The 116,306-nt window shown below is 53.9% G+C and overlaps 12 protein-coding genes and 1 long non-coding RNA gene across 37 annotated transcripts; 7 read left to right on the top strand and 6 right to left on the bottom strand.

Annotated features, from left to right (window-relative positions):
• Window positions 1-960: 960 nt before the first annotated feature.
• Window positions 961-11,695, top strand: UPK1A (uroplakin 1A). The gene is made up of 7 exons (XM_060652213.3): window positions 961-2,741; window positions 4,239-4,439; window positions 8,033-8,107; window positions 8,243-8,350; window positions 9,539-9,718; window positions 11,053-11,136; window positions 11,219-11,695. Exons 1-7 carry the CDS (start codon window positions 2,661-2,663, stop codon window positions 11,261-11,263), a joined length of 774 nt encoding a protein of 257 aa, XP_060508196.1. The 5' UTR covers window positions 961-2,660; the 3' UTR covers window positions 11,264-11,695.
• Window positions 11,696-13,952: 2,257 nt separating this feature from the next.
• LOC144614556 (uncharacterized) lies at window positions 13,953-21,993 on the bottom strand. Its single transcript, XR_013552376.2, has 3 exons — window positions 20,528-21,993; window positions 18,583-18,718; window positions 13,953-15,510 (listed from the first exon to the last, which is right to left on the bottom strand). It is a non-coding gene; the product is annotated as an uncharacterized LOC144614556 (long non-coding RNA).
• A 56-nt stretch (window positions 21,994-22,049) lies between these two features.
• Window positions 22,050-31,498, top strand: ZBTB32 (zinc finger and BTB domain containing 32). Of its 3 annotated transcripts, none has more exons than XM_060652082.3 (6): window positions 22,050-22,320; window positions 29,040-29,952; window positions 30,206-30,279; window positions 30,390-30,458; window positions 30,575-30,736; window positions 30,915-31,498. In XM_060652082.3, the coding sequence occupies exons 1-6, from the start codon at window positions 22,128-22,130 to the stop codon at window positions 31,190-31,192; spliced, it is 1,689 nt and encodes a 562-aa protein (XP_060508065.2). In that variant the 5' UTR covers window positions 22,050-22,127; the 3' UTR covers window positions 31,193-31,498. The 3 variants fall into 3 exon arrangements, with proteins under 3 accessions (XP_060508065.2, XP_060508066.2, XP_060508070.2); XM_060652083.3 differs by lacking the exon at window positions 22,050-22,320 and adding an exon at window positions 22,940-23,614; XM_060652087.3 differs by lacking the exon at window positions 22,050-22,320 and adding an exon at window positions 24,880-27,858.
• A 568-nt stretch (window positions 31,499-32,066) lies between these two features.
• KMT2B (lysine methyltransferase 2B) lies at window positions 32,067-52,825 on the top strand. The gene is made up of 37 exons (XM_060651945.3): window positions 32,067-32,843; window positions 33,966-34,038; window positions 34,283-36,450; window positions 36,692-36,805; window positions 36,898-37,048; window positions 37,315-37,594; window positions 37,756-37,811; window positions 38,060-38,338; window positions 38,677-38,771; window positions 39,052-39,150; window positions 39,287-39,400; window positions 39,541-39,687; window positions 39,791-39,886; window positions 40,358-40,475; window positions 41,002-41,115; window positions 41,295-41,479; window positions 41,555-41,644; window positions 41,735-41,839; window positions 41,973-42,046; window positions 42,634-42,749; window positions 42,846-42,937; window positions 43,020-43,157; window positions 44,002-44,160; window positions 44,395-44,515; window positions 44,593-44,671; window positions 44,773-44,933; window positions 45,999-46,226; window positions 46,311-47,607; window positions 47,690-47,779; window positions 47,857-47,966; window positions 50,761-50,898; window positions 50,980-51,054; window positions 51,153-51,330; window positions 51,609-51,716; window positions 51,832-51,915; window positions 52,034-52,163; window positions 52,256-52,825. Exons 1-37 carry the CDS (start codon window positions 32,082-32,084, stop codon window positions 52,529-52,531), a joined length of 8,700 nt encoding a protein of 2,899 aa, XP_060507928.2. The 5' UTR covers window positions 32,067-32,081; the 3' UTR covers window positions 52,532-52,825.
• A 380-nt stretch (window positions 52,826-53,205) lies between these two features.
• On the bottom strand, window positions 53,206-55,463 carry IGFLR1 (IGF like family receptor 1). The gene is made up of 5 exons (XM_060652188.2): window positions 55,350-55,463; window positions 55,001-55,223; window positions 54,347-54,531; window positions 53,663-54,041; window positions 53,206-53,579 (listed from the first exon to the last, which is right to left on the bottom strand). The coding sequence occupies exons 2-5, from the start codon at window positions 55,185-55,187 to the stop codon at window positions 53,254-53,256; spliced, it is 1,077 nt and encodes a 358-aa protein (XP_060508171.1). The 5' UTR covers window positions 55,188-55,223; window positions 55,350-55,463; the 3' UTR covers window positions 53,206-53,253.
• Window positions 55,464-55,950: 487 nt separating this feature from the next.
• Window positions 55,951-58,223, bottom strand: U2AF1L4 (U2 small nuclear RNA auxiliary factor 1 like 4). Of its 2 annotated transcripts, XR_013552375.2 has the most exons (9): window positions 58,087-58,223; window positions 57,853-57,940; window positions 57,412-57,478; window positions 57,280-57,329; window positions 57,106-57,204; window positions 56,807-56,940; window positions 56,606-56,701; window positions 56,357-56,505; window positions 55,951-56,239 (listed from the first exon to the last, which is right to left on the bottom strand). XR_013552375.2 is itself a non-coding variant. In XM_060652238.3 (8 exons), the coding sequence occupies exons 1-8, from the start codon at window positions 58,128-58,130 to the stop codon at window positions 56,155-56,157; spliced, it is 663 nt and encodes a 220-aa protein (XP_060508221.1). In that variant the 5' UTR covers window positions 58,131-58,218; the 3' UTR covers window positions 55,951-56,154. The 2 variants fall into 2 exon arrangements, 1 of the variants encoding a protein (XP_060508221.1); XM_060652238.3 differs by lacking the exon at window positions 56,357-56,505 and having other exon boundaries at window positions 58,087-58,218.
• Window positions 58,224-58,305: 82 nt separating this feature from the next.
• Window positions 58,306-59,722, top strand: PSENEN (presenilin enhancer, gamma-secretase subunit). Of its 2 annotated transcripts, none has more exons than XM_060652247.2 (4): window positions 58,306-58,438; window positions 58,573-58,730; window positions 59,168-59,272; window positions 59,432-59,722. In XM_060652247.2, exons 1-4 carry the CDS (start codon window positions 58,398-58,400, stop codon window positions 59,569-59,571), a joined length of 444 nt encoding a protein of 147 aa, XP_060508230.1. In that variant the 5' UTR covers window positions 58,306-58,397; the 3' UTR covers window positions 59,572-59,722. The 2 variants fall into 2 exon arrangements, with proteins under 2 accessions (XP_060508230.1, XP_078294631.1); XM_078438505.1 differs by having other exon boundaries at window positions 58,327-58,438; window positions 58,639-58,730.
• Window positions 59,723-60,948: 1,226 nt separating this feature from the next.
• On the top strand, window positions 60,949-66,380 carry LIN37 (lin-37 DREAM MuvB core complex component). Of its 2 annotated transcripts, none has more exons than XM_060652215.3 (9): window positions 60,949-61,284; window positions 64,258-64,333; window positions 64,494-64,544; window positions 64,861-64,890; window positions 64,972-65,057; window positions 65,143-65,309; window positions 65,858-65,998; window positions 66,086-66,159; window positions 66,244-66,380. In XM_060652215.3, exons 1-9 carry the CDS (start codon window positions 61,251-61,253, stop codon window positions 66,323-66,325), a joined length of 741 nt encoding a protein of 246 aa, XP_060508198.1. In that variant the 5' UTR covers window positions 60,949-61,250; the 3' UTR covers window positions 66,326-66,380. The 2 variants fall into 2 exon arrangements, with proteins under 2 accessions (XP_060508198.1, XP_060508197.1); XM_060652214.3 differs by having other exon boundaries at window positions 64,491-64,544.
• Window positions 66,381-66,436: 56 nt separating this feature from the next.
• HSPB6 (heat shock protein family B (small) member 6) lies at window positions 66,437-69,076 on the bottom strand. The gene is made up of 3 exons (XM_060652244.3): window positions 68,840-69,076; window positions 67,685-67,807; window positions 66,437-67,571 (listed from the first exon to the last, which is right to left on the bottom strand). The coding sequence occupies exons 1-3, from the start codon at window positions 69,020-69,022 to the stop codon at window positions 67,392-67,394; spliced, it is 486 nt and encodes a 161-aa protein (XP_060508227.2). The 5' UTR covers window positions 69,023-69,076; the 3' UTR covers window positions 66,437-67,391.
• Window positions 69,077-70,079: 1,003 nt separating this feature from the next.
• On the top strand, window positions 70,080-78,793 carry PROSER3 (proline and serine rich 3). 12 transcript variants are annotated; one of them, XM_078438498.2, is made up of 11 exons: window positions 70,080-70,235; window positions 71,189-71,333; window positions 71,644-71,846; window positions 72,670-72,791; window positions 72,877-72,950; window positions 73,666-73,748; window positions 73,847-73,986; window positions 77,080-77,255; window positions 77,373-78,324; window positions 78,413-78,494; window positions 78,606-78,793. In XM_078438498.2, the coding sequence occupies exons 1-11, from the start codon at window positions 70,225-70,227 to the stop codon at window positions 78,745-78,747; spliced, it is 2,130 nt and encodes a 709-aa protein (XP_078294624.1). In that variant the 5' UTR covers window positions 70,080-70,224; the 3' UTR covers window positions 78,748-78,793. The 12 variants fall into 12 exon arrangements, with proteins under 12 accessions (XP_078294624.1, XP_078294626.1, XP_078294625.1 ...); XM_078438500.2 differs by having other exon boundaries at window positions 70,081-70,235; window positions 72,898-72,950; XM_078438499.2 differs by having other exon boundaries at window positions 70,081-70,235; window positions 72,895-72,950.
• A 2,751-nt stretch (window positions 78,794-81,544) lies between these two features.
• ARHGAP33 (Rho GTPase activating protein 33) lies at window positions 81,545-94,564 on the top strand. Of its 4 annotated transcripts, XM_060651949.3 has the most exons (23): window positions 81,547-81,698; window positions 83,606-83,703; window positions 83,783-83,867; window positions 84,218-84,298; window positions 84,406-84,543; window positions 84,832-84,888; window positions 84,968-85,060; window positions 85,657-85,779; window positions 85,868-85,945; window positions 86,030-86,096; window positions 86,180-86,239; window positions 86,328-86,480; window positions 86,570-86,672; window positions 87,903-88,047; window positions 88,128-88,210; window positions 88,294-88,401; window positions 89,743-89,888; window positions 90,529-90,682; window positions 90,767-90,912; window positions 90,992-91,066; window positions 92,137-92,811; window positions 92,904-93,295; window positions 93,389-94,564. In XM_060651949.3, exons 1-23 carry the CDS (start codon window positions 81,693-81,695, stop codon window positions 94,172-94,174), a joined length of 3,852 nt encoding a protein of 1,283 aa, XP_060507932.1. In that variant the 5' UTR covers window positions 81,547-81,692; the 3' UTR covers window positions 94,175-94,564. The 4 variants fall into 4 exon arrangements, with proteins under 4 accessions (XP_060507930.1, XP_060507931.1, XP_060507932.1 ...); XM_060651947.3 differs by having other exon boundaries at window positions 81,545-81,698; window positions 92,904-94,564; XM_060651950.1 differs by lacking the exon at window positions 81,547-81,698 and adding an exon at window positions 82,444-82,545 and having other exon boundaries at window positions 92,904-94,564.
• Window positions 94,565-94,619: 55 nt separating this feature from the next.
• On the bottom strand, window positions 94,620-101,972 carry LOC132690956 (inactive serine/threonine-protein kinase TEX14-like). Of its 5 annotated transcripts, XM_078438502.2 has the most exons (16): window positions 101,859-101,941; window positions 100,998-101,248; window positions 98,660-98,774; window positions 98,119-98,284; window positions 97,885-98,039; window positions 97,743-97,803; window positions 97,542-97,666; window positions 97,315-97,407; window positions 96,561-96,896; window positions 96,324-96,481; window positions 96,054-96,247; window positions 95,899-95,971; window positions 95,727-95,815; window positions 95,467-95,637; window positions 94,902-94,951; window positions 94,620-94,816 (listed from the first exon to the last, which is right to left on the bottom strand). In XM_078438502.2, exons 2-16 carry the CDS (start codon window positions 101,128-101,130, stop codon window positions 94,720-94,722), a joined length of 2,016 nt encoding a protein of 671 aa, XP_078294628.2. In that variant the 5' UTR covers window positions 101,131-101,248; window positions 101,859-101,941; the 3' UTR covers window positions 94,620-94,719. The 5 variants fall into 5 exon arrangements, with proteins under 5 accessions (XP_078294628.2, XP_081647528.1, XP_078294629.2 ...); XM_081791402.1 differs by having other exon boundaries at window positions 100,998-101,968; XM_078438503.2 differs by lacking the exon at window positions 94,902-94,951 and having other exon boundaries at window positions 100,998-101,969.
• A 1,341-nt stretch (window positions 101,973-103,313) lies between these two features.
• PRODH2 (proline dehydrogenase 2) lies at window positions 103,314-113,816 on the bottom strand. Of its 2 annotated transcripts, none has more exons than XM_060652158.3 (10): window positions 113,567-113,816; window positions 113,294-113,490; window positions 113,075-113,213; window positions 112,906-112,992; window positions 109,063-109,143; window positions 108,830-108,985; window positions 108,587-108,753; window positions 105,189-105,299; window positions 104,705-104,790; window positions 103,314-103,556 (listed from the first exon to the last, which is right to left on the bottom strand). In XM_060652158.3, the coding sequence occupies exons 1-10, from the start codon at window positions 113,741-113,743 to the stop codon at window positions 103,372-103,374; spliced, it is 1,386 nt and encodes a 461-aa protein (XP_060508141.1). In that variant the 5' UTR covers window positions 113,744-113,816; the 3' UTR covers window positions 103,314-103,371. The 2 variants fall into 2 exon arrangements, with proteins under 2 accessions (XP_060508141.1, XP_078294621.1); XM_078438495.2 differs by having other exon boundaries at window positions 113,665-113,780.
• Between the last annotated feature and the right edge of the window lie 2,490 nt (window positions 113,817-116,306).

The following is a 116,306-nucleotide window of genomic DNA, read 5'->3' as shown; positions in this document are numbered from 1 at the left end:
TGCAATTAAAAATATATACATATACATAGAAGAGTGCACTTATCATGACTATACAGCTTAATGTACTTTCAACAATCTGAACAACTCCATGTAACCAGTATCCAAATCAAGAAAAAAAATCCCCTCCCTGCCCCCCCCAAGTCACAATGCCCCCGAGAGTAACCACTTCCTTGACTTTTATCTCCCTAGATTGGTTTTGCGTGTTTTAGAACCTCATACTAAAATCATACAGTTACCATCTTTTGAGTGTGGCTTTTTTCATTTAGTGTAATGCTTTTGAAATTCATCCCGGTAGTTGCAAGTGTCAATAGCTCATTGCCTCTTATTGCTGAATAGTGTCCCTCGTATGTGTGTGCCATAACGTACGTATCCATTCTACTGTTGAGGAGCATTTGGGTGGTTTCCAGTTCAAGGCTGATACGAATGCATTCAGAGCATTTGGTAGACGGGAATGGGGGCATTCCCAGGGACAAATGGCTGGGTCATAGGATAGCCATATGTCATCTTTAGAGGATGTGGCGTTATGATTTTTTAAAGGAAGTGATTGGCACTTCAAAATGTATTGTTTGAAGAGTGGTTTATATAGTAAGAAGAAAGAATCATGAAAATTCAAGTTTGACATCAAACTACACTGGCTTCATGTTTCAGAACAGAATGGATCCCTTTTATGACTGGTGACATAGTAATGCCCCATTGATAACTTTTTGTTTTTACTAGATATTTTACACTTGATTTTAGCCAAAAGCCTGAGACATTTTATGTAACTCCCAACAACTAACAGTTACCAACCATTTGAAAATAAAAATATTTCATATTATTCACATGGCCCTATTATTACCAAGTTATTTTAGCTAAAGCTCATAAAATGTTCTTGACAGGTCATGTACATTATTATTTAAATTTTCTTATTAGTCCTTAATATAAATGTAAATCAACAGAGAAAAACTATTTCTTAATGTTTATTTATTTTGAAAGACAGAGAGGGAGAGAGAGTGGGGGAGGGGCAGAGAGATGCTCCCAAGCCGACTCCATGCTTAGCATGGGGCCTGACAGGAGTCTCATCCCACGATCCTGAGAGATCATGGCCTGGACTAAATCAAGAGTCGGATGCTTAACTGGCTGAGCCACCCAGGTGCCCCGAGAAAAACTATTTTACATGTAAAGTGGATTGACTAAAAGCCAAATTGTTTTAATTTTAACTGGAACACGTCTCATGTGTCTTATTACCAAGCCATTGCCTTAACAGTGAAGTTTAAGTCCCAGTTGTTTGCCGGTTTCACATACACTTGAGGGAGCTACAGCTCAGAGAAAAAACATGGTAAATGCCTTGGTTCTTGAGAAGTTCTGGGGAGTGACTGGGTGCCCCAAGCCATTTTCATCTAAGGAACCAACCTCTTGCCACTAGGGAGCGCCATCGGAGGAAAAGTGGGCCTCTTGGGAGCATTGCTGGTGCAGCCTGGCCTCTTGCTGTACACGCGCCCAGAGGGCATCCTTTGCAGACATCCCTGCACTCAGTTCCCACTGCTATAAGTATAAGAATGATACCCATTCTGCAGATGGGCAAACGCACGCACCAAGTTGCGCAGCCCAGAGGAGCAGAGCTGGGATTTCAGTGTAGGTCTCTTGATTCTGTAGCCTGAAGACATTTCCACTTATGGCTCCTCGCTGTGACCCTGCTTTGTCCGTGGGGGGTGGGGGGAGGGGTTGCTTTTCTCCCACCAAGCCCATTCAGTGTGCCCTCCCTCTTTTTCTGGCACACTCTCTTCCCCCTCTTGTGCGCTCGTCCGGAACTCCCCTCACACACCTGTCTCCAGCCGTCCTCTTCCCTTAGCCTGCAGCCCATATAATCAGCCTTCTGAGCTGCCCTCTCACCTGCTCCCTCATCTCCTCCCCACCTCCTTGCCTTGGTCCTGCTCTGTCCTAGCCTGCTGGGTCCCTGTCTGGGCCTCCCCCTGGGCTCCCAGCCTCGGAGAGGTGGAGCCACCAGCACAGGAGGCAGTTCTGGAATTCAGGATTCACACGTGGATCCAACCTGGATCTCCCCCCTGCTCCCAAGAAGGCCCATGTCCTAAGGAGAGACATCAGGTGGCCCGGCCCCCTCCCCCACCAAGACAGCCTGGGAACCGGAGGCCATGGGCACATCACGCTGCTCATGTAGCCAGACATTAGCACAATCTTGAATTTCAGGTCTATAAATCACCTGGGTTGGGGGGGTGGGGTGCTCATAAATCTGTTTTCCCGTGCTGGTCGGCTTGCTTGACCTCTTGTCCCCTCCTCCTCCAGACTCCCTTCCTCCTTCCTGGGAGACTGGCCCAAGGAGGGGCCTGGGCATATATATATAGGCAGCCACTGTGGGAGGGGCTGACCACAGAGGCTTTGGAAAGAGAAGGTGAGGAGGGGGCTCTGGAGGGTCTGGATGAGCAAGGGAAAGTAGGAAGCTATGAGGTGCAGGGAGGCCAGCACTGAGCTCTGGCCAATGAGCCTCGGTTTCCTTGTCTGTAAAGTGGCCCGCCATCAGGGTTGTGGGGAGATTCATTCAGCACCAGTCTGGGGCCAGCAGAGAGCCAGGAGCACCCCCGGCAGCTGGGGTGTGGAGTGAGGCTGGTGGGGCTTCCCTCCCCTCCTGGCCTCACTCCCACTCATATGTCCCCAGCAGGACTATGGCTTCTGCAGCAGCAGAGGCGGAGAAGGGGTCTCCGGTTGTGGTGGGACTGCTGGTGGTGGGCAACATCATTATTCTGGTGAGACCTCCCCCAGTGCTGGGAGCCCAGCGGGCGGGCAGGGAGGAGGGGATACCTGAGGGTGGGGGCTCAGGGCCCAGGACTCCCGGGTTGGTGATGGCTGCAGGCCGTCAAGCCAGAGCAGCCTGGATTCCAATCCCGGCTCTGCGGCTCCCCAGCTTTGCAAACTCCAGCAAGCCACTCTCCTTCTCCGTGCTGCTTCCTCATCGATAGATTGGTGTCCCCATTGTGGGGACTGTTGTGTGGGTTAATCCATACTGACCCTCAGCTCCGAAAAAGTGCTTGACAAATGTTGTCCTCGTTAACATGACTATAGACATAAAGTGCCTGCTTGGGGCACAGGAGGCCCATCGTAATGAATACTAACCATAGCAATGTCTTATTAATTACTATTTAATTTTTTAAACTGTGATGCCTGTACATGGCTCTGGAGCCAGACAGCCTGGGCTCAAATCCCAGCTCTGCTGCTTTCTACTGTGGGACCTGGGGCCAGCAACGTAATCTTTCTGGGCCTCAGTTTTCTCATCTGTAGATGGAGATGAAATAGGAATGCCGAGAGTTTAAGGTGAGTTATCAGATTCGTGCGGAGCGTGGGACGACACATGGTTACTGTTTGTATCGGCCATGACAACCGTAGTACCCTGCAGCTGGTGACGATGACTATCACACAGAAAGCAGTTAGTGGGACCGTGCCTGGCGCGCACACACTAAATACCCCACGAGCGTCGGTGTGAGTGTTGTCAAAGGTAGCCACTGAGAAGTCTTCCTCTCTCCTTGCTTCCCATCTCTCATCCCTATAAGTACCTAGATTTTTAGTTTCGCCAACAATTTCTTTAAGCAATAGGAACGTGTATACCTATTTTCTTCCCTTTTTGTCCAAGATACAGCCCATTCCACATCCTGTTCTGTGCCTTCCCGTTTCTCCCGCTGACCTAGTCTGTAGGCCCTTCCACATGAGTCCTCAGCCTCCTCGCCCCTTTGTCATAACTGCAGAGCACTCCCTCGTGTGGCACGCCGGTTCCTTTTACATGGGGACACAGGGAATAACTGTGTGGGTTTATGATTTTCCTGCACAAGCAGGATTGATCACTGCAGGCGGAATTGTGGGTCAAAGGGTTGATGCGTTTGTAGTTGTTCCGGCCCCGGCCAGATTCCTCAGCTCGGGAATAACAACACTATTGAGAGAGGGCATGTGATCAAGCATCTCCCCTGTTCCAGTCGTGCGCTCTGGGCTGTGTATGTGGCATCTCCTCGTGTCCTTGAAGCAACTGGCGGCCGGGATGTGGGCAGGGGGCAGGGATCCGGCCGGGCAGCCCTTCCCTTCTGGCCTCTGCCCAGCCCCATCCCCACTCACGGAAGGCGAGGTCCTTGCCCTTCTTACTACAGCCCGCTTTACTGAGGCCGGTGGGGGCTCGGAAGGGGAACTTGTTCACAGAGAGTCCCGCAGCCCCGGCTGCCACGCCTGAGCCAGCCTTTCTAACCTGTTGCCCTGTCCAGCTGTCAGGCCTGGCCCTGTTTGCTGAGACGGTGTGGGTGACAGCTGACCAGTACCGCGTGTACCCACTGATGGGCGTCTCTGGCAAGGATGACGTCTTCGCTGGCGCCTGGATCGCCATCTTCTGCGGCTTCTCCTTCTTCGTGGTGGCCAGCTTTGGTGTGGGCGCGGCGCTCTGCCGCCACCGGTCCATGATCCTCACGGTGAGGCCCCGGGGGCAGGGCATGGGGACGGGTGGGCACGGAGATCATCCACACGGAACCATCGTAAGGACCACCGCCGAAGCCACGAGTGTGTGTTCGTCATGGTGCCACACTTGGGCCTGTCATCCGATTTAATCTTTCCCTCACCCAGTAACAGGCTCAGCTGCTATCCTCAATTTCCAAAGAAAATTGGGGCACAGAGAGGAAGGCAAGGAAGCTCTGCCCAGGAGGATGATTCTTGAGTGGCAGGGCTGAGATTCGAACCTCAGCTAGTCGGTCCCCAAGAGTCTGTGCTCGTGAACAACAACAGTAATGACAGCACAGCTACCGTTCAAGGAGTGCTCGCTACATTCTAGATTTTACCTAGATTGGCTCATTTATTCCTCACAACCTACCGTGAGATAGCATCCTCATCGTGAACCCGTTTGACAGAGTAGACTGAGGCTCGGAGAAGTGAAGTCACTCATCCAGGGTTGCACAGCGAGCGGGTGACAGAGCCGGGATTTGAACCCGAGTAGTTCAGCTCGAGCCCGTGCTCTGAATTTCTGCCAGGAATGACCACCACAACAAGAACCCACACTTCCCAAGCACCCCTCCTGTGCCCGGCACTAGGCTGAGCAGTTTAGAAAATGAGCTCCGCCGATCTCCCCAGAAGCCTCCGAAGTTATGCTTCTCTGCCCCTTTCCCAGTTGAGGAAACCGGGGTTCAAAGAGGCCAACAGCCCAGGCGTTCGGGAAGGCAGGGCCTCTAATCCCGGCCCCAGTGCTGCAGAGCCAACATGGCGCCTCCTCTACAATCAAGGGCCTTTTCGATTCCCGGGAGCAGCTACTTATTCAATCGACAAACGTTTATTGAGCAAGAACCACGTGCCAAACCCCGCGCTGGGCACTGGGGCTCTGGTGAACCCCTTGTCCCAGGGGAGGATGCTCCAACGGGAGCAGCAGTGCACAGCGAAGAGGGGAGGGAGAGCCGGAGCTGGGGCAGGGGAGGCCTGCGGCCAGAGAAAGCGAAGGCCTTGGGCAGGTGAGGGAGTGAGCCTTGTGTCTACAGGAAGAGCATGCGGAAGAGCATGCGTGGGGGAGGGAACAGCAAGAGCAAAGGCTCTGAAGTCAGAGCCAAGTGGGGGTGGCGGGGAAGGAGAGGAAATGAGGTTGGATGGAGTGGGTACAGTGGGCGGTGGGCAAGGGGCATGAGGGCGAGAAGGGGAAGGTGGGCCTATCGGGTGAGTCTTGCCAGCCTTGGTAAGGACCTGGGCCTTATTATAAGATGGAGCCTTGGAAAAGCTTTCCTTCTCTTTTTCTTTCTTTCCTGCACGGAATTCTCTGGCATAACCATTTAACCTAAGCCCTAAAAGCTCACCCAACTGGTGAAAAAAAAAAAAAAAAAAAAAAAAAGGTGTCTGTCTCCCTTATTAGTTTGTCATTAACTAAGACACAAAATTTTATTTTTTTTTTATTTTTATTTTTTTAACTGGGCATTTTTTTCACATGATATTTTATTGCAAATATTGCAAATTGAACATTGGTTACCGACTAGAGAACATTTTTAAACATTTTATTTTGAAAAATTATCCAACTTACAGAATCGTGGCAACAGTAAACTCCCACAAATCTTTCTAAATTCACCAGTCATTAACATGTTGCTTTGTTTCTCAATCTCTCATTATTTATTTTTTTATTTTTTAATGTAGTTTATTGTCAAGTTGGCTAACATAGTGCATACAGTGTGCTCTTGGTTTTGGGGGTAGATTCCCGTGATCTATCGCTTACATACAACACCCAGTGCTCATCCCCACAAGTGCCCTCCCCAATGCCCATCACCCATTTTCCCCTCCCCGCCGCGCCCCTGCCCCTTCAACCCTCAGTTTGTTCTCTGTATTTAAGAGTCTCTTATGGTTTGCCTCCCTCTCTGTTTGAAACTATTTTTCCCCTTCCCTTCCCTGTTAAGTTTCTGAAATTCCACATATGAGTGAAAACACGATATCTTTCTCTGCCTGACTTATGTCACTTAGCAGAATACCCTCCAGTTCCATCCAGGTTGCTGCAGGATTTCATTCTTTCTTACTGCCAAGTAGTATTCCATTGTATGTATAAACCACATCTTCTTGATCGATTCGTCAGTTGATGGACATTTAGGCTCTTTCCATGATTTGGCTATTGTTGAAAGCGCTGCTATCAACATCGGGGTACAAGTGCCTATGCATCAGTGCTCCTGTATCCTTTGGGTAAATTCCTAGTAGTGCTATTGCTGGGTCATAGGGTAGTTCTATTTTTAGTTTTTCAAGGAACCTCCACACAGTTTTCCAGAGCGGCGGCACCAGCTTGCGTTGCCACCAACAGCGCGAGAGGCTTCCCGTTTCACCACATCCTCCCCAGCATCTGTTGTTTCCTGAGTCGTTCATTTTAGCCACTCTGATGGGTGTGAGGTGATATCTTGGTGTGGTTTTGATTTGTATTTCCCTGATGAGGAGTGACGTTGAGCATCTTTCCACGTAAGGCATAGAATTCTATGGGAAATTTCAAACATAGAGCAGAGCGAGTGGCACCCCCATCACCTGGTTTCAACGACATGGACCATAGACTTGGCCAGCTTTGTCCCCTCTGCTCCACCCCTGCCTGCCCACATTCTTCTTTCTGGGGTATTTTGAAGTGCATTCCAGACACCTAGTCATTTACCCATAAATATTTGAGTGCACATTTCTCTGTGATGAGGACACTGTTTTGAGCAGCCAGACGTGTTATACCGCAGGGTCTCAGCTCATGGCAGAGGGGTTAGCACGACCACTTTCCACCCCCTGTTGCTCTGAGGCAGAGGGTGTGGGGTGAGGGAAGAGCTTTTTTTCTTCTTATGCGCAACCATCATGCCACTGGTGCACCTACAAAACCCACCCAAATTCCTTCATATCTCTCTTCCGATATCTGTTTGAACGCAGACTAGACAAACAGACAACCAAATGTTCCTGGTTGTCTCAAGAATGTCTTTTTTTTTTTTTTTCTCCTATGGTAGACATTTATTTTACTGCACCCAAGCCAATAGTTAGCTTCAGGAAATACTTTACATATTTCTGTTGCTTTCATTTGTTCCTAACATTTTATTATAAAAAAAAATACAGAAATATATCAAAAACACAGAAAAGGTGAAAGACTTGAACGGGGAACCCCTGTACCTACAACCACCACGTAGATGTTACCGTTCACATTGTCTTACACTTCTTTTTAAAGTTGCATTTCTAGGGGCGCCTTGGTGGCTCAGTCGATTGGGCATCTGACTTCGGCTCAGGTCATGATCTCATGGTTTGTGGGTTCGAGCCCCACGTCGGACTTTGGGCCGACAGCTCAGAGCCTGGAGCCTGCTTAGAATTCTGTGAATTGCTTAGAATTCTGTGAATTGCTTAGAGTTCTCTCTCTCTGCCCCTGCCCTGCTCATCCTCTGTCTCTCTCTCTCTCTCAAAAATAAATAAAAGCATTAAAATAAAATAAAATAAAATAAAGTTGCATTTCCATCCATCAGTCCGTCCCTTGAGGGAATGTGACTTGATACAGGCTTTGCCCTGACCGGGCTGTCCCTCTGTCTCTCCCTCCCTCTTTCCCCAGTACCTGGTGCTCATGCTCATCGTCTACATCTTTGAGTGCGCCTCCTGCATCACATCCTACACTCACCGAGACTATGTGAGCTGGGCAGAGGCCAGGGGAGGGGCATGACTTAGGGGAGGGTGGCAAGGGTCTGGGCCTGGGGGTGGGGTGGAGGCTGACCTCCCGCCCCACCCAGCCCCACTGGATCCTCTTCTTCCTGGACCTCCGCAGATGGTGTCCAACCCATCCCTGATTACCAAGCAGATGCTGACCTTCTACAGTGCAGACACGGACCAGGGCCGGGAACTGACTCGTCTCTGGGACCGCATCATGATTGAGGTGGACATGGTGGGGGGGGGTTGAAGCAGGCGAAGGGATGGGGAGGGCTGGAGGACCTGGGACTCTGAGGTAGCTAGGGCTCCCATTATGCCCACTGGTAGATGATACCCTCTCCTGCGGTTCTTATGGGGGGTGGGGAGGGCTGGTCATGGCCATTTTCCAGATGAGGAGACAGGCCCAAAAAGGGAATGTCACTTGTCCAATGTCACGCGGTTGGTAAGCTGGGATCAAGATCTGACAGCCTATAACCAGAGTCCCTGCTCTTAATCATTACACATACCTTCTTAATAATGATGGTAATCATAATAACGAAATGTAATGAGTACTAACTTCTTTAGTACTGTTCAAAGCACCTTTAAAGCTTACTTTTTCCTCATAACTACCCCATAAAGGAGATCAGCTTTTTAACAATGAGGAAACCAAGGTAAGAGGTTGAGTGGCTTACACAAGGTCACACAGCTGGTAGGTCACAGAACCAGAAGGATTGAAACCCAGACCATCAGCTTCCAGAAGCCACATTCTTTTTTTTTTTCCTAATGTTTATTTTTGAGAGAGAGACAGAGACAGCATGAGCGAGGGAGGGGCAGAGAGAAAGAGAGAGACACAGAATCCGCAGCAGACTCCAGGCTCTGAGCTGTCGGCACAGAGCCCAACGTGGGGCTCACACTCGTGAACCACGAGATTATGACCTGAGCCGAAAGTCGCTGTTTTCACTGACTGAGCCACCCAGGCGCCCCCGAAGCCACATTCTTAATTAAACCCAATGCGATGTGGCACAAGAGAAGAATATTGAGGACCCAAGGGAAATTGAGGTCCCAATTCGGTTCAAGTCATACAGCTAGCCAAGATGGGGACTCGTATTTGAAGGAACCTATGTTTTTATCATCCAGGGCCACAAATTAAACACCCACAGGGGCCAGAAGAAGCCAAAATTCTGCCTTTGGGTGTCGTTTACTTCGGGTTTTGTTGACAGCTAATTCAAAAGAATTTTAAAATAAGTAACAAAACGGCGGGTTTGATCCAAATCCTCCACCAGCCTCTTGGTGACGGGACGCGGACACTGGCCCCCCCGCCCCTGCGAAGCCGAGGACATGGGGAAGTCAGGCCCAGCTTCCTCACTCTACAACCTCGGGCGAGTGGCTGTCCTCTCTGAGCCGGAGCCTGCCTGACTCCGGCCTTTCTCTCCAGCAAGAGTGCTGTGGCACAACCGGTCCTATGGATTGGGTGAACTTCACCTCGGCCTTCCGGGCAGCCACCCCGGAGGTGGTGCTCCCCTGGCCCCCATTGTGCTGTCGGCGGACAGGCAACTTCATTCCCCTCAATGAAGAAGGCTGCCGCCTGGGCCACACAGACTACCTGTTCACCAAGGTGCGCGCGCCCCCCCCCCCCCCCCACCGGTCTGCAGGTCTGGCCGCCTCGGTTTCTTCTCTCTCTCCCTCCCTGCCGCTCCCGTCCTCTCCTCCCCTCTCTGGCTTTTTCTTTCTCCCCCCTCTCTCTGGCTCGCCCAGCCCTCTCCCCGTCGGTCCCTCCCTCCCTCTGCTAGTCAGGGGGAGGCCCAGGACCTGGCACCTGCGGCTTTTCTCAGTTGGGAATAAGAACAGCAACAATAACAGCAATCGCACAACAGCAACACCAGCCATCGCTTATCCAGCCTTTGCGTGGTGCCGGGCATTCTTCTAGGTGTTTCAAGTTTTTGTCTGATTTCTCACCGCAGCCCTGGGAGGCAAAGATTAGAATGATCCCATTTTGAGGATGAGGAAACGGAGCTAGCTCACTCGCTAGCGAGGGATGGAGCTGGGGCTGGATTTCAGGAGGGTAGGCCCCAACTAGGCGTTTTAACTAGCGCAAGGTGAGTGCAGAGGCAGAGATTGAAACCAGAGGAGATTAGCTGGGAGGGGAACCAGTCCCAGTGGTTGCTCTGGCTGCTTTGGGCCCCCGGGGGTTGGGGGGTGGGGGGGGTGGGGGGGGCTTCAGCCACGTCTTAGATCAGGTGTCACGGAGAGAGGAGCCTGTGCAAACCATCACCGCTGTCAGAGTCACCCAGCCGTTTCTCAAGCCCGACTCTGTGCGGAGTGCGTGTGTGTGTGTGTGTGTGTGTGTGTGTGTGTGCGCGCGCGCGCGTGTCGTCCCATGGAATCCCCACCAGTGCTCTCGGAGGCCGGTGCGTCAGGGTTGCCACTTGCACAGACGGGGAAGCTGAGGCTTAGAGGCTCAGAATCATTCCTAGGCTCCAACAGATAACAGGTGGCAGAGCTGGTCCCCAATTCAGTCCCACCTGACTCCAGGACAGACACCCTGAATCTCGTTCTCTGCTGCTGCCAAGTCGAGGCAGGGGTCTACGTGGAAATGACTCGCTTGTGAGACTCGGGCCCCACCTGGCCTCATTCCTAAAGGACGTAGCAAAACTGCACTCATCCTAAAGGCAGATTTCAAACCCTGGGAACTTACGGGCAGCATGGAAAGCCAGCTCTAGACAAGACTGCCCTCAGACTCTCATAGCCACCAACAGGGCAGTACCCACTTGTGCGGGGGGTGGGCTCCACATCGCATCCCTGGTTCCCCGGAACCGCTCTGGGAGGTAGACACTGCCACACCTCCCATTGCACAGGTGAGCAAACCAGGGCTTGAGGAAGGAAATCACCTTCCCAAGGGCACACGGTGACATTTTCTCAACCCCCACCCCCTGTCTCTCGCCCTCCCAGGGTTGCTTCGAGCACATCAGCCATGCCATCGACAGCTACACATGGGGCATCTCGTGGTTTGGGTTTGCCATCCTGATGTGGACGGTGAGAGGTGGGGAGCCTCTGGGCTAGGCGGGATGTGCGTGTGGGGCTGGAGCGCCCCTCACTCCACTGCCTCCTCCTCCAGCTGCCTGTGATGCTGATGGCCATGTATTTCTACACCACGTTGTGAGGAACAGGAAGGCCGCATGCACGCCTCGGCCTCTTCCTCCTCCTGTTCCTGTTTCCTCCGGCCGCGGACTGGATGGCTGCCTCAGCTCTCCCCTTCCCACCTCCCTCAAGCTTCCCTCCTTCCTCACCAAAGACCTTTTCCCAGGTTTCTGAGCCCTGCTGGGACTTGGAGGTGCCCCGAAACCCTGGGACATGTGTGCGTGGGCCCTTAGCCCTTGACGTCATTTCACTTTGCTGATTCCTGGCCCATCTTTCAGTGTCAATTTCAAGTCCTGTCCTCTGGGGACCCTTCCGGGATCCCACCCACCCCATCACCAATGCCTCTCTTACAGCTCCCCAAGCTCCTCCTTCATGGTAGATGTTGGCCCTTATTGCTAAATAGTTTGGGGTTGTTTATTCTCTGGTGGACTAGGGTCGCCAGGAAGGGAGGAACAAGCTCATGGTCACTGTATTGTCCCCAGCATCACCCAGCAGAGGGCTGAGCGTGGATATTCAATAAATACTGGTTGAATGAATTAATTTGCTTTCTTCTGGGGCAAAGACAAAGGAACAATAACTCTTCCAATGGAAGTGGCAGAAACCCAACTGGCACTTACTGAAACATAACATAGAATTTCTCGGCTCATGCAACTGAGTCAGTATTGCTGGCTTCAGGCATGTCTGGATCCAGGGGTTCAATCTAAGTTTCAAGGAAACCTGCTTCATTCGCAGACAGACTTTCTCATAGCTAAGCAACACAGCAGCAAGAGAGGCCTCTCTCCCGACAGCTCTACCCAAGGTCAGGGATTCAATCTCACTGTCTTACTTTAGAGTCTAGGCCATCCTTTGGTTGGGGAAGGGAGGGTATCTGAATTAACACTGCTAAGGGTGGTGTTGGGAAGTGGGGGTGGTTTATCAAAGGAAAATTAGAGCTCGGGCTGTTGGGCTGGTATGGGTGACAGATAACCTCCTCCTACGGGCTGTAGCTTCCAGCAAGTTCTCTAATGGGTGGATGACAGCAAAACTCTAGGAATCTCATCCTCGCTCCTTTGTCCTCTCTGAAGCAGGCCATCCTCTGTCCATTTTATAGGAATTAGGCCCTGCCAAGAGGGCCTGGCCTCCTTCTCCATCAAATGAAGTTTCCCACACTCCTCATTTACTCCACAGATGGTCTGCAAATGCTGAATTCAGATATCCAACTTTTTAAAATATACTTTTAAAAATCTGCAATGATCTGGGGCGCCTGGGTGGCTCAGTCGGGTGAGCGTCCGACTTCAGCCAGGTCACGATCTCGCGGTCCGTGAGTTCGAGCCCCGCGTCGGGCTCTGGGCTGATGGCTCGGAGCCTGGAGCCTGTTTCCGATTCTGTGTCTCCCTCTCTCACTGCCCCTCCCCCGTTCATGCTCTGTCTCTCTCTGTCCCAAAAAAATAAATAAAAAACGTTGAAAAAAAAATTAAAAAAAAAAAAAAAAACATTTTTTTTTTTTAATTTGTAATGGTCAAAGAGGCTTTTTTGTTAGGGTGAAAAACGGGAAACAACCATCGGCAGGGGGTGGGTTGTACAACTCATGTTACATCCTTAGGCCGGATTCTCTGTGGCTGTTTAAGAAGAATGTAGAGGGAGGCGCCTGGGTGGCCCAGTCTGTTAAGCGCCCGACTTTGGCTCAGGTCATGATCTCACGGTTTGTGAGTTTGAGCCCCACCTGAGTCAGGATCTGTGCTGGTAGCTCAGAGCCTGCAGCCTGCTTCGGATTCTGTGTCTCTTTCGCTCTCTGCCCCTCCCCCGCTCGTGCTCTGTGTCTCTCAAAAATAAATAAAAACATTAAAAAAAGGAGAACTACATGAGCCAATATAGAAAAATGTCATAATGACATAAATAATTGGCAGGTATACATAAGGATGTTCATCACAGTGACCTAAATGAACCTCTGTCGGGGACTGGTTAAGTTAGCTATGCTATGTCTATACTCTAGAATACCACACAGTAGTAAAAAATAATGTTTTAACGTGGAAAAGTCTCCAAGAAATGCAGAGTAGAAAAACTTGCACATACAGTGCTTTTATTCCTGTGGATAACATATTCAGGGCTGGGTCTTTTTAAAGAAATGGGTCAATGTTTTCAGAATGATGTTTAAAAGAATTTATAACCCTTCTACTTAAAGATTATAAAAATTTAGAGGTGGAAGCGTCCCATATTTCACGCCCCAGGAAATCATCACCCCTCCCCCAAATCTGGTCCATCCCCCCTGGATAATTGCTATTGACACATGATGAATGTCTTTTTTAGCTTTTCAACAGTTTATATAGACACATCTATAGATATTTATATAAGTGCACACACATTTAATGGAATCATGCTATAAAATATTGCTTTGTAACTTGCTTTCTTCACTTAACTATGTATTATGGTCACTTTCCATTCAGTATTGATGAATTCACCTCTTTTTTTTTTCTTTTTATTGTTGCAATGCATTCCAGGGTTTAGATGTGTCATAGATCATCTTGTTATGTAAATAGGCAAGTAGCAGAACAGGAAGCATGATCTCATTTTTATAAAAATTATATATATTATATATATAATATATAGATCACACAGTATATATACACAGAATATATATATATAATAATATGTACATATATAATATATATAATACATACTATATTTTTTATATATATAATACATACTATGTTATATATATATATATATATATATATATATATATATATAATTTCCCCACAAAGGACTCCTTTAAGGAGGGGAGCAGAATGGGGAGCTGACAGGAGAAGGGTCTGCATACCATACATATCTTTATAATGTTTGAAAAACTTTTTAGAAAGATTATTATTTTTCAAAAACAAGAAAAGTGGTTTCTAAAATACTGAACAACATATAGCTTTGCTTTGAAACCCAGAGCTTTAAAACCCCACATAGTTTGGAGCCTGGAGCCTGCTTCGAGTTCTGTGTCTCCCTCTCTCTGCCCCTCCCCCACTTGCACTCTGTCTCTCTCTCAAAAATAAACATTAAAAAATCAATAAATAAAATTGTAAAACAAAGTCTCCCAAAGGTTATCGTCGGTTACTAAGGAAGAGGAGAGACTTGCAGGGACTTTTACTTCATTCCTTGGCTATTTTGGTATTTGCCAATATTCAATGATTATTGCTTGTCCTCCAAAAACAATAAACAAATGTTAAGAAAAACGTCACCATGGGACATGAGATGTGTATCAAGGAAAGAATGGTTCTGCGAAACATTATCTTTTTCTTTTTTTAATTTTTTTTAACGTTTATTTATTTTTGCAACAGAGAGAGACAGAGCATGAACAGGGAGGGGCAGAGAGAGAGAGGGAGACACAGAACCTGAAGCAGGCTCCAGGCTCTGAGCTGTCAGCACAGAGCCTGACACGGGGCTCGAACTCACGGACTGCGAGATCATGACCTGAGCCGAAGTCGGACGCTTAACCCACCGAGCCACCCAGGCGCCCTGGAACATTTTCGAATTTTACCTAAACAGTTAAAACAGGCCAGGCCCTGCCAAATGCTGGGGCTGGGGGTTGCGCTGGCTTCGGAGAGGGCGGGTAGGCAGGCTTCCACCTCTGTCCCACATTTGCCACCACCTTCCTTGGCTCCATCTGGTCACACGCCTGCAGAGTGTAGTTCACTCAGCCGGACTGGCAGCAGCGTGGCCTGTCCTAGGCAGGCCTCGGCTGGCAGAACAGGTTTGTCTGCCCTGGTCCCTCCGCTCACATGCCCACTCCTGTGGGTGAGAGGGAAGGAGAGAGACGTGAGGGCAGAGTGAGGCTCCCGGGGCCACCCAAGGGAGAGGTAGCCATTTGATGTTTCTTCTTACCACATCTCTACCTGACCACGTCTGTCCATGGCTTGATCGAGCCCCTACTCCTACTCGGCTCCCTAGTGTCCTCGGGATAACATCCAGCACCTCTGCCTGGCACTGAAGGTCCCTTATGGCTTGTCTCCTTGCCACCTCCCCAGGCTTACCTCCCTCTCCTGCCCCACTGGGTCAATGTTTCTTTCATCATCTGAGAGTATAGAATGGAAAGAATACACTGTACAAGCCATCGGGCAGGCACACGCCTCTGACTACACCCGCTGTGGTTTACATTCCTTACGCGAGGGCAGGTAAGCTTAGTCCCGAAAATGTAAAACTCTCACCCCTTTGACCACGTGATTCCACCTCTGGGAATCTATTCTGCATATGCACTCACAAGTGGGTGCAAAGATGCTCTGTACGAGAATAACCTAAAAGCAATCCCTGAAAAACAGCATAAATCATGTCAGAAAAGAAATAGTTCTCTAATTCTCTTTTCACACCACGGAATACTATGCGGCTAGGTTTAAAGGGAGCCGCATTTATATTTGCTGATATGAAACCATCTCCAAGATATATTGTTTATTGATAAAAGCGCAAAGCCCAAAACTGAATATATGCTCAGTGCAAACTGTTATCCTAGATTGGAGCCTGGAAGACAAGATATATTAGTGGACAGATTGGCACAATCCAAATAAAGTCTGAAGATTAATGGTAGTGTACCAACATTAATTTCTTCGTTTTGATACATGTCCATGGCTATGTAATATGTTAACATTAGGGGAAACTGGGTAAAGGGCATACAAGAATTCTCTGTACTGTCTCTGCAACTTTTCTGCAAATTCAAAATTCTTCCAAAATAAAAAGTTTATTTGAAACAACTGAATGTACGTTTCTACATTTGTAGAACTCTAAAAAGGAGGAAAAAAAAGGGAAACATTTGTGTATGCACAGGAAATGCCCGTGTATTTTTATGAGTAATTTTCCTTAATTCGGAAATGATTATCCACCGACAACTGATGAATATTTTTTAAATAATGTATATTCACGCTTGCATCATGAGTTTTTCAGAGTACCTACCTGACAAGTGTCATTATTTGAAAATTTTTTTAATGTTTTTTTTTTTTTTTTTTCAACGTTGTTTTTTTTTTTATTTATTTTTGGGACAGAGAGAGACAGAGCATGAACGGGGGAGGGGCAGAGAGAGAGGGAGACACAGAATCGGAAACAGGCTCCAGGCTCCGAGCTGTCAGCACAGAGCCCGACGCGGGGCTCGAACTCACGGACCGCGAGATCGTGACCTGGCTGAAGTCGGACGCTTAACCGACTGCGCCACCCAGGTGCCCCTTTAATGTTTATTTTTGAGAGAGAGAGAGACAGAGACAAAGAATCCGAAACAGGCTCCAGGCTCTGAGCTGTCAACACAGAGCCCGTCGCGGGGCTCGAATCCACAAACCAGGAGATCATGACCTAAGCCGAAGTCGGGCACTCAACTGACCGAGCCACCCAGGCACCCCTATTTGAAATTTTTTATCTGTTGGCATTATTTCAAAATGTTTTCATTTTGGATTGCAGGAAGAAATTACACATGGCTGAGGACTGGAGTGAAAATAAGGAAATAGGGTGATTCACTAGAAACCAACTCACAAGATGTTCATGTTACCAAATGGACAACGCACTGAATTTATCAAAAATTCTTTAACTGGTGTTGAGTCCTGGGTATTCAAGGCACTGTAGAATTAGAAGACTCAAATTTTCCAGATCCAGTGAGAACCAATGTTATGCAGACAATGTCACTGATATCTTAAGACCCAGTTGGGGGCCCAGGAAGCTATGCTGAGGTAAGTTGCATCTGCCCCTGTCCTAGGCGGTATAATTGTTAATGACTCATTCATACATTCAAATATTTATTGCTTGCCTAACATGTGTACCAGGCACTGTTCTAGATCTGGGGACTCGGCAGGGAACAAATCAGACCTCAGTCTCTCCCTTTATAAAAGCTTACCTTTCAGAGGAGGAGATCGAGGAAACCAAGAAGGGAAACATACATGTCAGAGGATAGTAAGTGCTAGGTAGAAAAAGGAATTTTTAAAACTACAAGGAAGCGAGGCAAGGAGTGTCAGCACCACATCCACATCCTGTCTGGATGTCTGAGTTTCTGGAGGTGACATGGCTCCTCCCCTGGATTATTTCCCATTGTCCCATCACCACAATGTGGTGTGGAGGGTTGGAGAGAGCTCTGACTCACCATCCCCGGGGCACATGCCTGCCTTGGAGCAGGGATGGACTCAGCTCCACCCGATGGGCCTGCCCTGCCAGGGGGAAAGTTGGCTACCCAGGGCCAACTCAGGCTCTGAGCCTAGGGAAGGGTGAACAGACCATAGACACAGAAAGGACCACTATCCTCTCTCCCCAGAAGCTGTCTCCTGATTATTCAGAGATAAATAACACAAAAAGCACTGAGAACTCAGTGTTAGCCATTCTCTTGACTATCATTGTTAATAACATTTGGGGAGCCCATTAGTCACGGGGCCAATTTTTGATTGATTGCCTCCTAATTCCAGTATTTATCAGCTGGCATGAGGTCAGGTCTTGTCAGTAGAGGGCGCTGGAGGGACACTGCAAGTTAGGGGCTTCTCTCCAGATTCCAGGGCTTTGTTCCAGTTGGCAATGGGCTGTGCCCAACAGGTGGCTGTTACTCCCCTCCCCCTGGTAGCTGGCCACCTCTAGCACCTCCTTGAGCCCAGCTAGGGATGCATCATTTAACCAAGAGAAGTATCGAAAATATGAAATAGAATCATGATTTCTCCCTTAATTGCCTATTCAGATGCTCTGCAAATGAAAATAGAAAGATACAAAACAGAGCAACTGGGTTTTTTTGGTTTGTTTTTTGAAAAGCCACTTTCAGTCCTACTGGGGGAAAAATGACCCAAAGATCCCAGGCATTAAAGTTCATCACATAGGGGGCACCTCCAAGGCTCAGTCGGTTATTAAGCAGCTGACTCCGGGTCAGGTCATGATCCCATTGTTCTTCCGTTCGAGCCCCGCCTCGGGCTCTGTGCTGACAGCTCGGAGCCTGGAGCCTGCTTTGGATTCTGTGTCTTCCTCTCTCTGCTCCTCCCCCACTCATGCTCTGTCTCTCAAAAATAAATATTAAAAAAAAATTTTTTTAAATAAGTTCATCTCATGAAAATTCGTTCAAAAAATTGAAGAAACCAGTCTGGAAACAGAAGGAATTTTTCAACTTTCAAGACCCAGAATCCAGGTAAGTGATATTTGTTGCCTAGAAACTACTCTGGTCCAGGGTATGTCAGTTAGCTTTTTTTTTTTAACCACCCAAAACACAGTGGCTTAAAATAATTATTATTTTGTAGCTCCTGATTCTTCCGGACCATTTGGGCTGAGCCCAGCCAGGCAGTTCAGTTCTGCAGTTGGTCTCACCTGGGCTGACTCTCGCAGCTGCAGTCAGCTAGTGGGGTGACTGGGGGCTGTTTGGTCTGGGGTGGTTTCACTCACATGTATGGCTGGCTGGCAGTGGGTGTAGGTGGCTGGGGTAATGACTCTGAACTGGGCCATGTGTCTACCGCAGGCCAGCCCAAGTTTGTTCACGTGGCAGGGCTTGCAGCGTTGCCAGGAAGGGTTAAACCATTCCCTGTAAAAAAAAAAAGGGGGGGGAGGGGGAAACCTGGGTGGCTCAGTCGGTTGATTTCAGCTCAGGTCAAACATCTCGCAAAAATAAACATCTTGCAGTTTGTGGGTTTGAGCCCCGCATCGGGCTCTGCCAAGGAGCCTGCTTGGGATTCTGACTCCCTCTCTCTCTCTCTCTGCCCCTCCCTGCTCTCTCAAAGTAAATAAAAACAAAAACTTTGAAAAGTCATAAACACCTCCTCCTGCGACTTTGCGACTTTGCGTGGTTCTTAGGAAATGCCAGCCCTCCTGAACATGGCCTACTGGGCCAGGCCCCGCCCACCACATCCAGCCTCATTCTCCCCTGCTTCCCCTGCTCCCTCTCACTTTGCTCTCTCCATTCCAACAACAATGGTCTTCGGGGCCATGCCTCCTCTCACCCCAGAGCTCTGGGACCTATTTGACCATTGCCCAGAAGACTCACCCTTCTCCTAGTCGTTAGTAATTATTTGGAAAATCTTACTTCAAGCATTCACTTCCTCCAGGAAGCCTTTCTTGAAAACCCTGGCCAGGTTAGCGTCCTGTTTTACTTTCTTAAAGTATCTCTCTTGTGATTTTTCTTCAGAGCACTTAGCATAGTTTTAAGTTTACTTGCAGCCAATAACGATGGCCAACAATAGCCCATCAGCGCTTGCTCCATGCCAGGGGCTATTCTAAGAATATCAGGGGTGTCTATTCGTTTGATTCTTATGAGGCACAGAAAGTGGAAGAAAATTGCTCAAGTTCACACAGTTGATAAGTGGTACAGGCAGGACCCAAACCTGTCAGTCTGGTTCCCAGAGCTAACATCTTAACCATTCTGATGTGCCCCCTCCCTCTGAAGTAAATAATTTGTCTCTCCCCTACCAAACTTCGAGGCCTTTAGTGGTAGATATTCTGTGTTACAGACTGAATTGTGTCCCCTCCAAAATTCCTATGTTGAAGCCCTAACCCACAACATGGCTGTATTTGGAGAGGGGTCCTTTAAGGAGGGAATTAAGGGTAAATGCGGTCATAAGAGTAGGGCCTTAATCCAATAGGACTATGTCTTAGTCTGCTCAGGCTGCCATAATAGAACACCATGGGCTGGGTAGCTTATAAACAACAGAAATCTATTTTTCTGGAGGCTGGGATGTCCCAGATCAAGGCACTGGTGGATCTGGTTCATGGATGACGGTCTACTTACTGAACATCGCATGGTAGAAGGGGCAAGGGGGATCTCTGGGGCCTTTTTTTTATAAAGGCGCTAATCCTATTCATAAGAGCTCCACCCCTTGATGACCTAATCGCCTCTCAAAGCCCCCCCATCTCCAAATACCACATTGGGGATTAGGTTTCAATATGTGAACTGACACAAACAGTTTACTGACACAAAACAGTTTACATGGCACCTCATAAAAAGAGGAGGAGACACAAGGAGTGTGCGTGCATAGGGGAAAGGCCATAGGAAGGCAGACATCTGCAGGCCAAGGAGAGAATCCTCAGGAGAAACCAACTCTATTGGCAGTTTGATCTTGGACTTCCAGCCTCCAGAACTGTGGGGAAAAAATTTCTGTTGTCTAAAGGACTCCCTCGGGTGCCTGGGTGGCTCAGTCAGGTAAGCGGCGACTGTAGCTCAGGTCATGATGTCACAGTTCATGAGTTTGAGTCCCGCGTCCCGCTCTGTGCTGTCAGCACGGGGCCTGTTTCGGATCCTCTGTCTCGCTCTCTCTTTGCCCCTCCCCCGCTTGTGCTCGCTCTCTTTCTCAGAAATAAACATTAAAATTATCCTTTCCCAGAATGCAAATGCATTTACCTAAAAGTTTGAGGACTTGAGCATATGTACTGAGTGAGGCCTTCAGGATCAGATCCTAGTCCAAAACCAAAACCCAAACACCTTCATGTATGGACGAGGTAAGCCAGGGCCAAGGTGATCACATCAGCCCCCACCCCACATCTACAAGATCAACCCTACTTAATCATGGTGTAGCTCGAATGCCGGACTCTCTAGAACAAGGTCGGAGTTCCAGCAATGCCGGCTCTCGCTGTGGGCGACAAATGACCCTCGGAGGTTAACCAGCAGAGTAACAGAGTTATTTAGAAGGAGTCAGTGAGATGAGCACACACAGCGGTCCACCAAAAGGGCTCGGTGAGCGGGAGCTGCTGTTACTACTACTACAGCACCTGACTCTTCCAGCTTTTTGAGGGGTTTGCACCCGCCGGTCCGCCACTCGCCTCAGTCGGTCTCCATCCCGACTTGGAGCTGCAGCTACAGTCCCAGGTCCTCCTGCCCCCGTGTTCCCTCCCCAGTTCCTCAGCTAGCTGCGGGGAAGTAGGCGCCAGACAACACTCCACCGAGCCCTGAAGCTGAACTTTCGAAGCACAGGGACAGAACTCCCAACTGCCGCCTGAAACCGTTGAGCTGGGCTCCCGCCTCCCGCCCCTCTGATCGATCAAAAGAGAAGAGGCAAGCCCCTGGACCAATCAGAAGTGGAACCGGTCGAGCAATGCCCGCCTCCTGAAAGCGCCCTCGCTCCTCATTGGATGTGTCCCTGCGCGAACGCAAGGCTAAGCCACTTAGAAGAGAGTGGAGCCAGCCAATCAGCAGTGCAACCGCAGCGGAGCTCGTGGAAGGAGGCAGTAGTGCTCTCGGACTGGCGCCGTTCGAGCTAGTCGCCTGTCGGCACTACAGCCCTTCCTGGGTAGAACGCCAGCTGGCTGGGCTCTTAGCTCTGACCAATTTAATGGTGGGGCAAAGCAATGGGCCATTCTCTCTGGTGTGTTGGCTGGGGTGGGGTTGTGGGGCGGGCAGGGGAGGCTGGTACGTGAAGTACGCAGTTAACCCTGCCTCAGCTGACAGACAATGAGCATTTGACCAATCGCGGGTCAAGGCACTGCCCCTCTGGTGCCTTCCCTGCCCCCGCATACTTCCAGGTGAGGCAGGGGGCGTTCTGCAGCCAATCAGTAGTGAAGCAAGGCAAGAGGCAGGAAAGGGGAGCTGCCCACAGGCACCTGAATCCCGGCTGGCTCTTGAGGGCCCCCCAACCAAACACAGACATACATTGCATAGACTGTCAGGGGTTGAGAGAGAGAGATGAAAGGGTTTGCAACGAGAGCCACTCGTTGGCAAGACAGGAGCAAAGAACTGGTGGTATCCTGAGCCCTTGCAGAGGAAGATTCCAAGGCTGTTAGCGAAGGAGGTTCGGGGCCTAGTTTTTTCATAGGGGGGCGGAGGGAGAGCAAATTCCGCAGCCAATTAGAAGGGATGGGGGACGGGCTGGAGGATAAGATCTCAGTCTTAGAGACCTGAAACCTGAGTCCGCGGACCGATTAGTCTCAAAGCCCTGCCACTCCGCACAGCAAGCAGGGCGGGAGGCTGGAGGGAGCAAGTGGAGCTGTCCTAGGTGCCGCCTAGGATGTTGAGAATGCTCGGTAGATGCGGTCCACACTGCAGCCAATCAGCGTCCGCCTCAGGGAGACAAGCGAGCTGTGCACGCGCCCAGGCTTCGAGCTCCTGGCCTCACGCTCATCCCTACTTTCTAACGGACACTGGATCTTGCACTGCCCTCAGTGTATGTGAGGCTGTGGGAAGAAGAACAGGGTCTGTCAGTGAGTGCCATGGTTTTTCTTACACTTCTTCAGGCCTGAGCTGACCCAGGCAAAAGCTGGGGTGTGGGAGCTTGAGTGGTGGCCGTGAGGGTCGAGAATTGAGGACTGAGGGCTTTAGTCCCTGGAGACTTCCTTTGCCCTGGTGAGGCTGGGAACGGGGCCTCCTGGGCACCCTTGGACCCAGGCTGGGCAGAGGCTAGGCCAACATGCCCTATGAGTTGGTCCATGGTCCCTGAGGCTAGCTTATGAGGCAGTTGAAAGCCTTTGGAGCTCTGCATGGTGTCATTGGCCATGAGGTATGGCCTCTGAACTGTGAGTTGTCTGAGGTCTCTGGTATGAGTCTGGATCTGGTGACTTGGAAGGAGAGACCTGTGACTCTCCAGAGGTTGTTGGGAGTCACTGGCCAAAAGATGAAACTGATGTACACTTGAGAGGTTTTCTGGAGTCTTTGGATCCAGCCTGGGCTGAGAGTGAGTGTTGCTGGGGTTGAAAGCCTGATGAGAAGTTGTCAAAGGTTATTGCATCCAGGCTGTGCTGAGAATATGTGGTTGCAAGGCTTTGCGTTGGGGGGGGGGGGGGGCGGCAGCGGGGAGAGTTCAGGTCTCTGGACTCCAGCTTGAGGTGCTGTTGGCAGGTTTTCCAGTACCGGGTCCAGGTTAGACAACCTGGCTAGGAGGTTAGGCCCATGGTCTTCTGGAGGTTCTTGAGGAGGGAGTTTCTGAATCTCAAATACGTTGTTTGACCTCCATGAGATACTATTGCCATGTGATGTCTCTGGGAAAAAAACAGGATTGGGTCACGTTTAGAGCCTTTCACTCCCTGTCCCCACTCTTCCCCAAACTCTGGTCATTCCCAGAAGATACCAGGCTATAAAAATGGGGCCAGATGCATAAGGAAGATGGATATTGTACCGGAGCATAGAAAGATGTGTGTGAGACATCCTGCTCCTTAGGAAATCACCCAGGTTGTCTTTACAGAAAATCTTTTATACTTACGGGGCAGGGTGTTTATATCTAACTTCACTCAGCTGTTCAAATTCTACATGGTATTAAAGCTTTCAGAGTGCTTTCATGTACACCCAGAGTTCTTAAACCTTGGGTGGGGGAATGCAAGGAAGTGGTCTATGAGTGGATTTCAGGGGGGTTTGAACTCCTGGAAATCATAAGAAAAACTGTATGCATATTGTATTGGAGGGGGTGCAAGGCAGCCACACGGATGAGCAAGAAACATCTAACCTGTCCAAGGACTGACTGCAGAGCAATCTGTGAATCCCTTGTCATTCACATGCAAAATGGTATGAGTATCTACAATTTTCTAGTGTAAACAGTTGATTCCATAGCTTACAATTTTAAAAGGAATGGTGACCCCCTTAACCTACGAGGTTAAGAATCATTGGAATAAAGTAGGCTGCTGTATTATATACAGGGACCAGACAAGACTAGAAATGATGTCTTCTTTTCTTCCCAAACCTGGTGTTGGCACACACTTCAAGGCATTTCATATACTAGACTGCATGTCTGAGCTCAGTCTACCTACCAGGGCCTGGGGTGTGTACATCAGTCACACAATTCACTCATGAGTATGGACCTGGGGTTGAGGGCCATGTAGGTCCTAGAAGTGGGCCATTTGGGTGAGAAGGTTCAGGGTTCCAAACTCCTAGAGAATGGCCTAGAATTGGGGAAACATATGTTCCAGGTGGGGTCTTCCTAGATGTCCTTGGGATCCTTAGCCCAAGGCGAGGGACACAGCCAGAGGGCGTCAGAGTGGGGCCTTTTGCCTGGGTTTAAGGAAATATTGGCATTCAGTTCTGGTCTTGAAGACAGCCCCTGTGAGGAAGTTGAGGGTCTCAGAAGAGTTAGCTCCATATTAGGGCTGAAAAAACAAAGGCCATCCAACAGGGAGGATGCAGTGGAACCTAAGTGTTTTTGTTTTTGTTTTTTCACTTTAGTCTAGTTCTTTTCCACTTAATCCACAAAAGATATACTATGATAAGGTCTCTATGGCCTAGATTCAGCTCACTGGCTATGATTATATCTGGTTCTTGAGTTATATGAAACATAGATTTGAAGGAAGAAAGAAACTAATTTATTCCGTGGTGTCTCTTCTCTGGTATATATATTGGATGAACTTAACTAGAAAGAGTGGGCATTTGAAATTTTATGTTAGATTTAGATAATTGGTCTTAAATCTGTATGAAATGCTGTGGGGGAGTTTAACCACCTTAATTTGCAGAAAGAGTTGTGTTCCTGGAGAGTAGAAAGTTCATAGAATTTTTCTAATTTGAATCTTGTTTACCTTGGCTTTGGAGGTACTCAATATTTAAAATAAGTGAGATTGGGGCGCCTGGGTGGCGCAGTCGGTTGAGCGTCCGACTTCAGCCAGGTCACGATCTCGCGGTCCGTGAGTTTGAGCCCCGCGTCAGGCTCTGGGCTGATGGCTCGGAGCCTGGAGGCTGTTTCCGATTCTGTGTCTCCCTCTCTCTCTGCCCCTCCCCCGTTCATGCTCTGTCTCTCTCTGTCCCAAAAATAAATAAAAAAAACGTTGAAAAAAAAAATTTTAAATAAGTGAGATAGGGGCAACCTGGGTGGCTCAGTCAGTTAAGCATCTGACTCTTGACCTCAGCTCAGGCCTTGATCTCAGGGTTGTGAGTTCAAGCCCTGTGTTGGGCTCTGCACTGGGCACGAAGCCTACTTAAAACAAACAAACAAATAAATAAATAAATAAATAAATAAATAAATAAATTTTTTAAAAGTGAGATAAAGAGAGAACATTTTTCATAAAACAAGTAATCATACCTCTAACTGGCCTATTCTGATGGTTTAGTTTTAATTATATTTGAGGAGAATCCATACCTGTATTGCTGTGTTGACATTTTTATATAAAGCTGGATTGTACCTGCAGGGGCTTATGAAGGAGCTTATCATCAAGCCTATCAGTGAGAATAAAAAATATCAGATTTTAAACTTTATTTAGTAATGTATTAGGACTGAGAGGCAAAAATCATACCTCATTTTCCCACATACTTCCTTCCAGTTATGCCCTACCTAATCTCTTCTACTCACTGTACCCTCTCCCAGGATGCAGGTTTGTGTCCTCAAAACTCATGGTTTCCTGTGTCCACCCCATAAGACAACTGCAAGCGATTTCTACAGAGTCAACCTGGGAAGTGGAAGCTGGACAAGAGTTTTGAGACTGTGATGGGAGACCTTTCAAAAATAGACAGTTAGCAGTGTCCCTACCCTTCCAAGTCAAAGTGCAATTTGTTCATGCTTCTGCTGTTACTGCTCAGTGCAAGAAGTCTTGGGCTGTGTAGTCAAGAATGTAGGTAGAGAGAAGGGCCTGAAGTGTCACCAGCGTAAGGGCTAAGGTGTAGAGGGCCCTGGAGATACCTCCAAGGAGGCGGTCTCTAAAAGGATATCCTTAGGTCGGGTAGACACCAGATGGGAGGCAAAATGAGGCTTCCCATTCTTGGGGGCTTTTGTTCACCGGATGGGGAATCTCCTTGCGCCTTCTCCTCCATGTTTCCCGGAAGCCTGCTGACACTCCCCGTCAGCTACAATTGGCTTACAGAGAATTCTGCCCTTTGAGCACAGTTTCCAACATTCTTGATCATCAATGGGCAGATCATATCAGTGAGAGAGCTGAGTCATAGACCCAAGAAGTAGAGCTGGGAGGCGAGGGGTGATGATGTAATCGTCCAGACCCCTGTACCTTCCTTCTACACGTGGGGTTTCTCTCTCATGGCTTTCCCCACTTATTCCATACCTCCAGGGATTGTGTTTCTGTGTTGAAGAAAGGATGTTTTTCTCTGTATGCATACATATCAGGGATTGGTGCTTTTATATGTTCAGGCCAAGTGGCTTTAATATGGGTGTCTAATGAGTCCCTGGGTGTGGTGGTACGAGGAGTTAGAAAGCTCAGAAATGGAAAATATTTAACGTTCAGAGTAGCACATGAATACAGCCTGTCCATTTGCATTTTCCCTTTCACTCTGACTCATCTTCCCCTCTCCCCACCCTATTATTGCCCTCCACCAGCCTCACCCACTGGCACACCCTGTCTGTATAGAAAGGATTAACATCTGCCTGCACCCAAGCTAGAACAAGAAGTAGAGGGAAGGCATGTTTGGTCTGGAGGGAGAAAGTAGAAGGCTGGTCTGAATATTTTGGGGTCCTGAACGAAAGGGAGAAACAGGAGTTTAGAGACAGAATGTTTGGGTCTAGGAGGGGACGAGGATCTAAGGGAGAAGCCCGGGGGAACCAGACTCTGCCATGTCACCAGAGCAGCCTACCAGTGCCTGACTTGCACATCTTCCAGTTATTTACTGGGCACATACGATGCAGCAGGCACATATCATAAATGATCTCTCTACGTTTGTTGAAAGAATGAAAAATGTGCCACAGGATGGGAGATAATGGAATAAGAAAAAACAGGAAAAGAAATTTGAGTCTCTCGGACCTCCTTTCCCCAGGTTAACAAGCACTAAAGTGTGAAAACAGGGGAAATCTCCTGAGAGCTTGACCCTTTTGGCAGGAAGTGAAAGAAACCCCAGGGTTCTGATTTCAGAGAAATGTCATTTGTCATCAACCCAAGAAAAGGGAGTTTTCTCTTCGAAGACCACCGCAGGCCCTTCCTGGGGTTGCCCCCTTCAAAGCTTGATGGGAGAATCTGAGTCACTTGCACATTCAGTCCCCAGTGGTGGCCCAGATGACAGGGGTCATTTCCACAGAGCAGTTAAAGCTTCCCTAGTACTAAGTCAAGGCAAGGAAGGACGATGCGTGCTTTTGGCCCTTTCACTCTCTCCTTGGAATCCAGATGTTTCAGCCCTTGTTGCTTCTGAGGTAGTAGAAACAGCTTCCAGCTGCTGGAGCTCTACTGATGCTTCTCAGTAGCAGGATTAATACTATTTGAATGATGTGAGGTACTGACAAACCACTTTCACATTTATCATGTCATTTTATCTTTATCCTCACCTCCAAATGCGGTCAGCAAAGGTTATCCCTATTTCGCGGATGAGGTAACTGAGCCTCAGAGAGGCGACTTGCTCAAGGTGACTCAACTAGTAAATGGCAGAGATGAGACTCAAATGCAGGTCTGATTATTCCAAACTCCTTGTTGCCTCAAATGAACTTTTTTTAAAAAAGATTTTTTATTTTATTTTTTTAAAGTACTCTCTACACCCAACACGGGGCTCGAACCTACAACCCAGAGATCAAGGGTAGCATGCTCTACCGACTGAGCCAGCTAGGCACCCCTCAGATGAACTTCTCTGACTCTAGAAGTTCACAAATGAAATAAGGAGACAGGGAGCCAGAATGTCTTGAATCTGGAAGTGGAGAGGGTGTTCTCTCCTGGGGAGAGGGGAGTGAAGCAGAGCCAGGGTTATAAAACCACACCCCCTTGGGGGACTGTGGCAGACTGGTACTTGGGACACCCAATGGAAGACTGTGAGGTCAGGGGCGGGGCTAGCTCCAGGGGGGCCCCAGGAGCCCCAACAGCAGTTCAGAGCATGCGGTGTCCAGGAGGAAGCTACAACCGGTGAGTGGTTGCTTCTCCCCAGCTGAGACTTTCCTCCCATTACACCCCCTCTTCTGTTCACTTCTTGCCAATTAGTAGCCTTCTCCCCGAGGTGTCGCAGCAGTAATTCTCCCAATAAGGGTCCTTACTCACAGTGAGCCCACGCTTAGGAATATGCCTGCTGAGACACTTAGGTCTGTTGATCTCTTAGTACCTCAGTTCCCAGTTCTCTTCTTAAAAGCCAACGTGGTAGTTTTGATATGTGATAAATTTCCACCTTGTTTGGACTCTATCTATTCTTTGCTTTTGGTTTGTGGGGAACAAAATTAAACCATCTCCTTACCCTAATCTGGAAAGGAAATCCCTCCCCCTCTACCGTTCCCATTTCCCTTTCTTCCACTTCCTCAGGGGTCAAAACCTTCTCCAAAATCTCTCTCCATCCTTGAGTTGGGAACCATCTCTTCTGTGGCTTGTGCACCTGTTCTCTCAACCCACTGGAGGGGATTCTTTGGTCTCTTCTAGGTCCTTCTCTGAGGACATGTTCTAGAAGTTTCAGCCGTAGGGAGATAATTTATTGATGCCTTTGAGCATGCCCTTCTGCAGCTATGACCTCAGTCTTGCTGCCCTTTCTGCCTCTCAGGACTACTCAACTTCATGTGATGGGCTTGGGGTGGGGGTGAGGGGATGGCACGCTAGCTTTCTAAACTCTCCCGTGAAGCAGTGTCGTGCTCCATCCCTAACTGCCAGGGCTGACTGGGTCTTATGGTGATTTCTTTGTCTGGAAAGAAGACAGCCTGGCCTGCTGCAAGGTCTTTCCCCACAGAAAGGCTTGGAGTAGCATAAGTATCAACCTCTGCTATCTTTTAAGTCAGAGACTGCTAATTGACTGGACCCATCTTACACCAGCCTTAAACCCACCATTTGATATGGTTGCTAACTGCTTGGTCCTTACTCTTTTAAGTCCCGAATTTGGTCTAATTTCCATTCTCCTGCCATCCCCACCCTCATCCCTACCCCCTGGTCTGTTGTGATTCTGGGTAAGCTCAGATCCTCTCTTGGGTTAGTTTATGTGCCTCATTCAGGACACAGAGAGCTCTGAACCTGCAACTCACTCTTTCTCCCCTCACCTCCACAGGCTTGAGAATATGCCGTTGCTCTCTTCCCTTTCCACCATGGACCCCACACTGTGGCCTTTCTTTCAGATCCTCTGAGACTGGTACCCAGGCAAGGCACGATGCCCTTGTTCCGGACAAGACTGCCTAGCCCCTACAGCTCTGATCGGCTGGTACGGCTAGCAGCCAGGCTCCGGCCAGCATTATGTGATACCCTGATCACTGTGGGGAGCCAGGAATTCCCTGCCCACAGCCTGGTGCTGGCAGGTGCGAGCCAGCAGCTGGGCCGTAGGGGCCGCTGGGCTCTGGTGAAAGGCATCAGCCCTTCTACCTTTGCCCAGCTTCTGTACTTTGTTTATGGGGAGACTGTAGAGCTGCAGCCGGGGGAACTGGGGCCCCTTGAGGAAGCGGCCAGGGCCTTGGGGGTGCAGTCCCTGGAAGATGCATGCAGGAGGGCTCGATGGGATGGGGTTAGAGAGCTGGGTCCAGGGCTGAGGGAACATCAGGAGGAGCCAGAGAAACCCACAAGGGATTCTGAAAGAGGACTGGGGGGACATGGAGAGCAGAGACCAGAAAAACGTGTTAGTGCTGGTAGAATAGAATGGGAGACACTGCATGAGCAAAGGCCACCAAGAGAGAGCCCTGAGAGAGCAGAACCACTGCAGGAGGGTGAAGGGGAGGAGATGAGATCAAAGGAGAAACTCAAGCAATCCCCTCTTGGCCATGGGGGAATAGATGGAAAGCAAGAAGTGATTATGTGGGTGACAGAGAGCCCAGGGAGTTCTGATGAAAGACTTCGGGAGTTCCCTGGCCCCCTTCCCCCACCAGGCTCCCTCCAAAACAGCGTCATTCCTAGGCCCTGGTGGGCTGAGACCCCTTGGTTCGGGGAGGGCCAGCCTGCCCTATGGAGCATCCTGCTGTTGCCACCCAGATATGGCACTCCCTTCTCTCATAGCACCCCCATCACTGGAGCCTGGCAGGAGGTCTGGCCTCAGGACCAGAGGTGAGTGAAGAGCCTAGTGGAAGACCTCCCTGGCTGGGAGGGAGTGGCTCAGGACAGGCGGACAGTGATGGGTGGAAGGGGTACCACATCTCTTATCTCTACTGTACATTTCCTGAGCTGGTGATAGGACAAGAAGCTTTCACCACAGGGGAAGTCAAAGCCCAGCCCCTGAGGAGGACTCCTGATTCCTCTCTCCCCAGGATGGGTCTGGCCAGGTTTTGCCAAGGCTAACTCTTCCCCACCCCCTCCCCAGGATCCCACTGTCCCTGAATCCTGAGAAAGGTCTCTGGAACCACAGCCAGTTGGCCTCCTCCAGTCCTGCCCCAGGTAAGCCCCTCAGTGACCTGTACAAATATTATAACATGCTCTCTCTCCTGAGGCTGGGGCTCCAGAAGTCCAGCTTGAGTAGGGCACCAACTTCACTCTGCTCTCTCCAGGTTCCCTCCCCCAGGGCTCCGAAAAGCTCAGCCCTGGGGACATGGAAGACTGTAATCAGAAGCACACAGGTGAGTAGGGTGAGGGTACCTTTGCCTTCAGTCCCACTGTCCCTCCTGATGTCTTGCCTGGGAGTACCAGTGATCCAGCTCTGGGATTCCCAGCCATGCCTTTTCTGTCCCCACAGGTGCACTTGCAACCTGTGTGAGTCAGGTGAGCACAGCAGGCCCGCCTCGCCAACAACCTCCCCCACCCCCTCCTGCTCGGTCTCGGCCCTATTCTTGTTCTGTCTGTGGAAAGAGGTTCACACTCAAGCATCAGATGGAGACACACTACCGAGTCCACACAGGTATGGGCCCCCCGCCCTCCGTGAATTATCTGCTCCCTTACAAACTCCAGTCTGTCCCTGAGTCCTCCGCTGGTTGCTTGGCTCCCACACAATTCCTTTGTCCAGTTGCCCAGATCACCCCCTAGGCCAGCCTCCGCCCCTTCTTTCCTTCACCGCCCTCCCCCTCCACTTGCCCTAGGAGAGAAGCCCTTCTCCTGCAGCCTATGTCCCCAGCGCTCCCGGGACTTCTCAGCCATGACCAAACACCTGCGGACGCATGGGGTCGCACCCTACCGCTGCCCTCTGTGCCGGGCGGGCTGCCCCAGCCTAGCCTCCATGCAGGCGCACATGCGCGGCCACTCGCCCAGCCAGCTCCCACCTGGATGGACCATTCGCTCCACATTCCTCTACTCCTCCTCTTCAAGGCCATCCCGGGCCTCGACTTCTCCCTGTAGATCCCCTTCCTCCACCACCTGACGGTGTCGGTACCTTCTCTGGCTTCATCCAACAACAAAATTAAATAATGAAAGACGGGCCGCCGGGCTGGATAGGCTTCTGACCCAGCACCGCAGGTACGGCAGCGTAGCAAATTTGGCTCCAAGAAGCACTGCAGCAAGGGCGCCGAGACCTTCTCCCAGATGACCGCTGGCCCTATGAGCCTGGGCAAGCGAGTCCGTGTGGGGTGTGGGAAGTGAAGTCTGCACGAGTGAAAATTAACTGTGCGGGGACTGGCGATCTCATCACCAAAATAAAGAGTTTTCCTGTGCCCTCCTCTCAGGACAAGCCGAGTCCAGACTTCAGTCTGTGCGCAGGGGAGAGGGAAGGACAGCCTTGCCTCTTGTCCTGTAGCGGCCCCTGGTGGCCGTGCATCCACTGTCAGCGGGGCGGGGCGGGGCGGGGAGCACCTCCATCTCCCGGGTCTATCAGTCCTCCCCCAGAGGTAGGGGCCGAGGGCCGCGAAGTCCAGGCTGACTTAGCAGCAAGCCCTGTGGGGGAAGCCTGTGAGACACCCAAGTTATTCCCCCCTTCCACAGCAAGCAACGGCGCGCAGGGTCTGAGTCTGGGACCCCCAGTCCAGGGCTCGAGGAACGCGTGCTCTACTCTGCTTTCCGCCACCCGCCTCCACTCCTTGAGCACAGGGTCTGCAAAGCCGGGGTCTCTCAAGCACCTTCCCTCCATGCTGCGCAGAACGACCGCCGGGTCGCACCTCTAACTGACACTAATCCTTTGCCGCGGCCCCTTTAGCAGCCCACGCCTCTTGCAGTCGCAAACTTCATTTCCCAGTGTCTTTGGGATTTCCCAGGGTCCGAAGCCACTGCACCCTGGGAGTGGTAGTTCAAGCGTGCCGCTGGCCTCTACAGAAACCATGGGAGGGGTCTGCGGCGAGAACCACATCTCCCGGCAGCCCCGGAGATGGCTTTCTGAACTCTATAGTCCCAGCTCTCGCGGCCCTAGCTCCCGGCGGAAGGAGCGAAGCGCCCGGACTACATTTCCCGGGGGCCCCTGCGCCTTACCCCTCTCGGGCCGCAACGCGGGGTCTATACTCTTCAGGCGCGGTCTAAGGGTGACGGCCGACTGGTTTCGGACTCCCGCTCCCGTGGTGCCCCGCGCGTGGTCGGCCCAGCCCCCGGCTCCCGCTAGCCCCGCGGCGGCGCTGGTTGCTGTCGTGAGCCGCAGCCGCCCCGCCCCACCTCTCCCTCCCCTCCCCCCGGCCCTGCGCACGGGCCGCCCCTCCCCCCGCCTCCCCGGCCCCTCTCACGGTGCCAAGATGGCGGCGGCGGCGGGCGGCGGCAGTTGCCCCGGGCCTGGCTCCGCGCGGGGCCGCTTCCCGGGCCGGCCGCGGGGCTCCGGCGGGGGCGGGGGCCGCGGCGGACGGGGCAGCGGAGCCGAGAGAGTGCGGGTAGCTCTGCGGCGCGGCGGCGGCGCGACGGGGCCGGGCGGAGCCGAGCCTGGGGAGGACACGGCCCTGCTCCGTTTGCTGGGGCTCCGCCGGGGCCTGCGCCGGCTCCGCCGCCTGTGGGCCGGCCCGCGCATTCAGCGGGGCCGAGGCAGGGGCCGGGGCAGGGGCTGGGGCCCCAGCCGGGGCTGCGTGCCTGAGGAGAGCAGTGACGAGGAATCCGACGATGAGGTGAGGCAGTCAGAGGCGTCCCCAACGCCGGGCGGGGCGGAGGCCGGGGGGCTTCCTAGGGTCGGGGTGGCCCCGAGGGGTGGCGTGAGGAAGCGAGGTTCTCAGGGTCCTTGCGGAGGGATGGTGGGGCCCTGCGGATAGGCCTGGGAGGAGATAGGCTGCACGGAGGTGTCGGTGCAAAAGGCCTCCGAAAGTGGGTAGAGAAGCCGGGCTGCAGCTGGGCACTTGGGCCCGAGGCACATCCTGCTGAAGTGTCCTGGGATGATGATCTTGGTAGTTGGCAAAGCCATGCCAGTAGAGGTTTGAGCGAGAAGACTGTGGGTACCGCATGCCCAACCAGTGGTGGTTGACAGCAGCAGCGTGGCTTTAGTGGACCTAGGCTAGGGCTCTCTGGGCTCTTACCTGTAGGCTGCTCCGCCTGGCCTCACAATTTGACACATCACTGGTTTCACCCGTACCCTGATTCTTTCTCTTAAGGTGGAGGGATGGTAGCCTGGTGGAAGGCTTCCTCTCAGGGGCACAGATTGAAGAGAAATGGAATAAAGGCTGAGGCTGGGAGCTCTAGCAGGTCTGAGTTCAGCTCAGGATTTATCCTCAGCCTCCCAGAAAAGTCAGGAAGGTGTGGGTTGTATTACTTAGGACAGTGCGTAGTAACCTGAGGGCTCAGAGTAGAACCTATTACAGTAAACCATTTGAAACACACACCCCACTTGGGTGCCCCGTTCCCATCTTCATTCAGGAAGAAACTACATTCTGAGAGTGAGTAAACAAGTCCCACCGTTTTCTGAGTTAGAGGATGAGGGAATCTGAGGGTAGTGTTTACTTCCTGGCCTGGGAAGACCCCGCTCTCTTCCCTTTTGGGCCAGTGAACCACTGGTGGCTGTGCTGATGTGGTCCGGCACAGGGGATGGGGGATCAGAATACCCTGTGCCTCTGTCCCTAGGGAGAGACCCTGTTTTCTATTCCTCTCACATCTTCCAACTTCTTAAGTTTTTCCGTAAATAGGTAGGGGTATGTTAAGAGGGAAACTGGGGATGTATCTCCATACCTGAGTCTCAGGTGAAATGAGGGCTTTGGCACTGACTGCTGTTTTTCCCCTCCACCTCTGGTCCCCTAAATCAGGAGTTTCAGGGTTTTCATTCAGATGAAGATGTGGCCCCCAGTTCCCTGCGCTCTGCGCTCCGATCCCAGCGAGGTGAGTGATGGGGAAACTCTACCTCTGTAGTTTTACAGGAATGTGATTCTTGCTCTTTGTGTCAGCTCTTCCCTGTTCCGCTAGAGTCTCCATCAGTTACAGAGTGTGTTCTGTGTTCAAGCCCAAGCTAGGCTGGGCTGTGGGGGAAACAGACAAGTGAGACTTAGTCCTTGCCTTCCTGGAGTGCCTTCTTCGGTCTGCAGGGCTAGCTTGACCCATCTCCCCACACCTATTCTCCTTTTAGGTCGAGCCCCCCGAGGTCGGGGCCGCAAGCATAAGACGACCCCCATTGCGCCTCCTCGCCTAGCAGATGTTGCTCCTACCCCCCCAAAGACTCCTGCCCGGAAACGGGGTGAGGAAGGCACAGAACGGATGGTACAGGCACTGACTGAACTTCTCCGGCGGGCCCAGGCACCCCCAGCCCCCCGGGGCCGGACATGTGAGCCTTCCACTCCACGTCGGTCTCGGGGACGGCCCCCAGGACGGCCAGCAGGCCCCTGCAGGAAGAAGCAACAAGCAGTAGTGGTGGCAGAAGCAGCTGTGACAATCCCCAAACCCGAGCCCCCACCTCCTGTGGTTCCAGTAAAACACCGAACTGGCAGCTGGAAGTGCAAGGAGGGGCCCGGCCCAGGACCTGGGACCCCTAAGCGTGGAGGACAGGCTGGGCGAGGAGGCCGTGGAGGTAGAGGCCGAGGCCGAGGCGGGCTCCCTCTCGTCATCAAGTTTGTTTCAAAGGCCAAAAAAGTGAAGATGGGACAGTTGTCCTTGGGAGTTGAATCAGGTCAGGGTCAAGATCAACGTGAGGAGAGCTGGCAGGATGCCCCCCAAGGAAGAGCTGGATCTGGACAGGGAGAGGGCCCCTGCTGGAGGAAAGAGCAAAAGCTGGAGGAGGAGAGAGAGAAGGAGACAGAAGAGGAGAAAGGCAAGGAGAAGGAGGAAGAGAAGGTAGAGGGAGCTGGACCTGAAGAGATGATGCTAGCGGAGGAAAAGGAAGAGGCAGAGCTGCCATCCCCAGCCTCGACTCCTCCAGAGCCTCCAGCCCCTGCAGCCCCTGCAGCCCCTGCAGCCCCTGCAGCCCCTGCAGCCCCTCCACCCGCTCCACCCCCTCCACCCCTTCCATCCCCTCCATCTCTTCCACCTCCTCCACCCCCTCCACCCCCTCCACCCCCACCACCCCCACCACCCCTTCCCCCCCTCCCTCCTCCCTCAACTTCTCCTTCGTCCCCACTTTGTCCTCCACCACCCCCAGTGTCCCCTCTCCCCCCACCATCACCTCCACCACCTCCTGCCCCAGAGGAGCAGGAAGAATCCCCTCCTCCAGTGGTTCCAGCTACATGCTCCAGGAAGAGGGGCCGGCCTCCCCTGACTCCCAGCCAGCGGGCAGAGCGAGAAGCTGCTCGGGCAGTGCCAGAAGGTACTCCTCCCACTCCAACCCCCAGCACCACCACGGGAGGCCCTCTGGAAGACAGCCCCACTGTGGCCCCCAAAAGTACCACCTTCCTGAAGAATATCCGGCAGTTTATTATGCCCGTGGTGAGTGCCCGCTCCTCCCGTGTCATCAAGACACCCCGGCGATTTATGGACGAAGACCCCCCCAAGCCCCTAAAGGTAGAAGTCTCACCTACTCTGCGGCCTCCTGTCGCCATGTCCCCACTCGCCCCCCCAGAACCGGCACCAGCTCCCTCTCCACCGCGTGCCCCAACTCCCCCCTCTACCCCAGTCCCGCTTCCTGAAAAGAGACGGTCCATTCTAAGGGAACCCACATTTCGCTGGACCTCACTGACCCGGGAACTGCCCCCTCCTCCTCCTGCTCCTCCACCGGCCCCACCCCCACTTCCTGCCCCTGTCACTCCATCCCGGAGGCCCCTGCTCCTTCGGGCGCCTCAGTTTACCCCAAGCGAAGCCCACCTGAAGATCTACGAATCGGTGCTTACTACTCCTCTTGGGGCCCCTGAAGCCCCTGAGCCAGAGCCTCCTCCCGCCGATGACTCTCCAGCTGAGCCTGAGCCACGGGCAGTGGGCCGCACCAACCACCTCAGCCTGCCTCGATTTGCCCCTGTGGTCGCCACTCCTGTCAAGGCCGAGGTGCCCCTTCCTGGGGCGCCAACTCTGAGCAATGGGCAGCAGCCTCAGCCTCAGGCTCAGCTACAGCAGCCCCTACAGGCCTTGCAAACCCAGCTGCTGCCCCAGCCATTACCACCACAGCAGCCACAATTACAGCCACAGTTACAACTGCAGCCACAGCCGCCACCACAGCAGCCGCCGCCACTGGAAAAGGCCCGTGTTGCAGGCTTGGGTTCCTTACCACTGTCTGGTGTGGAGGAGAAAATGTTCAGCCTCCTCAAGAGAGCCAAGGTGCAGCTGTTCAAGATCGATCAGCAGCAGCAGCAGAAGGTGGCGTCTTTGTTGCCGGTGAGCATGGTGCTTTGGCCAGGCTCCTGCACCCATCGTCCAGCCTTGCTTCTCTTAACTCTCCTTAACTGCCTGTCTCCTCAGTCAGCCTCCAGTATTTCAGGGAACGCTCAGAGCCAGTCCTTGCCTGTCTCTCAGCTTCCTATATTCCTTCCCTGGCCCCGTCCCTCCCCCATGCTAGTCCGCTGGTCCTATCTTTCCTCACTTTCCAGCCTCTGACCCTGTTTATTCCCCCCACCAGCCGAGCCCTGGAGGGCAGATGGAGGAAGTCGTGGGGACTGTCAAGCAACTCTCAGATAGAGGTTCTGTCAGGTCTGAAGATGAATCGATGGAAACTAAGAGAGAGAGACCGTCGGTATGGAGTGGGAGGAAGGCCCTCTGAAGAAGGCTGGTTGCAGGAGCACAAGGGGCTACTTCCACATGTATTCCTGGTTTCTCCTCCCCTAGGGCCCCGAGTCCCCCGTGCAAGGCCCCCGCATCAAACATGTCTGTCGTCATGCTGCTGTGGCCCTAGGTCAGGCCCGGGCCATGGTGCCCGAAGACGTCCCCCGCCTCAGTGCTCTTCCTCTCCGGGATCGGCAGGACATCGCCACGGAGGGTAGGGGCGGGTGTGTTATGGGAAGATTTGACAGCTGTGTCAAGTTTGGGGGCGAGCAAATGCACCAAGAGCCTAGGAGGGTGGGCGCTGAGTTGGATGCTTGGGGCAGGTGGCAAGTGGGTTGGAGTGCTGGGTCTTAGAGCAGATTTGGGGCACCAGGGACCTGAGCACTGTGGGAAAGTGGAGACCAGAGGGCCAATTGAATGGGATCTAGGTAAAAAGCCCAGTGGCTTTGTGACTCCATTCCTTCCTCTGCGTTACGCTAGATACGTCATCAGCATCTGAGACTGAGAGTGTCCCATCACGGTCTCGGCGGGGAAAGGTGGAGTCAGCAGGGCCTGGGGGAGACTCAGAGCCCGCCGGGTCTGGAGGGACCCTGGCCCAAACGCCCCGGCGCTCGCTGCCCTCCCATCATGGCAAGAAGATGCGGATGGCACGGTGTGGACACTGTCGGGGCTGCCTGCGTGTGCAGGACTGTGGGTCCTGTGTCAACTGCCTGGACAAGCCCAAGTTTGGGGGCCCCAACACCAAGAAGCAGTGCTGTGTGTGAGTAGCCTGGGCGGAGCCTCTGTTCCCACCCATGGTTGTCAGTCACCCAGGCCTCCTGCCCCGCCAGAGCAGTGGGATTGGCATCCTTGTGGAGAGCTTCCTCTCTTCCCCCAGACCACCAGTCCCCTACCCTGGTGACGTGCTGCTCCCCTCCCCAGATACCGGAAGTGTGACAAGATAGAGGCTCGGAAGATGGAACGGTTGGCTAAAAAAGGTAACAGGACTTGAGGAGTATTTCTTTATACAACCGTGTTTAGATCCGTGGTGTGGAGGAAACTATGTTTTCTTTGTTCTCTTCCCCTTATCTTTGCAGTCTCCTACCTTTGTTGTCTTTCCATCGTGTGCTTTCATATCTCTCCTGTACTCGTTCTCTTCTGCCCCACTTCTTTTTGGCTTTTGTCCATCCCAGTGTCCCATGTCCCTGGCTGAGCTCAGATCCTACTAAGTCCCCTGTTCCCACAGGCCGGACGATAGTGAAGACGCTGTTGCCCTGGGATTCCGATGAATCTCCTGAGGCCTCCCCTGGTCCTCCAGGCCCACGCCGGGGGGCGGGAGCTGGGGGGCCCCGGGAGGAGGTGGTGGCCCCCCCAGGGCCCGAGGAGCAGGACTCCCTCCTACTGCAGCGCAAGTCAGCCCGGCGCTGCGTCAAACAGCGACCCTCCTATGATATCTTCGAGGACTCGGATGACTCAGAGCCTGGGGGTCCCCCTGCTCCCCGGCGTCGGACCCCCCGAGAGAATGGTGCGAATTGCTTGTTGCTTCCCCTTTCAGTTAGTCCCGTGTCTTTTGTGTAGAAGGGGCGGGGTTTCCAGACCCGGGGCCCTACCAGTATGTTAGAGAACACAGCTGACTGCAAGGAAAGGAGGTAGTTTGGTGTGGATAGGGAGAACTGGTGCGTGAGGTTTTCAGTAGCTTATTGAGCCGGGTCATCCTAGTGGGTCTTAGTTAAAGATGGCCCTGGGGATCCAGGTAACATTAGGGGGTTGTGGAGAAAGGGGAATAGGGAAGGAAGAACCTCACCTATTTAGGGTGAGGAACCTCTAAATAGGGGAACCTCACCATTTATGTGTCCTGCCTAGAGCTACCATTACCAGAACCTGAGGAGCAGAGCCGGCCCCGCAAACCCACCCTGCAGCCTGTGTTGCAGCTTAAGGCCCGAAGGCGCCTGGACAAGGTCAGCAAGGCCCCACACCAAGAACCCTGAGCCCCGTGGAAGGCATGGCTCCTGCCCTTCGGGAGCTTCCTAGCAAGTCAGGGTAACGGACTCACCTGAGTGCCGTGTTTTCCACACCAGAGGACAGGCCCTGAGGGGTAAGGCAGGCCTGTCCTTCTGGAAAGCAAAGTAGGATCTGGGCAAGAGACAAGGCTGGGCAGACTGGGGGAAATGGCAGTGTGGAGGGAAGTCTGCAGAGGGTGAGCCTTGGCGGCCTTCCGATCACCACCTCCCTTTCTAGGACGCTCTGGCCCCTGGCCCCTTTACTTCTTTTCCCAACGGTTGGACTGGAAAACAGAAGTCCCCTGACGGAGTGCACCGGGTCCGTGTGGATTTTAAGGTATGGCATTGAGGAAGAGGGTCTCAAGGACCGTGTTTGGAAGAAACTTGATCGTATATGAGAAACCAGGGCTTTAAGGAAGAATTTGGCTTGTGTTCCTGGCTGCTCTCTGACCTGTGTCCTCTCTTCCCCTCAGGAGGATTGTGACCTGGAGAACGTGTGGCTGATGGGCGGCCTCAGTGTGCTCACCTCCGTGCCAGGGGGGCCGCCAATGGTGTGCTTGCTGTGTGCCAGTAAAGGCCTGCATGAGGTTGGATCCCCGCCTTTTTCCACAGCCCCTCAGGTCTCCATTGGCCCTCCTTGCCTGAGTTCTTGGGCCCTCTCAGCAGGGTCTCATCCCTGGCCTCTTGGCCTCACACTGTGCCCATTGTTCACTCTCCCCACCCCCAGCTGGTGTTCTGCCAAGTCTGCTGTGACCCTTTCCATCCATTCTGTCTGGAGGAGGCCGAACGGCCCCTGCCCCAACATCATGACACCTGGTGCTGCCGCCGCTGCAAGTTTTGCCACGTCTGTGGGCGCAAAGGCCGGGGATCCAAGGTTTGGGCACGGGAGCCGTGCGAGTGGGTGGAGGCGTGGAGGAGAGGGATGTTCTTGTGTCAGTAGGTTCTGCCATTGTTGTCTTTCTCGAACTTCCCAACAGCACCTCCTGGAGTGTGAGCGCTGCCGCCATGCTTATCATCCAGCCTGCCTGGGGCCCAGCTACCCAACCCGGGCCACACGCAAACGGCGCCACTGGGTGAGAGACGAGGCCCACGCCCCTTGCTTTGGAGCTCTAATTAAGGCTGCTACCACCCCCAGACTTACTCTAGGCCAGGGCTTCCATGAGGAGGGAAAGGTCAGAGGTCCTTGTGAGAGTTTATCTGATAAACAGCATTTTCTCTTCTGAAATTTCGTATAAACGAGACTTACGTGCAGAACTTACACAGGATGATTGCAGGGGCTCATGGATTCCAAGGTCCTGGGCTCAGAATCCCCTGCTCCTGCCTGATCTCCACTCCTCCCTGTCTCCCTGTGCCAGTCTCCCCCACTTCATTCCTCTCCCTCCTTCCTCCTTGCTTCTCTTGCTCACTTTTTTTCCTCTTACCTGTCCTTTCTCATTTGTCTCCTGCCTGCCATCCAGTCTTCTTTGCCCATCTCCTCGCACTGTACCCCCCAACACTGCTCCAGGCTGCTCCCCCTAATGTCACCCTGCCCCCCCTGCCCCCAGATCTGCTCAGCCTGCGTACGCTGTAAGAGCTGTGGGGCGACTCCAGGGAAGAACTGGGACGTCGAATGGTCTGGAGATTACAGCCTCTGCCCCAGGTGCACCCAGCTCTATGAGAAAGGTGGGGACCTGTCAGGGGACCTGGGCCCTGGGGGACACCGGGCAGTGGGCCAGGCTCCTAGACAGGCAGGACAGATGTGTTTTTCTAGTGGCTTTGTATCCTCCTCTAGCCGCGGAACCTTTCCTTCCATTCATGGTACTTTCCCACGGAAGCCTAGCCAGTACCTCAGATAGAAGGACATACTTTCTCTGAGGGCAGTGGGAGTGGAGGGCCTAGATCCCATTGTTGTGGTGGTCCCTGACATGTCCCCTGGATCCTCAGGACTCCACTGAGCACTTTGAAAACCCAGGCTTTCCCCATTTGCTCAGGCAGCATATTTAGCAAGGTTCTTTGTGAGGCATTGGGGTCACAGGGTTAAAAGAGGCTTTATCCTCAGCCAACGATTTGAGAATAGTAGGGACCCAAGATGGAACATAGCAGAGGCAGCCCTCACGGCAGCCAAGAGGTGGTGGCCCCAGAGAGACCTCCAGGGGACAGGTAGTGGCCCCAGCTCCTCTGACTTACCCTTTTCTTCCCTCTTCTGCAGGAAATTTCTGCCCAATCTGCACACGCTGCTACGAAGACAACGACTACGAGAGCAAGATGATGCAGTGTGCACAGTGTGACCACTGGGTGCACGCCAAGTGCGAGGGACTCTCGGGTGAGCAGCAGAGTGTCTGGGCTGCTGCCTCAGCCCTGAGGGGGTCCCTGTCCTACCCACAGCACAGGCCCTTATGGGACAGGTGGGCTTAATATCCTTGGCAACCTCTAGGGGCTGCTGAGAGCCAACTCTCACGTCCTCCCAAACCATTCTCTCCTATCCTACTTTGGCTGTTTTAGATGAAGATTATGAGATCCTTTCTGGGCTGCCAGACTCCGTGCTATATACCTGCGGACCGTGTGCGGGGGCCACGCACCCCCGCTGGCGAGAGGCCCTGAGTGGGGCCCTGCAGGGGGGCCTACGCCAGGTGCTCCAGGGCCTACTGAGCTCCAAGGTGGCGGGCCCATTGCTGCTGTGCACTCAGGTCTGGGGGCTCGGGAGGTAGGGGGGGGGTGGGGCCAGGCCCAGCACCAGCCCTGCTGACTTCCTGTCTCTGCAGTGTGGGCAGGCTGGAAAGCAGCTGCACCCGGGGCCCTGTGATCTGCAAGCCGTGAGTCGGCGGTTCGAGGAAGGCCACTACAAGTCCGTGGTGAGTGGGACACAGAGGAACAGGTGGGTGTCAGGAGGAGGGGGGTTGGGGGCGGGGTGGGGGCTCTGATCCTGACAAGCTCCCTTACAGCACAGCTTTATGGAGGACATGGTGGGCATCCTGATGAAGCACTCAGAAGAAGGAGAAACCCCAGAGCGCCGGGCTGGAGGCCAGATGAAGGGGCTCCTACTGAAGGTGAGAACTTTGGGGAAAGCCTATAGGGTGGCTTGAATGGAAGTGGGGAAGAGAGAGTGGGTACTTCAGACCCTGCCCCCACCAACTTGCCTGGGGAAGCCAGTTCTTCTCATTTTGTTAACCCACTCCCCAGCTGCTAGAGTCTGCGTTCGGCTGGTTCGACGCCCATGACCCCAAGTACTGGCGACGGAGTACCCGGCTGCCGAAGTGAGCAAGGCTGGGTAGCAGGAGGGGATCTAGGGGATGAGGGCAAAAGCAAGGGCACATGGGAATCCAGGGTCAACCTGGGCTGAGAATGGACGAGGAATAGAGTTAGCATCTAGAGGGTGGTGGAGCCAGGAGGAGCGTCCTTGGGGATTCTAGGTCAGCAAAAACTCAGATTGTGCAGTTAGCCCGCTCTGTTTCTACTTTGTGCAAGGTAGTGTTGGGGACAGCAATGAGTTAGCCATGTTTGGGGGGTGGGAGTTGAGGTTGAACAGACATTAATGCCTGATAAGCCAGATTGTCAGGGTGGTGATGGGAAAGTCCAAGGGGATATGAGAGCCCAGAGAAGGTTCCTAGGGCCTAAGACTCTCCAGAAGAGATGACAGCTGAGATGTGGAAAAAGAGTTATTACAGACATGAGGAACAGCATTTCACGTGTCACAGGTGGCATGGGGGGGCCCCGGCTCATTTGGGAGACTGGGAGAAATGCCACATGGAGAGAGGACCAAGTGTGTCATGGCATGTTTAGGCTAAGATTTGGGTGGCCACCCATGTTAGACGTGTCAGATGCTGACCCTGCCTGTCCACAGCGGAGTTCTTCCCAATGCCGTGTTACCTCCATCCTTGGACCATGTCTATGCTCAGTGGAGGCAGCAGGAACCAGAGACCCCAGAATCAGGGCAGCCTCCAGGGGACCCCTCGGCAGGTACTGGCAAATGGGGGCTGGAAGCCAGGGCCCCTGAGTTGGTGGAACAAACTCTAGGTCCTGATTCTGGAACGTCCCTTTCCACACCCCTTCCAGCTTTTCAGGGCAAGGATCCAGCTGCTTTCTCACACCTGGAGGACCCCCGTCAGTGTGCGCTCTGCCTCAAATATGGGGATGCAGACTCTAAGGTGAGGGCTACCATGTGAAGTCCTGGGTTTTGGGGCTTAGTCCCTGGGGCCTCCCCTCACACCATTTCTCCTCTGCCCCCAGGAGGCGGGACGGCTTCTATACATTGGGCAGAATGAGTGGACACATGTCAACTGTGCCATTTGGTCAGCTGAAGTGTTTGAGGAAAATGATGGCTCCCTCAAAAACGTGCATGCTGCTGTAGCTCGAGGGAGGCAGATGGTGAGAGCCCGGGCCTAGAGAGGTGGGCAGCCCTGGGGTCTCAGGTAGGGCCCCCTGCAGGGGAGACAGCTCCTATTTCACAGTCTTTACCCCAACGTGTCCTTTCACCGCTGGTCCTGGGTATCATTTTTTGGTTGTCCCAGGACTCTGGTGCTGCAATGATAGCGGCTACCCCCCCACCCCCATTTGAGCTTGAAGTCTGGGAGATTAAAAGTTGGAAGATCTTTTGTTGATTCAACCTGTTCTGGATGCTTTCTATGCAGTGTGGCACTTAGCTCTTACTGTGTCCCTATGAGATGAGGTATTGACTGGGCTAGAACCTCTCCTCGCCAGTGTGGGACCTGGGTTAGGTGCCGTAGGATGCCTCAGGATTAGGAAGTGAAGCACGGGGGAGATCTACTTGGTGGGAGGTCAGTGAAGATTAAATGAAATGATACAGGTTTCACATTAAAATGGTGTGAGAGGGACATCTGGCTCAGTCAGAAGAGCACGCAACTCTTGATCTCGGGGTCTTGAGTTTGAGCCCCACGTTGGGTGTAGAGATTACTTAAATAAATATTTAAGAAATTATGTGAGAAAGATGATAAATGCTGCTAAGTAAGCGTTAGCTGTCGTTATCTTTCTCTCTACTGCAACACTCTGCTTCAGAAAATTTGAAGTAGGTTTGATACGCACCTGGCATTGGATGCATCTAGGGAAGAGGTTATGTTTGGTGAATGCCTTTGCTATGCGAGGTGCTGGGCTAGACTGGGGCCCAAGCAGAGTCTCACAGACAGTGATGCTGAGCATCAGACCCTGGTCTCGGTCACTGGCTTCTCCCGTCAGCAGCCCCTTCCACCCGCAGCGCTGTGAGCTCTGCCTGAAGCCTGGAGCCACGGTGGGCTGCTGCCTTTCCTCCTGCCTCAGCAACTTCCACTTCATGTGCGCCCGGGCCAGCTACTGCATCTTCCAGGACGACAAGAAAGTTTTCTGCCAGAAACACACAGACCTGCTGGATGGCAAGGTGAGTCAGGACCGTGGGGGAGACAGCTCCACACTGCTCTCTCTTTTTCCACTCATTGGCCCCTTTAGCCCCTCAGCCCTTCCCAACTACCTCTTGGTGTCTCCCATGTTTTCCTCAGTCCTTGAGCCAGGCACCCAACTGTCCAGTCCTTGCGTCCAGAGCCTTCCCTCACAGCCCCCTCGCCCCCCCCCCCCCCCATCAATCCAGCAACCCCATTTGCCACCCACCTCCCAGGAGATTGTGACCCCCGATGGGTTTGATGTTCTCCGCCGAGTCTATGTGGACTTTGAGGGCATCAACTTCAAGCGAAAGTTCTTGACGGGGCTCGAACCTGATGCCATCAATGTGCTCATTGGTAAGCCTCTTGCTCTGTACCCTGGTCTTCCTGACCCTGCCTGGCCCCACCCTTCTGATCACTTCTTTGCACTATAGGTTCCATCCGAATTGACTCCTTGGGTACCCTGTCTGATCTCTCGGACTGCGAGGGACGGCTCTTCCCCATTGGCTACCAGTGAGCAGCCCAGGGGGCCTGGGTGGGGTTGAAGGACTCCAGGACTGGATCCCACTTCCCAAGTTGTCCTGACTCTCTTGACCCACACACCCACCTGACAGGTGCTCCCGTCTGTACTGGAGCACAGTGGATGCTCGGCGGCGCTGCTGGTATCGGTGTCGTATTCTGGAGTATCGTCCGTGGGGTCCAAGGGAAGAGCCAGTTCACTTGGAGGCAGCAGAGGAGAACCAGACCATTGTGCACAGCCCCACCCCTTCCTCAGGTATGGGTGTTGGAACTCCCTCATTTCCTTCCCTGAATGCTGCCCTCAAACGGTTTCCCACTACCCGGTTCCCCTCTCCCCTAAAGATACTCTAGGTTTTTTGTCGTTCTTCCGATTGTCATGATGTCAGTAACTGATAGCATTATGTGCTAGGGACCGTGCTCAGCATTTTGCAGGAAGTGAGGGAAGAGCACCATGCTACCTACTTGTGGGGGGTGGCAGCTTCTGGACAAACAGATAATGTTTATGGCCACCTGACTTGGGGTTATGTGCTCCCGTGGTGCTCCTCACAGCCTTACAAGGAAGGTGCAAGCTCTGCCAAACTGCAGCTTAAAAAGGGCGGTTGCTCTCTACATAACACAGTGGTGGAATCAGGATTCAAACCGAATTGGTCCCCTCATAGCTGTGCCAGTGCTGAGGGATGTAGCCAAGCGCTGGATGGCACACCTCAAAGATTGGGCTTGGAGATCAGTAAAAGGAGAGGTTGTGAGCTGAAAGGGAGAAGGAAGAGATTCGGATTATGTTTGCAGAAAAGGAGTTTGTGCCAGGTTCCAATATGAAGTGGAGAGGGGAGGAGGGTGCAGCCACCCTGGCTGGAAGCAGGGGAGTGTTGGAGGCGGCAGCAGAGATTTGTTCTCACAGATTGGGTGGAGCCAGGTAATGGGGAGCCCCAAGCGCCAGCATGAGGCGGGTGTGTTTGATGTGGCAGGGATGCACAGTGCAGGTGAGAAAGTGGTAGGACTGGCCCTGCTGGAGAGTGCGCAGTGCCCCTTGTGGAATGTGGGGCCTGAGTCAGAGAACAGTAGGCAGCCAGGAATGGGGGAGATGGCAGAGATGGGTGAGGAGGAGTTACAGAGGGACCGTGACCCAGGTGTGTGTGGACATTTTAAAGAAACCACAGAGGGGTGTGGAACCTGGGTGATGACTGGGAACCAGTGCACATTGTGACCAGACCATCGGGTGGGGGTGGAGAAGCCTTGGTGGGCTCAAAAGAAGGGAGGGTGTGTGAGGAGAGGCTTTGACAGGGTCCTTGTCATTCCTGATGCCATTCTCCTGCCTCTTCAGAACCCCCGGATCATGTGGACCCCCCGCCAGATACAGATGCCCTTATCCCTGGAGCTCCTGAGCACCACTCACCTGTTCAGAACCTGGACCCCCCACTTCGGCCAGATCTCAGCATTGCCCCTCCTCCAGCCCCCCGTTCCTTCTCAGGGGCTCGAATCAAAGTGCCCAACTACTCACCATCCCGGAGGCCCTTGGGGGGTGTCTCCTTTGGACCCCTGCCCTCCCCTGGTGAGTACCTGGGACTGTTGGGGAGAGGGGGGTGGGTGGGTGAGGCAGGAGCTTGTGGCTGACACTGACCCTTCCCCCCAACAGGAAGTCCATCTTCTCTGACCCACCACATCCCTACGGTGGGAGACCTGGACTTTCCAGCTCCCCCCAGACGCTCCCGTCGTCCCAGCCCCCTGACCCCAAGGCTGCCACCGTCGCGGCGGGCCTCTCCCCCTCTCAGAACCTCCCCACAGCTCAGGGTGCCCCCTCCTACCTCAGTCGTTAGAGCCCTCACACCTACCTCAGGGGAGCTGGCTCCCCCTGGCCCAGCCCCATCTCCTCCACCACCCCCTGAAGACCTGGGCCCAGACTTTGAGGACATGGAGGTGGTGTCAGGACTGAGTGCTGCTGACCTGGACTTTGCGGCCAGCCTGCTGGGGACTGAGCCCTTCCAGGAAGAGATTGTGGCCGCAGGGGCAGTGGGGAGCAGCCACGGGGGTCCAGGGGACAGCTCAGAGGAGGAGGCTAGCCCTACCCCCCGCTATGTCCACTTCCCTGTGACTGTGGTGTCTGGCCCTGCCCTGGCCCCTGGTGCCCTCCCTGGAACCCCCCGCATCGAACAGCTGGACGGAGTGGATGACGGCACAGACAGCGAAGCAGAGGCAGTCCAGCAGCCTCGGGGCCAGGGGACTCCTCCTTCGGGGCCAGGAGTGGGCCGGGCTGGGGTCATCGGGGCTGCAGGGGACAGAACCCGACCTCCTGAGGACTTGCCGTCAGAAATTGTGGATTTTGTGTTGAAGAACCTAGGAGGGCCTGGAGAGGGAGGTGCTGGACCCAGAGAGGAACCCCTCCCCCCAGCACCTCCCCTGGCCAATGGCAGCCAGCCTTCCCAGGGCCTACCCCCTAGCCCAGCTGACCCCACTCGGACGTTTGCCTGGCTCCCTGGGGCCCCAGGGGTCCGGGTATTGAGCCTGGGCCCTGCCCCTGAGCCCCCCAAACCCGCCACATCCAAAATCATCCTTGTCAACAAGCTGGGGCAAGTCTTTGTGAAGATGGCTGGGGAGGGTGAACCCGTCTCACCCCCAGTGAAGCAGCCACCTCTGCCCCCTCCCATCCCCCCTACAGCCCCTGCTTCCTGGACTCTGCCCCCAGGACCGCTGCTGGGTGTGTTGCCAGTGGTAGGGGTGGTCCGCCCCGCCCCACCCCCACCCCCTCCTCCACTGACCCTGGTGTTGAGCAGTGGACCCCCCAGCCCACCCCATCAGGCCATCCGCGTCAAGAGGGTGTCCACCTTCTCTGGCCGTTCCCCACCAGCGCCTCCCCCAAACAAGACTCCCCGGCTGGAGGAAGATGGAGAGTCCTTGGAGGATGCCCCCCAGGGTCCAGGGCTTAGTGGCAGCGGGTGAGTGAGTGTGCTGAGTCTGGAGGAGGGTGAGAGGTGGGCAGGGGAAAGCAGCTCAGCCTTCTCGGGGTTCCTCCCCCAGGTTTAGCCGAGTAAGGATGAAAACGCCCACAGTGCGTGGAGTTCTTGACTTGGATGAGCCTGGGGAGCCCACGGGGGAGGAAAGCCCAAGGTGAGTAGCCAGTCCCCTTTCCCTGGAGGCTCTAGGACCTCTGTTCCTTCCTTTTTCTGACAGGTCTCTCCTTACAGGCCCCTCCAGGACCGGTCCCCTCTGCTGTCACTCCCAGAAGGTGGTCCTCCTCGGGCCCCTGATGGTCCCCCCGACCTGCTGCTTGAGTCCCAGTGGCACCACTACTCAGGTAGGAACCAGCCTGTCGCTCTGCTTCCCTGCCTCGTGCTTGCCTTAGCTGCGTGATGGTCAGTTCAGAATCAGGCCACTTCCGAAAACACACGTCGCACATCCACCTGGCTATGAGCCCGAGACTAGGTGTGAAAAGTTCTAGAGACACTCTCAGGGAGAGTGTGACCCGTGGCAGAAACAGTCATGGAGAGGAAGTTTCAGCTCCATGTAAGAGGCCCTTCGAAAGTACCCGTGCAGCATGCCCAGGAGCCCGGGGGTCAGCTTCAGAACGTAATCTGCCAAGGTCAGAGGGTTAGGTTCCTAGTAAAGCTGAGCAGCTGGGGGGGCTGTCAGAATGGGATGGGATTCAGAGCCATGCAGCTAGATAAGAGCACCTGGGTGCCAATGAGGATAGAGCTCACCTAGGACCCGGAGGGGCAGGAACAGTAGGAAGGAGATCACAGGAGAGTGGTGTCCCAGAGGCCCTGGGAAGGGAATAGTCGCTAGTCCTAACTGCCTCAGGGAACACCAGGCATGTGGGGTTTAGGATTGGTGTACCGACTGGGAAGGATGCTGTATCAGGGTCCAGAATTGAAGACTGTGGTTGATGAGGAAGCCAAAACAAGACTTAGGCATCTTGCCAGCAAGGTTGCGTAAGGGTCTGAGGGGAAGGCAGCAACCTAGAGGGGTTTGTGTGAGGGCTGAGACAGCAGAGCCACGGAGGAGGGGGAAGGGGGCTTGTGGATGGAAGCGGAGGTGGGAGGAGGCATGGTGGTTGGGTTTGAATAGGAGACCGCTGCGTTGGGGGAAAGGTGAGGTTAGCGCACTGGCAGAGACATCAGGACACAGGATGGGGGCACACAGAGTGGATTGGGCTGCCAACCTCAGTGAAGCTAGGAGGGCGGTGCTGTGTTGGTTACAGAGGACCGCGGCAGAGGGGTAGGCTACAGCCAAGCAAGCTGGCAACTGAGCAGCCTGAGGCTCGGAATTTCTCCTGGCCCGAGTCCTGTCCACATGTGTGGATTCTCTCGTTCCGTAGTGCTGAGTTACTGAGCGTGGAAGCGGAGCGAGGTAGACAGAGACCGCTTAACTGAAAGACCGCCTATGGGGGTCAGAGGTGGTGTGAAGTTATGGCAGTGACCATGACGGACAGGTCCCACCCTCAGGGACCACGCCAGATTTTGGTAGAGGAAACAGACACGTACATTAGCAAGTGTACCGCAGCTGAGAACGAGCACCGTGAGAAAGAAGGCAATGAGAGCGCCTGGCTGAGGCCCCTGTAGTCAGCCTGTCGGGTTCAGGGAACAATGGAGGTGAGGATGGGGCAAGGGCAAAGAGGAGGTAGAAGAAACTGTCAGAGGTGGATGCAGGGGCACTGAGGCCTGGAGAGGATGTGGGTCGCACAGCAAATCAGGTTTAGAGGCATGCCTAGGGCTGGGAGGGCACGCAGTCAGGTTGGCGCAGAGAAGTGGTGTGGGGAGAAAGTGCGGCCACAGTGGGTCCTGCCTCTCTCCTAAAGTGTACTCCACTCAAACGTAGGTTCCCCCCACGCCCGCCCCCCAACCATGACAGTCCTCAGTCCACACCCTGCTTAAGCAAGCAGCAGCATTTGCACTGATTTCCCTCCTTGCAGCACTTCCTTCTCTGGCTTCCAGAACTCCACCCCTCTCCTCACCAATCTAGTTCTACCTCGTCATTGCCCCAGCCTGTCACTTTGGCATGTCCCAGGGCCCTGGCTTTGACTTCTCTATCTGTACTCTCAGATGTTCTCAGCTACTGCATGGCTCTGGATCCCATCTCTAATTCCGACAGCCCCCAGATTGGTTGCTGGGCTCCTAGGTCCTGCCACCTGTTTGCCGTCTCCCCCAGCAGGTTGCAAGGGCAGGTTCTCTAAGGGGAATTTCAGACTCAGCATGTCCCAGACTGAGCTCTTGACCTTCACCCCAAACTTGTTCCTCCCTCTCCCTCATCATCTCAAGTCATTGGCAGTTTTATCCTTCTGGGTGTTCAGGTCCCAAACCTGAGCTGTCCTTGACGTTCCACTGTCTCTCATATCCACATCTCCTATAGCAACAACTTCTGTCTTCTGTGTTTTCCAAATCTTTGGCCCCTGAGAGATCCCTTAAATAGCTCATAAGATACACGTACTTGACTCTGTGGTTAGGGGCCTATATAATAATAAATTTGCAGTATTTATACAGATATGCTGTGTATATAAAAATACATGTGTATAATGCACCTCTCTGGTATTTTAAATTCTCTGTGAGAGAAAGAATGAGGGGTGTAGATGGGCATTTTTGTAAACTGGGTGTGAATGAACCAGAAGTGTGTCCTGCAGAGCCAGGGCACTCCAGGCGTCTGTGTAAATGCTCATCTAGCCAAGAACTCCTGTAGAAAAGGGACCGCAGGCCCTGTAGGAAAAAAAAAATGTCCAGGGGCGCCTGGGCGGATCAGTCAGTTAAGTGCCTGACTTTGGCTTGGGTCATGATCTCACGGTTTGTGAGTTCCAACCCCGCATCAGGCTCTCTGCTGTCAGCATAGACCCACTTCGGATCCTCTGTCTCCCTCTCTCTCTGTCCCTCCCCTGCTTGTGCTCGTTCTCTCTCTTCTCTCTCCAAAATAAGTAAGTAAACATTAAAAAGAATAATAATGTCCATCTTGTAGGGTTCACTGGGTAATTAGAGCAGGAAGAGAGCCACCGACCAAGTATCTGTGCTTGTGCAGGGAGAGGAAGGGAGGGTGGTGGGGAACCGGGGACTCTGGAGTCCAGGAGTGGTGACCCTCACCTACTGTGACCTGCTGCTTGGGATCAGGTGAGGCTTCGAGCTCCGAGGAAGAGCCTCCATCCCCAGAGGACAAAGAGAACCAGGCCCCCAAACGGGCTGGCCCACATCTACGCTTTGAGATCAGCAGTGAGGATGGGTTCAGCGTGGAGGCAGAGAGCTTGGAGGGTGAGTCGGGAGTAGTGGTGACGGAGGGCAGGTGTCTGGTGGAGCACCGTCCTGACTGCTCTGGCCCTGCTCCCTCCTCAGGGGCGTGGAGAACTCTGATTGAGAAGGTGCAAGAGGCCCGAGGGCACGCCCGCCTCCGACATCTCTCCTTCAGTGGTAAGTGGGGAGAGTCCACAGGGATGCTGAGAGGACTCCCAGAGGACAAGGTGGGCCTCTGCCATGACCTGTGTGTCCTCACCTTTGACTCTCCCCAGGAATGAGTGGGGCAAGGCTCCTGGGCATCCACCACGACGCTGTCATCTTCCTGGCAGAGCAGCTTCCCGGGGCCCAGCGCTGCCAGCACTATAAGTTCCGCTACCACCAGCAGGGAGAGGGCCAGGAGGAACCACCCCTGAATCCCCACGGGGCAGCCCGTGCCGAGGTCTATCTCCGGTGAGAGGTCTGGGGAGCCCTATGGGAGTTCTCAAGCATGGGAATGAAGTCTGTAGAGATTGGAAACTGAGGCCTGGGAGAAGATGCCAGGCCACTCCAGGAATTATTCCTAAAGTTCACATCGGAAGAACGAACCCCCTCCATTCCCCTTTTCTCTGTCTCCAGTGGTAGCGGTATTTCTTTTGTCAGCGGCAGGCCCAAGCCAATGGGTAGGTAGGTGGCATCTTTTTGAAGGAATGGCTGTGATCCTCCCTTCTTTCCTCCTCTCTCTGCTGCAGGAAGTGTACCTTTGACATGTTCAACTTCCTGGCCTCCCAGCACCGGGTGCTCCCTGAGGGAGCCACCTGTGACGAGGAAGAGGATGAGGTGCAGCTCAGGTCAACCAGGTATGGAGGGCAGGCCAGGGTGCTGGGGGTGTTCTGGAAGGGTCCTAAAGAGGGTGACCAGGGGCAAGAGAGGTCATTCCTGGGTACCAGCCTGTGACACTGCTGACCCCACCAGACGTGCCACCAGCCTGGAGCTGCCCATGGCCATGCGCTTTCGCCACCTCAAGAAGACATCCAAAGAGGCTGTGGGTGTCTACAGGTTAGTGGGGTTGGGGGGAGGATGCCCCTTGGGTGGATGGACAGGTGCCCTGGTGTGGGGCTGCCTTCGTTCTGTCCCCCTGCCCCCTGAGCTCCCCCTTGCCTATCCTACCCCACAGATCTGCCATCCATGGGCGGGGCCTGTTCTGTAAGCGCAACATCGATGCCGGCGAGATGGTCATTGAGTATTCCGGTATCGTCATTCGCTCTGTGCTGACTGACAAGCGGGAGAAGTTCTACGACGGGAAGGTGGGCCCCCCCCCAGGCCGTGGGGACGAGGGGATAGAGTGGGGCTGATCCGTGGGAACGGAGCACCTGACTGCCCTATCCTATCCCCGTAGGGTATCGGGTGCTACATGTTCCGCATGGATGACTTTGATGTGGTGGATGCCACAATGCACGGCAACGCTGCCCGCTTCATCAACCACTCGTGTGAGCCCAACTGCTTCTCTCGGGTCATCCACGTGGAGGGCCAGAAGCACATCGTCATCTTCGCCCTGCGCCGCATCCTGCGTGGTGAGGAGCTCACCTACGACTACAAGTTCCCCATTGAGGATGCCAGCAACAAGCTGCCCTGCAACTGTGGCGCCAAGCGCTGCCGTCGGTTCCTGAACTGAAGCCGTGGCTGCCCACCACACCCCCTGCTGCCATCTTGCCCCTCGTCTGGGGGCTCCCTCGTCCCTCCCAGAGCATCTCACCCCCACCCTCCTGTTCGGGGTGGATGTGGGCATGCAGGTGGCAAAGGCCCTGCCTCCACCCCACCCAGCAATCGCCCCCTTCCCGCCCTGGGGGCCCAGGATGTAGATACTGTACAAAGGTTTCTAAATCCCTTCTTTTCTATGCACTTTTTTATTTAAGAGGGTGGGATCCCAGGTGGGAACCTCCCGTAATAAAGTCTGTCAATGTTTGGAGAGGTGGTGTTCCCGTTCGTGTGGTGCTGGGGGCACGTAGGAGCTCCCGTTTCGCCATGCCTTAGCCCGGGAAGCCCGTCAGCCTCCATAGAAGGGTGAGGCTATCACTCAGAATTACAAGTAAATTGTGAGGGTCTGTTAAGGCTTCGGAGCAACAAACGTTCAACATATTCCCAGTTAGAATCCGGCTGGGCCCCTGTGAATGAGCTCTCCCCAGGGTAGCGGGGCCATTTCTCGGGACCATGGGTGCCCAGAGGCACGAGGCCGGCTCCCACATCTGGTCTAGTTGCGCATGGTGGAATGAGGGGATTCCCGTTGGGTCTTGGCCCAGTTAAGACCGTATTTCAAAAGGGCACCTTAATGAGGCCCAGAGGCAGCAGGCAATTCACGGGAAACTTTATTGAGGAGGAGGCCGAAAAAGCCCCAGATCAGCCAAGTTTGGACAGCACCTGCAGCGCATCTGCCCGCCCCAGCTGGGCCAGGTGTGTGCCAAACTGCCCCAGAGAAGCAGAGGGCTCCCTTGCCACCACCATCTCGATCAGGGCCCGCAGTGGCGAGCGACTGGGTCGCAGTGAGTAGGCAAAGGTGGACCAGGCAGCGGGCACTCCGTACCTCGCCGCCAGGTGTCTCGTGGTGCCGCGTGCCATCCCCCCACCTGGCCCAGGTTCAGGATCCAGCAGCACTATCAGCTCCTCCAGCACCTCCAGCTCATCCAGGAGGCGAGACAGGGGCTGTGATGCCAGACTCGGCAGTTCTGGGAGACACATGGAGGGGTGAGGAAGAGGAAGGGCAATCTTCTAGTCCACCTTTTCCCTCCCTGGCACGTCCCCGACTAACCTCTGCCCAGGAGTGGAACCAGAGAGACCTTATCCCCCGCGTCTGATGCCTCCAGGGAGCCTGGAGAGGACGAGGGCAAGGAGAAGACCGTATGGATACTGGTGTCGCCACAAACCAAGCCGGGGTAGGGATGGAGGACTTTGGCCCGGCGGTGACACCGCTGGGCAAGCAGAAGGATCACTGCTGAGGTCACCAGCAGAACCAGCACCATGAGAACCAGCACCACTGGCAGGGCAAAATTCGGCAAGGCCTGCTGAGTGACGTTGCGCTCAGGTGTCCAGGAGACACTGGAAATCGCTGATGGGCTGGGCTCCTGGGAGCTATAGACTCTGGGTTTCCCAGACTTGAGAGGACAGGGCTCCTTGGGAGGGACCGGCTTCTGCAAATAGGTTGGAGTAAAGCTGGAGGCGTGCCCCACCCACTTCTGCCCCCCTCAGCCTGAACCTCCCATCCTTATATCCCTCAGTGGGACCAAATCCCTACCTGAGCCAGCGACCCACCCCCTAACCCAGGTAGGTCTCCTGATACAACTATTCCCCCAACCCTATTATTCTCTTCAGTGGGACTACACTCCCTCCCTTAGTCCAGACCCCGCCCACCTAACCCCAAAACCACTCCCCCCAGCCCCTGTCCCGCATCCGACAGGCTGCACCCCTTCCCAGGCCCTCCGGGGCCTACCCGCACCTCTCTGCAGCGACGCTGGGTTCCGCTCCTGCTCCCTGCGGGAGCGGGGGCCGTGGCTCCGGCGCCACAAGGGCTACATAGCTCCGCATTGTCGGGGTTGCACTGCCCAAAGGGACACTCTTTGAAGGGGTATGTCACGTGATCGGCAAAATCATTGAATCCGCAGTTTTCCGAAAACTCGTAGTCTGGTGGGAAACAAAGTCTCACGTGTGGCTGCCCAGCCCCTCCTCTTCTGCACTAACGACTCCCTTTCCCCTTTGTCCTATCCCGACCTTGTACTCGACTCACCCACCCTATCCGTGGACGTGCCACCCTCCCCGCACTGGCCAAGCAGGCTCAAGACCCTCTCTACACAGGCCCCGCCCCGCTTCGGCACCAAGTCCCACCCACTCCCGATTTAGCCACACAGCCCACCCTCTGAACACCGCCGAGATTCGGCCCCTCTCACTGGCAGGACCACTTCGCCTTGGCACTAACGTAACCCATACCATCCCTTCCGTCACAGGCTCAGCGCCCCTGCCGTCTTATCTGCATAGGGCCGGCCGCCCCCACGCAGAAGGAAGCCTCACAGACAATAATCCACAGACCTCGTCCCTTCCCCATCTCCTTATCACCTCCTGGCTCCGCCCTCATACCCCGGCCCCTGCTCCTCACCCGGGCAGGGGGGCGGCCCAAAGCGCTGCAGGCAGCTGCTGCAGCACCGGTTATCAGGGTTCCAGTACTCTAGGCGCCCGCAGTGCTGGGAGGCCTCCCGAGGCGCAGCCTGAGCCAGAAGTAGTGCCGCAGTCAGGAGGCGGCGTAGGGGCCCCATCCGGGCGGGGTCTGTAGCCTGGGGGGCCATGACCACAGAACTTCCGGCCACAGCGCCTCTGTCACACTTTCCAGGAAACCAGGGCAGAAGAAGGAAGCAGTGATGTGGGGGCTTGGGATACCCAAACCGTTTTGGAAGACGGGGAACCTACCGCCCCCCCCCCCCACCCCAGCCCCTAGTCCAGCTCCTGACCCGTTATTAGAAGGACCACCAAGGCCTCTAGATTGCTAGAATGAGGACTCAGGAACCACAGAGTGGATTCATATCCCACCGCTGCCATCTTCCTTACCTCTTTTCTCATCCCTAAAACAGGAGAACAGTACCTGTCTCAAAGGTTTATTTCGAAGACTTAAAACCATTACTAGAAGTAAACTGCTTAGAACAGCACCTAGCATACAGTAAGCTTAACTATTAGGTATCGCGAACTCCCACCTCAGGGGAGCTGGCATGGAGCACCCGGACCTCACCCTCTGGAGACTCCCACTCAACTCCCAGGGGCCTTACCTTAGCTCCTAACCCCAATCTCCTCCGGGCTGGGAATCCTCCAACCTGCCACAATCAGGCACCTCCCCCTTGAGAAGCCTTCGAGAAATGTCCTGAAGTTCCCAGCACAAAAGCGTCCCCACTGCTACGGGTCCCACTGAGGGGTTTCTAGAGCCTTGGGCCCGGAGCCTGCTGCTTTCCCACCTGTTGCTGGAAGTTCTTCAGCTGAAGTTGTGGCCAGAGCCCAGCCCGCTTCCCCTTTTCGTCAGGAGATGCGGGGGTGGAAGGAAACTCCAGCCCACAGCTAGGCTCAAGCTAACAGGTTCTAAACCCTCAATACAGAACTTTATTAGGGGAAGGGTGGTAAAGGAAGGTCCCTGTGTTTAACAGATTAACATCACGGAGCCCCGGAGCCTGGGGAAGACGGCGCTGGGGAGGTGAGGAAGCTTTCAGGAGGTGTTCTGGCCAGGAACATTTATGCCTGTCAGGGGTGGAGGTCAAGGGAGCCAGGGTCTCAGAAGCGGCCATGCCGGTGGTCTGGGGAACGTCTTCGGTTTCTTTCTCGGGGGCGGTGACCAGTATGGGACCTTGGGGGTGACCTGGGAACAGGAGAGGAGAGATGAGGGTTAGAGCTGTGAAAAATGTTGCACACTTCCCCAGGCCTGCCTCTCAGTTCTGGGGTAGGGCAGGGCAGGTGATGAAATAACCAGAGTTACTGAGTGGTATCAGGACAGGTGCTCAGGAACTGATCTCTGGATTGGAGATCCAGACTGGTCTTGGGTTTGGGGGTTTGGAGTTCCAGCTGGTTTTGGGGTTGAGATTTAGGCGCTGGTCCTGGGATGATGCTCAGAACTAGTCTTAGGATCTAAAAGAGACACGCTGTTATGGGGACATAGGATAAGGTCCATCCCAGGGTACAAAGGCCTTAGGGTATGAGACATCCTGACAAGCTGATCCTGAGGTACCTGCGCCTGGGTCCTCGCCCATACAGCTGACGTCGAAGATTCCGGGAGATGGGCCGAAGGTGCATGAAGTTGCAGAAGCCACCCCGGGTACATTCCCTGGGTAGGGGATAGATGGATGGAGGACGCTGCCGTCGATGACAGCTTCCCAACACACAGGAGTCTGGAACTCCTGGTGCCCATCCCACCCCCGTACTACCATACCCCATCTCGTATTGCCGACAGCACGACTCCCGGAAGTCGGTGACAGGAGACAGCTCAGCATGCACTGCCTGCCCATTGAACCAGCGGTTATTGAGTTCAGCCACTGCCCGCTCTGCATCCTCCTCACGCCGAAACTAAGGGAAAAATCGATCAGGGCTGGCAAACTCAGAAGTCTTTAGGGAATCAGTTAGCAGCTCTGGGGCTGGGCTGGATTTGGTGATGGACCTCAAGCTGTGAGGCTTCAGTGGTGACACTGAAATGCCTCCACCTGTAGGCTCTATTGGGGGGAAAGCAGACACCTTGACGTAGACATTGCCCACGAGGTGGTCCCCCAGGTTGTCGCACACATTCATCTCTTCAATCTCCCCGTACTTCTCCTGCAGCTCCGTGAACACCTCCTGCGGAAGATCAGGAGGCATTCAGCTGAGCTCCTGGCCCACAGGAGACTCAACCCATCCCTTGCCAACCCTCACCTCGAAGAAGTTATCATAGTGTTCTTGCACCTCCACGTCGCTCACGTGACCTGGAGGAGGGGGCAGGATGAAATCAGGGGGTGGCCTGCCGGGGTCTGTCTGCCCTGCCCCCAAGACCGGCCCCTCACTCACAGTGTGATCCGTCTGCGGTTTGGGCGGTGTTCTGTGGATTCCGGTACAGGTTGAGCAGCACTATGGTCTGAACAGAATTTAAAGGGGGCGGGGGCCTGAGCTCATGCAAAGGGATGGGGTATGAAGGTTGGGGCTGAGACCAGGCAACAGAGAAGAAGCCTAAGCACCTTGATTGAGCGCATCAGCGATGCTTGCGCTTAAGGAAACCAGAAGAGAAACCTAGCAGTCAGGGACAGCCCAGCAGTGTAGTTCGTAAGTACGGGGGCGTGGCGAGAGGGACCTGAGGGAAGGGGAGGAACCCGCAGAGGCCCGACAGGAAAAAAGCCGGTGGTAAGGTGGGCCTTTGAAATCCGGAAAAGGCGGGACCTCGTGATGATGGACAACAGAAGGGGAACGGCTGGGAGGCGTTAACCCTCAAGGCTCCGCCGTGCCGGGTCTCACCTGGCTGAAAGTCGGTTTGTTGTGAAGCCGGGAGCACCGGTCCCCGTGCCGGCAGGCCCCGATCTTAAAGTAAAAAGAGCAGTTAACCCTGGAAGAGGTGCAAAGACAGAGGTGAACCGAGGGCCGGGGAGGCCGGACACCCCAGAAACACCGCCCAACGCCTCCCAGCCACCAGGGAACCAAATGTCCCGGCCCCGGTCCCCGCAGGGGGCCACTCCCTGCGCCCGTTCTCACTTGTCCTTCTCAGTCCCGAATATCGAAGCTAAATATTCAGCCATTTTTACTCGAACCCTCCAACTCAGTCGGCTCTTTACGTCATTTCCGTTGCTTTAGAGCATTGGGAAGTGTAGTTTGTCGCTGCCTCCCTCCACCGCACGCGCTCCTAGACCGTCTGCTGCGCTTGCGTGTTGGAGACCTGCGCCCTCCCCGCAAAATCACCGCCTCCCGGAGTTCCCCGAAGGCGCATGCGTGCAGCGTTGCCTCACTGAAAAAGACTACAAACTCCAGAGATACTTGCGGTATCTCGCGCAAACGTCCGGAGTTGAATGTGGCAAAGGCTTCCAAGCGGAGGAAATAGGTTCCACTGGTGAGTTGGGGGTCGTTTCGCGTACCCCAATAGACGTGAAGAGCGTTCAACCCTGTCAGCTTGCTGGTGGGGGCCGGAGTACCCTTCTTTCAGCAAACCCACCCTTCAGTTTTATCTCCGTTTTGTCGTAATAGGGGCGTGGTTGTTCGCGATCCCTGCACCTGTCACCTGGGGTCAAGGCTCGGCTCTTGCCCTTACAGACCCTCGGGACGACTCCGCCTCAGCGCAACTATGAACTTGGAGCGGGTGTCCAACGAGGAGAAGCTAAATCTGTGCCGGAAGTACTACCTGGGTAAGGGCCGATTCCTAGAGTCCCAGGAGAAGAGAGGGGACCGGGACAGGACTAGAGCGCCCGACGGAAGAGGACCCGGGGACTTGGATTCTTGGGTCTTAGTTGCGGACTCCTGGGTCTGAGGGAAGTGTCTGAGACCTGAGGAGAGAGGAAGCTGGGTCCTCAACTTCTGGGTCCCAAGAGACAGGGGGGGGGGGGGGGGGGAAGCTGTGGGGCTGGATTCTGGGTCCTGAGAAATAGATGATTGAGGAGTCAGATTTTTGGGTCACAGGGAGGAGCCAGAATTCCTAAATCTCTGATAGAGGTCTCCATTTGAACTTGGACATGGGAGAGGGCTTCTGTCCTCTATGTAGAAGTTTGGGGCGGGGGTGAATGTCATTGCTTTTTGTTACAGTTTTGTTGTTGTTGTTGTTTTGTTTTGTTTTGTTTTCTCTTAGGTGGGTTTGCTTTCCTGCCTTTTCTCTGGTTGGTCAACATCTTCTGGTTCTTCCGAGAGGCGTTCCTAGTCCCGGCGTACACAGAGCAGAGCCAAATCAAAGGCTGTGAGTCTAGGACACAGATGAAGGGAGGCCATTGGGTGTCCAGAGGGAATGATGGAGGTTTCAGAATTCTGGGGCTCCCAAAGAGAAGAGAGGGCCAGTCTGGGGGAGGCCAGAGGGCAGTTGGAGGCCAACCTTACCCATTCCTGTTCCTTCTTACAGATGTCTGGCGCTCAGCTGTGGGCTTCCTCTTCTGGGTGATTGTACTCACAACCTGGATCACCATCTTCCAGATCTACCGGCCCCGTTGGGGCGCCCTTGGTGACTATCTCTCCTTCACCATACCCCTAGGTACCCCCTGATAGCTTCCTACACAGGCCTGGGACTTGCTCATTCTCTCATTCTCCCAGGATGGGCTCCTCTACTCTAAGCCCCTCTCAAGCCCCTAAGACTTGTTCCCATCTCCTGTGTTCTTTGCTGACATCCCCCAATAAAGGACTCTAATTCTCTGTATGGACTTCCTGGATCTTTTGGAGGTTGAAGCATAAAATGGTTATTAATATTCAGAAACGTGTATTGAATGCTCACTTTGTGCCAGGCTTAGTGCTTCACACAGTAGTGCAATCCTTCACTCTATGAACCCTCTGAAATAGGAATTTTTCTGCTCAGGAACCCTATTTTACAGATGCAGAATAAGAAAGAAACAATGCTTCCTTTACTAGGGGCTGCTATCCTGTCCTGGGTGCGGGGGGGGGGGGTGGGGTGTGAATTTGAAAACTCTACTTTCCCACTTGGCCTCGGTACTCTCATCAGAAATGTGGATACTGGGGCACCTGGGTGGCTCAGTAGGTTAGGTGTCCAACTTCGGCTCAGGTCATGATCTCACTGTTCATGAGTTCGAGCCCTCCATCAGGCTCTGTGCTAACAGCTCAGAGCCTGGAACCTACTTTGGATTTTGTGTCTCCCTCTCTCTCTGCCCTCCCCTGTTCATGCTCTGTCTCTATCTTTCTCTCAAAAATAAAACATTAAAAAAAATTTTTTTTTTTAAGAAATGTGGATATCAATACTACCTCTTAGAATTTATCAGACCCAAAGCATCTGTGGTAAATGAAGTTTCCCATTTTCTGAAGGAGATGTTGTCTGCAGCAATAAACATAGCCAAGAGCTTTATCAGAGGCTTCCTTGACCGTCTTACTTAAAATTTCAATCCGTAACGTTGGTACTCCCTAAGTGCCTTGAGGTTGTATTCTTTCTTTTATTACATTTCTTTTAAACTGTTTTACTTCTTTCTTGTAATCTTACATCCTCTGAAATATAAGCTCTATTACGGCAGGAATTTTTGTCGGTTTTGTTCTGTGCAGTGTCCCCAGTGCCTAGAAGAGTGCCTGGCACGCTAATAAATATTTGCTAAGTAAATGGTTGCTCCTGAGGAGAGATTAACAGGTAGCTGGCACCTGGCGAGGGCTCAGTGAGGTTGAACCCGGCCTAACTCCAGACTTGTCTTCTTCTCGGGGACAAGAAGGACTCCTACGGTTAGATAAATCTTGGTAATAGCTAAATTGGTTTTCCTCAAAGCGCCTAACACTACAAGTTCCAAGAAACCTCACGCAGCCCTGTCCTACGTCTCCCACCGTGCCTCGCGCGGCGCAGGCGTTGTTACCCTGGCTGTGTCTCGGACGTAGAACTACACCTCCCAGGAAGCACCCCGGGATGCCGTTGCTTTGTTTCCGGAAACGGGGCCTCAGAAAGGTGGGACTTACAGCTGGGAGCAGATGGCAGCGGTGTCAATTGGTCAGGGACGAGATCGACGGTGGCACTGCCAAATGGGAACAAGCAATTGCCAAAGGGACCCCGCCCACAGAAGGGAAACAGAGGAGGTGGCGGCTGTAGTGGCGGTCGCCGCCGGACACTGCTCAGCGCGGAGGACTGGTCGCACACAAAGCTTATCTTTGACCTCTTCCCGTCAGTCTTCGGCCTCCATTTATGACCCGGGGCTCTTTGGCCTCCTCTGACCCAGCTAGCCACACCTCAGACCCAAGCCATGTTTCCGGTGAAGGTGAAAGTGGAGAAATCAGGTGAGGACCCCGAGGTAGGGGGCCTGTAGGGGAGCACCGGACCCATCAGGGTATGGTAGTCCCGATAGATAAGATTGTCGCGATCAGACGGACCACGCGACTTGTTCCTGCCGCCCACCTGACTATCGCCATGTCAGGCATTGAACGATTCTTGCCATCTTCATACCCTCCCGGTCTGTGTTGAAGGTAGCGTTGAGATTGAATGGTGGTGGCTCAGACCGTGTGGTACAGTAAGACCCGGGGATCCTGAGACGTGTGACAATGAAAAGGACACTTCTTGCCTCTGCCTCGGTTTCCCCATTTCCAGCAGTGGTCATGAGTCAAGCATTGTGTTCAGCACTTGAAGTACAGAGAAGCCTTTAATCCTCCCGGTCCCTGTATCCCAGTAATGCTAGGAAGTAGGAAGTGTGGTAGACTGGGAAACCGAAGCTGAGAGAGAGGAAGTCATTTTGGGTTGCGTCCGAGCTGATGGGAACCCAGGACTGGCATGTTAATGAGGGTGGTGGGAGAGGCATGGAATCCAGACCCCCAAAAAAGCAAAATGATTTGTAGGGTGTTAGGTGGTATAAGTTCTAATAAAACGAAACAGGAGAAGGTAAGATCAGGAGTGAGGCAAGGTGGGGCACCTGAGTGGCTGAGTCCGTTGAGCCCTGTGACTTCAGCTCAGGTCATGATCTCAGGGTTCATGAGTTCCTGCCCCACGTCCAGCTCTGTACTGACAGCCCAGAGCCTGGATCCTGCTTAGGATTCATTCATTCTCTTTCTCTTTCTCTCTGTCTCTTTCTCTTTCTCGAAAATAAATAATTAAAAAAAAAAAAAAAAAAAAAAAAAAAAGAAGGAGTGAGGACAGATGAGGGAACAGCAAATCAGATGTAGGAAATAGCTCTGAAAAGGTCCTGAGGTGGAAGACTCATCTGCCACGTTCAAGGCCCAGCAGAGAGGCCAGTGTGTCTGGAGCAGAGAGAGTCAGGTGGAGAGTGTGAGATGATGGCAAACAGGGAGAGGGAGGAGGACAGTTCTTGTGGATCCAAGTTAGGACTTTGGCTTTTGTTCTGAGGGAAATGGGAAGCCAAAGGAGGGTTTTGAACTGAGGAGTGAGTTAATAAAGATCTCCCCCAAATTCCAAAAAAAAAAAAAAAAAAAAAAATCATGAGTGGAAGAGTATAATATAACGGCCTGACTACAGATGATGGTGGGGGCGGGGGGCAGGCAGGGTCATTGGAGGCCTGTGAACACCCGGCCAAAGAGTTCAGACTCAGTCCTGGGGAACTACGGAGTGGTGGACTATTCTATGCAGGGGAGGATCAGGGTGGGTTTGGTTTTCCAAAGAGTCTCCTGGCCACGTTGTGCAGGGTAGGTCAGAGGAGGAGATTGAGGCTGGGAGCCTGGGGGAAGGGAGAGAACCAGGATAGGGAGAGAGCAGAGAGATACTCAGGAGGCCAAGTGGACAGGCCATGGGGTTGGTGAGCTGGGGTGGAGGAGGATGAGAGGTGTCTATTATGAGGCCCAGTGAAGGACTGGGGGAGTGGGGCTACCCCAGAGATGGGGGCCCAGGAAAAGTGGTAAAGTTTAGAGAGACACTAGGCCAGTGTGGACCCAGTAGATGGGAGGGGCCTAGGGGATGTCCAGGGGGAGGTATCCAGGAGACCATGGGATCCCAAGGTCTGAGGTTCAGGAGAGAAGCAGGGCCTAGGGAAAGAGATGTGGGTATGTATGATTTATACCTGGGCTCTTGTCCAGGGCTCTCTGTTAGAATCTCAGCTGCCTGCAGCCCTTCACCCCCACCCTGCCTCTCCTCCATGCTGTTGGGAATCCCTGCCTCTTTCATCCCAGGGCTGGCAAAGCATGTCCCCAAGCGTCCTTCCAGGCTTTGAGCCCTGGACTAGAGTGATGCTAGGTACTGGTTGGAACGAGAGCAAACACCCCACAAAGGCGAGAGGAGAATATTTATAACATCATCACCTCTTTAAGTTCTATGACGAGGGGAGGCAAACACAGAGGCCAACAGAGCCAGGAATGCAGGAAGGTAGGCCCATATCTCATTTCGAGCGGGGCAGGGGGGGAGCCAAAAATGGATATTTTAGGTGCAGTCTCTCAATTATTACATGTTGTCCATTTAGATTCAGTTCAGATTTAAAATAACACCACTGCCTCAGCCAAACAGACCACATCTGGGAGCTACATTCTGCACCCAGTTTGAGTCTCTGCCTTATAACTTCATCTGTGGAGTGCCTGAGTGCAAATCCTCAGTCCTGCAATTTCCTAGCCTAACTTGTCTGTGCCTCAGTTTCATCATCCATAAGATGGGGACAATCCTATCTACCTGCCAGAGTTATTGTGAGAATTTAAAGGGTTAATACGTGTAATGTGCTTGGGACAATTCTTGGCACATAATAAGTACTCTGTACATCTTATTGTAATTGCATCTTGCTAAGAGGTTCATATATAACATAGGTTTGTTTAAAAAAAAATTTTACATTTTATTTTTGAGAGAGAGACAGAGCACAAGTGGGGGAGGGGCAGAGAAAGAGAGGGAGACACAGGGTCTGAAGCAGTCTCCAGGCTCTGAGCTGTGAGTACTGAGCCCGACACGGGGCTTGAACTCAGGAACAGGGAGATCATGAGCTGAGCCCAAGTTGGACACTTAGCCAACTGAGCCACCCAGGTGCCCCAACATAGGTTTATTTAAACCTCAAATGGTCCTTGCAGATAGGTATCGTTGGGAGACCTATTTTCAAGTTGAGGAAGCAGGCTCAGTGAGGTAAGGTGACTTGCGTTTGGTCACACATGAGCATGTGGGACAACCCTGGAACCCAGAGCTCTTGCTCATCACGTCAGTTGTCTTTGCCCACTGCACCGCCCAATGTGCCTGGGCCCGGCCGTAGGCTTGGATGTGGATGTCCTTCAGCCTAGTTGGCTGCCCACCTGCGATGGGCCTTAGAACCGACTCCTGGTTGGTATCTTCTTCCCCAGAGCTGGAGATGGCCAAGGCCCGGAACCAACTTGATGCTGTCCTGCAGTGTCTGCTGGAGAAGAGTCACATGGACAGGTTGGGACCTAGCCCAGCAGGGGTTATGGGTCGTCCTGGGTGGATCTGGGTAGGACCCCAGAGGCTGGCTTAGGGAGGAAGGGGCCCAATGGAAAAGCTACTTGGTGCCTTCCCACTTGCCCCTGGGAACCCTGAGCCCACAGTTCTCTTCCACTAGCAGGGAGCGCCTGGAGGAGGAAGCTGGGAAAACCCCCTCGGACACCCACAACAAGTAAGTTTTGTTAATGGGATCTGTATCTGAGGGCTCGTGCTGGATAACTTCCTTCTTCATCCAGGCTCTGACCACTCTGCCCCACACTTCCTCCACCGCAGTCCTGACCACCCTGCATGTACAGAGACCCTGTGGCAGCAGAAGCTTAGGTTTCCTTATGGTTGGCACTTCCAGCCCTGGAGGCGTGGGTGGGATGCAGGGCCTAAGAGTTCGGTGGGGTCCCTGTGAACGTCTCAGTCTCCCCAGGGTACCTTTTGGGGTTTTAAGCAGTCATTTGTTTTAGAGTCACCTGCTGACATCTTGTGTCTCCCCACAGGGATTGTTCCATTGCATCTACCGGCAAACGGTAAGGCGGCAGGGGCCCCAGCCAACTGACAAGAAGTCTCCAACCCCTGCCCTGGTCCTGATGTTCTCCTGCCCCACACAGACCATCCGCCCGCTTCCCCCACCAGCGGAGGAAGAAGAGGAGGGAGATGGATGACGGGCTGGCTGAGGGAGGGCCGCAGCGATCCAGTGAGTAGGCGGTGACTCTAGAGGGCTGGCCATGATGGGGAGCTATGGGAGGATGTTCACACACCTTCCCCTCCCGTCACCCTAGACACATATGTGATCAAGCTGTTTGACCGGAGTGTGGACTTGGCTCAGTTCAGTGAGAACACACCATTGTACCCAATCTGCCGTGCCTGGATGCGCAACAGCCCCTCAGTGCGCGAGCGAGAACGCTCACCCAGCTCGCCACTGCCCCCACTGCCCGAGGATGAGGAGGTTGGATGTGTGGTGGGGCCCCTCCCGGCAGCCAGGGGGGCAGTGGGTAGATAGATAACCACAGGGTGTCCTCCCAAAGCTAGTGGGATAGACAGGCACAGGTCTCTGTCCCTCAGTGATTTCTGGTCTGATGAGGCACACAGATATGAACATTTTGGCTGAGAGTATGGATGAACTCCCTAAACCAGACGGACACAGCTACCTGGCCTAGGAGGGAGAGGGAACAGGGCTCCCTTGGGCAGATAGATGTGACCAAAAGCTGGGGGGCTCAACAGGGGTCCTTAGTGCAAAAAGGTGTAGCCACCTGGCCTAGGGGAGAAGATGGGGGTCGTTGGGCTGAGCAGGAGTAACTGGGGGTCCCTGGGCTGGGCAGAGGTGGAGGGGGGTCCCTGGACTGGACAGGAGACACTCCTTTGGCATGGCTCTTAAGACAAGCCCCTGTGAGACCCCCATGTCTATTGTCACTGGATGAGGCAGGAGGGGTGAAGTATATAGTGCTGGCCTTCTTTAACTCTCTTGGGCCCGGGGTGGGGCCCTTGTGTCCCCAGAGTTCAGAGGTCACCAGCAGCAAGAGTCGCGATGTGTACAAGCTGCCTCCACCCACAGCCGCTGGGCCATCTGGTGATGCTTGCAGGTCCCGAATTCCATCCCCGCTGCAGCCTGAGACCCAGGGTACCCCCGATGATGAGGTGGGTATGCAAACTGACCCAGGGCTATGGGGCATATGTTACGAGGCTCGGGCATGGCCACCCAGCCTGGCTTCTCTGTCCACTCAGCCCTCCGAGCCTGAGCCCTCACCATCCACACTCATCTACCGCAACATGCAGCGCTGGAAACGCATCCGCCAGAGGTGAGCATCCCCATCCTGTTCGCACCCCTATGGCCTCTGCCCCAACTGCTGAGTCCTCCCTCTGCTTCTCCACCCCCACCACAGGTGGAAGGAGGCATCTCATCGGAACCAGCTTCGGTACTCAGAAAGCATGAAGATCCTACGGGAGATGTATGAGCGCCAGTGATGTTCCCCTGCTCCCCACATCCCCCCAATAAACATTCCCCTCCTTCACACCTTCACACTGGCCTCTGCTTGCTCCAGCCTATTCTTCCCAGCCCAGACATAAAGCAGTTGGTACCAGCTCTATCACATTTATTCGGGGAGTGGGCCTAGGTAGTATGAGGGGATAGGGGTGGCAGGGAATTCAAGGAGGGAGAAGGATTGTGGGGAACCGAAGAAAAAGTGGCTGCTTGGTTGGGTCTTGGAGAATAAGGGGAGGTGTGTGGAAGGTGGATTGCCTGGGATATGTGGTTGGAGACTTAGGGGTTAAGACAGAATGACTGGGGGGTTCTGGGTAGAGTTGGGGATGGGGCTTAGGATATCTGTGCAGAATCTGGGGAGATGGGGTGGGTGTCTGTACAGTCTGAGGCTGAGGGTCCTGCTTGGCCTGAAATAGGTGTCCAGGAGTGGGGGTCAGAAAAGGGGCTCAAGAGTCTGGGGGTGGCTGGCTGGGGTTTCAAGTCACGAGATGGGTAGGGGGAGTAGTGTCCAGTTGGAACGAGGGGGAAGGATCCAGAGTCTTGAGGACCAGGCCTAGATGGTCTGGGGTGGGAGGTCTGGGCAGTCTGGGATATTTGAGGGGTGGAGAGGGATTATGCTTGACTGATCTAGGGTGGGAGCAGGGCTGGCCACACCATAACATAGTGTCAGAGTGGGGAAAGGATCAAAATGGGATTTGGAGATGTTTTAACAGATGAGTCAGAAGGAAGCAGAGGAGGGAATTTTGAGTGGGTTTATATTGCCAAGAAAGTGGGGTCAGTGGGGCTGGGAGACTGTAGGCTGAAGGGTTGTGCTTGTAGGGCCTGGAAGCTAGGGAGGTGTCAGGGGGTTGAAAGCTGGAGGGGGTATGAGAGTGGGAGCGTCAGTGGAAAGGTCTAGGTTACCAGGGCAGAGCCTAGTTGGGAAGGGTCAGGGTAGGATCCCAGATTGGGTGGGTGGTTTTGGCGCGCTCAGGACATCTGGCTGGGCGGAGTCAGGTCGGCTTTAAAAGAGGGGGCCAGAGGCGGCTCCCAGGGTTCAGGCATGACCGCCTACTTGGCAGCAGCCTGCGGCGGCGGTGGAGCCTGGGCCGTCGCCTGGGCTGTCGCGGGAGCGGCCTGGATGGACAGGACGCCCTCAGGAGACAGCGCAGACGTCACGGCGGCAGGGTCCACACCAGGCGGCAAGCGGTAGCGGCGGTGGAACTCGCGTGCGATGTATCCATGCTCATCCTGGAAAGAGAACGAGATTTGAGTGGCTCCGCCCTTTCCCTATAGACGCCCTGTCGCTCCGGCCGGTGGGTCCCGCCTACGCATTCTGGTCCCACCCCCGCCAGCGGGCTCACCGGGCGCTCTTCGTGGCGCGCATGCACCTCCACGTGGTCGCCAACCACCTTGACGGCGATTTCCTCTGGGGAAAAGTGCTTCACGTCCAGCAGCACCGAGAAATGCCCAGGTTCCGTCGGGACCTAAGCACAGTCGATCGTCATGGCGGGAGGGGGGGGGGCGGGGCGGGGGGGGGAGGCTCCCAGGACCCAGCAAGGCCCCTCCCCCCGCCCGTTCCGGGGCTGCCCTTGCCCCAGGCCTCCGGAACTGGGCAGTCTCCCTTCCCACTCCTAGCCCCAAAGGATGTCTTCACCCGGAATAGCTGGGATCACCCCTCCCCCTGTAATCACAGATTTTCCTCTCACACAGACTGATGAGGCCCTCTTGGGCAAAGCCAGGGACCTCGGCTCTCACAGGGTAACCCTGCCCCCTCCCCCAGTGTCAAGGACCCATAGCCAGCGTATCCTTTGGACACTGAGTCCCCAGCCCCCTTCCTCTCAGAACTCCTGGTGCCCTTATTGTACCCCCTCCCCACCACCACCACCAGAAATTGCCAAGATGCCTCTTCCCCCAGCCTCCAGAGTCTTCTCTTTACCCTCCCACTGGAGTCACGGGGCCGCTTACGCCCTCAACAGTTACCAGTATTCATCCTCCACTTCCCCGAGTGGCCAGGCCCCCCTTTCTCAAGTCACAGGACCCTTCCTCTGTATCGAGACAGAGGGACACCACATACAGTCTCCAAACTTCCCCGAAAATGACAAAACATTCCTTCCCCTCAGGAGTCCCTGGGAACCCACACGCCCCCTTCAGAATGACTGAGCGCCCCCTTTTCCCCGGATCACCGGTCTCCTTCAGTCACCAACGCTCCCCCTCGGAGTGACCGCCGCACCCTATCAGTGACTCAGCCATTCCAGCCCCTCAGAGCTGAGCCCCTCCTCTGAGGGTCAGGGACCTCCCACCCCCTTCAGTAATCCGACTGCTAAGATTCCATACTACGGCAACTCTAGAAGCCCCTCTGAGTGGCCGGACTTTCCACCCCGCTCAAAGTCAGGGGGCATTCCTCACACACACACACACACACACACACACACACACACACACACACACCCCTCAGGATGACCGGGGCCCCAAGCCTTGGAAGTGGCCAGGTTACCGCCCTCCCCCAGGCCTGGCACCTGGGCGGCAGGCAGCGCCACGCTGGGTGCGCGCAGGTAGTAGGGGGCCAGCGTGGCGGGGCAGAGCGCAGCCAGCTCGGCCTCCAGCAGCCCCTCGCCGAAGCGCTGGTCGAAGAGGCGCCCGGGCAAAGGGGCCGAGGCGCGGCGCAGCCAAGACGGCTGCACAGGCACGGGGATCTCCATCCTGCTTCGCCGCCGCCGCCGCCCCTAGGCTCCGCAGTGCCCCTGCGTGCGCGGCAGCCGCTCTTATAGTACGCCTTGTGTCCGCCCCTCGGCGGGCCGCCCGGGGACACTGGGACCGCGGCCAGCGCCGGCCATTAATAGAGCCTTATTTAGAAAGCCCAACAATGACTTGGCCATTTATTAAGCGCCTCCTGGATGCCAGAGGTGATCCCCCAATTTCCCAAAGGGGAAAGAGGAGGCGCAGCCTTGCCGAGTAGGTAGAATAGCACGGTATTTGGGACCCAGGGCCACCGCGCGGTTCGCAGTCCCTTTAATCCATTCCCGCCCCGCAGGCAGCTCCCGGGATGACGTAGATGGCGGTCTTAGGAGCAGATTCTTGGGTACAGGGAATGTGATAGCCAGCCAGGCTGTCAGGAGGACACAAAACAGACCCTACTCCCATCTCAACAGGGCCTTGGGCCCAGCCCCCCGGCAAGCCAGGCCTAATTCTGGGCCTCTGACTCAGCCTCGGGTGCCCAGGGTAGTGGGGTCTGCCAGGTGAGCAGCAGCCAGAGGGCGCAGGCACGAACAGTCCAGGCTGGCCCCCCAGGGGCCGCGCGCCGGGCCCGAAATAGCTCATTTTGATCCCACCATTTCGGCTAGGAGCCCAGGCCTGGCACTTAGTGCAACCAGCTGCTCCTGCAGCAAGACAGAAGTGGTTAATGACCCCGCGGGACCGGTTGGCTGGTCCGACGGATGAAGGGGCGTTGGTTAGAGAGGGGACGGATTCTCTAATTGCTCTGCAACGCGAAAAGCGGTAGTTATATTGGAGTCCATTTCTGCAGCAAAAGGGGGCGTGGCTAGAACACCCTGCTGGACAGCTAGTGTACCTTGGAACTCTTCCTAACCGCGAGCTCACCCTCAGATCCTTTCCATTGGTCCGCAGCCTTGCCAATTACTGCCGCGCGCTACGATTCTCCAATCAAACATGCTCTCTCAAGTCAGGCCGACAATACAGCCAGTTGTGAGACATCTCCCTTTGGCCCGTCTCCAATTACTTTTATTTTCCTCTCCATCATTGGTCGCTTTGGAGGCCGCTCTCTTTAGCGTCGGCACTCCCAGAAAGGGGCGGGCCTGGCAAGGCATTGCTAAGCGACCAAGCTGTGCGCGGGGTCAGCCCAGTGAAGGAGCTTAGCAGGCGGAATCGCCCAGGTAGCTGCGGGATGGACCGCAGGTGAGCGATCCTTCCCGGGGACCACAGGAGGCCTGGGGAGGACCTAGAGTGAGATTAACACAGCCTTGGGTCAGATTTGCTAGGGTCCGGAGTCTCTTTCTCAACCGCATTGGAACTACAACTCCCAAGATGCCCCACATCCTTTGGCTGCTCCAGCCTTGGACTTCATCATCTCGGGGGTCCCGTAGCGTTTTATGTTCCGCTTTCTAAGTGGCCCCAGGACTTTTCATTTTCCTCTAAAGATGCCCAGTGTCCTCTTGGAAATTAAATGTTTTAATTTTAAAATTTCCCCCAGACTCCTATGGGTGTTGTTTTTGACCTTTCTTGCTTAAGGCGGAGCCCAGTTACGGGGACTGTAGTCCATTTACTATTTTCGCCTCAGTGTCCCAAGGACTTATGGGAAATGTACAGTGATAAGTTTTAGGCTTGTTTCTTTTCTTTTCTCTTATTTTCTTTTCTTTTATAATGTTTTATTTATTATTTTTGAGAGAGAAAGACAGCATGAGCAGAGGAGGGCGGGGGCGACAAAGAATGGGAAGCAGGCTCCAGGCTCTGAGCTGTCAGCACAGAGACCGTCTTGGGGCTCGAATTCACAAACTGTGAGATCATGACCTGAGCCGAAGTCACCGATGATGCAAAAGAGATACAGATGCCCAGCCTACTTCCAGATATTATGATTCTTTTGGCCTGGGGTGAGGACCTCACATTTGTATTTTTTAAAGTCTCCTAGATTGGATTAGGGTTAAGAGCCACCAGTTAGCAGTTCCTTGGTTTTCTGAGACTGCTTCAAGGGCTGGTGGGAATCGAGCCTCTAGTATCATTATCTTGAATGTGCAGTGGCACTTCATGGGAATTATAGTTCATCTCTTCCAGGAATCTATGGGAATTGTAATCTGGTTCTGCCCTCCTCTTCCAACCTTGCAACCCGACTCCACCCTGCAACCCCCTAACAGGGCTGCACTGACCATGCTCCGCTTGCCAGCCTTACTCTCCCCTTGCAGTCTGCCAGTTTTCTCAGTCGGAGACAGCCCCTTTGAGGATACTCCCCTGGATCAAAGCCACTACTGGCCATCCCGAAGCCAGACCTGGCACCCCAAGGTGAGGACACCCCATAGAGAGTGCTGTATGTGAGCCCAGTGGTGAGGGAGTGACTAGAGGGAAGGAGGACATGTGATGAGAGATAGGGGTAGGAAATTAAGAGACAGTCCCTCCTGCCCTCCCTACAGCTCTGCCCTTACTCAGTCCTCTGTCACCTGGATCCCCTGTCATAGCCCCAATCACTGAGTTGTTGCCATTATAGGATGTGTTTCCTCCCCTCTGGACTGAGACACGCTTCGTGTGTGTCTTCGTTCCCCTACAGGGATGACCCTTCAGCCCTCACTTTCTTCTCCCCATCTCCGTATCTTAGACCCTGAGCCCGTCCAGGTCCCAGAAGTCCAAGCTCCCCAAAGTTCCTAAGGCTCTGGCCACAGGTCCCAACTCCTCTGAGCTGTTTGAAGAGTCCTGGCCATCCAGCTCAGAGACCCCTTCCCCACCTAGCACCACTGAAGAACAGAAGGGAGCCTCCCCACCACCCACCCTGGTTGACAGCCGGGAGTCCGTGGTGGCCAAGTAAGTACCAGGAGCCCTGGAGGGAAAGAAGGGTTTGGGTCAGGAGGGGGCAGGCATCCCATAATAATCATCATAGCCAGAGTTGTTAATGCAGCACTTTTAGAACCACACTTCATGTGTGTTATTAAGTGCTCTGGAGCTAGGCTGCCTGGGTTCAAATCCTAGCTCTGTCACTTACCCTCCAATCTGGGCCTCAATCTGTTAATTGGGATATTAATAGCATATATCCCCCTAGGGCTGTTTTAAGGTTTCAACGAGTTACTGTCTATAAAGCATCTATAACAAGTACTATAACATAGTACTTGGATTTGTATGCTGCAAGTTCAGCTGCTTTAATAAAGAGTACCAAATTAATTGGGGCTTAATCAAGAGAACATTTACCTCTCCCTCACCTAACAGTCCAGGTAGAAGCAACCAGGGCTGATATGGCAGCCCCTAGTTGAGATGTCAGGGACACAACACAGTTTCCTTCTATCTTGTTGCCTCCCATCACTAGGCTGTTGCTCTTTCCTTTATGGACCAAAATGGCTCCCAGCCACATCCACTTTCCAGAATCACATCTCCTCATACCCTGTTGGTCAAGAATCTAGTTACATGACCATAAAACTGTAAGGATCCCTGATAAATATATCTGTAGAAGACCTGTCCAGTCTTGTATAGTCCTATATAATATTGCATTATTATATAAGAAAGGAGAACAGATGTTGAGGGACAAGTAGTAGGTACTTCCATGGTACTTGATAAACGTCACTATTGTGACTGTTATTGTCATTATTATGTGGCTCCATTCATTCACCCACCTCCCATTCTCTGATGCTCATAGGTACATAAACCGGTTCCGCCAGGCTCAGCCTACAAGCAGAGAGGAACGCCAGCCTGCAGGCCCAGCTGACTTTTGGTGGCTGCGGCCTGAATCTCCAGACACCAGCAGTCGACTTGCAGCAGGTACCTGCTTCAGTCCCATCCACTCCCAGCTGAAAACCTTTCCTGATCAATGTCCCCAGCAGACATTCCTCATACCCCACCAAAGTCAACTGGGGCTTCTCAGCAGGAGCCAGTGAACCAGAAGGAAGACCCGACATAGCAGTCTCAACTCTTGCCAAGGTGATGAGCACATCTCAGGCTAAGGCTGTGGCCCCCCTTCAGGAAATGAAGCAGGTGACATCCTCATCCACTTCCCTCTGTACCTGAACTGACAGCTCTAGCCCTGGGATAGACTTAGAGTCCATCCCAGTTCAAGGAAGCTTAAACAAAAAAGAAGGATTTGTTGGCTAATACAATCAAGAAATCCAAATGTATATGCTCTCAGGCATGGCTGGATCCAGGTGTTTGGACAGTATTAAGAGGAACTCAACTCTCTTGAATCTCTGTTCCTCTTTGTTGGGTTCAATCTCAGGCAGGCTTTCCCCATGAAGTCACGAAGATAGCCTTAGTTCGCTCTAGGTTTCTAACTTACATAGTTAGTTTAGCGGAAAGAGGAGGATTTTCCAATAGTTCCTTCCAGAGCACCAGGGCTTACTCTCATTCGTTCATCTTTGAGCCAATCACTGTGGAACCAGAGGACAGATTGTTGCGATTAGCCAGTCTTGGTCAGGAAGGTGAGGTCAACCCTTCTCCCACAACAATGACTATGGGGGGGGGGGGGTGGATCCACAGAGGAACACTGGGTCCCCCTTCCCTGAGGAGGAGGAGCAGATTCTAAGCCAGCATGTGAGGGTACCAGGTGGAGTGCAGACTGGACTTCGGGCCCTCTGTCCAGAGCCCCTTTCCCAGCACCCTTTGAGGTGGGGGCTGGCCTCTGACCCCTGTCACCTCACAGAGCCTCAGCACGTGGAACTCACCCCTGCTGGACCTGGAGACGCTGAGCCTGCAGAGCAGAGCTGCCAGGCTGCTGAAACGCAGGTGCCTTCCCTGCCCTCATCGTCCCCACTCCTACAGCTCCGGGCCCAGCCCACTGCCTCTGAGACCTCTGTTGCCTCACTTCTGCTTTCTCCCTACAGCAAGGCCTCAGTCTCCTCCTCCTCACTCAGCCCTAGCGATGCCAGCGGCTCATCATGCCCCGTTAGCTCTGATGGCCTCTCTGCCTTCTCCATGACCTTCACCCCTGACTCCAGCAAGGGCTCTGACCCCAAGGCACACGGTAAGTTCTGAGGCCACGATTGAGGGCAGTCTGGATGTGAATCCCAGCTCTGACATTTACCAGCTGTGTCACCTGGGACCTTTCTGGGCCCCTCTGTTTCTGCAGCTTTAGAACAGGGGTAATAAATGAGTCGGTGAATAATGCAGGGTGCGCTTACCGCCGGTCTGTGAACAGTACCTATCATTAGTATGGCAGGCTCTCTCCCTGCATCCCGTTTGCAGTTCTGAACACAGATGTCCAAAATTGGAAATTAGCTCTTTGCTAATTTGGCACCATACCTGATTTGATGCAAAATCTGACCTGAAGAGTATGAAGGCTGTTTATGATCTCTGTGTATTTCATTTAGGGTGACTAGTCGTACAATTTTTGCTATGGTTGTGTTACATTGAACCACATGAAGATCTCTGTCTTTGTAAGTAAAAGGTGGTTGAATATTGGCAATTTCGTGTTGTTCAGCGAAATGCTAATGTGTTTGAGTCTGGTGTACTGACCCAGCCCCCTGGCAGTGCTGTTCACATCGTGTGACTCTGCTAAAGCATGCAAACTGTTGAACTCTCCATTTCTGCCGTCTGAAATTTTCAGACTTCAGAGGTGGGATGAAGGACCTGGGTTACTACTGTCATCATTGTTGTTACTGTTACTCCATGCCCAGGTCCTGGGATGATGCCGTGGTGCACAGGACAGATGCTCTCCGTGTCTCACGGGGCTTAAGTGAGCGGGGACAGGCAGGCACAGTGAACAGACAGGCGTTCGTGCCTGGTGCGTGACCCTGCCTCCTTGTCTGATTCTTTGCTCCTTTTCAGCTTCACTTCACCTTTTATTCACCTTTCCTTCCTAAGCCTCAGTTTTCTCATCTGTAAAATGGGGGTAAAACTAGTATGTACTTCATGAGTTGTTCTGCAGAAATGTATTCATTCTTTCATCTAAAAAACATTGAATACCGGGACGCCTGGGTGGTTCAGTTAAGCATCCGAGTTCAGCTCAGGTCATGATCCCATGGTTTGTGGATTCAAACCCCGCATCAGGCTCTGTGCTGACAGCTTGGAGCCTGGAGCTTGCTTCAGATTCTGTGTGTGTCTCTCTCTGTCTACCCCTCCCTTGTTCATGCTCTGTCTCTCAAAAGTAAGTGTTAAAAAAAAAAACACAAACAAACACACAAAAAACATTGAATACCTGTTGTGGATGAGGCCCTGTGAGTGGGCTTGGCGATTCCACAGTGAACCAACCATACATGGTCCCACCTTCATGGTCCTCGTAATATAGTCAGTGTAGGGCAGAAAATAGCTATATAACCCCACAAACAAAAGTGAAATGTAAGCAGAAATGAAGGCCATGCGATGGTTGTGATGCTGGGAAGTCACAGAAGGCCTCTGGGGAAGAGGGGCTATCTAACTGGAGACTTGAACAATGATGGTGGAGACAGTAGCCCTCTAGCATGTACTCAGGACCTGAGGTGGGAGGGAACATGGTACAGACAATGGACTAGAAAAGGCAAGGGATGCGGGGGGTGAGAGTAGGGTGGGGTAAGGTGGAAGAGACTGGCAGGAGTCAGATTACATTGGGCCAGGTAGGCACAGGAGGCATTTGGTCATGATCTTAGTACTAGGGAGCCATGGAGGATTCTGAGCAGGGAAAGGATGTGGTCTAAGTTGGGTATTAACAGACTCCCTCTGGCTGCTGTTGACCCCCTAGTGAGAGATGCTGGTAGTTTCACTTGGGCCAGAGCCTGAGGAGCAGAGTAGAGGGAAGTGGCCAGGTTTGGAAGTAGAGTCACGGGATATAGAGGGGAGTGAGGGAGAGAGATCCAGGGTGACACCCCCCCCCCCCTTTCTCTGTGCAACATCAAATGACAGGTCTTTTAAGAGACAATGGTAGCCCTACTGATCATTTTTGATGAAGTTATGCTCTGAATGATCGGAATGATATCCATGTCCCTTTGCCCCACTGAACTGAGGACAACCAGTGGCCTTACCCTTAGTCACTGCGGTATCCCTAGCACGGGTCTGGGCACTGCAGTTCAATATAATCAGTTCATTTGGCATTTATGCCACAGATACTGGTGGCACCAGGCCTTGTTCTTGACACTGGGGATATGAGAATGGTCAGACAGAAATAATCACTGCCCTTGTGTAGCTGCCAGAGATACATAAACAAAGAAGCGCCATACTGAGTATGTTAGAATGTGAAAAGTACTAAGGGGAAAAATGGAACAAGAAAGAGGATTGGGAGTGGTAAGGCTGGGGGTTGTTTTGGTTTTAAATAGGGTAGCCAGGGAAGACCTCACTAAGAAGGTGATACTGAGCAAAGATTGGAAGGATTTGAGGGCCTGAACCCTGTACATACAGGAGGGAACAACATGACAGGCAGTGGGAACCACAAATGCACAGGCTTTTGCTTTTTACCAGGACAGGTGCAGCCTGGGGAGGGTTCTAATCCAGGAGGGCCCTGATCTGACTCAGGTGTTCCCAGGCTCTCTCTGGCTGCAGGGTGAATAGATTGGGAGGACAGAAGTAGAGAAACAAGAGAAAAGGTTCCTGTTGGGTTGGCCCCAGGTAAGGGCAGTAAAGAGGGGGAGAAGTGAAGGGCCCCTGGGTGGCTCAGTTGGTCAAACGTCCGACTTTGGCCATCATCATCTCACAGTTCATGAGTTCAAGCCCCATGTCAGGCTCTGTGCTGACAGCTCAGAGTCTGGAGCCTGCTTCAGATTCTGTCTTCCTCTCTCTCTGCCCCTCCCCACCCTCTCAAAAATGAATGTCTGAAAGAATTAAAAAAAAAAAAAAAAAAAAAGAGGGGGAGAAGAGGGCAGATTCTGGAGCATCTGTCTTGTTTACTGCTGTATGCATAATGTCCAGGCACAAAGTAAGAGCTCAATAAATACTTGCTGATGAATAAAGATTTGTATGATGGCAGCTTGAGAAGCCCAGGAGTGCTCTATCCCTGACTCTGCTTCTTTTCTCACTTCCTATTTGGATGAGGAGTTGGGACATTATCTGGAGAGCTTGTCTGAATAACTTTCTGGTACAGTTAAAAGGTATATAAACAGACTGTCCTTGGTTTGCTCATCACCCTAGCCCCTCTCTGCTTACCCCACAGGAACACCAGCACATGCCCCCATCCCTGCTCCAGCCCCGATCTCCTCCCAGGCACCCTTGCGTCCAGAGGATGACATTCTATACCAGTGGCGGCAGCGGCGGAAGCTTGAAAGGGCTCGAGGAGGGCAGGGTGATGGAACCTGGGTGCTACCCCAGACTCCTGCCCTCACCACTCCAGTGAGATGGGGGAGGGAGGAGCTTGAGGGGGCTGGAGGGAGGGATGCTAAGGAGAGCTGGAGGAAAGAGGAGCCTGGAGGCGACTGAGGACCCCTCTACCCTTTCTCTTTATCTCAGGTCCCTGTCCCTGTTTGTCGACAAGCTCCTGCTGCCCCTGCAGAGTCCCTTGCTTCCTTGGGAACCCAGCCTAATTGCGTCCCACTTTGGAGCAGTGTGACCCGGCCTGGTCCCCTGGAGGCCTTCTATATGCAGAGGCCTCCTATTCCGCCAGGGTTCTCTCCACACATCTTTTGGGGCCCCAGCCCACATGGGTTCTTCTGGGCCCCGCAGCCTGGTCCCTGGGTACCTCTCGGGGCCATTCCTCCCACGCCCTTCGCCTCTACCCCTGCGCCTCCGGGTTCCACTCCGGTGCCCCAGGCCTCCAACGCGGCACCTTCAGCCTCCACCTCCCCGCCCCCAGCCGTCCCCCAGGATCCGCCGGCTCTTGCGCCAAGCTGCCCCGCCCAGCCTGAGAAGCAGGGCCCCAAGCCTGGGAGTGGCAGAGCCCGGCGCCGCGAGTCCGCTGGGAGAGTCACGGCAGCTGACGAGGGTCCTGGCCTGCAGCTCAGAGGCGCCCTGGGCCAGGTAGTAGCCGCTCGGCTTTTCCCGGACAGCCTGGAGGACACGCCCCCTCACCTTGAGGGCCCACCTCTGGCAGAGACTGAATCTCAGAAAGTCAAGGCCACACAGCCCCAAACCAAGGTTACACCCCCTCTATCTGGATCCCATTTTCCCAAAGAACAGACCCCGCCTAGTCGGTCTAAAGCAGAGTCTCGGATTGCCAAGGCCAAGCTCCCCCTAGCGACGTCGGAGCCGAAGAAGGACAAAGACACTCCCTTGGCTGAAGCTGGGTATCTGAAACCCAGAGTCCCGCCCCCTCCAGCTAAGGAGGTGTCCGCTTGCATCGAGGCCCCGCCCCCTTCCTTCAGGGCGGGGTCTCTGGAGGCTGTGGCTACGCCCCCGTCCGCTGCTGACCACGCCTCCTCAGATCTGCTCTGCCAGGCCGCCCGACTTCTAGAGGCTGCAGAGGGTGAGCTGATGTGCGTGGCTGCCCGGATCTGGATAGTAGTCCAGCACCCCACGAGTCAACCTCCTGGCGCCCCCTCTTTTTCCCCTAGACTCTGACGGCAGCGAGTTCCAGGACGACCCTGTACTGCAGGTGCTAAGAGTTAAGAGGGCCGAGCTGAGGCTGCAAAAAAGGTGACCATCACCAGGATCTACAACACGCCTTTCCCAGAGCCATCCACAACCCCAGACCCCAATCCTGAGCACATAACCACCTCAGCTTCTACAACCCCGGATTTTTTGCAGGAAAGTGGCCGCGCAGTTATCGCTCTTACTGGACCACACTGAAGACCAAGCGACTTGGTCTCCTCCAACCAGATCACCTTCCAGGTCCCCAGAGAGGCGAATGCAAAAGGAAGGAGCTTCTCTTGAGACCAGACGACGCTGAATTATACAAATTGTATTTTTCCCAATAAAATGTTTTTTTCAAGTTACTTAGTTTCTCTGGGAGTTGTTCTGGAAAGGCTAAGAGTCGTGCTAATTAAGAGAAATGGCTCCCTCCCTCCCCCTATCCGAGGTACCTCTGCCCTGCCCCACCCCACTCTAGTTCCTGACCATTGGCACAAAATCTCTTCTGGTATCCTCTCTGAGGAATCCTCTCTGAGGTCAGGACAGGGAGGGGTTCCAGGACAGATTTCAGGCAAGACTGGACTTACCTTAGCTGACTCTCAACTCAGAGTGGATCCTCCTGTCTCAGCTGAGACCAAAGGGCTGTCCTTTGGGCATGAAACTAATGGGGGTCATCAGAGTGCTGGGCAATGGTCAATCCTCAGTCCACACCCTGCTTGAGCCAGAAACAGTATTTAGTGTGCTGATACCTCCCTCCCTGAAACACCTCCTCCTTACCCTTCCAGTGCCCCACCCCACTCCTCACCTCTCTGGTCACACCTTGTCATTGCTCCAACCTGTCACTTTAGCATGTCCCAGGTCCTTGCCTTTAACTGTCTGTACTCATTCTCAGGCATCTCTAGCCCATCTCTATTCTAATAGTCCCCAAATTTCAATCTTCACCCTAGACCGGGCCACTGAACCTTAGGTTCCTGTATTCCGCTACCTGCTCCATTCCTCACCATTTCCATGCCAATGCCTACTGTCTCAAAGTTCACAGGTCTTAAACTGAGCTCTCAATCTTCCCCTTAACTTGCCACTCTGGTTTTCCTGTGCTCTATTCTAGTTGCCCAGGCCAAAAGCCATGTGGCCATTCCTGACTCCTCTCTTTCCCCCACCCCACAGTCAGTCAATTTGGCTAGCAATTCCTTTAAAATCTATCCGGAATTTAACCCCTTATTCTTCCACTGCCCTCACCCCAGCCTAAGCTATGGCACCTGGACTATTGAAAAACCTATTGTTTTGTCTGCAAATTATTTGACACACTTCCCATCAAAAAGTAGATTCTATGTCCCATCTCCTTGAAACTGGGTAAAACTTTGTGACTGCCTCAACAAATAGAATGCAGAGGAAATGATACTGCTTTAACTTTCTAAACCAAATTAGCCAAGATGATACAGTATCCCCCTGATCTCCCCCCTCCTTTTGTATGCTTTGTATGCTTTGGAGCCCTGGACTTCCATGTAAAAAGTCCAGCTGCCATGCTGGATAGGGATTTTGGTTACACAGGTGTATGCACTTGTCAAAATTCAGTGAAATTTCTGAATGTCATTGTATGTGAAGTTTACCTCAAAAATAAATATTGAACTCTAGTTAAAGATATGCATGCTGAAGTGTTTAGGGGACAGTATACCAATGCCTATAATTTATTTTGAAATACATCCAAAAAATAGTAAGATTAATGAAACAGGATGAATAGAGTAATAAGTGAATTGAGATAAAGCAAATACAGTAAAATGTTAATTTTACTGTAGGATCTAAGTGGTGGATCTATGGGTGTCAACTGTAAAATTGTTCAACTTTGCTGTATGTTAGAAAGTTTTCATAATAAAATGTTTGAGAATGTATGATCAGGATTATGTTGATATCTGTATTTATTAAAGAGGGAGGATAGGATAGGTTTCTATTAAAAGTAGCTTCTGTATGTCATAGACATGGCATATATTTGTCTTCAGCCTTTTTGAACAAACCACACAATTAAATGAAATAAAAAAGAAGGAAATAGCTGTTTAGATATAAAGAGGATTTCTGAGGAAGTTACGTTCAGGCTGAGACAGGTAGGAATTAACTAGTTGACAAAAGACTATCCTAATTACTATCGCTGGATTTTAAATCATCTCCAAGCCTTAGTGACATAATGCAATCATTTTGTTATGTTCATGGATTCTGTGAGTCAGAAATTTGGACACAGCACAGTTGGGGACAGTTTATCTCTGCTCCATGTAGGCAGGATATATTTTCCCTTCCTTTGAATACTGACGTAGCCACAAATTAAGTGATTAGTTTTTGAATGAATGAGAGAATGAATCAAAGCTGTACTTTCTGAGGTGAGGGGCCCTGTTGAGAACATAACCAGTGAAAGTCTTCTTGGAAACAGCATTGTTATAGTGTTTTCTGGACCTGGCTCAAGTTAGAGACGGAAAGATTGGGATTGGCTTTATAGGAGACCTGGTCATGTTCTACATTGCGGGCTAAACCAGGTCCTATGAAAAAGGAGTCAGAGCCGGAGGCCGGCCTGTAAGAAACAGTAGAGGAGGAGGTAAGGACAATGTGGGAAGGGCAAAGATTATGTCCCAGGCAGGGTATCTGAGCCAGTGAAAACCATCCATGGGCAAATGTCCTCAGTATTCTGTGGGCGGTGTCAGGGTCAACTGACAAAGCTGGAGCTAGAGGATTGAGACCTTGAAAAGCTACTTGGGGATGGAGAAAAGCCCTGAGGCCATGGAAGAACCCAATTAAGAGTGTCAGAAGGGGGAAAACAGTGTCAGAGGAGTGGTCACTGAGAATGGACTAAGGGGAGAGCCCACTGCTTAGTGTTAGAAGTGTTGGAAGCAAAGCATAAAGAACCTGGGGGTGTGTCTCAGGAGGGCAATGACAGCCAATGAAAAGCAGTCATGGGCGCGGCGCTGTCAAACTTCGCGGGGCGGGACCGAAGAGGCCGAGCCAGGGATGGGACCAAAACCCAAGCCAATGAAAAGCCGCTAGGTGGGCGGGGAGTCATCCTAAGGCCAAGGGCGGAGCCAATGAAAAGCGGCGCCGCGTCCCCCACTGCCCCGCCTCCGTGGGGCGCGCGCCGGAGCCACGGGCAGCCGTTAGGGGCGGGGCCTGCAGCCGCCCGCGCGCGGCTCGCGCCCTCCCCTTTGTGTCGCCATGGCGGCGGCAGCGGCGACGAGGACGACGAGCGACGGGCCGAGCGCGGCCGGCGCCTGAGGAGGCTACGCTACCATGGTGGTGAGGGGCCCAAGCGGGCGTCAGTCCGTCCGCGTGTCAGTCTGTCCGCGCGCGGCCCCGCCCCGCGCGCCCCGCCCCCGGCCCCGCCCGAGCCCGCGGCCTGCGCCGCCCCTCACCCCTCGTCGAGGTCCCTCTCGTCCCCCGGCCTGGTCTTGGGCCCAAGCCCTTACCCCAGCCCCGCCCCCTCAGTGCTCGTCCCCTTCCTTGTCCTGGATGGAGGTGACAGTGGCCGAGGACCCAGGCTTGGGGGGGAGGGGCTAGTCCCGGGAAGGACCCGCACCACGAAGTGGCCCCCGCAGGGGCCTGCTGAAGCTTCCCGGGTCCTTCGCCAATCCCCATCCCAGAGCCATCCTCAGCTTCCTCTCCCCACCTCCACCCTTTTCTGACTAGCCCACTCCCCCTCCTACCACCAGCCCCCTTCGCGTTCTTGAGCCCCACCCCCACCCGGCTCCATCCTCAGCCTGACCCTTTTCTTCTCTTTCTCTTCCATCTCATTCCGTTCTGTTTCCTCTCAATCTACGCTCCCTTACCCCCCATCAGCCTGAACCTTTACCTCATCCTCTCCAGCGTCTCCCCTCTCCTTACTTCACCCCAACCCCAAACCAGCAGTGTGCCTCTTGCTAGATCCTTGGGTCCTTCTCCATCTTCTTGTCCTCACCCTCCCTCCCCCACCATCTCCCTCTCCCACCATGCTGCTTCTGCTCATTCATCCATTCATTCTCTCATTCGCTCGTTTAACAGACATTCCCTGATACCTCCGGGCAGACCCCATGTTCCACGTGCAAAGAGATTCAGATCTCATCCTGCTTTGAGGAGCTTTCTGAGCTGGAGGGGGACAGACCTGAGGGTGAGACCCAAGGATGAACTTGGGGTCTCAGGGATATGAAGGAAGGAGAGGCTAGAGCCCAGCCTGGAAAATCCCTATCTGGCAGCTGGTTAATTTATTTGTCAGGTTTTACTTGGTTCCTGCTGTGTAACTGGACACTGGGACCCACAGAGGAATCAGGCAACTTTCCCTGTGAGAAGCATCAATTCTGTGCCCAGCTATGTGCTGGAGTCCCTGATCCTGGGGAAGTCACAGTCCAATGGGGGAAATGGGCTTGTCACCAGTGACATCTCAGAGTGCTCAGGGCTGGAATGGGGATAGAGGAGTCCAGAAGAGGAGGCTGACACAGCCTGGGTCAAGAGGACAGAATGAGAGTTGAGACCTGAGGCATGAGGAGGAGTGAACCTACTGAAAGAATTAGGAAGAGTGTCCCATGCAGAGAGAACAATCTTTGCAAAGGCCTAGGAGGAAATGAGAAGGTCGTGCTTTTGTTGGACTCTAAAGTGTGAGCCCTGAGAGTAGAGGCCATTGGGGGGGAAGGCTGGGCTGGAGTGGTAAAGAGAGACCTGAGAATTCAGAGTTTATCTTGAAGATAACAGGGAGCCATTGAAGGTCTATGATCTATGGAGAGACAGGTAGATCTGTGTGGTAAGAAAATTATACCAGCACTTGCTAGGAAGAAGCGAGCAGGAGGGGAGAGGTTAGAAGCAGGAAGATTGATAAGATGGGAGCTATGATTGTCCAGACATCAATGAAAGGTGTGGAGAGGCACACAGGGGAGATGACTATACTCCGCAGGGGCTAAAGTAGGGCTTCAAACAGGGAGAGATGGTACCAGCGTGCGCTCTCCCTCCCTCACCCTCAGTCCCTTTTCTTCCAGCCCCCCACCCCAGACCACCCACAAAGAAACAGGCCTACCCTCAGTTGCCTTCACCTCCCCCTGACCTACCCTTCTGCTCCATGCTCAGGGCAGCCTGTGAAGCAATTCGGGCCTCTGGGCCCAGGCTCACAGATAACAATGCTCCCGTTGTCTCTCTGCTCCCATCTCTGGAGGCCTCTGATTCTTCTTTCTGCTCTACAGGCTCGCAGCACTGACAGCCTGGATGGCCCAGGGGAAGGCTCAGTGCAGCCTCTGCCCCACACTGGGGGGCCTAGTGTGAAGGGGAAGCCTGGGAAAAGGTGAGAGGTGAGGGTGAGGCTCAGCTTAGGAGGGGGGCCAAGCACAGGAGCCACTAGTGATGTGTCACCTGTCCCCCAGGCTCTCGGCTCCTCGAGGTCCCTTCCCTCGGCTGGCTGACTGTGCCCATTTCCACTATGAGAATGTTGACTTTGGCCATATTCAGGTATGGGGGCTTTGCACCCAGGTGGGAGGGTGAGATCCTACCCAACCTTGAAGCAGTATCAGCCACTTTACCCCTGAAGCCTATCTCAGGAATAGCTGAGCAGTCGCTGGCAGGAGGTGCAGGGTGGAAGAGAACTGTTATTCATTTGTTCGTTTCTTTATTCATTCACCTAACTTTTTGTTAGGTGTACGCACTGTGCCAGGGCCTTGTACTCTGAGACATCAGCAGGCCCTGCCGTTAGGGAGCCCCAGGCAGGGGACACAGATCCATTTCCAGATAGTGCTAACCTGGGAATGTCAGGACTGGGACAAAAGTGAGGCCCTTACCTGAGCCTTTATTTCCCACTATAGCTCCTGCTGTCTCCAGAGCGTGAAGGCCCCAGCTTCTCTGGAGAGAATGAGCTGGTGTTTGGGGTACAGGTGACCTGCCAGGTGAGGCCACCCCTCCTCTCATCTAGCCTGACAGTCTGGTCTTCATGGTCTACACTGGCTCAGTGTAATAGGACTACTGCTCCTTTCTGTCCCTCCTGCTCCCTCAGGGCCGTTCGTGGCCAGTTCTGCGCAGCTACGATGACTTCCGTTCCCTGGATGCCCACCTACACCGGTGCATATTTGACAGGAGGTTCTCCTGCCTCCCAGAGCTTCCCCCACCCCCAGAGGGTGCCAGGGCTGCCCAGGTAAACTGTTTATGGTCCCAGCCTCAGCTATGGTGTGTCCTCATAAGCACTGTGTGAAACCATCAAGGGAGGATAGTTAAATATTTAAACACTGGTATGGCCCGAGTTCCAACCAATCAGAATGGAGAGGCCCAGAATAAAACTGCAGCAAGGTTCTGGAGGCTCCTTTCAGCTTTAGGATCATGGGAGTTCCAGGGGATTTGGTGGGAGAGTCGGCATGGCCAGACCAATGGGGGCACACAGGAGCTTGGCATAGCCTATTTACTAACTGATATGAAAATATTTCAGTGCTTACCAGTGGAGCAGCACCCATGCATTCAGGCTGAGTTTCAGCCCTGCCTAGAGGTGAGCTAGGGCAGTATAGGAGGGCAGTGACTCTCTCAAGTTCCCCTCACAAAAGCCCATCCTGACAACCTGCCCCCAGATGCTGGTACCACTGCTGCTACAATACCTGGAGACCTTGTCAGGACTGGTGGACAGTAACCTCAATTGTGGGCCTGTGCTCACCTGGATGGAGGTAGGCCCGGGAAAGGGGACTCGGGGTGGGGAGTGAGTGAGGGATGTCTGAGGAGTGAGAACCAGCCAGAGAGAGTGTGTGGGCACAGGAAAGAAACGAGCCAGAGTGGAGGAGGCACTGATATTTCAGTGTCTGTGTGGGCACATGCCTGTGAGAGAGAATAAGTGTGTGTGTGTGTGTGTGTGTGTGTGTGTGTGTGTGTGTGTGTGAGAGAGAGAGAGAGAGAGAGAGAGAGAGAGAGAGAGAGGCATTGGACTATGGGGATGTGAGGATTTCAAGATATATCAGTTAGAAATAGGTTTTACTGTAACTCACAGAACACTCGGCCAACAGTGGCTTAAACCAGTCGGTTTTTAGATACCAAATGTGCAGTGTCATGGAGGATGAGGGTGCAGGGGTATCCCGGGACATGAGAGGAAGGAGGGGCTTTGTTGGGTAGGGGCAAGAATTTAGCTCTTTGACCAATAGCTCTGACTGACCGAGGCTTTTAGGTAGGGGACAGGTAGTGAGCTCCACTGGACATGGAGGAACCTCCTCTGCCTTTATTATCTTCTTCTGGCCTCTCCCTGCACATCCCTCTGCCCCCACCATCTCAGCTGGACAACCATGGCCGGCGACTGCTCCTCAGTGAGGAAGCCTCCCTTAACATCCCTGCGGTGGCCGCTGCCCATGTAATAAAACGGTACACAGCCCAGGCACCAGACGAGCTGTCGTTCGAGGTGAGGCTGTGGGGAAGCGGACTCCACCTGGGCTCCCCACTTCCCCTGTCCCTTCTGACCCTCCCTCCAATTACCTTCCCACTCTCAGGTGGGAGACATTGTCTCAGTGATCGACATGCCACCCACTGAGGATCGGAGCTGGTGGCGGGGCAAGCGAGGCTTCCAGGTGAGCCTGGCTTGGGGTGGACAAGTGAGGCAGGGCACTGTGCCAGCTAGGGTGGCCTACTCGCTGACCCCAAACCCTCTTCAGGTCGGTTTCTTCCCCAGTGAGTGTGTGGAGTTGTTCACAGAGCGGCCTGGCCCAGGACTAAAGGGGGGTAAGTGCCAGGGGCAAAATGTGGAGGCCTCCCTGCATCCTTTGCTTGCCATCCATTCTCTCCACCTACTGTTCACCCCACAGATGCCGATGGTCCCCCGTGTGGTGTCCCAACTCCCCAGGGTGTCTCCTCTCTGACCTCAGGTAATGGGAACAAGGGGCCAGGCCCCTGCCCCCCACCATAAGATCAGTGGCTGCACTGACCCTGTGTGGCCTGCCTTTACCCCCACAGCTGTGCCCCGGCCACGTGGGAAGCTGGCTGGCCTCCTCCGAACATTCATGCGCTCCCGCCCTTCTCGGCAGCGGCTACGGCAGCGGGGCATCCTGAGGCAGAGGGTGTTTGGCTGTGACCTTGGAGAGCATCTCAGCAATTCAGGCCAGGATGGTGAGGACAGGCCCTATGTCTCCCTGCCCAGCCCTCTCCTCCCACCCTGGTTGCAACCTGCCTAGACCTGAGCCCCTGCTTTTCCCCAGTGCCCCAGGTGCTTCGCTGCTGCTCTGAGTTTATTGAGGCCCATGGGGTGGTGGATGGAATCTACCGGCTCTCAGGAGTGTCATCCAACATCCAGAGGCTACGGTGAGGGCCCTCCACCAAGCCCTTCCTTCCACAAACTCCTACTGAGCATCATCTCTGTTTCAGGCCCTGTGCCATGTGCTGGGGACATAGAGTTATCAGGGAGGGTTAGGAGGGCTTAGAGTGGGGTTAGACTGGGGCTGGGGGCAAAGAGGGCTTCCTTGAGGAAGTGATACCCACACTGAGACCTGAAAGGCAAGAGCAGAATAAGCATTGGAAGCAAGAGATCAACCTTCATTGAGTACCTGCCACATGCCAAGCATGAGGCACTGGGGACACAGTGGTGGATGAGAGACAACCAGAGATTCCTGCCCTCATGGGGTTCACATACTAGAGGGAGAGACAAACAAGGAAATGAGAGTGTGTACTAGCAGGTGACAAGTACTATGGAGAAAAATAGAATGGGGTGGGGAGGCTCATAATAAGTTGGGGAGGGGTATTGCAGTTTTATATAGGGTGGGCAGAGAAGGCCGCCTGGGAGAGAGCTTGCTCTGGTGGAGGTGAGGGAGTGAGCTGTGTGGACGTGCTGGGATGAACATTCACCATGGGGGGAACAGTTAGTGCAAGGGAAAGCGGCAGGAGGTCATGTCCCGGAAGGAAATGGGGGAAGAGCATACAGGGCCTTTTTGATGACTGTTAGGATTTTGCCTTTTACTCAGAATAAGGGGGTAACCACAGGAGGGTTCTGAGCTGAGGAGGGACAGCATGTGGGAGAGTCTAAGGGGAAGCAGTGAGCCACGAGCACTGGGGCTGACAGGAGGCATGAGGTGTCAGTGTGGAGCCTGAGACTCTGAGAGACAGGCATGAGGTCACATGATAGGATGTTTACCCAAGAGCAGTGGGACTTCACCAGAGAGTGGTGAGCAGGGGCTATTGGGATTTGGGCCACGTTTTTCAGTGACCTCCAGAAGCCAGGAGAATGACAGCTTCGTGGAAGGAGCATGGTCACACTCTGGATTCAGATAGCCTTGGGTACCCACAGCAGGGGCATCTCCCACCTGAGCCTCAGTGTCCTTCCTGTCAAATGAGGCATGCTCTCTGGGGCACACAGAGTTGTTGCGGGGGGGTGGGGGGGGGTGGGAGGCGGTCAGTAAGGTTCTGCCTCTGAAGAGCCCAGCACAGGATCCATGTGCATGCACCTATGTGTGGCCACTTTGGGAAGTGGGGGAAGAACATGGCCAGGTGGTTCGGCTCTGACCTGAATCTTTCTCCTCTTTGACCTGGTGGCCTCAGGCATGAGTTTGACAGTGAGAGGATCCCTGAACTGTCTGGCCCCGCCTTTCTGCAGGACATCCACAGTGTGTCCTCCCTTTGCAAGCTGTACTTCCGGGAGCTGCCGAACCCCTTGCTCACATACCAGCTCTATGGGAAGTTCAGTGTGAGTAAGGGAGCTGGCAAGGTTGGAGGGTGCTGGGATGCATCTGGCCCAGCCCCCATCATGCTTGTGCATAATCTCAGGAAGCCATGTCAGTGCCTGGGGAGGAGGAACGCCTGGTGCGTGTCCACGACGTCATCCAACAGCTGCCCCCACCACACTACAGGTAAACCAGGAGGGGCAGAAAGGGCTGTGGTGGGGTCCCAAGGGAGTTGAGGCTCAGGTGTCCTCCTCCACTCCCACCCCCAGGACCCTGGAGTACCTGCTGAGGCACTTGGCCCGCATGGCAAGACACAGCGCCAACACCAGCATGCATGCCCGCAACCTGGCCATTGTCTGGGCACCCAATCTGCTACGGTAAGCTGGCAACTCACCAGCCTGCCCCCTCAGCCTTCTCCACTAGCTGGGCCTCAAGAAGCCCCCCACACCCAGAGCCCAACTTTTGCTCTCTTATTCATTTCATTCAACACATATTTCTTGAGTACCTTCTGTGTGCCAGTTCCTTTCCTCAGCACTGGGACACAGTAGTGAGCAAAATCCTGTGCTCCTAAGTCCACATTTTCATGGGGGAGATGAACAATGAACCATCAACAAGAAAAATAGAGACTATGGTCTGATAGTGATGAGTACCAAGGAGAAAGATTACAAAGCAGGGAAGGGAGATGCACAGGGTCATGGTATTTTGAGATTTTTAGAGTGGCAGGGAAGGCTTCAGTAAGAAGCTTCTGTGGCCAGTAGCAGCATGAGCCACAGAAGATTTGATGGTGACCAAGACAGGCAAGCTCTCTGTCCCAAATAAAATAGGTGGTACATCAGATGGTGGATATAAGAACTATGAGGACAAAGAAACAAAAAGAGAAGGCAGCTTACAATTTCAAATAAAGTGGGTGGGGAAGACTCCACGGAGAAGGTAACATTTAAGAACTTTGGAAGGTGAGGGAGGGACACGTGTGGCTATCTGGGGAAGAACAAACCAGACCGAGGGGACCAAAAGTGCCAATGTCTGGAGGCTGGGAAGGTGCCCGGTGTGCTGGAGGACCAGCGGGGAGGCCAGTGTGGCCGGAGCCCAGTGAGCAAGGGAGGGAGGGGTTGAGGGGGAGGAGATGGTGAGGTCAGAGATGCCAGGGGACCAGACAGAGGAATGACTTATGATTTGTGGGTCATGGTGAGGACAGACTTTACCAGGACAGGGGTGCAGCCAGGGGAGGGCTCTGAGCCGGGAGGGCCTTGACCCAGCATGGAGGGGCTACCTCTGGCTGCAGAGGGGAGCAGACTGCAGAGGGCAGAACACAGAATGGAGGGGGAGGGGGCAGGGAGGCAGGGAGGAGCTGTGGTGTCTGGGATGGGAAGGGTAGAGGCCAGGCCAGGGGTGGGGACAGTGGGGGAGAGTTTAGATTCTGGAGAGATTTTGTGGGTGGAGCAGGGAGGATTTCTGAGAGATTGGATGTGAGTGTGAGGCAAAGAGGGGGATCAGGAACAACTCCCGGAGGTGTTTGGCCTGAGCATTGACTGAGCTGCGGACAGGGGGGAAGGAGGTTTGGGGAAAGGTTGAGAGCCCAATGCTAGATGTGATCACTTGGGGAAGGTCAGAGGTGTTAGATGACAGTCATTTCTTCCATTGGCTCCCCATTTTGGGTAGCTAAAATCCACCAGCTGGAGCTTAAATCACCTGGCCTCCCTCTCTCTCCTCCCACCCAGGTCCATGGAACTGGAGTCAGTGGGGCTGGGTGGGGCCGCAGCCTTCAGGGAGGTTCGGGTGCAGTCTGTGGTGGTGGAATTCCTGCTCACCCACGTGGATGTCCTGTTTAGCGACACCTTCTCCTCTGCTGGCCTCGACCCTGCAGGTACGCCCATCTCACCCGCTCATGTCCTGGCTACTGCCCCCTCATTGTTAGGGCTGCAGTGGGAGGGCAGGTGGGCTCCCAGCCCTATCCCTACCCCACTGAAGCTGGACCTCCCTCCTGGCTCCTTGAGGACCCCGCCCCGGCCTCTCCCTCCCCTCCCCCCCCCCTTCTCATTTCAGCTCCTACGCTCAGGATCCCCACTTCTTGGCCCGGACATCGTTCTTCCTTCACCCCTTGTAGCTCCTGGGGGCTCTTGGGGCCATGGGTCCATCTGGGAGGAGGTGGGAGGTCCCCAGACTTGACCCCGCCCTGGCCCCACCCAGACTCCCCGCCCAACCCGGGACCCCAGCCCAATCAGGATTCAGCACGTCGGAGGGCCCACTGGCCCGAGGTAACTGAAGCCAGAGCCGCTGCCCTCGCTGGCTGCCGGGAGCTGCCTCCTCATCAGCTCGTTCTGCCTCACTCCTCCTCCTCACCTGCCTGCTGCCCACCCATTCCCGCCTGATCCGCCCTGGCCCCCTGCCTTGCCAGCCCGGGTGGGCACGCTGCGGGGCCGGGGCTTGGGCTGTAGCGCTTGGCTTTGCCCGTGGCCTTGAATGGCACCCTGAGCTGACAGCTGCCCCCTTTCCCAATTCCCTAGGCCGCTGCCTCCTCCCCAGGCCCAAGTCACTTGTGGGCAGCGGCCCCTCCACTCGCCTGCTGACGCTGGAGGAAGCCCAGGCTCGCACCCAGGGCCGTCTGGGGACACCCACGGAGCCCATAACTCCCAAGGCCCCAGCTTCGCCTGTGGAGAGGTGAGTGGAATGCTAGGGGAGCATAGGATCAGCCTGGAGGCCCCAGATCCTCAAACTGTCTCCTGTGTCTCATGCAAACCCCAGGAGGAAAAGGGAGAGAGGCGAGAAACAGCGAAAGCCAGGGGGGAGCAGCTGGAAGACATTCTTTGCCCTGGGCCGGGGCCCCAGCATCCCCCGAAAGAAACCTCTACCCTGGCTGGGGGGCACCCGTGCCCCACCGCAGCCTTCAGGTCAGAGGCCGGCAGTGGGCGGTGGTGGTAGGGGGAGGCACTCTGAAGTGCCCTGTGACCATTGTACCTCTCCTAGCAGGTGGCCGACCTGACACCGTCACGCTGAGATCTGCCAAAAGCGAGGAGTCTCTGTCATCACAGGCCAGCGGAGCTGGTGAGCACAGGGTGGCTCATGCCTGTGACCAGGTGGAACTGGGAGGGCCGGGGGCCCTGAGGTGGCCTCTAAATGTGCTTCAAATTTGGGGGGTTGGGTTTTTTTTTTCCTTAATCTGGACATTAGGTACAATGAGTTGGATAAAGCATCACCCTTGGTTCATGATGTACTGTGATCGTTGGTTCAGGCAGGGCCCTTTCAAACAGTCTTCTATGCATTCCTGTTGAAAAACAAATCTAGATAATAAAATGAACACCCATGAACCCACTGGCCAGAACTAAAAGAGCCCCACGACCTTACCTTCAAGCTTCTCCCCTCGCATCTGCTGCCTCCCCACCGGAGGCGCCCTCCAGACTTGATGGTCAGCATCCCCTTGCTCTAAGGTCTCCTCACCTGTAGGCGTCTGCATAAATAACATACAGCACAGTCCTAGTGGTTTTGGATCTTTAAAGGTATCCTAAGAAAGGGGGTATGGTGTTGGATGAGGAACATCACTTTTCACTCACTGCCACCCATGTGGCCAAGTGTATCCCAGGCTCGTTCCTCTCAGCTGCTCTCTGGTAGCCGTGTGTGGATGTCCTATCCAGAGCTGCATGTCTGTCCCACTCCCGATGGGTTGAGGGGCTCTGGTGAGCGATCTCTGCCATGCCCCACACTCTGGTGAGAGCGCTGCACGTACCCAGGAGTGGATGGAGGTGCATGCTGTAGGGTATGTTCATGTCCAACTGTACATGAGAAGGCCCACTTGTTTTCCAAATATGGCTGCCCCAGTCTGCACTCCCACCAGCTACGTGTGAGATCCCATTGGTCTCATGCTCACAAGCTATGTGGTTGTCAGACTTCGTTCTTGCCTTTGGGTCTGGAATGGTTCTCCTCATGGCCTTGCCATTTATTTCCTTTATCACTGTGAGTCTGAACAGCTCTCCCTGGATTCGCAGCCATTGTGACCCTATCCAGGGAAGTGCCTCTTCGTGTTCCTCCACCAACCCACTGGGCTGCGTGCCCTATTCTCACTGATGTATGGGTACGTAAAGGTCTGGCCCTTGACACCAAACTGTCCCCTCTTCCAGGCCTCCAGAGGCTGCACAGGCTACGGCGACCCCACTCCAGCAGCGATGCTTTCCCTGTGGGCCCAGCACCTGCTGGCTCCTGCGAGAGCCTGTCCTCCTCCTCCTCCTCCTCTGAATCCTCCTCCTCTTCTGAGTCCTCATCATCTGGATCCTCAGCAGCTGGGCTGGGGGCACTCTCTGGCTCCCCTTCACACCGAACCTCAGCCTGGCTAGATGATGGTGACGAGCTGGACTTCAGCCCACCCCGCTGCCTGGAGGGGCTCCGGGGGCTCGACTTTGATCCCCTGACCTTTCGCTGCAGCAGCCCCACACCAGGGGACCCTGCACCTCCTGCCAGCCCAGCACCCCCAGCCCCTGCCTCTGCCTTCCCACCCAGGGTGACCCCCCAGGCCCTCTCACCCCGTGGGACCACCAGCCCTGCCTCGCCCACCGCCCTGGACATCTCAGAGCCCCTAGCTGTATCAGTGCCACCTGCTGTCCTGGAGCTGCTGGGGGCTGGGGGAACACCTGCCTCAGTCACCCCGACGCCAGCCCTCAGCCCCAACCCAGGCCTGCGGCCCCATCTCATCCCCTTGCTGCTGCGTGGAGCCGAGGCCCAGCTGAGTGACACCTGCCAACAGGAGATCTGCAGCAAGCTGTCACTGCCTGGTCCCCGGGGGCCCCAAGGCCAGCACGGTGAGTCCCGCTCAGTCTACCCTACACCCTCATAGACCCAGAAGCTGCACCCAAGACCTGCTTGACTCCTCTTCCCATTCCTCTCTGTGTAGGTCCTGGTACAGATTCTCCGCTGCTGCCCCCACCCCTGTCCCTCCTGCGCCCTGGGGGAGCCCCGCCCCCACCCCCCAAGAACCCAGCACGCCTCATGGCCCTGGCCCTGGCTGAGCGGGCTCAGCAGGTGGCCCAGAGACAGAGCCAACAGGAGCATGGGAGCACCCCTTCTGCTCCCCACTCCCCTTTTCACCGCTCACTGTCACTGGAGGTGGGCGGTGAGCCCCCAGGGACCTCAGGGGTTGGGCCAGCCCCCAACTCCCTAGCCCACCCGGGTGCCTGGGTTCCTGGACCCCCACCTTCCCTACCGAGGCAACAAAGTGACGGGAGCCTGGTGAGGAGCCAGCGTCCCCCAGGGACCTCAAGGAGGGGACTCCGAGGCCCTTCCCAGGTCAGTGCCCAGCTCAGGACAAGTGGGGGATGCAGGGGGTGTGGAGATGAGCCAGAGACAGCAGCTCAGTTCCTGTATTCTGTCCCCACACAGGTTCCTACTCCTGGCTTCTTCTCTTCGGCCCCCCGGGAGTGCCTGCCACCCTTCCTTGGGGTCCCTAAACCAGGCTTGTACTCCCTGGGTTCCCCATCCTACCAGCCCAGCTCCCCAGCCCCGGTCTGGAGGAGCCCCCTAGGTCCCCCTGCACCACTTGATAGGGGAGAGAACCTGTACTATGAAATCGAGACAGGTGAGGGATCCCCCTACTCTGGCCCCACTCGGTCCTGGAGTCCCTTTCGTTCTATGCCCCCAGATAGGCTCAATGCCTCATACGGCCTGCTTGGCCAGTCACCACCACTCCACAGGTCCCCCGACTTCCTGCTCAGCTACCCACCACCCCCCTCCTGCTTTCCCCATGACCACCTTGGCTACTCAGCCTCCCAGCATCCTGCCCGGCGCCCTACCCGGCCTGAGCCCCTCTATGTCAACCTAGCTCTGGGGCCCAGGGGTCCCTCACCCGCCTCTTCCAGCTCCTCCTCCCCTCCTGCCCACCCCCGTAGCCGTTCAGATCCTGGCCCCCCAGCTCCCCGCCTCCCCCAGAAACAGCGGGCCCCCTGGGGCCCCCACACCCCTCACAGGGTGCCTGGGCCCTGGGGCCCTCCAGAGCCTCTTCTGCTGTATAGGGCAGCCCCACCAGCCTACGGGAGGGGGGGTGAACACCACCGAGGATCCTTGTACAGGAATGGGGGGCAAGGAAGGGAGGGGGCTGGTCCCCCACCCCCCTACCCCACTCCCAGCTGGTCCCTCCATTCTGAGGGTCAGACCCGAAGCTACTGCTGAGCCACGGCTGGGGGAGACCTTCTTCCTTTCCCTTCCCCCTCACTGATCTTGGCCCAATCCAATCCCTTGTTTTGTATTTTCTTGAGCTCCTGACCCCTACCCTTGGTTTCTAACTTTGTAACTTGTTTCTGATGTGGGTCCCTAACCTGTTATAGCTTTCCTACCCTGGGCCGAAGGGCACACCCATCCCCCCACCGTCCTCCCATCCTGGGGGCTCTCGCACAAATCTGAGGGCTAGGCTAACAGCCTGTCTTCCCTCTCCCTTCAGGAGCCCCCAGCTTGTCCTGCCCTGTGCACAGGGGGTTGGGGAACAGCTCCTGCCCATCTCCACCCCCCTCCAACACCCCCACTAAACCATCTGATAAAATTAATAAAAATGGTGAAAATATGGCTGCTAGTGTCATGCTGGAGCCAGATGCAGTGAACAAAGAGGCAGAGACAGATAGGCTGCTTTATCACTTTATTATTTCAGCAAGTGCTGAACGGGGAACCATTCCTGGGAGGCTCTGAGCAGTGATATCTTCAGGGAGGCAGTCATGGGCACCCTAAGAATCTGTGTCAGGAGTGGGGTCGAGGCTGGGCTTGTCTCCGAGTTGGCATCCACCTTGCAGCTCTGCTATGACCTCCTCCAGCAGGTCCATCCTGGGTAGTGGGATAGGGGTGGAGCCAAGGTTACCCCGGGGGTGAGGAAGGGGTCCGGGGTCCCCCAGCAGGGCCCATTTCTCACTTCTGCAGGCTGGAGAAGAGATCTCCTTTGATCAGCTCAGGACTGGGCACCTGCAGGGGAAAAAGGCTGGAGCTGCCACCCAGTGGCCATAGAGGGTGCCCGGGAAGGTGGCATGGGGCAGGGGATAGGCTCAGGGTCCTCTGCTTCACCTGCCCTCATGGCCTTCCCTGCCAGCAGCCTCCAGGGTGTGGGAGGCCTCCTTGTGGGTCAGCAGGCAGGGGCTAGGCTCACACGGCAGAGGGGCCCCGCAGGGCAGCCCTGTGTGTGTGATGCCACAGCCCCTGCAGGGCTTGAATCGTGACTGAGAACTTCCTCTCAAACTCCTCCAAAGAGCCCTGGGTCCCTAGAAGGGAGGCTGAGTCCTGATGGCTGGAGCACAGGACAGGGCCCTGGGTGAAATAGAGTTGGTCAGGGGGGCACAGGTGAGTGACAGGAAAGTTGGGGTGTCCTGTGAGTCCCTGGTCAAAGGGGAAGCAGCCAGGGATACTGGGGTTGGTGACACCTGGGGTGAGGGGTAAAAGATTAACAAATGAATGGTTGCACAGGGCCCTGCGGGTGTCCATACTGTTGAGCTGGGCTCCAGGCAGCGGTGCAGGCTGACCCTGGCTGCGGGGCTGAAGCCTGGGTAGAGGCTGGGGCTGGGGCTCAGGCTGCCTAGAGTCAAGCTGCTGCCTGAGTCGCAGGCTGTGCCCCTCTGGACTCTGCTGTGGCCTGGGGTCTCAGGAGTCTCCAGGGCCTGCAAAGAGCCATGGCAGAGAGCTGGCAGGGCCTGCCCAGGTGCCCCACAGCTCCCTTGGTCCTCCATGTCCCTGCTCTGGCTCCTACCTGGCATGGGGAGGGGCCTAGGGGCATCACAGGGGGCACAGGCCTGGGTATAGTCCTGGCTCTGGGAGCCACCTCACAGTACAGTGTCTCTGGGGGGACAGACCAGCTGGTTGGAATGGGGAGAGCAGAGCTGAGCTCACCACCTGCTCCCACCCACTCCCTGCCCTCTCACCTGGTGGGGAACCCTGGGATGAAAGGTACCGTGTGGGCCAATGCTTCCGGGAGCTCACCTCAGGAGTGGAGTCCTGGGGAAGGAGGCTGAGTATGGGACGTGGGTCCTGCCTAAGGCTCCATGGCTACCACCCACCCTGCCAACCTGCCCTGTACCTGGGCCATGGCCTCCCGCAGCAGGTATCGAGTACTCTGCAGGCTGCCCCAGCGGTCAGCGGGCCCTAGGCCCAGCCCAGCCTGAACCAGGGCCTGGTAGGGGGCTGGTACCAGGGGATCCAGGGCCGGGCTCTCACCTGCCTCCAATTTAGCCTTCACTTCAGGCCCCTTTCTCCCAGCCCAGGGCAGCTCTCCTGTGAGGAAGCATGACTGGGGGACCGAAACAGTACAGGTACCTCCGTGGGGCGGGGTGTAGGATCACTCACTGACCGGTGAAGACCTCCTGGGCCAGGATGCAGAAGCTGTAGAGATCTGAGGTGGCGGCAGGCACGTCACCGCAGATGAGCTCAAGTGGCAGCCATGGGTACAGTTCAGGAGGCGGGGGTAGCCCTGGGCCTGGGCCTCCCCGGGGGTAGCCCTGCTGTGGCCTGCGGAGGCCAAGGGGCCTGGTGAGCCAGTGGCCACGGGACAGGGACACAGGGGCGGGCAGATGAGGCAGGCACTCACCTGGGCGGCAGCCAGCATCGGTGCAGTGGGCGCCCGTGCTCCAGGCTGCCCACCTTGGCCAGGCCTGGCCGTACCAGCTGCACGGCATGAGAGCTAAGGCCGCCATGAGCACGCCAGCGGGCCTGCAGGAACAGCAGGGCCTCCAGCACCTGCAGCAGCAGGTGGCCGGGCGGCAGGCCTGGCACAGTGCGGGGCCCTCCCTGACTCGGTCCCCGTGGGTGCAGCACCACGTGCAGGGAGCCCAGCCACACGGGTTCGAAGAGGAGGCACAGCCCTGACAGGTCCACCGAGGGGCTCAGTGCCATCAGCAGCAACATGTTGGGGTGGTGCAGGGTGCTGGGTGGGAGGAGATCAGGCCACTCACAAGGAGGCCCCAACCTGCATGGTGGGGGCTGCCCCTGGGCACAGCTCACCGCGTGCCAGGGGTTGACGATCTGCACCAGCCACCAGACAGAGGAGACACTGAGACCTGGCTCGCAGGGCCGGCACCCACTTCACACCCCACCTGTGGTACCCTCCCTACATCCGGCCTGTAACACACTGCATGCGGAACGGGGAGCCACTTTACGGTCAGGGGGAGGGGTGGTCACTCCGGTAGGAGGGGTCCGTGCCAAGCGCTGGCCTGGAGGTGAAGACTATAATGGTGGCAGCTGTCACGTTCCTGGCCTTCTGTTTGTGAAACACTTGAGTAGGACAGGCAGGCAGGAGACTGGTCTGTGAGACAGGGCTAGCCTGAGGGCAAGGCTGGGGGTACCTGCAGTGTTGAAGGTCGGCCAACAGCACATCAGGCTGAGTTCCCGGTACCTTCAGCTGCCGAGCTGTCACAGGGTGGCCCCTCCACAGAAGGCTAGAGAATGAGGAGGTGGTAAGAGTGCAGGTCTGGGACAAGGGGGCTTTCCTGGTGAGGTTAGGAGGAGAGCTGGATACCTCCCAGAGCTCTGCCGGACAGTTAGGCAGGGGCCTGGGGGGGCTAGCTCTCACTTGGCCATGAGGGTGCGGGAGCTGCTCTCGTAGGTGCGGTCGGGCTCGCCCTGGGCTGGCAGCAGCTCCTTGGGGTCCGCGAGGGGTATGCCCGTCAGCAGCCCCAGTGGCCACAGGCTGCTCAGCTGGGGATGGGGAGTGAGACTATGAGGCAAGAAATGGACAGGGGTGGCCCCTGCTCCCCCAACCTCTCCCGCTTACCTGGCCAAACCCCAAGGCTGGGATTTGGGGGGGTCTTCTGGTCTGCTCCTGCCTCGGCGCCCTGGGGCAAAGGGACGTACAGGGGTGAGTCCAGGGTAGCTGGGAGCGGCGGGCGAGTGGGTTTCAACGCGTGGATAGTTACCCGTCCGCACGCAGCAGCCGCGGCAACCACAGGGAGCCACACAGGTGGTGTACGGAGCTGGCCTGCAGCTGGCCCAGGGACGCACTGGCTGCCAACGCACCGCCATGCACCAGTGCTGCTACGCGGGCTCGGCATAGCTCTAGCAGCTCCAGCACCTGGATGGGGGCGGGGTGCGCTGGAGCAGATCGGGGTGCTGACTCTATACGCCCCCACCCTACCTGGGCCGCCGCTCACCTCCCGGCTCTGCCTGGCGCCACCCTGCTCTGCCCAGTCCCGAGGCGTGCGACCCTGCTGGTCATGTAGACGCAGGTCACCCCCTGCCCGCAACAGGTGCAGCACCACCGGGCGGCGGCCCGAGAAGGCACCTGCGTGCACAGGCATGCTGCCATCGAGGCAGCGGCTGCAGCAGAACAATGAGGACAGAAATGGATTAGGAAAAGGGTGTAACAGGGACAAGAGGTGGCAGGATGGGATCACTGAGGGATGAAAGGAACGTGGCAGGTGGATATCAGAACAGGAGGGGTCACTTGGGGGACACGGTGGGGTCTTTGAGAGGTGAGAGTATCACCGTGAGCATGGGAGATACCAGGAGAATGGGAATAGTCACTGGAGGACAAGAAGGGGTTAATTCAGAGAACAAGGGGGAGGTCACTGGGGATAGGAGGGTGTCCTGAGGGAGAGAGGTGTCTTCGGAAGAAAGCCCTGGCTCCCAGGACCTCTGGGACTGTGACTCAGAGACCTGGGAGCGTGGGGGCACCGCCATCCGTCCACTCACTGGTTAGGGTTGGCGCCGAAGGTCAGCAGGAGCTGCACGGCAGAGCTGTGGCCCAGCAGCGCCGAAAGGAAGAGCCCCGTCTGCCCAGCAGAGTTCTCACCATCGACCTGGACAACTGAGGGGCAGCGAGGCTCAGGACTGTCCCTGCCCTCTACTCCAGAGGCAGAGGTCCTGAGGGCCGCTAGGCAACACCTTTGCCAATTTCCAGTCCCCACAGTCCCTCCTTGACTGGGTGACCCTTGACTCCAGGTTCTATCTGTACGTCCTGGAACCCCCCCACCCTCCAGCCACTGGGGACTCTGCCTCAGAGTTCGCCTCGACACAGTACTCACCACTAGTAAGTGCACAGAGCTGCAACAAGGGGTGACGTCTACCTGCCACGCTGACACCCATCTGCCGTCCCAGAAGTGGTAAAATCACACAAAAGTACCCGGGGGCCAGGGGGAGGTGGACTTCTCAGGGACTCCGGCTCACAGGAGTAAGCACTGTCCACGGCAGGCAGCCTCTACCCAGCTTTAATTCAGTGTATGGATACACATCCCATGTGGCCAGCATCCAGTTCTTCAAGAAAAGCAAACTCTGGATTTTACCAGGAAATCTCTCAAGTTTATTTTTGAATATTGCTTCTAAGAGCTGAATCCAAGTAGCAGTCTCCTCTGAGCCTCCACGCCTATGCCAAGCCCTTCCCCCCCATCATCCTGCTCAGATCCCCCTGCTAACCCCTCCTCTCCCCACCCATCATCATTGCTGTGGCTGCTGCATGCGGACAGGTAACTAACCGCACATGAAGCCCATTCGCCCACTGCTCCCAGCTACCCTGGACTCACCCGTCTCCCTCTAGGCCCTAGCCCCTATCCCTACTGAGGGAAAATGCGTGGTGTCTTTGTCCCTGCACTCCTATGTCCTTGGCAGATAGGACTAAAATCAATCATGCACTTGGTCCAAACCAGCTTGGTCTCTGTCACAAAATCCCTCCAGATGTGGTCCTTTAGGAACATCCGAATATCACATTCACTGCATCCACAATGGCATCCTAACTGGGTTTCTGCATTTGTCTTGCCCTGCAGAAGGATCGTCTTAAAACACACCTCATTGCATGATATAATCATTACAGTGGTAATCATTTCATTCCATGTATAGGTAATCTTATACACGATGATCCAAAAACAAAAAAAGAGAAAAAGAGGGCAAGGCTCCCTTTATGAAGCTAGTAAGACTTTAATTCCAAAACCAGATGAACTTCCAGAACCAAAAATGAAAGTATATTTCAATTCCATTTATGATCATATATGCAACCCCCCCTAAATAAAGTAAAAGGGATTACCCAATAGATTTATTCCCAAAAATCAAGGATGATTCAACATAACAAAATCAACGTAGGAAAAGACATTCATGGATTAAAGAACAAAAATCACATTTGACTCAGTAGATACAGAAAAAGCACCTGATAAAATTCAATGCCTACTTATGACTGGGGGTGAGGGGAATATCTCAAAAACTAAGAATAGATGGGAACTTCCTCACTTCATAAAAATTATAAACCAAAACCCAAGAGTAAGCACGATACTTAATGCAGAAATACAGATTAATTCCCTTTAATGTCAAGAAGGAAAGAGCTATCCACCCACAACAAAGTTCAGGGGTTCTGGCCAACACCTCACATGAGAAAAAAAAAGAATTCAAGTTTAAAGGGCTGGGCCAAACTGTCACCATCCTCAGGTAACAAAAAATGTAAAAGAACCAAAAATTACAACGATTACTTAAGCTCAGAAAGTAGTAGCCAGATACACAACCGACTTACAAAAATCAATGAAAAAATGGAAATTGTAAATTAGACCTTCATTTCCTGCTTACAACTCCAATGCTTTCCCATCACACACAGAACAAAATCTAACAAAATTCACACACTACTTTTTGAGGCCCTTTCCTGTCTGCACTCGCAGCCTCTTAGCTTCAGCCCTCTCTCTGAGCCCCCTCGCTCCAAGGCTACTTACACATACCCAGTCTGTTTGGACTTCAGGGCCTTTGCAATGGCTATTCCACCCTTCTGAAGTGCCCTTCCCCAGGTTTTTGCATGACCAACTTTTATAATGTGGGACAAGTATCACCCCATCCAAAAAGCCATCCTTTTCAATGTATCTACTTCATCTTCACCATTCTCTTAAATTCTCTTAATAGATTCCATTTGAAATGACCCAGAAAGTTAGCTTCACCCCTAAATCCCCATCATGGACAACAGGTGCCCGCTACACAGCCGTTGACTGGCTAGCTAAAGTCACACCTTCTGTACTGCCTCCTGATCTTGCCCCACAGGCAACTGCAGCAGCCAGACCCTCACCTCTGCGCAGGAGCCGCGTGAGGCCCCAGCCTGGGCCCCCAGCTGCAGCCAGGCGATGCAGTTGTCCCACCTGGGCTTCTGGATCCCTAACAGAGCCCAGCTCCACGGGGAATCGAGAGCGCGGGGAGGGCATCTGTGGGCTCCGGACTCAGTCAGCTCCTGGGTGGGGATCACCCAGGGGGTCTCATGAGGGCAGGAGAAAGTGAAGACAGGACCTCTGGGGGCAATAAAAACAGAGCCGGCTGGGAGTCCTGGAGGGCAGTGTGAGAAAGGCAGGGGAGTCAGGAGGGGTCTGATTTGTTGTCAGGCGTTTGAAGGTGCAAAGGGGTGGGCTCTGGGAGCTACAACCCGCAGGTCTGGGGTCTAAGGGAGTCTGAGGGCTGGGCACTCCATCTCAGGGAGGTGTAAGGACCTCCAGGGATAGGATCTGAGCGTAGGAAAGGAGTCTAGGGGGTTAGGAAAAGGGTCTGGAGGAAGAGGGGCCTGAGGGTTGGGACCTGAGAAGGGGCAGGGTCTCCAGGCTATGCAAGGGGATCGAAGGGAGGAAGACAGTCTGAGGGCAGGGTCTGAGGGCTGGGAGAAGGTCTGAGGTCCGGGGATGTGGACTGAGGTTCAGGGAAACCTCTGGGTGCTGGGTTGGGATCTCCACGCTGGGGGAAGGGACTGAGGAAGAAGGGGATCTGAGGCCTGTGCCTGTGGGCTGGGAGCCAGAGTCTGATAAAGGGTAGGGTCTGCGGGCCACCAAGGATGGGAAGGAGGGAGAGGGAGGCCTGGGGGCGGGTCTGGCCAAGAGCTGAGGGCCCAGTAAGCTCTAGGAAGGTTTGGGGGCCTAGGGCCCAGCCCAGGGGTCTTGGCACCTACCGTTGGGCTCTCACAGCAAGCACTACGTGACTGCCACGTGACCCAGGCACGCTAGCTCTGGCGGGCCGAGCGGGAAGCAGCGGCGCATGCGCATCAGTGCCCCCTCCCGCCACGTTTGCGCTTGCGCAGTAGCCCCCACCCCCTGAGAGGCGCCCCTCCAGCCCTGAAGTGACGCGAGAAAAGAAAAAGCGATGTCCACCCCAGAGCTGTGAGCTGTGCCCTACGTTATCCCCTGATTACGCCTGCCCCAGGACTTGTTGGAGGTGGTGGGCCTTTCCTCATCCCTGTCCTTGGCTGTCTCCTTCCCACGCTTCTCACCATCCCCGTGGGCTGTTTCCTCCCTTTCCTTGCCCCAGCCTCATCTCTTTGACCCAAACCTGGGGCCCGCAGTGTCCTGGACACCTCCCCCTGGGAATCCCCTGGGACCCTCACATCCACTGGGTCCCACGCTTGCCGTAATATCTCCCCCAAACTGCACTTCTTCCCCAATCCCCATCTCAGGGTCCCCCCTCTTCAAGCCAGAGCCTTGGGCCTCTCCCTGCAATGTCTCCCTCCCATCCAGTCTGTCTGCTGAGGGCCTATCCACTCAGCCTCCTGAGTGTCCTTTCCATCAGCCAGCCCCCTCCTCAGTTTGTTACAGCCCTGCCATGCTCCAGCTGCCTGCAGGGATTTCTTACCCCAGCTTCCTTCCGGCTCCCAGCCTGTCGCCCCACTATGGTACACCCTCTCCATGGCACCAGGGAAATCTTATTAAGCCAGGCCTAACTCTGTCCCTCCCTTACCTGAAACTGTCCCGACTCCCCAGGGCATCCTGACGCCCCTGGGACAGAGTCCAAGCCCTGAAGTCTGGCATCAAAGATGGCATCATCTGGCCTGCCTACCCTTCCATCCCTGTCTCCCCACTCCCCCGTCTGTTCCACACTCTTCTGTCTATGCGTATGCCCTTGTTTTTGAATGCTGTGCTCAGCATTCACTTGGTTAGTCTTACGAATGCTCTGGGAAGCCCTCTTGATCCACCAGGCTGTCATTGTGTGAAGACAGATCTGTCTACCACTACTGACTAAGCTCTGCGAGGCAGGGCCTGCAGGGTTGTCTTCGCACTGTTGTGTCCTCAGCCTTGTTCACCTCAGAGTGTAGCTCAGAAGGAGCCTCAGTAAATGCTTACCAAGTGAATGGGTGGTTTGCCTCTTCCCTCTGTCCCTCCCGGCCTCTTGATGCAGTACCTCAAAGTCTACTCTTTATCTGGACATCCGCTGGAGTTAAGAAAGCACCCACATCAGTGACTTGACTGATCCCAGGCCCACTGCAGGATAGGCTGCCTTGGGGTTAGGGAGAGGCATCATAAGTCTTTGATCAATGCCCTTGCTGGGCTCCAGGGTCAGCTAAAGGTCTCCCTAGCATGGGCTGACTGAGGTTGAGATTAGTCCTTCCCCAAGGAGGCGGCTTCAGTGCAGGACAGCGGCCTGGGCAATAGCTCTCAGGATCTTTATTAACCACAGGACCCCTGAGGGTGCTAATGGGGAACCCTCAGGCCCCGCCCCAGCAGCCTCCTCCGAAGTTCTTGGCTGAGCAGCTTCTGTTCCCTGCGGGCACCATGCAGCACACTCCGGTTCTCCTGGGCCCTCCGGATCAGGTAGGGGATCACCTCCTCCAGGGAACCATAAGGGATGGACTTATACACGGCATAGCCGGCCTGCCCTGTGGGGAGAGTGTTGGCAGGGTATGAACACCTGTTTGGGGTGAGGCCCCATCTGGAACAGAGACTTGCATTTCGGAGAACATGGCAGACTAGGTGAGTTGGATAAAATCTCCCACTTAGAAAACTAGAAATCCTGCAGTAAACGTTTAGAAAATCTTCTTTTTTTTTTTTTTTTTTTTTTAATTTTTGGGACAGAGAGAGACAGAGCATGAACGGGGGAGGGGCAGAGAGAGAGGGAGACACAGAATCGGAAACAGGCTCCAGGCTCCGAGCCATCAGCCCAGAGCCTGACGCGGGGCTCGAACTCACGGACCGCGAGATCGTGACCTGGCTGAAGTCGGATGCTTAACCGACTGCGCCACCCAGGCGCCCCTAGAAAATCTTCTTAAAGTTATAAAAATACTGCCAAAAGAGTAAGGAGCTTACTAATCCAAAATTAAGAGAAAGTGAGCACCCGGAGGGAAGGGATGCACAGGAAGTCCTTCCACCCTGAAGGCAAAAGTGAGCTGCTATTTTATGACTTTGCAGAGTTGAGGGGGTGCAGAGATCGAGGCCCAGAGCCTGGCCAGGGTGAGAGTTGTAATGGGGAACTCCCCCAAGTTAAGCTGCATCCTCCATGTAAGAGCTAACCAGAAGTCAACCCTCCCACCTTCCCCCACTCGCAGGGAATGATGGCCTTGACCATAAGTGGAGCACAGAAGAAAACAGAAACCCATCTCTGAGAGACTGAGGCCTTGGATCAGCCCTCTCACATATTTGTAGCTCAAAGTTGCATCACTGAGATGCCTCAAGAAACCTCAAGCTCTGAATTTAGGGTAAAGTGGTTTTGTACCCCTTACTGCCTGCAGAAGAAAACATAAATCTTCTGGTCTCAGACCCAGGGGAACAACACAGGAAAGATAACAAAGCACACAGGAAATAAGACACCATGTTCAAGAACCAACAAAACCAACAGACAGCAGGCTCAGAGACAGGCAGGCAGGGCCTTCAGATAATGGGAACAACAGATGTATCCGGAAAGGTCTGGATGGGAGGTTGGCCAGGCATCGGTTGGGAATGCGAGAAGGGATGTGGCTGGGAGGGAATGAGGCCTAGGACTGGGTGGGGCATGGTGGTCGGGTATGGGGAGAAGGGGCCATTCACATACCTAATGCCAAGGAGACGTGGTCACACATCCCAAGAAGTTGTCCAAAACAGACGGGCCCATCCAAAGGAATGCCCAGCTCCCACATGCTACAAACAAGGCCACATCGTCAAGTCAGACAGTGGCTGGATTCAGAGCTGAAAGCAGCCATTATGCAGTCATATGGCTGTTTCAGTTACTAAAATTTTGAAGTACTTCCAAACCCAGTGATAGATAACCACTGCTCTCAAGCCCCTGGAAAGCTCTCCAGTGAGTCCCGCCTCCTTCCCTGGGACCCTCAGACCTCTCTATGCCCCAGCAAATAAGGAGCAATGTCTTGTTCAGTCTGAACAGCCTCCCCAGAACCCCTGTGGACCTACTGGCCCCTCACCGTTCCTCCCCCTATTCCACGTCCACCACCCACCCCTCTGCCCACCCTGGCATGTGAGCAAGGGAGAGGAAGGAAGGGGGCCTTCTTGTGGGTACCTATTTCCATTCTTCTACATACCGCTTGGTTGCCTGGCGAACAGATTCCTCATTGTGGGAAGCCACCATGAGGTGGCACATGGGGCCACGGTGGGACACATGGGTCAGCATCAGCTCCAGACAGCGGCTATAGCTGAAGGGAGATGATCTCTTCAGCTTATGGCACCCGCTGATTAAGGGTCAGTCCCCAGGGACTAAGGGCTCCTGTCCTTGGGAGGTGGGGTGCCTAAGGGCAAGTACTCTGGAGTCAGAAAGTCCCTCCGTTGCACCTGCACCAGGTGCAAGGGTTAGCCCTTCTCTGAGCCTTTTTCCTCTCCTGTAACAATTCAAGTTCACCTAACAGCGCTGCTGAGGATGGAGTAAGATGAGGGTGTCAAAGCCCCTGGCACAAGGGCAGTCTCACAGCAAAGGGCCACATCACGTGCACAAGATGAAATTTACCTAAGGTCATTCACTGCAGCATTATCTACAGAACACGAGTAGCAATAACCCAACTGTCTGTAAGTGGAGACTGGTGGAAACGAATGGTGGCACACAATGGAGAGTGGAGGGCCGGGCAGCCGTGAGAAGGGATGAGGAACCTCTTGGGCACCGATGTGGAAAGGTAAGATGACTGGCAAATGCTTTCCCAGCTTGCTGCAGGCCAAGCGCTACCCTAAGGACTTCATGTACTAGGCTAGTTGAGTTGGACAGACTGCCAGATCTGTCCTCTGACCTCCTCTGCCCCCTACCCAGGAAACTGACGTTTATGGCCTGTGTCACCCATGGTGTAATGGGCAGGAGATCAGAAGGTGGGAGGAGAGAGAGCTTGGGGTAGTTCACCCCTCTGCCCCCTCCCTGGCTCACCCTGTCTGCTCTGTGGGTGGCCACATCTCCTCTAGGGTGGCCCCTCTTCCTCAGCTACGGCACAAGGGCCCTAAGAGCCTCATGCTGTTGTAGGTTCCGGGCTTCCTCAATATTCCTATTCTCTATAAAGAGAGTGCATTTTACTACGTTTCTTTGTAGTTAAAGCCCTTTGCTTGGAATTCCGTTTCCTCTGGGGTCCTGCCTGACACACATACATTCACTCTTCTGACTCTCAGGTCAGCTCCATGAGGTAGACGTTCTGGTTATTTCCATTTTACAGAGGGGAAGACTGAAGCTTGCCCCCAGGTCACACAGCTAGAAGTGGCTGGGCTGGGATTTCAACCCAGGCTGTCTGATGCTTCAGGGCCTGCGTTTATTATCATTAGACTGTTCTTCCTTTAAAATAAGCAGTTGAGTGGAAAAACAGGGAGCGGTGTGCAGGCATGATACCTTTCGTACACTGACACACAAAACCTTTGCGTTTGCCTATTTATGCATAAAGGAACTTAGAAGATAAACATCTCCAAAATGAGATGGGGATTTGGGTGGAAGTGAGGTATGTCTGTATTCATTTTTGAATCATTGTGATTTTTAATCACACAAATTTATTATGTATTCAGAATGTATAATGTGCGAATGTAAAAAGGTGCAGCAGCTTTGGAAAACCATCTGGCAGTTCCTCACAAAGTTAAATAGGGAGTTACTGTATAACCCAGTGATTCCACTCCTAGAGGATTGAGCTGTCAAGCGAATTGGAAGTGTATATTTGCACAAAAATGTGCTCAGGAATGTTCATAGCAGCACTAGTCACAATGGCCCAAGGTGGAAGCGATCCAAATGCCTGTCAGCTGATGAGTGGCCAAACAAAATGTGGTACGTCCATACAGTGGAATATTATTTGGACGTATGAGGGAATGAAGTACTGATTCATCCAACAACATGGTTGAACCCTGAGAACATTATGCTAAGTGAAAGGGGCCAGGCACGAAAGGCCATACGTTCTACGACTCCATTGATAGGGAATGTCCAGAATATGCAAATCCACAGAGACAGAAAGATTAGAGGAATGGGGAGTGACTGCTGCTAATGGATGCAGGGTTTCTTTTGGGGGGTGATGAAATGTTCTGGAATTAGCGGCGACGGTTGCACAACCTTGTGAATATACTAAAATGCACTGAATTGTATACTTTAAAGCGGTGAATTTTATGGTATATGAATTATATCTTAGTAAAAAGAAATAATAATGGTGCCAGTGATTAAGCCTGTGGGGCACAACCGTATGTAGGAGCCCTCATGGGCCTTGGAGGCAAGCCTCAGTTCCAGCCATGGCTTGACCACTTGCCTCGTAAACTTGGGTCAGTCCCTGCGTCTCTAGAAACCTCTTCTGGATCCAATGTGAAATGGAGGTAGACTTTGTAAGCTTTACACAGACAGGGCCTGGGGACCACCTTGGTTGATACTGGGACCAGGGTCCAGCACAGGTCCTGATCTAAATTAGGTGATCAGAAAGTATGTGGTAAAGGAACAATTTCCTCCTTCCTAGGGTCCTGGGATGGGGGCCCAAGGAGCTCACCCATATTTTGCTCCCAGCACACTATGATTTGAGGTGAGTAAGAATGCAGGTTGTAGGGCCAGCCTGCTGGGTTCAAAACATGGCCCTGCCACTTACGAGCTATGTGACCTTGGGTAAGTGATTCCATCTCTCCGTGCTTGGGTTCCTCCCTCTGAAATGGGGGGTAATAATAATAGTACCTACTTCTTGTGGTTGTTTATTTATGTTTTGAACAGACCTGTACAGAAGCTACCATGTGGAAGGCATGATTCTAAGCACTGGGTGTTCAGCAATGAACAAAACAGAAACCCCTGCCCTCCCAAGCCCGCACTCTAGAGAGGGGGGAGACAGACAATGTGCAATTGAATACGAAAGTGTATAGAACCTCAGATGCCAGTAAGTAAGGGCTAAAGAGAAAAATAAATTCAGGAAGAGAGTAGGTGTGGGCGTTCTAGTTTTTGATAGGGAGGGCAGGGAAGGTCCCCTGAGAAGGTACCAATAAGTGAAGACGTAAGGAGGTGAGGGATTGAGCCATGCAGCTGTGTGGAGGAGAACATTCTAGGCAGTGGGAACAGGAAGTGCAAAGGCCCTGTGGATCATCGAGGAGGCCAGTGTGGCTGGAGTGCAGTGAGTGAGGAGCAGAGTGGGAGGAAGAGAAGTCAGAGAGGTGACAAGCTCAGATCATGAGGGAGCTGTGGGCTGCTTTAAGGATTTGGGGTTTATTGAGGTGCAGTGGGAGCCACGGAAGGGTTTTGAACTGAAGAGGGACAGGATTTGACTTCAATATTAATAGACTCCCTCTGGTTGCCGGTAAGGAATAGACTGGGGAGGGGGAGGGACAAAGGAGGATGCAGGGAGCCTGAAGAGGAGGCTGCTGTTCAGGGTGGGAAGGGACGATGTCCTAAACCGGGGAGAGGAAGTAACACATGGACATACACAGGAAGCTCAGCATCATGTAGTGCGCTCTGATGAGAGGTTAGAGGTTATCATTTATCTCAGAGGCCTGTCTGGCCCAGTCCTACCTCCGATTGGTAGCCTCATAGTCAGGCTGAGTGGGGTCTTCTGTCCCTTGGTGCCGAGCCGTCGCTCTCTCCTTGTCCAGATATGCCCCTCGTACCAACTTCACTCCGAAGGCCAGGCCAGCCCTGTCAGCGGCCTCGGCGGCCAGCCTCAGCCGCTCATGTGTGTCCTGGCGGAGGACCCCGGCAGCTTCGGGTCAGGACACCGGGACCCCCACCCTCCGTCCCCCAGAGCGTGCCACACACCTGCAGATAGGCCTGGTAAGTGTTCCACACCCAGGGCCCGCCTTCGCCGGGGCTGTTCCAGCGCACGGCCAGGGCATCCACCAGCAGAGAGAGCGCAGGGTTCAGGAAGGTGTACTCAGCGTCCACCAGGAGCCTCACGTGCTGGGCCCGGGCGTGCTGAGGGTGAGAGAGGCCGTGGTCAGGCGTCAGGGTGCCCAGGAGGTGTCGTGGGGCCAGGCCACAGAAGATGTTACCTGTACTACCCGGTGCAAGCGGCCCAGAGAGGCCTGGAGATGCCGGTTTTGCTCGGCGTTGAGGCAGGAGACCTGAAGGTCCTGGGGGAGCAGGAGGGGAGGCGAGAATGGCTCGGGTTACTGGATCCTTCCAGGGCCTATGCCTCCTCTCCCCCACCACCGAGAAGGGAAGACTGTTTAGAAATCGTTAGAAATATGAAAAGTAGCTGTATCACACAGATACTATTTATTGAGGGAAATAAAGTGGTCAAGAACCCAGGATCTGGGTTTGAATCCTGGTTCCACCACTTACTGTATGGCCTTGGATGAGTGGTATAACCTCTCTGGGCCTCATTTGTTGTCTATTTTTTCAATGATTAGATGATAATGGCACCACCCTCATGGAGTTGCTGTGTGGAGTGTGCCTTGACAGAAGAATGGGAGGGGCCCAGCGCATGATAAGCGCTCAATATATGTTGTCATTATAATAATAAGTGATTTCCGGGGTGTCTGCGTGGCTCAGTGGGTTACGTATCCGACTCTTGATTTTGGCTCAGGTCATGATCTCAGAGTTGTGAGATCGAGCCCCTTGTCAGGTTGTAGGCTGAGCACAGAGCCTGCTTAAGATTCTCTCCCCCTCTCTGCCCCTCCACCGCTAGCACTGTCTCTCTCTAAAAAAAATTATGGGGCGCCTGGGTGGCTCAGTCAGTTAAGCATCCGACTTCAGCTCAGGTCACGATCTTGTCATTCATGGGTTTGAGCCCCGCATTGGGCTCTGTGCTGTCAGCTCGGAGCCTGGAGCCTGCTTTGGATTCTGTGTCTCCGTCTCTCTCTGCCCCTCCCCTGCTCTCACTCTGTGTGTCTCTCTCTCAAAAATAAATTAAAACATTACATTTTTTTAATAAAAAAGTAAACATTAAAATTTTTTAAACAATTTGTAATAAGTGACTTCATATACTAGCTTATTGATATAACCTTCACAACGATCCCAGTAGATAGTTATTCCAAGCTCCATTTTCCAGGGAGAAGACTGAAGGTTGGTGAGTGAGGTAACTAGGAATTAACACATAGAAAGTGCATAGAACAGTAGCTAGGTCATAGTAAGTGCCATTAAGTGTTGTCTGTATTAGGTCTCTTAGGACCTCAGTATCCTCATCTAAGGCCAGAGCCTCGTTGCTACAAAAGGCCATATTTCATTTTTTCTCATTGCCACGTAGTATTCCATTGTGTATATAAACCACAATTTCTTTATCCATTCATCAGTTGATGGACATTTAGGCTCTTTCCATAATTTGGCTATTGTTGAGAGTGCCGCTATAAACATTGGGGTACAGGTGGTATGGAAACCAATTTGACAGTAAATTTCATATATTAAAAAATAAAAAAAAATAAAAAAATAAAAAATAAAAAAAAAAAAAAAAAAAAAAATAAGGCCAGAGCCTCACTGCAGCCCACAAGGCTCCACCCATCCGGCCCCTCTGCTTTCCTCTCCTCAGCTCTCCGAGCTCACTGCCCTCCAGGCACACTCGCCTCCCTGCTATTCTTGCAACACTGGCACCTTCCTGCCTCAGGGCCTTTGCTCTGGCTGTTCCTTCTGTGGGAAACACTCTTCCCCTAGATGTCCACTTACCTCGCTCCCACCTCTCCTCCAGGTCTTTGTTTCAATGTCACCTTCTCAGAGAGGTTTTCCCTGGTTCAAATTTGCAGCTCCCGATCTGGGGCTTTCTTTTCTCTTTCCTCAGCCTTACTATTCCCTATGATGCCTACTGACACATGTTCCATATCAGCTTTGGTTTTAATTATTGAGTGCCTCTTGCCTCTCCCTGACCAGCAAGGACAGGGAGTTTGTCTTGGTCATCGTCCCCTCCACCCTCCACCCCTGGAGGAGCACAGCACCTGGTACATGGTAGGTGATCAATAAACATTCAGGGAATTAACACATCTGTGATGTGGAAATAATATTTGTCCCTAACTTACGATCTTGTTATGGGGATTCCAAGGGTCAATGTGAGCCGCTGGTGATGCAAGGAGTCCAGGTGAATTCAAAGAAATTGGGAAGTTAAAGAAGGAGGAACAGGTGGGACTTGGTTCTATTATATCCAACAGAATCCACATGGAGATGTAGGCCTAAGTCTGCTAGTGGAACTCCCTCAGAATTGGGCTGGGAGAACATGGCAAACCTCCCCCGGATCTTAGTGGAGAAAACTCTCCAGAAGGAGGGAAGAGATGGGGCACCTGCCCAGCCATCTTTTCCTCAATCGGAGGATTGAGGGCAGAGTCTCGGGGGAGTTCTGGGGTAAACTGGCAAAACTCGCTGTATGCGATGGCCACCCTCATCGAGGTCCTGCGAGGTGCCTGGTGCTATTTCACATACCTCACCAAGAATTTACCTCCCTTAATCTTCACCTCCTTGAAGTAGGGACTATTATCATCCCCCATTTTACAGAGAGGGAAACTGAAGCACAGAGAGGCGAGACCGCTTGTCCAAAGCCACACGGCTTCCTCAAACCCTGAGTTATTTTTTTTTAAGTCTATTTATTTATTTTGAGAGAGAAAGAGAGAGAGCAAGTTGGGGAGAGGCAGAGAGAAAGGGAGAGAGAGAATCCAAAGCAGGCTCCATGCTAACAGCACAGAGCCTGACTTGGGGCTCAATCTCACGAACTATGAAATAATGACCTGAGCTGAAATCAAGAGTTGGATGCTTAACTTGACAGGGCCACTCAGGCACCTTCAGACCCTGAGTTCTTAACCATCACTCTATATACCCACTCACAGGCAGGGTAAACATTTCCTTCAAACATATATGAGCCACTTAGGACAGTGTGTGGTGCATTGTGAGTGATCAGTAAGTTCTTCGCTAGTAATTTATTGCTTAAAAATCACTTGCTTCATTTATCCATCTATTTAACATCTATTTTATCATATCTCGTCTAGGTGCCAGGGGCTGAGGATATGACAGTGAACAGGACAGTTGTGAATTGTACTGTGGAGACCAGGGAGGGTAGGGACTCAAATCTGAGACATGGGATGGTAGGGTTGTCTCTGAGATGGGGACAGGAAGGGCAGCAGCCTTGGCGAGACACTCAAGCCAGGGTAGGACCTGCTAGGTGTGAGGGGTCTGGAGGATATCCAGGGGCTCAGGGAAAAAGCTAGGGCTGGAGATAAACGTGGACCTCATTAGTACAGACTGGGGAAACTGAGGCTATAGGGTGGGTAAGAAGGCCCCATTGAAGGGATTAAGGAGTAAGGAGGAGGGAGCCAGGACCTAGCCTTGGGGAACCTCCATATTTAAGAGACAGGCAGAGAAGAGCCCAAAAGGATGGAGAATGAGCCAGCAGAGATGAAAAAGGAAAACCAGGTGTGATGCTCTTAGGGATGCCAAGGAAAGCAAGTGACCCAGGGAGGAGGAGGGCCCCTCTGTTCATCACGAAGCCAGATGCCAATGGCAGGGAGGGTAAAAATAGTGTATGCAAATAAAAAGAAAGGAATGGATGAATTAACCAAAACCCCACTGGCCTAATCACAACTCCCAGCCATTCAGCACATAGCATAGCTGAATTGATTGACCAAATACTGATTACTTTTTTCTAGTTGGTAAAGAGCCACTATCTCACTCCCTCCTCTGAGAACTCCCAGCCCCCAGGCCCCTCCCCAAGACCCCCAGATGACCCATATTCCATCTCTTCCGACCAGACCCCAGGGCTATAGCATACTTATTCTGATTATTCTAAGCCTGGGGAGTAGCAGTAGCTACACAGTTTGAATATTCCGCTTACAGGTGGTTGCTACATCCAAGTACAGAGAACTCCGCTCCCCCCACATTCCCCACCAACCATCCATTCTCCCCCAGCCTGAGGTCTTTACCTGCCCAGAGTCCATGGCTTCTGCCAGCCTCTCAGGACTCAGCTCCAAGGAAGCCCCTGGTCTTCTGATCCACGTGGTTAGCTCCTTCTGGAATAGGGTAATGGGTGGAGTGGTGAGGAGGACCTGGTAGGCAGCCATACCCCCCTCCCCCATCCGGTCTGTCCCTTACACAGAGCCGAGTGCTGGTCAGCGCCGTCACCTTCAGCTGCATAAGGATGTTCCCAGTCGGGCCAGGGGTCTCCAGGAGGCCTCGTGACAGGTCCACACACCGAAGCATAGCACTGAGGTTCCCCTCATACCAGGCCTCACTGCCCAGCCAGCAGGCATTAGCTTCTGGAGCCCGCCACCCCCCTTCCTGCCAACCTCCCAGGGCCTGGCCCCTACTCACCCAGTCTTGACAGCTGAGTCAGGCTCCTCCTCAGTGGGCACGGCCAGCAGGGGCCGGAGGCCCAGGGCCTGGAGCTGCCGGACGCAGCCCCTCACCTCCTCTGCTGTCTCACCAGCTACAAACTGCCCGTAGACAGACGCTCGGAGAAGTGCGCCCGAGAGCCGGGAGCCCAGGAGCCGCTGAGACCAGGCCTGGAGCTGGAGTGACACAGAGCAAGGGCTCAGAATCCAGCCCTGGGGACCCCCCAGGCCCTTCCCCAGGGTCACTGCTCACCGCCAGGCCATGTGTGACCAGAGGGGGCCAGGCACACAGCCGCAACACCAGCAAAGCCCGTGTCAGCTCTCCCGTGCCCTTGAGGTGAAAAGCCCCACCATCAAAGTTTAGGGCCTGCCAGCCTCCAGTGGAGGGCCCAGCCTGGGAACAGAGCGCACGACAGGTCCGGAGCATCATAAATCCCCAGCTGCTCCGACAGCAAGTAAAGAGGTCTCCCAAGTGCCCCTTGCCCGGCCAGGGACAGTGACTGATTAACCAGGCAGTAGCCAGGGAAAGGCAAATCTTTTAGGATCATAGGCTCCTTGGGGGGCAGTTAATTATTAACTGAGGGGGACAGAGTTCAAAATAACGGGACAAGAGAGGACAGTCCCAATAATAGCCCCCAACCACCCTCAGCACAGCGGCTCACAATTCCTAGGTACTCTCCACGCTAAGTGAAAGTGCGACTCCGGAGCCAGGACCCCTGGGTTCAAGGCAGTCTGGTGTTGGGATCTTGGGAAAGTTACTTAACCTCTCTTGTTGCAAGTGCTTCATCTTCAAATGGGAAAGATTGTAGCGTTACTTACTGAATAAATTTACAAATGCTCATAACCCGTAACCCAGCTGTATCATGCTGAGCATATAGCGTAGAGAACGTAGAGAAAGAGAACCTCGAGAACATCGCCATCGGGAAACATGAAAAAGAAGGAACGTTTACAACTGCACTGTGGGTAACAGCTGCAAACCATCCAGATTTCTGTCAGCTGGAGAATGGATAACTACATTGTGGCCTGTTCACACAATGGACTACTATACGGCAATAAAAAAGAACAGGCTAATGATGCGTATAACCACATGGTTAAATTTCACACACGGAGAGGGGCGCCTGGGTGGCTTAGTCGGTTGAGCGTCCCGTTCTTGGTTTTGGCTCAGGTCATGATCTCACAATTCATGGGCTCGAGCCCCATGTCGGGCTCCACGCTGACAGTGTAGAGCCTGCTTGGGATTCTCTGCCTCTCTCTCTCTCACTCTCTCTCTCTCTCTCTGCCCATCCCCCCCCAAATAAATAAACTTAAAATATATATATTAATAAAATATCTCACACCCAAAGCGGTGAGTGAAAGAAGCCAGACACCAAACAGGATATGCTGCATTCTTCTGTTCAATACACCTGAAAAAGGAAAAGGAAGTGACAGCAGTGTTAGGAATATGTACATGCGTGGTCAAACTGTAAAGAAAACACAGTAAATGAAATGATTATCCCAAAAGTCAGAGAAGAGGCGTTGTAACTGGGCAGGGGCACACGGGGGCTGTCCTTTCTTAACCTGATGATTCAGTTGTTCACGTTATTAAGTATTTTTTAATGCCCTACATTTGCATTTTATACCCCTGAATAGACAATACATTTCACAATAAGATAAAAATGAAGCATTAATCCGAGTATCAGTCTCATGGGGCTGTTGTGAGGATCCAGGGAGTTCATGTGCACACACAGCCTGGGACACAACATGTGCTCAGTAAGTACCGGCTGTGATCTTTAGGTACTGTGTGTGCAAAATTCCATTGGTGCCTGTGCTCCTGGTGAGGTATATACTGTTAATCGCTGCTGTGTTTGGGGATCTCTAAAACCACCTCAGGTTCAGTTATTGGCTAGAAGGATCCGCAGAACTCAGAAGAGATGTTTTACTCACCGTTATGGTTTATTACAGTGAAAGGAGATAGATTAAAAAGAGCAAAGGCAAGCAGCCCCTGGGTGGCTCGGTTGGTTGAGCGTCTGACTCTTGATTTCAGTTCAGGTTACGATCTCACGGTGGTGGGATTGGGCCCTGTATCGGGCTCCTCGCTGAGCACGGAGCCTTCTTGAGATTTTTTTTCATCTCTCTCTGCCCCTCTCTCCTGCTCTCTCTCTCTCTAAAATTAAAAAAAAAAAAGTGTGTTTAACTGAAAAATTAAAAAAATAACAAAGGGAAGAGGCCCGTGGGGTCTCTTGTGCCCCAGGCACAATCTTCTAGATCTCTCCCAGTGCCACCGAGCAGCGTTCAAGGCTCCCGGCCACAATGCGTGACAACATGCCTGGAGTACTGCATCCAGGGACTCTCACATGAGCCCCTAATCCATGGGTGTTAAAAGCAGAGGCTCAGAGAGGTGGAGATACCTGCTTGAAATCACACAACCAGTTGATGGCCAAGTGTGGGCTTAATGACCTTGTCCCCCAGACCTCAGGCCTCAAGATTTTTTTAAGTTTATTTTTTTATTGAGAGAGAACACGTGTGTGTATGTACAAGTGTGTATGTACAAGTGTATGTACATACAAGTGTATGTACAAGAGCGGCAGAGAGAGAGAGAGAGAGGGAGAGAATTCCAAACAGGCTCCATGCTGACAGCCCCAGTGCAGGGCTCGATCTCACCAATTGTGAGACCCAAGGCCTCAAGATTTTAACCACTTCTTTGTGTAGTCTGTTTTCAGGACTCAATTCACAGAACACGTGACTGGAATTAGATTATAAATCCAACAAAGCTTGAGCTAAAAAAGTCTTTAAACTGTTTTCTTTAATGTTTTCTTTGTTTTTCAGAGAGAGAGAGAGAGCACGAGTGGGGGAGCAGCAGAGAGAGAGGGAGACACAGAATCTGAAGCTGCCTCCAGGCTTCAAACTGTCAGCACAGAGCCCGATGTGGGGCTCGTACTCACGAACTGCGAGATCATGACTTGAGCCAAAGTTGGATGCTTAACAGACTGAGCCACCCAGGCACCCCTAAACTG

Source organism: Panthera onca, chromosome E2 (assembly GCF_046562875.1).
Source record: "Panthera onca isolate mPanOnc1 chromosome E2, mPanOnc1 haplotype 2, whole genome shotgun sequence".
Taxonomy (NCBI): domain Eukaryota; kingdom Metazoa; phylum Chordata; class Mammalia; order Carnivora; family Felidae; genus Panthera; species Panthera onca.
The sequence above is the reverse complement of the archived record's forward strand: the minus strand, read 5'-3'. Positions and strand labels throughout refer to the sequence as shown.

What these genes read in the sequence shown, in the direction of transcription:
- UPK1A (XM_060652213.3), top strand. Translation starts at nt 2,661, where the DNA reads ATGGCTTCTGCAGCAGCAGAGGCGGAGAAGGGGTCTCCGGTTGTGGTG. An exon ending in TGGGCAACATCATTATTCTG is followed by an intron (nt 2,742 to 4,238) that starts GTGAGACCTCCC and finishes TGCCCTGTCCAG; the next exon opens with CTGTCAGGCCTGGCCCTGTT. An exon ending in ACCGGTCCATGATCCTCACG is followed by an intron (nt 4,440 to 8,032) that starts GTGAGGCCCCGG and finishes CTCTTTCCCCAG; the next exon opens with TACCTGGTGCTCATGCTCAT.
- ZBTB32 (XM_060652082.3), top strand. Translation starts at nt 22,128, where the DNA reads ATGTTGAGAATGCTCGGTAGATGCGGTCCACACTGCAGCCAATCAGCG. An exon ending in AAGAAGAACAGGGTCTGTCA is followed by an intron (nt 22,321 to 29,039) that starts GTGAGTGCCATG and finishes CCTTTCTTTCAG; the next exon opens with ATCCTCTGAGACTGGTACCC. An exon ending in CTGTAATCAGAAGCACACAG is followed by an intron (nt 30,459 to 30,574) that starts GTGAGTAGGGTG and finishes CTGTCCCCACAG; the next exon opens with GTGCACTTGCAACCTGTGTG.
- KMT2B (XM_060651945.3), top strand. Translation starts at nt 32,082, where the DNA reads ATGGGAGGGGTCTGCGGCGAGAACCACATCTCCCGGCAGCCCCGGAGA. An exon ending in TCGGACCCCCCGAGAGAATG is followed by an intron (nt 38,339 to 38,676) that starts GTGCGAATTGCT and finishes TGTCCTGCCTAG; the next exon opens with AGCTACCATTACCAGAACCT. An exon ending in TCCAGGGGACCCCTCGGCAG is followed by an intron (nt 42,750 to 42,845) that starts GTACTGGCAAAT and finishes CACCCCTTCCAG; the next exon opens with CTTTTCAGGGCAAGGATCCA.
- IGFLR1 (XM_060652188.2), bottom strand. Translation starts at nt 55,187, where the DNA reads ATGGCCCCCCAGGCTACAGACCCCGCCCGGATGGGGCCCCTACGCCGC. An exon ending in TGGGCCGCCCCCCTGCCCGG is followed by an intron (nt 54,532 to 55,000) that starts GTGAGGAGCAGG and finishes GTTTCCCACCAG; the next exon opens with ACTACGAGTTTTCGGAAAAC. An exon ending in CCCAGCGTCGCTGCAGAGAG is followed by an intron (nt 54,042 to 54,346) that starts GTGCGGGTAGGC and finishes ACCTATTTGCAG; the next exon opens with AAGCCGGTCCCTCCCAAGGA.
- U2AF1L4 (XM_060652238.3), bottom strand. Translation starts at nt 58,130, where the DNA reads ATGGCTGAATATTTAGCTTCGATATTCGGGACTGAGAAGGACAA. An exon ending in TGGGCAATGTCTACGTCAAG is followed by an intron (nt 56,941 to 57,105) that starts GTGTCTGCTTTC and finishes TTTTTCCCTTAG; the next exon opens with TTTCGGCGTGAGGAGGATGC. An exon ending in GGGCGAGGACCCAGGCGCAG is followed by an intron (nt 56,240 to 56,605) that starts GTACCTCAGGAT and finishes TCCTGTTCCCAG; the next exon opens with GTCACCCCCAAGGTCCCATA.
- PSENEN (XM_060652247.2), top strand. Translation starts at nt 58,398, where the DNA reads ATGTGGCAAAGGCTTCCAAGCGGAGGAAATAGGTTCCACTG. An exon ending in GGAGGAAATAGGTTCCACTG is followed by an intron (nt 58,439 to 58,572) that starts GTGAGTTGGGGG and finishes TTGTCGTAATAG; the next exon opens with GGGCGTGGTTGTTCGCGATC. An exon ending in GCAGAGCCAAATCAAAGGCT is followed by an intron (nt 59,273 to 59,431) that starts GTGAGTCTAGGA and finishes TCCTTCTTACAG; the next exon opens with ATGTCTGGCGCTCAGCTGTG.
- LIN37 (XM_060652214.3), top strand. Translation starts at nt 61,251, where the DNA reads ATGTTTCCGGTGAAGGTGAAAGTGGAGAAATCAG. An exon ending in GGTGAAAGTGGAGAAATCAG is followed by an intron (nt 61,285 to 64,257) that starts GTGAGGACCCCG and finishes CTTCTTCCCCAG; the next exon opens with AGCTGGAGATGGCCAAGGCC. An exon ending in GGGAGGGCCGCAGCGATCCA is followed by an intron (nt 65,058 to 65,142) that starts GTGAGTAGGCGG and finishes CCGTCACCCTAG; the next exon opens with ACACATATGTGATCAAGCTG.
- HSPB6 (XM_060652244.3), bottom strand. Translation starts at nt 69,022, where the DNA reads ATGGAGATCCCCGTGCCTGTGCAGCCGTCTTGGCTGCGCCGCGCCTCG. An exon ending in TGGCGCTGCCTGCCGCCCAG is followed by an intron (nt 67,808 to 68,839) that starts GTGCCAGGCCTG and finishes GACTGTGCTTAG; the next exon opens with GTCCCGACGGAACCTGGGCA. An exon ending in CGCGCCACGAAGAGCGCCCG is followed by an intron (nt 67,572 to 67,684) that starts GTGAGCCCGCTG and finishes TTCTCTTTCCAG; the next exon opens with GATGAGCATGGATACATCGC.
- PROSER3 (XM_060651999.3), top strand. An exon ending in CAGCAGTCGACTTGCAGCAG is followed by an intron (nt 72,792 to 72,876) that starts GTACCTGCTTCA and finishes ACCCCACCAAAG; the next exon opens with TCAACTGGGGCTTCTCAGCA. An exon ending in ACTTCTAGAGGCTGCAGAGG is followed by an intron (nt 78,325 to 78,412) that starts GTGAGCTGATGT and finishes TTTTTCCCCTAG; the next exon opens with ACTCTGACGGCAGCGAGTTC.
- ARHGAP33 (XM_060651947.3), top strand. An exon ending in CAGACGAGCTGTCGTTCGAG is followed by an intron (nt 85,780 to 85,867) that starts GTGAGGCTGTGG and finishes TCCCACTCTCAG; the next exon opens with GTGGGAGACATTGTCTCAGT. An exon ending in CAGCAATTCAGGCCAGGATG is followed by an intron (nt 86,481 to 86,569) that starts GTGAGGACAGGC and finishes GCTTTTCCCCAG; the next exon opens with TGCCCCAGGTGCTTCGCTGC.
- LOC132690956 (XM_081791402.1), bottom strand. Translation starts at nt 101,130, where the DNA reads ATGCCCTCCCCGCGCTCTCGATTCCCCGTGGAGCTGGGCTCTGTTAGG. An exon ending in CAGCCTTGGGGTTTGGCCAG is followed by an intron (nt 97,667 to 97,742) that starts GTAAGCGGGAGA and finishes CCCCATCCCCAG; the next exon opens with CTGAGCAGCCTGTGGCCACT. An exon ending in GGCCCAGGAGGTCTTCACCG is followed by an intron (nt 96,248 to 96,323) that starts GTCAGTGAGTGA and finishes GCTTCCTCACAG; the next exon opens with GAGAGCTGCCCTGGGCTGGG.
- PRODH2 (XM_060652158.3), bottom strand. Translation starts at nt 113,743, where the DNA reads ATGATGCTCCGGACCTGTCGTGCGCTCTGTTCCCAGGCTGGGCCCTCC. An exon ending in TGGTCACACATGGCCTGGCG is followed by an intron (nt 113,491 to 113,566) that starts GTGAGCAGTGAC and finishes GTGTCACTCCAG; the next exon opens with CTCCAGGCCTGGTCTCAGCG. An exon ending in GTTCGCCAGGCAACCAAGCG is followed by an intron (nt 104,791 to 105,188) that starts GTATGTAGAAGA and finishes CCTTGTTTGTAG; the next exon opens with CATGTGGGAGCTGGGCATTC.